The 132,106-nt window shown below is 38.4% G+C and overlaps 3 protein-coding genes across 6 annotated transcripts; 1 reads left to right on the forward strand and 2 right to left on the reverse strand.

Moving 5' to 3' along the window:
• Positions 1–5,749: 5,749 nt before the first annotated feature.
• On the reverse strand, positions 5,750–34,848 carry LOC140170380 (uncharacterized). The gene is made up of 7 exons (XM_072193755.1): positions 34,772–34,848; positions 27,876–28,157; positions 26,606–26,709; positions 20,163–20,203; positions 16,961–17,029; positions 15,505–15,900; positions 5,750–11,423 (listed from the first exon to the last, which is right to left on the reverse strand). The coding sequence occupies exons 2-6, from the start codon at positions 28,148–28,150 to the stop codon at positions 15,748–15,750; spliced, it is 642 nt and encodes a 213-aa protein (XP_072049856.1). The 5' UTR covers positions 28,151–28,157; positions 34,772–34,848; the 3' UTR covers positions 5,750–11,423; positions 15,505–15,747.
• A 284-nt stretch (positions 34,849–35,132) lies between these two features.
• LOC140170376 (glycogen synthase kinase-3 beta-like) lies at positions 35,133–101,763 on the forward strand. Of its 4 annotated transcripts, XM_072193751.1 has the most exons (10): positions 35,138–35,615; positions 47,920–48,417; positions 71,437–71,627; positions 71,986–72,069; positions 77,811–77,921; positions 84,322–84,452; positions 85,276–85,382; positions 87,080–87,273; positions 89,795–89,981; positions 90,706–101,763. In XM_072193751.1, the coding sequence occupies exons 2-10, from the start codon at positions 48,375–48,377 to the stop codon at positions 90,843–90,845; spliced, it is 1,188 nt and encodes a 395-aa protein (XP_072049852.1). In that variant the 5' UTR covers positions 35,138–35,615; positions 47,920–48,374; the 3' UTR covers positions 90,846–101,763. The 4 variants fall into 4 exon arrangements, with proteins under 4 accessions (XP_072049850.1, XP_072049852.1, XP_072049849.1 ...); XM_072193749.1 differs by lacking the exons at positions 47,920–48,417; positions 77,811–77,921 and adding an exon at positions 78,029–78,139 and having other exon boundaries at positions 35,133–35,615; XM_072193748.1 differs by lacking the exon at positions 47,920–48,417 and having other exon boundaries at positions 35,141–35,615.
• A 4,562-nt stretch (positions 101,764–106,325) lies between these two features.
• On the reverse strand, positions 106,326–130,608 carry LOC140170375 (large ribosomal subunit protein mL37-like). The gene is made up of 7 exons (XM_072193747.1): positions 130,505–130,608; positions 119,891–120,315; positions 117,710–117,840; positions 117,244–117,359; positions 116,137–116,325; positions 113,723–113,868; positions 106,326–108,399 (listed from the first exon to the last, which is right to left on the reverse strand). The coding sequence occupies exons 2-7, from the start codon at positions 120,293–120,295 to the stop codon at positions 108,061–108,063; spliced, it is 1,326 nt and encodes a 441-aa protein (XP_072049848.1). The 5' UTR covers positions 120,296–120,315; positions 130,505–130,608; the 3' UTR covers positions 106,326–108,060.
• Between the last annotated feature and the right edge of the window lie 1,498 nt (positions 130,609–132,106).

A 132,106-nucleotide genomic window follows, 5' to 3' on the forward strand; every position in this document is an offset into this window, starting at 1 on the left:
AGTAGGCCTATACATTATTTAGAATGGTAATGACATGATAAATTCATCTGGGAGATCAAATTTGGGCAAAAATGCTCATTTTTGGAGAAAATCCCCCCAAACGGGGTTTTTTTCCCCCAAATTTCATCGGATCACGTAGCAAAAACATTCTTGAGTTAAAAAAAAAAGATTAATTTTTTTTAAACTAGATAAAATATCTAGGACCCGTTTTTTTTTAAATTTATTTATTTTGATCAACTTCACTGAACAAAAATTTGAAATTTGGTCGAAAATCTAGCATTTCTTTACCGATTTTGGTGAAAAGTTGGTCAAAATTCAAGAAAATAAAAAACGGGTCCTAGATATTTTTATCTAGTTTTAAAAATTAATAAAAAAAACACTTGACTCAATAATTTTTCTGTTATGTTGTCCGAAACAAATTGGGCCAAAAAACTTGGTTTTTTTTTTCATTTTCTCCACAAATGTGCATTTTCGCCAAAGTTTGACCTCGCAGATGAGTTTGCTAATTTCTAATGTATACTTTTATAAACTTTAGCCAATTTGGCAGTTATGGGGTTAAGACCACCCTTAAAGGGCCGTAATTGGTGACCAGGCCAGCCAAGCACCATATCTGTCACCAATAGCACCCATAAAATTTGACCTTATTGACCTTTTTTCTATTTCCAAGATTCAAACCTGTTTACTAGTTGTCAAATTCCTTATACTAGATCGTAAAAAATGCCATTATCCAATTATGAACACCTCCCTGGTGTATGTAGTTGGGGTGGTTAATACGGCCCTTTAATGAAAGAAGCATTTTCCTGATGTGCGTCACTATATTTTTGTGTTCAATTTTGATTGTTGTCGTTTATGTAGACTAATTTGTAACGCAAGTTATTTTTAAGTTGTAGTGTAAGATAAATTCTTTTGGTATTGCACCTTAACACATGCTTAAGCGCCATTAACGGGTTAGGCCATTTTAAATCGACTTTCGAAAAGTTTTTTGATACATTCATTGATTTCTCAAAAAGTAAAAATCGCAGTTTAACAAATAACGGTTCAAATGAAAGCCATTATTGGGGGCTAATTGTTGTATCACTATGAAAGGCCTGACACCAATATAAACACTTATTTCGGTGACCCAAGTTCATGGTCATTTCTGCTCACGCACTTTTTACAGATGGCCTAGAATTTCATATTTCGGTTTCAGCGATTGCCCGAAAAAGGTGGTATGTTTTTGAAAAGCGTTTCCGCTTGGAATGTAGATAGTTGTTGTTGCTATTACTGTTCGCGATTTTAATTTATGCACTTTTTAGCCGACAATTTTCAATGCATTTTACATAATAGAAATGTCGCTGGCATAAATACCGATATTTTTAACAGTATCGTTTTTTAAATCAAAATACCATCCAAAAGAGTTCCCAATACTTTTATGAAACCGTAGATACCAAATCGGACTGCAGGTGATGAACAGATTTTGAACTAGAATTAAAAAAAAGAACCAGCGTAGGCCTTCTCAAAATGTACTTTTTAAAATATCGAGTTGTTTAATTTTGGACTGCTTTTCCTTGTTTTTATAACAAGAAAATGCTTTACATACCCCAAACTTCTCACATAGTCTTGGCTAAGTGTCCGTTACTGGTTGATATTATTAGAATTAAACGATTTTCATGATTAACTTACTTTTACCGCAATGTTTTCCCTCGCAATGTTCAAATATATCCCCAAAATGGCGTTGCTTTCTGTCTCACATTAATGACAAGGTTATCCCAAGATGTGTGAGAGTTTCTGACACTATATTCGCGGGTATTCTATAGCTATTCAAACATATACAAATTTGGCTGGTTTGCGATAAGCTATACCATTTTCACCCTGATGTGGTAGACTGGATCCTTCAGTTTTTCAACAACTACGCACGGTCATCGGGTTGTGCTGTTGGTGAATAAGGCAAAGTGACGGATTGTGGGTAAATAAAAGACGCCGTCATTAGAGGCCAGAAGGATTCAGGCTACTGATATGGCAGTGACATCAGCACTGTATGAATTTCATTACACTCCCTAGCGTTCGATCAAAGCGCTGGTGTACACTCGCACGCGCTTAAAGACACCGCATAGATGCGCGAGCGAAACAGCTGCTTCAACGCGTTGACGTCACTGCCACATCGGGGTGAAAACTGGTATAGGTCAGGCTTCCTCAAATAGGTTTGTTGAAGCGCCACATGAAATAAAAGACTGAAAAGCGCCACTCAATGGCTGCGAAGCAGCTTTCGCGGTGCTTTAGCACGGCCGGGGGAGTCAGAGGGGTGCCCCCCTGTGAAGTTAACGTGTTTTTTTTTTAAGTTGAGGTGCAAATGACGCCATTTGGTGCAATATTTTGCACTATTTTAGCCTGTCTTTACACGGAGAACATGGGAATTTATTTATTTATTTATTTATTTATTTATTTATTTATTTATTTATTTATTTATTTATTTATTTATTTATTTATTTATTTATTTATTTATTTATTTATTTATTTATTTATTTATTTATTTATTTATTTATTTATTTATTTATTTATTTATTTATTTATTTATTTATTTATTTATTTATTTATTTATTTTTTAAATCTAAACGGCGCCTCGCGCCACTCAGGCTCACGCTATTTGCGGACCCCTGGTATAGGTAATAGATGACTATGAAAACTTTCCGCATACCGAATATGGGTTTAGCCCATATTTAATTGCCTTTAGGCCCTATGATTTATTTTTAGAAAAGAAAGCCTAAGACTGGAGCCTAATCAATTGAGAAGGGAATGGATTTTGTCACAGTAATATCAAAATTAATATCGTCCATAACAAGAAGGAATGCATCACGATTTTTTGATATCCAGCTATAGTATTTTAATTGATTTACACTGAACAATACATGAAGCTATAATATCTCTACTATATAGCTTCATGCATGGACATTTGCAGACCGACCTTCTCCATGTAGCGAGTACCACATTAGATTGTGTTTACAAGAAATATATAATAAGCGCCACTTCCACGAAATGTCCTATATGCCAGCAACTTTGATGATAATATATTATCTACAACATCACACCTGTTTTTCAAGAACTCTCTTTTATCTATTCACCTCAAAGAAAGGATTAGAATTATTATAATAGAATCCTGACCTGATGAACGCATTTTTAATGAGTTGCTGAGGGACTAGAAATCTTTATGGTCGAATGAACAACGTATGACCACTACACAGGTCAATGGCCTTATTGTGTTCTGGCGGGTTATTTAAAAGCACGGTCCCTGAATTTTTCCAGACAAGGAACAATAGGAAGAAATTGCCTGGCAATGGGGTCACATATAATCCCAGTCTATAGTGTGATCAGAACATTATAGGCAGGTAATCATTATAGTATAATCAGTACGAAAAGTCCAATGCGATTTTTAATGTATTTTAAAAAATTCAAAGAACCACTTTTTAGCGGGAATTTTTGCAAGTTACACAGCTGAAGTTGTAAAATGGTTGAAATACTACAATATTACGGCGTAAACAAGAATATGTTTGTTTGGTCTTTGTTCCTACAGCCACATCCCTTAAGTTGGTGGATTTGTGTGCATTATAAGTTCACGTTATTATTATTCATATTATTAACATCATAAGAAAGTAGGAAAAAAAAGAAAGAAAGAAATACATAAATAAATCACAATAAAGTGCTATTTTGTTTCAATCACATTTAATTGAATCATTTATTCGATTTCATTTCAGATTCCTGAAGTCGCAACAGCATTTTTAAGATGGTCACAAGATAATGTTAAGCTGTAGCCACATAGAAATTCCTGCATTAAGTACCAAAGTCACAACTTGAAATGTACTTGATCACAGGCAAACAAAATCTAACTTATCTGTGTGCAACTCATTGCAATGAGTGCTTCAAACAACAAACGACAGAATAGAAATGTTGATTTAATGAGGCTGCTGACCCAACATGTACATAATTTTGTATTTATTATACATGTGGTATGTAATTGTGAAAGTCAATCTTATGGATTTGAATTTCAATCTATAAGATTTAAAATGGTATTAATTCAAATTAGAATTTTTAATAGAGGCTTGGGAAGATTTTGAATGGGGGGCAAATTTTGGCCTGCTGTGAGGCAAAGGGGTTGGTACGGAAGCTTTTGAAATGCATACATTTTGACATGAATTGTACCTTATATTTTGAATTACACCCTAAAATTATGAATTTTACCTAACATTATTGGGGGCCCTTGGGTACTTGGGCCCCACAAAAAAATATTAGCCTCTTTTCTTACACAAATAGCCATTGTGCCTGATCACAATGACAGTATAAATTGGTCCACATGTGTAAAATAAATAGGGCTATACACATCTTTTTCGTCAGCCCATAGGGCTGGTATCTAATTCTTAGATGGGATTTGTGTACACTAAAGATTAGCTAAGATTATAGCCTTCTTCTGAATTATTTTTTTTACTTCTTGTGGTGGAAATGTTTTTGATGTCTGCTAATTCGATTTGCAAGGAAAAGAAAGTATGTTTTGCCGTTTCAACGAACAAAAACGATTGAGTATTGCCAAAGTTATGTTTGAATTAATTATGACTTTAAAAGTTATCATAGGTTAGGCCTACACATATAAACATAAACTTGTTCAGCAATCAGCATATCAAAAAAATGACATGGTCAACAATTAGTAATTAGCGGGGAATGATCACTGGACGAGGTCATATCAGTGGACTACTGAGCATAGCATGATGTTTGGTTGCCTGTGAGTGCATAATTGATATGTTGATAACAGATTTAATAATGTTGTAGAATCAAAATCTTCAATATCTGTGATTATATGTACCACATTGAAGTCAAAGTAATTATCTATCCTATCCTGTAACGTTTTATGGATAAAAATGACTCAAAATGTTATTGATGATATTATTGCTATCTTTAACATCAGTTTTGTCTTTTCAACGGGAAAAATCCGATGGAAAATAAAGTTTTTAGGGGCTAGCTATAATATTGAACAATATATCCCATATTTTGACATGCACTTATAGAAAATAAATAAATTATTGTCTTACTTTATAAATTATAAATACTATAAAATGACACATAACTAAAGTGAGGCCACTTTCTATCTTTTTTATTCGATTCATAAAATTACATTCAACAAAATGATTGAAGACTGAGAAAACACACAATGCAGACTATTACAGAATGGAGTAGGTAAGATGCCATGTCCATAGCTTTGCAGGAGTTTCGGACTAACAATCAACACATTCAAAAAATACAGTTTAAAAGTGAAGATTGTAGTGAATGATCAGTCCTTTATCATGTGCGTGCCACTATCTACTTTGTAGTAAACTATACATTGCGAAATAATATAAAATCATTTTAAAATAAAATGTGCATGTAAGTTGAGTTTACATAGCGAATTAACTAACAACTGCAGTGTATTTCTTGATTTTAATAATAAGCATGGGTAAAAAGCAGTAAAGACAAAATTACAGAACAATTTGGAGTAATGAATTAAAGAGTTGACAGGAGTTATAGGAGTTAATGTTTTTTGCTGTTTCAGTGTGCATGTTCTCACCATTCATGGTTTGGTGGACTGTCATGTAACATGGATGTAAGCGTGATCCTAAAAAATGCCTTTCACGGTGACCCAAACTATTTACAAGACCTCTTCTGCATTGAGGCTGGCCTTCCCTTTTAAAGGGAATTTTTATACATTTTTATATTTTGTAAAATATTTTTGGATTATTAAAAAAAAAAAAAAGTATTAGGGGGAACTTAGAAGTTTTGGTCCCAATTTCATAAATGCTTCTCATAAGATGTTTTAAGGAAAATTTCATTCTTGATTTGAACCAGTTGCATATGGTTATTTGAAATCCATACACCTGTCTATGGAAGACATGACCTTAATCAGTAATCTCTCACACAGGGAGTGTGACTTTCAAATGGGGTTACCTGCATGACCTAATTTGACACAAATGTTTGAAATCTGCACCTGTGTGGAAGATTATGGGTCATGTCTTCCACAGGGGGTGTATTTATTTCAAATGGAATAGCGCACATGTGACCCAATCTGATCCAACCGGGCCAAAAAGCAAAGAAGGGAACTTTGAAAATTGACTTATTATCATCACCAGTGTTAGAAATAAGACAAGCCCTCATGCCCAAAGCACATGAAAATCATGATGGGCCCGCAGATACGCTATCCCGTAGGCCCACAGGGCTCAGAAAATATTGTAATATAGTGATGGACACACAAATGTTGACTTCAACATCAATCTCTATAAAGTGTCATAAAATTAATATGGACCAGAGTAACATTGAAATAATATTGAAACTGTTAAATCATGTTGGGGTACACTGAGTTCAAGCCTGTAACAATTGGTGAGATTGTCAAATCCCTGCCATATTTGGTTGAAAAGTTTAACATTTAGGCCTCCTTGTATATGCGACACGATCTGGTCCATGGGAGCCAAAGGCAGCCAATATGAAACTGAGATGAAGGCAAAAATATGGATTAAAAAACAATAAAATACATAAGAAAATACACATCACAGAACCATGTATGCTAGACCTTTGCTGTTTTCATGTTACTACAAGGTAATAATTATAGTAACTCAATTTTCAAAAATGCCTCCTTTGGCCCCATGGAGCAGATCGTGTCACATAATATGCATTTTATTAGGATTTTTGCCCCTGAATCTCATTGGGTTTTGCCTAGCTTCCACCGAATGTATAGATGAGTTGACCTCAATGTTTATCAAGGGACTGGTATAATGATATGCTTAAGTGAACCCCATGCCACCACTACACTGTTCAATAGCCTTATTGTGATGTGGCAGGAGTTTTAAAAACACGAGCCCTGAACAAAATATAATGCGCGCACATACTGCCAGGCAATAAACAATGGAAATTGTGATGATGCGTGTGCATACTGCCAGGCATTGACGTCAGAAGTCACCTCATCTATAAATATATAAATAATTGGTGCATTGGCTGGTTTGATCAGAGTGCATCACAGGTTGAAAAACATCTTATTACCCCCTCATTAATGATCATTATTCCAAAACAGTTTATTGTATACCAAATGTGGGATATGCATTCAAAGCAGAATTTATTCTGCGCATTCTGACACCTCATTTATTGCAATGGTCCAAATTTTACTGCAACTTTCAAATCTTGGGTTACGTTCATATAAATGTACGCTGTGACATCAATATTGGGACCATTGCAACAAATGAGGTGTCATAATCTCAAATTTGACATGTGATCAACCGTTTTGGAATAACGGTCATTCATTAAGGGGGGTAATTACTTTTTGGAAAGATGTTTATGAAATCATTTAAGTATTGGCAAGTGACAATGGTAAACACTGAACATGTATATAGTCCACTTTTGACACCAATACAATGTTAGACGTTGTGTAAATAAAATAATGCTTTTATATAAGTTGACGTTGTGTAAATAAAATAATGCTTTTATATAAAGTTCGGTAATTTGTTGTGAAATGCTTAATCATTTTTATTACATCTACAAAACTTGCATTTTATTGATTCTAGCATTCTTTTTTAAGGCATGGTGCAATAGATAGCTACAAAAAGAGTTGATTTCCAACATTTCGGTTGATTCAGACACAGAAAATACAAATTGGACCATGTCTTTGAGTCTGCAAGAAAGGATATTATAATGCAATCAAACATTATGTAGAATACTGATGGTATAAATATCTCAGCTTTTTTGAAGTTGGGACGGGAAGGGGATGAAACATTTGATTTTTGTGGTTTAATAAAATAAAGGTTGTTCAGAGTTCTAAGTACAGTGCAATGGTGATCATTGAACACACAGAAAAGGTGAAGACTTTGGCCCGATCTACGCACTCCATGACCAATGGGTTCACTATCATCTTGTCATGACTGATTTGTTGATTAGCCGATCAGCGTGAATGTTTATCAATTCTGAGTTCATATTTGTATACGCTGGCGAAGTGACGTAATAAATCGGATTAACTACCATAGCAATAGGTGAAAACAATTTTTAATATATCGCGCTGCAAGCAGGTTGCACTCACCACCTGTGTTATGTCTACAGTCATAGATTGAATACAATACTGGTCTTTTCAAAGATACTAATCTTACAGGTGCGAGGGATCAGTATGATATGGTTCATTGCAGAGGTACCGCGTAAACGTACCAGTGCAGCACAGTATATTCAAAAATTGTTTTCACCTATTGCTATGGTAGTTAATCCGATTATTACATAACTTCGCTTTGCTGAAAGCACTGCATATAACTCTGAACAATAGGAAATATACTTTAGGATGCCGGGATAAATATTGGACCCAAGTGAATACGGCTGTTCTTTTAAAGAAGGGACAAAATTCTCGCAAATTCACAATACGATGCACCACCAGCGGTTCTTCTTGCCAGTCCAACTTTTGACCTCCAGGGTCGACAACGCCGTTCTATCCACACTATTGCATTTTCACGCGAGTGTACTAATCATAATGTTGAAAACAACTCCATGCAGGACTGTGTGATCAATAGATAGAAAATGGATCTACTATAATTGCTGTTTTAGTGTGCATCCACAAGTAACATCATTATATTTACATAATGACATAATGTTTCTGTGTTGTATTCGTATTATGCGGGCTTTGAATGTCTACATTTACCCATAATGCACTGCATATTTTGGCCACTCCCCAGCAACCCCTGGAGGCACAATGTATTGTGAATTGAGCAAAACATGCACCACAAACCAAGGGAACACATTATACCACACAAAGATTTACAAAATAGTCCAAAATATTAGATTTATTACGGTACCATAGAATCCATAACTGGCAATTAAAAATAGGTTAGACATTTCATTGTCGTCACACTGTGGAGGATACGCAACATGCTTGTCAGTGCTTAGCTGCACTTAAGTAGAGCATTGTAAGTGTAGTGCGTAATATGCCACACAGTATGCGCAACTGAATTTGTAAACAGGTTTTGGTCGTTTTAGAATAGGGGGAGTTTTCATGACCAAATTTTTATTAAATTATTTTTTCCTAAATAAAACTAGTTTAAGTTTAATATCAAAATAATAATTAACTGACTAAGAATGAGAATAACGATAGGAATTTTTGTTTTTGCTACCCTTTACCATGCGACAGACGACAGGCAGGTCCAATATTTTTAGGATATTGGAGGATAGTAAAAACAATTATTCTATCTATTCAGACAAAGTGGGTGCACTCTATTATTTTCAATCTTGGTGAGTCAGCGATGTCAATACAGATATAATTGTTTGCATTTTCAAACTGAACATTTGTTCAAAGCGTTGGCGTACACATGCACACGTTTAAAGATGCTGCATTGATATATGGGTAACACATGCCTCGTTGATGTCACCGAGTCACCAAGACAAAAAATAGTACATATGCAGATGAATGCCTGACCCTATTCAGTGTGCATGCTCTTGCGAATCCACTTGATCATTAGCGTAACAATACTGTATGATGTCATCAGCATGGTGCACCCACTTTGCCTCTGAACTGAAACTCGTAACTATGATGATGTTGTTCTCTCCCTAAAGTTAATTTTTCATTTCTTTGTGGTCTCGGCTGTGCATATCGCGTACTCGAGCGTAAATACACAGGCAATAAACAATCATGTTGATTAGCTGATCAACATTCTTGACAACAAGACGGTTGACCCATTGCTTGTCTGAAGGGGAGCGTGTACCTCGACCACAGAAGAAATAAAAAAATAACTTTAGTCCCTACATTGTGGTATTCCAGTTGAAATCTATACACTTATGGAAGACATGATAATCTCTCACACAGGGAGTGTGAATTTCAAATGGGGTTACCTGAATCTGAATGGGTGACTCCATTGAAATATACACTCCCTATGTGGGAGATTAAGGTCATTTCTAGTGCAGGGGGTGTATAGATTTCATCTGAAATAGCCCATTCAGGCAACAAGCAGTACAAGTCATATTCCCATCATAGCTATGATGATGTTTGGTATGTTTTATGCTTCTCCTGCAGGAGGCTGGCACAATTAGCAATCTCTACAAAAGTGAAATCATATTCCAAACTACCTGCCTGGCTATTCTTCTCATGGTTGTGAATCCTGTGTGTTGTCACATGGAGGGCAAACTCAATACTTTTGCTACCTGCTTCAGGATTATGCTAAATATTAAATGGAAAGATCATGTCTCACATGCCAGCATATGTGATGCGATCAAGCAAATCAGTTGGAACTCGGAAATATTGATTTTGAGATAGCCAAACAAAGGGAATATTACCTGTTGCTTTTGGAAACTCTTTAATTGCTCATATCTATAGAACTGGTTGTTCTATTTCAATGTGATTTTCTGCAAAATGCAGCTTTATAAATGCTTTTTACTATCCTATAAGAAACTGAAAATTTAATATTTCCGAGTTCCGACTGACTTTGCTTGATCGCATCACATATACAATGTATGCCCTGTGGACCAACACTAAGCCTCTTATCCACCTTGTAAGGAATCGCCAGCTGAGATTCCAGGGACACATCGTTTGTCTTCAAGAATACAAGGCTGCTAGAAGATACGCTCTCTACATACCAACTCATGGCGAACGAAGACCGGGACATCCACAGACATCTTAAGTTAAACCTACATTCAACGTGTACTGAGGCACTAGAAACAAATTAGTTCGATCTTTGATTGACCACTGATGCTTGGAAATTATGAATTCAATTAAATGAATATTGTTAAATGTGATAACATATGAATATTAGCTTGTATTGACAATGACCAATATAAATTTAGCATTAATTCTGACTAATTAGTTGTTAGTTCAGTAATAACAAGCATTGAAGAAGCAGCGTCGATGGTCGATCCAAAGATCGAACAAATTTGTTTCTGGTGCCTAAGGTATGATGAAGGCATACAAGCAGAACAGATAGCTGCTGTGCATGGAGAAAAGGAGGAGGATGATGTTGTTGATGATGATGATGATGCTTCTCCTTTCACCCAGGCAACCAGCAGTCCATATCCCCATTTTAACTATGATGATGTCGATGGTTGTTGTTGCTGCACTTTATTCCTATCCCGACACTCAGGCAACCAGCAGTACATATTTCCATGTTCTTGACATGGAGGAGGTCGGATTAAATTCAGTTTATGTACCGGTATATTAAATGGATTCAATGAGCCGAGTCCAATAGAGTCGTCTTCCGAATCTTCCAATGGTTTTGACCCAGAAGCCTGTGCACCGTACGAATGATCTGGACGTGACATATCAGGCTTATGATCCGAATGCGATTTGTCAGGTTCATTAGCGTACAGTCCAAGGAAGAGTTCTTGGTAGCGTGTTTGTAAGAATTGTGCTTGGTCCTTTATGTTGAGATGCTGCAAGAATTCTACGGTGTTGTTTAGGCACTCCAGTACAACCATTGAATCTGAAAAAAAGGAACAAAATTAAGAAGTGCCTCAATGCAATATCAGTAATACATTTATACACATACCGTATTTCTACAAATGGTGCCCCCCCTCAAATAAACGCCCCCCACCACTTTTTTCAACCAAGATGTTTCAAAAATGCCGATATTTCCATGCTATCTTGTGTAGTAAGCTTACCAAGTTGGGCACATGGTCCATAATAGCGTCAATAATTGGCGAAAATCTGGATCAGAAACCCGGAAGTGAGCCAGAAGTCAGTGTTTTTAGTTCATAGTTCGTCATTTTAGCGTGTGTTTTTAGTTCACCTAATGATTTTAACGGGAATTATCGTTCTAAAATTGACCTTGAATAAACGCCCCCCCCTTGGGAAAATGTAACGCCCCCCCCTTGGGAAAATGTAACGCTTGGGCGTTTATTTGACTAAATACGGTATTCCATATTCAAATGCAGACGGTGGGTATTGGTATTTTATCGCCCAAACCAGGAGCTTTTTGCGTATTTCCAAACACAAAAGGAACATTTACATAGCTACAGGGGACTGGCATAATAATAGTACCTATATAGTTCATTTGGCTTCATCTAGCGAGTGATATCAGTGCCTGCTCCAGTGCGTGTATATTAAATTGCGCAGTCTCAAACAACTGGTGTGTTTACATACGTGATCATCTGTACAGTGTACACGCCAAAGTACTGACATCACTCTCTCAAGGAAGTCAAATTTATTTATTTATTTGAAGTTAACAATCATGCACTTTTGTATCAGTGGCACACGCCTAACCAGCGTTGTGTTCAAAAACAACAACAAACATAATTTATATACAAGAAATAAATTAAAAACACAATTGAATATACATGCACAATTATGGCACAAAACAAAAGCAAAAGAAATTGCCTGTCTCAACCCAAGTTGACTTGAAATGGGTCATTAGCAGACAAATAAAACGATAAATAGAATAATCATAATACTAATCATGGCGTGTCCGTCTCTCTGTCCGTGCGCGCGGTTCGCTAACACGTGTGCGCTATCGCGTAGTGCGCGGAGTACGGACGGGCGCAGTGCGAGCATTGGAAAGCATTACAGTGTGGTTAATCGTGCAGGTGCATCTCATCGGATCAACACATATTTCAAAACGGCACACATGCAGAGGCCTATTAGTAGCAGAACATGACTATTTCCGGGATGCAAAGAGGCGAACGATGGGTTTCCAGATTACAGCCAAGTAAGCATCACAGCTACAAAACTACTAAGTTGATTATTGTGTCAAATTGGGTCTTGATCATTGAGAGACGTATATCATAGTAGTTTAAAAGGTCGGGGCAAGTAGGCCTATATGGATAACGGGTGTTGGGTAATCAGAGATAGTCACAAGAACCACCCAACCCGAGAACCGCGAAATCTAGTATAATAATAATTATAAATAAATCCAAGTAAGGTAAATCATCCACAGTAAAGTGATCAACCAAGAAGGGAGCTGGAATACATTTAAAATAGACTTGGTGATTTATTAAAGCATTATTTACAATATTGTTTCATGCAGGCCAGCCGAAGCCGACCTACACTCATCAGAATATGCTTATCACTGGAAACTGATTATGATGCCCCGATTTCTAGCGCGTTCTAGCGCGTTCACCGAGCGTAAAGCGCGCGGAGCTAGTGCTAGATATTTAGACAGTTTAATTGGCATAAATTTACTGGTCAAAAATGGTTACATAACATAATATAACTTAAGCAATTCAAGTTCATGAAGGCAGTCAATACTCGATATATTGATCAGTTGTAGTTGATCAAGAGATGCTTCTTCCTGTGTCTACAAGTGTTTATTAGCTCATTTCTTTTGTTCAGTGAAGAGAGATGAGGCTTAAATATGATGAAGTATTTTTCCTCTAGACAAAGTCTGCATAGTTTGTTGGTAGTTGAATAGGCCTTAGCCCGACTAATTAATTTCCATTTAGTTGAAAAAGATATTTTCTTATCCTTTAATTTCCAAATGTACTCGCTCAATGTTGTTGAATGCCCTTTGTCACTGTTATTAAAGTCGCTCTTATGGCAATTAAAGCGTGTTTTGAACGAGTTAGCGGTTAGTCCAATATATGTTTCATGATGTGAATTGTCAAGTCGAGTTACCGTCGCCTGGTAAATTATACTGGAAGCTAAACAATTGCCTTGGAGGGGAGAGTCAAGTTTCACTTTACAGTTGCAAGTTTTTCCATCTGGTTCCTTGGGTTCTGCTTTGCGCAAAATTGATCTGTTGTGTGAATTATTATAATAATAATTATATACATTATCATGGCATAAGACTGGCAATGAATTGTGCATAGGATTCAATTAACAAGAGAAGCTCTAAGAGCCCAAGCACGTTTAAATAGGGAATGATTTACAAAAAGAATCAAAACAAAAACTACCTTCTTCACTGTCTAAGGGGGCCCCCAGCATCAAGCATGTTTTAATGTCCTCATTCCCAGCAATAAATATGTGCCAAAAGGCCTCAAGATGCTGATCATAAAGGTCACTTTCCAGTTTCAGATTCAATCTTCTGCATGAATTGTATTCAGAGTCCTACAGTGAAAAGGAAGTGACTGAGATCTTCGCTGCCGCATTTGCATAGAGGGCAGGTGTCGTTCATGCCCTCGGTCCAACCGTAGATTCTACCATTTAAGGGGAGAGTGTTTGAACGCGCATTAAATTTTAGGCTTATCCCAAAAAAATCAGTTTTGTCAAGAAGGTAGTTTTCAAAGGCAAGTGTTTGTTTAAATTTAATATATTCAGACAGAGAGGATTTACTTTTTGCTGCAACTCAGCACAACTCCAAGTTAAAATGTATTTAATTTTATTGCGATACCGCAATGCAGTATTTTGCAGTACGATGCAGTGCGGTTATGCACCATATCGCAAAGCAATTGCGGCGTAGTATGAATGGACCTTGACACATAGATTTCTTATGTGTGTGTTTACGATTGTCAGGTTTTACATACACACTCATGTGTAAAATTGACTTTTTGCTATTTAACTGCGGACACACAAGTCTGTAGTTTGTTTTCCCTTGGCATAGATGTGGATAAGTTTTCACCATCCATGTGTGGACTAGCCCTACACACCCAAACTGCCTTTATACTTTTAAATTCTTTTTGATCTATAAACAAATTGACATCGTGGTCATTTTGAGGGTCAGAGACTCAAAATAAAACTTAGTAAGCACCATTTTTGGATTCAGTAGGTCCAAATTATTTACGATACATAGGATGCAGACCTAAGATGTCAAGAACATGGAAATATGTACTGCTGGTTGCCTGAGTGCCGGGATGTCATAAAATGCCCAGCTACAATGTAACTGACCATATAGATAACTTCGGCTTCTTTGGCCGGTTTCTCGAAGCATGGCTAGTGGTCAGGCTTCCTAAGCCATCAAGCTTAAGTCCAATTAGTCCTATATACCAGTGTTTACAATTTCATATCGTATATCACTTACAATAATAAATTAATACTAGAATTACACGGTTCGTAATTAAGGTGGCCCCACACAAAGGTGTGTAAATAAATAGTGGATTAATGAAAGTCTAAGCAAAATATGCAAATAAACTCATTAATATTCATAAATATGCAAATACCACAACACAAAACTATACAGCACATCAGGCTACTATATCTTATCACCATACCAAGTTTGAAGGTTATTGCGTTTGAGCTGGACAGTGGATTAATGAATTTGCTTCCGCCCGGACAGCCAAACAAACAACCAGGCAGACAGGTAAACAAACAAACAACCATATTGATGATATTACATAAGCCCCACACTTGTGTGGGGGCCAAAATTGGATCCACATTGCTAGGGCTAGCCTGCTGGCTTCGGAAACCTTACAACTAGCCAAGCTTCGAGAAATCTGACCTTTAAGTCTAATATCTGGGAGAGTATTGAATTCATTCTGATCCCATCCCAACCTTGGGCCACTACTTACCAATAGGAGACAACTCAGGTGGTGGTGTACCACGGAGCAAGGCAGCTAGGAACTTGTAGATCTCATTATAATTGGGTTGGTTTGGGGCAGATCTATTCCCATCCCAACCCTTGGGCCACTACTTACCAATAGGAGACAACTCAGGAGGTGGTGTACCACGTAGCAAGGCAGCTAGAAACTTGTAGATCTCATTATAATTGGGTTGGTTTGGGTCAGATCTAATCCCATCCCAACCCTTGGGCCACTACTACCAATAGGAGACAACTCAGGAGGTGGTGTACCACGTAGCAAGGCAGCTAGAAACTTGTAGATCTCATTATAATTGGGTTGGTTTGGGTCAGATCTAATCCCATCCCAACCCTTGGGCCACTACTTACCAATAGGAGACAACTCAGGAGGTGGTGTACCACGTAGCAAGGCAGCTAGGAACTTGTAGATCTCATTATAATTGGGTTGGTTTGGGGCAGATCTATTATTACGTCCCTTGGATAATTTGCTTTCTGTCGTTGCTGTCCAAAACACCTGTTCTCACAAAATCAGGGGGAGGGGAAAATAAATAACTAACACAATGCTATTTGATCATCACAAGAAATGTGTTATGGACACTGATGCTAAACAAATTTTATGATTGTATTGTATTGAATTGTATGAGAAAAGCTCAGGTCTCTACGTAACCAAAAAACGTTGGCGAGTCCAGATTTTTCATTCAACTTTTTCAAGGCAAATTATACTAGCCAATCACTAGAACAAAGCATAGCGTTTTTTATGACATCACTTATTGGCAGAGTGATTGCCGATATAAACTGGCCTCAAAAAGAAACTTATAATTTTTCACAAGGTCATATCTTAAAATCCTCTCCATAAAAATGAACAAAAATTGCACACAGGATTACTTCAATACTCTACTCTAAACACATGTCAGTAACCAAGCAGTTGTCCAACTGACACAACAGCAAAATGCACTGACATGGAACACCTTTCTGGACCAAAATTCACATCCCAACAGATTTCTTTTGTTGGGTTCCAATTATTCGCCTGTGAATGTGGTCCCGGAAGCTGTTCCATGTCAGTGCATTTTACTGTTGTGTCAGTTGAACAACTGCTTGGTTACTGACATGTGTTTAGAGTAGAGTATTGAAGTTATCCTGTGTGTAATTTTTGTTCATGTGCAGGCGAATAATTGGAACCCAACAAAAGAAATCTGTTGGGATGTGAATTTTGGTCAAGGAAGGTGTTCCATGTCAGTGCATTTTGCTGTTGTGTCAGTTGAACAACTGCTTGGTTACTGATATGTGTTTAGAGTAGAGTATTGAAGTAATCCTGTGTGCAATTTTTGTTAATTTTTATCATGGAGAGGATTTTAAGATGCGACCTTGTGAAAAATTATAAGTTTCTTTTTGAGGCCAGTTTATAATCACTAAGATTAGCATGTCTGGTAGGGCAACTTCAAGACAACTTTGTTACTGTGTAAAATACTCCTGAATGACTCTAAGCATTCATAATCTTACATTACAAAATAAAATATGAATGAATGAATATGAATGAATATGAATGAATATGAATTACTGTTTCATTTACTTACCTTGGATAACTCTTTATAGCTCTCATCACCGAGTGTATTAGTAACATCTTTGGCTAACATCTCCCAGCACTGTCAAACAAACAAACAAACAATCGCAACAATTTATTAGCTTATTAGGTTCTCTTGTATATCAACAAGCAGGGTTCGAATTCGTGGGTTTTTTTTGCATAGCAAAAACTGCTATGCAAGTTTTATCTTGCATAGCAGTTCCAAAATTTTGTATAGCAGTTTAAACTGCTATGCAAAGATGTTTTACATAGCATTTTTTAAATTGCAAAAACTGCTATGCAAAATAGGTTTTGTGTAGCAAATTTACTTTTATAATGTTATGTATTATTATGTTAAATGATTGTTGTGACTTATAATCACTTATTAAAGATACTGATTAAAATATTGTTATTTGTTAAAAACAAGTATTAATAAACATTTCAATTTGTCATTGCAAAAGTGCAAACATTCAGACTTTTCACTTCTTGACTGCCAGTTAGCTTGACTAATAAACAGATTTCAGTAACAGACAGCAACCAAATTTGGCCAACACAACACGGCTGAAGAAAGAATGGCTGAATGATGAGTGATGATTCAAGAATCAAGACTAAAGATTGTCAAAACTAAAAGTATTATTTATTACTTTATTTAATTGTGAGTAGGCTTGTTATCGACAGAGCTACTGTCGCCAATATTGTCGACAATGAATTTTTTTGAGATTTTTCCGACAGTCGATAAGAGGCTATCACTGTCGACAAAATAGTAATCAATAATAAATCATGCACGGCTAGTAATTAGTAGTAAAAATATAAAACCAAGAGCGTCACAATCCAGACAAAATGACCCTACAAAAAACAAAGGGAGCCAATTAATATATGTAGCTAGTTTACACTTAGATGGGTATAGGCCTACCATGATAACGCCAATAGAATTGCCATGATCCGAGTTAAAATGCCGTCCAAACCTCCAAGCTAAAAACTTTTTACCAATAGCTAGCGTTGGCTCTCGATCTCATTCAGCCCTCAGCCAACTAGCAAATAACTTTCCATATTACTGGTAAAATTGCTCCGTATTTTGTAGTAAATCACTGTACAACAAGAACAATTCACATTTTGTTTTCAAATAACTCCAAGAATGAATTGGCCATTAAATATCCACGAAAAGTTGAATTTCTGGTACCACACATGGTACTTTCCCGGTGCTTTCCCTCATTACGGTAATTATTCATACACAACCGCTGAACCTGGTTCTGCCCATGCATACGCTTGAAAGTAGACATTTTTGGTAAACAACTTTACGAGCGACCTTGTACTTCCCGGGTAGTCCTCATTAAATATTCATAACTTCATTCATACCGACCGTGGGAAAGTATCAATTACGCCATATTTAGAAACATGTTTACCTGGGCCCTGGGGGCCGGGGTGATTATCTCACCAGGCCACGTGTGTTATTCATGTTGGTTCTGATTTTATTCTCTGAATATGGGTTTTGTTTCATATACAATTATTTTTAAAGCAAGTTTATGGTCAAGAAGTTTATTTTTATAAAATTTGAACGAATTAAGGTTTTGTAATTTTTTTAAAAACTTCAACGTAAAAGGTTTAACCATGCAATTGGCGATTCCCGATCAAATTGATAAACAATGTGACGTGAAGGGGAATCCCCGTGATGACGATCGACGTTTGAGATACGTTTTGATGGGGTTTCCCGACTTGCTCATCAGGGCTAGCAGTAGCACATGGCGAACGACCCCAAGACCCGGAAGATGGAGGATGCAACCTCGCGGCGCGGCGTGTGTGATGGAGTATTTCAGCTCAGAGCGAAACCCATGTGTATGTGGTGCAACGTTGTGTGTGAGCTATTAATAGCGAACTCGTCATGTCGTAACTCATGGGTCAGTCAATTATTACCGTGTAGGCACTGGGAGGGCAAGCTGATGTTTTAATACTGCTTGTAAAGATGTAATTATATTTCTTGGCCCGCCTATGGATTATTATTTAGCTGTTTTATTTAAATATAAATTAAAAAGTGAGATGATACGGCAATGAGTTGATTGGGACGTTCATTGTATGAAAGGGGAGATTTGGGAATCCGGCCGGCGCGATAATTATTTAAAATAAAATAATGAACTCATTACCAGGGCTACAAACAATGTATTAATTATAGTTCATAACGGGCAATTAGTCCATAAAATGTCAACTGATACAAAGTAAGACCGTATTTCATATTTAAATTATGTTTTACTTAATTTTTTCTCCACAACCCTCGCGCACGCGCCACGCGCACCATACATGCCTTACCCATGCCAAATAATGAATCGTCCCAAAAGCATCACTCAATACACATGCATGATGCATATATATGCTAATTAACTGCCGAAGTCAAGTTTGGCTGTGTACGATATTGCTGTCCTCCCTGCGCAACGTGTATCGCGTGTATTATGAAACGCATTACACTGCTTAGCATCAGCGGGGGTAGAGATAGAGAATATAAAAGCATAAACAAGGTAAAATAGAGGGTATCGAATGAATCGCTCGATGAATAAGTAGCACAACACAGGTGGTCAAAATGATTTTAAAACTGTTTATTGTTATTGTACAAGCGTTCACGCGGAAGTATGGATGAATTTCAGGAACCCAGTCGGCTATTTGGATGAATAATTTGGTAAGCTTATTTAGGAATTTATAGAGAGAAATTATGCATCGCACATGTTGCGATGTATAGCAGGGAAGTGTTTAGCAATTGACAAGTTTTGCATCGCATTCTGCGATGCGATACGGGCGAATTCGAACCCTGTCAACAAGTCATGGAGTGCCAGACTTGAACAGAGTAAGTTGATAAGCTTCTAAATTCATACACACCAGTGTCTTAGCTAGCCACCCGTCTGGCCATCATTTTAGGGGAGTTTGCTCCTGGAACAAATAAATTGTTTTATAAGGTAACTGTTTGATTATTTGACATTACTTGGCAAATCTGCACGGGAAAGTTCACATGCTGTACAAAAGAGTGGGATGTTGGCTTGGATGTTGGAGCTGTCAAAGTGAAGTTATGCAAGCACAAACTCATTGAAAGAGGATGAAAGTGCCTGTTGAGACCCCTGTTACATAGGAGATGCCATTGCTCTGTGAATATTTTCTCCATGCATGTTTGACACTGTGATCTATTATAAATGCCATGATGTTGTTGCTGTAATGTCAAGGTCAATTACACTCACCTGTAATGGAGGCATGCCTGCACTCTCATCCATAGCTCTTTCTACAGAAAAAAAAACAAAAACAAAAACAAATACGATGGGTATCAGTTTATAATAGTACCAATTGGGAAAAAGGTTAAAGAGCATCGGACCTTGACTATTGTCCAAAATAAGGTAACAGAATAAAAGAAAAAATTTGATTGTATCAAATGAAGAGCTTATTTCCAAACCGTGTTAAGTCCACAAGATTCACTTTGAAGAAAATCAGGAATTTTCTTTATGGCAATGAAAAAAAGTTTGATTTCTATACAAATTACAGTGAAGTGAAGGTGACATATATAGGACCATAAAAACATGTTAAGTTAAAATCTAGAGACTTTTAATTTTTTTTTAATGAATTAATTTGTTTTAAAAATAGCATGAACTTAACACGCTTTTGACACAAAACGCAAATTTCTGGCATGGACTTAACACATTTTGACACAAAACACAGTATCTGTAACACAGAACTAGCCATATTTTTCTCAAACTAGTCTTAAAAGATAACAAATTTATTACAAACATACAAAATGCGATTCTCTCTACTATAAAACACAATTTTGCCACAAAACACCTTGCATCTTGAACCCCTCCTCCCGTCCATTTTTATCAAAATTTGACGTTTAAAATCGCTTCAAAATTCAAAACTTAGTTGTATTGCATTTCTCAGAATTGAATAAACATCATTTCACTGACAATAAGTGATGACCTGAAATATCCACTTGTTATCACATTATCACAATTTTCCCCTCCCCCCCATGCTGCCACCCTAATCTCATATTGACAGTCGTAAGTTTTTTACACCTTTAACTTTAAAAGTAATACCTTGAATTTAGTAGCACATTTTGATAATCATACAAAATAATGATATCAAAAACTAACTCTACCACCATCCTCTAACATTAATTCTACCATCACAACCTCTCCCTCTCCCCCTTCCCACCCTGTTCATGTCTTTCTGGAGGTATCTATCAAATATTTAAGAAATCCCATACAAACTAGGCCTACTAATATTTAAAAACACCCAAAAAAAAACAACAACTTTTTATGCAGACCAAATTCAGGTATACTGGTCTCAGGACCAAACAAGAACGAAGACGCAAAGCAAGGCAATGTTATCAATCATGCAGAACTTTGGCGATAAACTATTGGAAGCCCTATGCCGTGCTACTTGCCTACAAGCTGCCCACAAGGGCAGTGTTCGTGGACTTAACACAGTTTGCTACAAAACTGGATTGGACTTAACACGTTTTGGAAAAAAATCGATACTTTGTGTGTCAATATTTCGGAAAAAAACACACACATTACTGGATAGCCTAGTTACTCACTACCCATTTTCATCAAAATTTCAATTTTGAAGGTGGGTGGACTTAACACGGTTTGGAAATAAGCTCTTCAAATCAGGGACCGTGTATAAAGGGACTGGAAACAGGATTATTGATAGCTATTGTCAAGCTATTGTTATCAGATTATCTTTCACAACCTTCGATTGTATGCGAGTTGCTTGCGATGTTTGAATTTTATTATTTACTCATGTTGCTCTACAAAATATCAAAAACACATCAAAGTATTCCAATATCTTTTTGAGTTATGACAAATTGTGTAAAATGTCTATCCTTTGTCGAAAATAATTTCTGTGTAGCATCGAGAATCATTTACATAGGAGTCATTCCAGCCCAGTTCAATAATTTTGGCACCATACCTCTTAGATTTTGCTCAAATTTGGTATAAAGGTGCATTCAAGTTTAACTAAGATAAGTCACTTGCGTTTTCTACTTCTGGCTCGTCAAAGATCGTCTGTCAAGGCCAAAAATAGGGCTTTTCTATGTTAAAGAAAATGCAAAGGCACTTTGAATGTGCTATATCTGCTTACATCTACAGCCTATGACCTTCTTTTTTGGTGGATTGGTAAAACTGCTGATACACATGATGAAGAAAAAACAACGAGCTCTGTCATTGCTTTTGTTTATATTTTACAGGGGCCCAAACTTGGCTCCCTGAAAAGTCTCAAAGTTTGACATGTCATTTTTAGAGGCCCAGGGTGATTAAATAAAGACCAATATTAGTGTATATTTGATGTAGTTGCATTCTTTAGTTGCCCATGGCAAGATTCAGGCACATTTGAAACTTTTTTGTGACCCCTATAGTCGGACAGGGGCCCCCAATATCGCTCCAGCCCATTTTTGACCAAAATGAACCATTTTCAAGGGGGAAAATGCAATGTGGGATAGGTGGTAGATTTTTTTAACTAGATATTCTTAATCTGTGGGACTCATTATTAAGGAATCAAAAACTTTTCTAGGGTCTTGCATCATTAGATATGAAATCGCACACTCAAAATGGGCTTAGAGACCGAAAATTAGACCATTTTATCATGGCTCGGAACATAAAGCCATTTAATTTGAACAACTAGTGACAATGAAGGGTGACTAGGTGTTGCTAAATAGCATTTTTGTGTTGTATGTTGATCATATAAATAGAGTAAAAAGGATTGGATGGTTGGGGGTACTTACATTTTTAGACTGGCCTCCCTTAATTAGGCTCAAAATCCTGCGCATGCCCCAAATGGCCCAAATTATTATGAACTCGGAACAATATGTCTTTTCCCCTCAGCCACCATGTAAACACAAGGATGAAAAAGTGTTGCTGTTGGCATATTATGGTTTTATATAGATCAAATAAAGATAACATAAAGGATGGGATGTCTTGGGATACTTAAATTCTGAATTTAGACCACCTAAAAAGGGTAGAAATCCCACAAATCGCCCATTTTGTAAACAATCTCAGAACTAAAAGCCACTTTCAACAAGCCGCTTCTGAAAAACATGGATGACTAGGTGTTGCTAAATAGCATTTTTGTGGTTTAGATCAAAAAACAAATTTAACAAAAAGGACTGGATGTCTTGGGATACTTAAATTCTTGAGTTTGGACCCCCTAAAATAGGCCTAAATCCCACAAATCACCCATTTTATACAATCTCGAACTAAAACCCACTTTCAATAAGCATGCTCAAAAACATGGATGAATTGGGTGTTGCCAAATAGCAATTTTGTTGGTTTATATAGATCAAATAAATGTAACAAAAAGGATTGGATGTCTTGGGATACTTAAATTCTGAGTTTGGACCACCCTAAAATAGGCCTAAATCCAAAAAACGGCCATTTTGTGGAATTTCGCCTATTTAGGCCCATTTTAGGGGGTCCAAACTCAGAATTTAAGTATCCCAAGACATAAAATCTGTTTTGTTGTATTTATTTGATCTATGTAAACCACAAAAATGCTATTTAGCAATACCTAGTCATCCATGTTTTTCAGAAGTAGCATAATGAAAGTGGGTTTTAGTTCAGAGTTTGTATCATGTGGATGATTTGTGGGATTTAGGCCCATTTTAGGGGTCCAAACTCAGAATTTAAGTATCCCAATACACCCCATCCTATATGTTATATTTATTTGATCTATATAAAACCATAATATGCCATTTAGCAATACTTATTCATACTTGTTTTTACATGGTGGCTGAGAGGAAAAGACATATTGTTACGAGTTCATGATAATTGGACCATTTTGGGGCGCGCGCAGGATTTTGAGCCTAATTCAGGGAGGTCAATCTAAAAATGTAAGTTCCCCCATGCATCCAGTCCTTTTAATTCTATTTAAATGATCAACATACAACACAAAAATGCTACTTAGCAACACCTAGTCACCCTTTATTGTCACTAGTTGTTCAAATTGAATGGCTTTATGTTCCGAGCCATGATAAAATGGTCTAATTTCCGGTCTCTAAGCCCATTTTGAGTGTGCGATTTCATATCTAATGATGCAAGACCCTAGAAAAGTTTTTGATTCCTTAATAATATTGAGTCCCATAGATTAAGAATATCTTGTTTTAAAAAATCTACCACCTATCCCACATTGCATTTTCACCCCTTGAAAATGGTTCATTTTTGGTCAAAAATGGGCTGGAGCGATATTGGGGGGCCCCTGTCCGACTATTGGGGTCACAAAAAAGTTTCAAATGTGCCTAAATCTTGCCATGGGCAACTAAAGAATGCAACTACAACAAATATAAACTAATATTGGTCTTTACATAATCACCCTGGGTCTCTAAAAATGACATGTCAAACTTTGAGACTTTTCAGGGGGCCAAGTTTGTCCCCCCGTAAAACATAAACAAAAGCAATGACAGAGCCCGTTGTTTTTTGTTCATCATGTGTATCAGCAGTTTTACCAATCCACCAAAAAAGAAGGTCATAGGCTGTAGATGTAAGCAGATATAGCACATTCAAAGTGCCTTTGCATTTTCTTTAACATAGAAAAGCCACATTTTTGGCCTTGACGGACGATTTTTGACGAGCCAGAAGTAGAAAACGCAAGTGAATTAGAATTTTTCCTTTTGGACTTATCTTAGTTAACCTTGAATGCACCTTTATTTCAAATTTGAGCAAAATCTAAGAGGTATGGTGCCAAAATTATTGAACTGGGCTGGAATGACTCATAGGATTTTAGAGACAAAATGTGATAATTTTGTGGAGATCTATACAGAATGCAAGAACAAACAAAATTGATTTCGATACTGAAATAATTCTTAAGATGATGTTCTTTGAAGATTTATGTTGGCATTTCTAGAGTCTGTCATTATACTAGCAAACATGTAGGCTCATTTCAAGAATGTACAAGACAACAAGCCAAGCGCAGTGTTGTAACTGTGCTTGGATTCGTACTAGGGTCTATTGATCAACGTATTATTCATGCTTGCTCAACTGAGGATAATTTGTAAACCAGCAACTCGCATGGTACAATGGATGGAAGGCGTTTCCAGTCCCTCCATACAAGGTCCCTGATCAAATGCATCACATATATTAAAGGAAGGTGACCTGATAATAGTGATATACCGGGTGTCCCAAAAAAAGGTTACGTAGAGTTTTGAAAATAATATATGTTAATGTTAACAAATATTAATTTATTTTTCAAGACAAAATCTATTATCTCTACTAGTATCCCTGTGAATGTCAAGTTCACAACTGGTGTAGTTAGCCCGCATTCCTGAGCAAGCTGTTTACGTGACATAATGGACATTACGGTTCATACTACCGTCACGACCCCGCGCATTTGGCGGGCTTTTGAGTCGGCCTAGCTATAGCATGCAGTATTTTTTATGATGATCGGAGAATCAAACTTGTTCAGTTTTACTTCAAGAGTTCTGTCAGAAATGTGCAATATTCTTGCAGTATAATTATAACACAGCAGCGATTTAAGATTGTTATTAAATTTACTGTGAAGATGACATGACAGGAGATACAGCATGTAAAAATCAGGCATGAGAATGCACCTTCCTAAAAATAACTGAAAAAACTGAAAATGTGCGTGAAATTGGGCAAAAAGTACCAAAAACGGGCTGAAATTAAATAAAGTTGCGGAAATTTTAACTATAAAAAAAACTGAATTCAGTTTTTAAACTGAAAATTCTCATGCCTGAAAAATGCTGTCACCAAAAACGTCTTTTTCTCTAATGACCCCCTTCCTTTATTTGTTATCAACAAGAGTCAGAAGCCAGAAGCGCTTAAACTGATTTTTTTAGTGTACAATATTTAACTTGTCAATATATTTGTTTTGTGCAATAAGTTCAACCATTACAAAATAAGAGAAAAATAAAAGTAAGAAAGGCAAAATAATGAAAACAACTTGTGCTTGTGTTCAACTTTCGATGTGCGATATTTTGATGGTTATAGCCACTCTTGGGGACACCCCTGTCATCTCGCGCTCATAAGTGAAGTTGTTTTTAAGATACAGAGTTGTAACTTAACAGATAAGTACAAGAAGGATGAATAAAGAATATCTGAAAAATTGATATTGTTTTGTTGTACCATTACAAAATGCAGTTCATTTTATACATGTAACCTTTTTATGGGACACCTTGTATTTGGAAAATCGAATTCTTTAAAACTTACCTATAACATAACATGTTGTCCCTTTCAAACATTCATGTAAAAAGAACATGTAAATGTTCTTTGTAAATGTGACTAATTCCTTATGGAATTACTGACATATTATACAGCGTGATTTTGGTAGTCTACAGTGTTTTTATTAATGATAATCATCATGATCATGTAATAAATTGATATCAAATGAGAGATCCTATTTTTCTCATTAACATATTGAAATTAGGAGTTCCAAATCGGTGTATTTCCGAAGATATGATCAAAAACTGTTGAATTAGTCTAAAATACCATATTTAAGACTAATTCGACAGTTTTTTGATCATATCTTCGGAAATACACCGATTTGGAACTCCTAATTTCAATATGTTAAATGAGAAAAATATGAGCTTTTACCTGATACCAAAATCAGCATTTTGATGGGGTAAAGTGAGGGGATGGAGTTGTCAATCAGGTTACCCACCTTTAAAGAGGTTACACATTCTTACCAAGAGCTTTTTTCTTGAGATGCTCAAGTTTAGCTTCAACTTGCTCCAAATTCTTGGTCTTCACATGTTTCTTGACAGAGTAGATGTTGTCAGCCCGCTGATATCTGAAATACAAGTAAATTACTTGATTAGGGCTGCAAAAAATGCAAAATTTCAAGGGAATTTTACCCACCGTGACAGCATATCTGAGGAGCTTTGGGTTCCCTCTCCAAAGAATTTTTTTCTTGTAACTGCGTACCCACCGAAAAACAACTATCAACCAGCTTCTAAAAGCTGTGTGGCTGCCAATAAAGGTCAGTATGACATAAAGCTATAACAATGAAGTGAAACAAATTTTTAAAAATCATGCCAAGTTCCCTACTGTTGTATGTACATGTACTTCAAATGTTCTCAAATGTACCCGATTATACAAACAAAATGCAACATTAACAATTTACGTCAATTTTTGAGATTTGCCCACAGCGTGTAATTACTAAATCAGCAAAATAAAATGAGCTTTAGATGTTCACTTGAAAATGGCTCATCCTAAATATAACCAGGAAATGCACAATTCATGGTGCAGGTGGTAGATGAACATGACAGAAAGTGAAAACCATCAACCCTGCCCTGGTCCGAAAACCACCTCCTTGCGGGCTAAAAAAAATGAAAATTTCCTGGAAGATGATCAAAATTTCCTTCAAAAGACAAAACTTCTTCCAAATTCTTATTTCTTTGTTTACGGACCTTAATTTCCAAATTTCCCAGGAAAGAGCTTCCCACTTTCCACATCTTTTCCAGGCATACTCCTTGCATTGAAACTACACAGACATAACCAGGCCCGTCGGAACAAATTTAAAAGTGGTGCGGCTGAAAGTTGGGGTCTGGGGGTGAAGAAAAGCACTTAATTGAAAATGAGTGTACAATTTTTACGGTAAATTAATAGAACTAAACTGCAAAACTGTGACATTAAAAAATTTTTTTGTGTGTGTGTGAATTTGTTTATTTTGTTAATTTTTTTTAGGCTTATGTCCGCACCTGCCGCAGCAGTTCCGATGGGCCTGGACATAAACTTTTTTGTCTATTATGTCGAAATGCACTCAATGTGACCCCCTTTTAGAAGTAGCATCAATATTTTGGATGACAAAATATTGGAGAAATATGAATGTACATAAACTATACTGAGCACAAGTGGGGCTCCTGTGATTCAATGTAGCCTACATTAATATCACTATTATTATTTAGGTTCACGTTAATCAACGTCTCATGTTTTTTATGTGGTTTCAGACCTTACTTTTTTAAGCAGTTTAAAAGCTTCTCAAGTTCCTCTTCTTTCCAACGTACTGATGTCTTGCCACGGCCGTTTCGCTGCGATTTACTTTTTGTTTGTTCTTCATCATATGTTTTAGGTGCCACACGCTGTCGCTTTGATCTGCGAGGTTCTTCTTCTGTTGTTGATTTGGACTGTCTCTTTAGAGTACTACCATCTACTGGTTCATTTTGCTGTATTGACTGGGAAGTGTTGCCAGTTTTTGCATCTAATTTCTCTTGTTTAATAGCACTTGCCATGGTTATCCTGGTGAACAAAAATAGACATAGTTAGTTCACTTAGTTAAACAACTACCATGGGAACATTCCCTTCCCTGTGGCCATTGCCACCATTCTCTTGGTCGGGCTGACGTCACAAAGGGGAAATAGCCTTGTAAAACTAGTGTGCGCTGGTTAATAGACTCGCTCGCCAGTCCTACGATACATACCGTACCTAAGGACTGGCTCACGCCATTTTGTCTGTCTATGGAAAATACACACTTAAGGCCAATGAAAGTCAATTCCTTGTTTCCCGTTACACAATTTTTCATGACTGTGTAGGTGACCATTTCATTTTTCATTATTCATTATTTCATACCATTTCATTATTGCATCTGTTACAGGTGTAAACCAACAACTACCCATGTATACATGTGATAAATCACAGTTTGTAGATGGTCGCATGTCATAAGTTGGGTATGCAAAAAGGGTGGAGGGATTACACTTTCTGAAAATTGTGATACAAATTTGATTGGCTTTCCGTAACCCCATATCCTACAGCTGTGGTTGATACCTCATTTTAAGCCTAATTTTATACTCTTTCAGTCTACTGAAGCATATAATTATACATTATTCAGTAAAAAATCACATCAGTTGAAATGAAAATTGCCAGGGGTGGAGGAGCAGGCGGATGTGGAGCAGGCGGATGCGGGTGTGTGCAATAGGGCCTATGTGAAAATTCACATGTCAGCATGTCAAAACTACTAGTTACTTTTTCAAATCTAGTGAGGGTATGATGTATTGACAGCTTTGAATGTTGAATTTGTACAACTAAAACAATTACTGACTACTTAAGGTGGCACTACACCCCATGATAACTTTTGTAACTAATTTTGCATTTTTCTCAAAAAACAACTACACACTGGTAAAAAAAAAGTTATGTATATTATAGGAGCAAGGAATCCAATTACCTCACTGAAATTTCAGTAATTCAAGACAAGTGGTTCATTATATATGTTAAGGTTATTAATTATTTTAAACTGTTGTGATTTGGTAGTTCACAGCATCTGACGAATGGTAGTGAGCTTTGGCAAAAACTGCATTGCTCAATTCATAGCAGGGGTGTAGAAAATTAAAATATCACAGATATACTTTTATAGGTGCTGCGGTTCTTAAGTTACGTTGTAAAGAGGGCTGAAACAACAACACTTTTGTAAAATGTACATAACTCATTAACAACAATAAATTAAGCAAGTTTGCAAAGTATACAATTTGAAGAATGAACTTTTGTAAAACATCAAGGTGTTAATTTTCAATAATATATTGATCTAGATAATGAAAATCGATTTTTAGTTTGCTTCGACCAACAATACCTCGTCTACCCTTAAGAAATGAGGTACATTCTAGCGGTACCTCTTTTCTTATCATAAATAACGTACCGCTTGTCTTGAGTCACTGAAATGCCATACTAGTAACTGGATTCCTTGCCCCTATAATATACACTTATGTTACCAGTGTGTTATTATTTTTTGAGAAAAATGCAAAAATAGTCACATTTATCAAGGGTGTAGTACCACCTTAAAGGGTATTATGTTCCATTTTTTTCATTTTATTTTCATTTTAATGAAATCCTAGTTGAATTTCAGTATTTTTAGCATCATTTTTAATGTACATTTCTCTTCTTGATATTCATTTCCTCAATAATAGAATAACCGTTTCGCAAATTACTCGTAAAAATGTCATTGACCTTCACAATGTAATTAACATACGTACAATTATTTCAATTAATTCATTTGAAGCATTGATGTATTGAAAACATATCCTCCAAATCTGATGACATTCTTGCATAAAATAAAAATTTTAGAGTAATTTTTGTAATTGAGGTCCGATTTGAGAAAAACGCATATATTGAAAATTGAGATTTACATAGACGCCTGTGTATTAATGAATTAATAATTAAGCATTATCTCAAAAATTAAGTACGTGTTAAGGTTAAAAATGGTGTTAATTATTAGAGGTTGTCAATATATATACAACATATCAAAAAATAATTATTTTGTCATTTTTGACCATGTAATGGAAATTGTACCCAACTTATGACATGCGACCAGTTTACAGTATGTAGTTTACAACCACATGAAGGTGATTGTGCAACTATATCAAAAGTTTCACAATATTTTTTACGGGATGAGATCAAAAAGTGCGGGACAGAAGTGAGTAGGTATTCATTATTAATTCATTATTAACCATATATACCATGCTCCTACTGCAAAGAAAATCCCTGAAAATCAACAGAAAGAGATTTATGATATATTTAAAACCACAATTATTTATTTGTATGTTAAAGTTTGTTAGAAATCAACATTTTATTCAAAATAATGAAATATTTGGCCAGCAATATTATTGGTTTTGAGCGGAGTAGGGTAACAGGAAACAAGGAATCGACTTTCATTAGCCCAACGGTTTGCGCAGGTCAGATATTTGAAAAATTTCTTCAAAATTTCATCAAAGGTACATGTATATAAAATTAATACCCACCTTATTCAGCTTATTGTGCTTGCTAATTTAAGACTCGGTTGAAACAAAATTAAGGATCGAATGCATTTTAGTGTCCAAAAAGGCAAAATTATCGTCAAAGTTCTGCAGAATTCTCCACCCTTGCGAAGGGTGCAGAATTGGAATCGGGAATAAAAATATCTGATCTTTGCGATCAAAAACACAAAATTACAACTTTGGACGTACTATTGCTGGCAAATGACAATTATTGTCAAACAATATAGAATAGAACATTTTATGTCAACATGTCAAAATATTGAAGAAATGTGCTCCCTAAACTTGTGGCAACTAGGCAAAATAATTCCCATTCAAACGCATGGGAAACTGAAAGTGCATAACACCGGCTAGCGCTGGTTGCTATGCGCGCGCTTGTGCAAAGGGGACAATGTTCCCGGATGTCCGACCGAGTGAATATGAGTGGCCATCTTGGATTTGCAGTAGGTGAATCTAATTGCTACATGTATGTATCTGTTGTAAACTTGTAATCCTTTTTGAACAAAGGGGTAGAATATACCGGTACCACAAAAACTCTAAAAAGTGAAGTCGAACACGATATGAACAGTAGGCCTAAGCTATTCAGTCATCACTATGAAGCATAACGCAGTCCCGGTGGGTTCAGTCTTCACTGACAATGTGTACGCATGATGGTTCCAATTAGGGGTACTTTTCAAGAAATGTCCGCGGAATTTTCGAGGACAAAATTGTTCGCGATTGTCCAAATTAGGGGTGTTTTTGGAGCAAAATTGTCCTTGAAATGGAAAATAGGGTGTATTTCTAGGACTATTGTCCTCATTTCCCCGTGAAATAGGGGGTAAATTCAAAAGCGTCCTTGAAATGGTAAAAATAGGGGTATTTATTTCGGAAAAATGTCCTCGATTCCTCGTGATAAGGGGGTGAAATGAAAATGCGTCCTCAAAATGATAAAAATAGGGGAGGTATTTGGGGGCAAATTTTCCTTGATTTCGCGCAAGATAGGGGGTAAAATTGCTGCAAATGTCCTCGATTCCCCGTGAAATAGGGGTCATTTTCAAATCCTGGAACGGTCATACGTCCTACCTTTAAATACAAACTGAACCCACCGGGAACGCAGTACATGATATGCGCAGTGTAGACGTCTGATGGAGTTACTATAGCGTGTTTAAGTTTTTTGCACACACTGCGCGCGCGATGTATGCCAGCGTGTGCGACTGTGCGCGAGTAACGCGGAAGTGAATCCAACCATGCCAATACGCATTCGTGATTGGTAAGCATTGTATCCAAGGTCGTGCGTTCGTGTTGACCATTGTAGTTTGAAATACATGTATGCGATACGATCGCAGTTGGATAGACTACAGCTGTTGTGTTGAAAGTTTTGTTCGTTCAATTGGAAATCCTACTATAGTAGACATGATCACATTTTGAACATGTGAGGGCGGGCTTCATTAAGCTTACTTGTGATCCAAGATCCTGTATTAACTGTGTAATCCAATAGGAAAATGAAGAAAATTTGGATTTTGACCCTCAAAACTCCAACCTGCATGATTTTTAGAAAATCTGCATTTGAATATTAAATATTTGATACGGTACTATCAAGTATATGAAAGCCACATTTCATGAAACATAATTTGCGAAAGTTTTGTAACATGGCCCTTCGTGCTCAAAAATTTAGCCATAAAATACATGTACACACATGTTATGACATAGGAAGCCATTGATAATGTGGGGACACACAATTTGGCCCATTTTGGGACATTCAGGCGAGCATACTTTTCCTCATAACATTGCCAATTATAGGCCTACATACATGATTGACCCCTCATTTTTTAAGTTAAATGATTCTCTTTTTAATGAAAGCAATTTTAGATGAACTTATTAAATTTCAAAATTTTATGAACATGCCTAACTATAGTTAGCCCCCGGGGGAGGCACTCCCTATCTGAAATGGCAGGGATGTGCCTCGGCCATGTTAAAAGTAGGGGCATTCAGGTCTGTCATGGAAGTGCCCCGGGAGTTAGCCTAGCCATGTCGTGCATTGACGGTCGGACATCCGGGAACATTGTCCCCTTCGTACAAGCGCGCGCATACCAACCAGCTCGAGAAAGGGGAACTGCTCATGCGCACACTGGTTTTCCCCTTTGTGACGTCAGCCCGACCAAGAGAATTAATGGAGCAGCATGTTCCACGAATGCACGCATGTTGCACAAATTAAATAATTTGTCTATCATGTCTATCAGTCTACTCGGAAGTACAGACGTGTGAGACGCGGACGCACACATTGTGCCGACTTTTAAGGCACGCATACCTGCAGCAGAGACGCAGCACTGCGCACTGTTAACGCGCTGACGCTGTATATGCGCGAGTTGTCACTTGCACTTTGACTTTGTAAATTGTAATTTCAAAATTTGTAGTACTTCTGAGTTCTGTCGTCAGAGTGGACAAACTGTATTTAAAGGGGCATTTCGTGATCCACAGCCTCATCACCCTGGCACTTATCTAAAAAAAAAGTTGAGATTTTTATATCGCTGGAATACTCTGGCTACATAATGTTTAATATGTACAAAATATTTCTTGCAGATTAATTCGTTTAGCAAAGATATCGCGAAATTTGAATTTCGTTCTGGTCAGAGAATATGTAATAAAGAGGAGGGTCAACGGAATTATATCCTTGAGATAATCCTGTATGTAATCCTGTCGCATCTATTCATAGTCCTTTATTCTCAAGTAGTTAGACATCCACTTGAAATATCCTATGATGTTATGTGTGTGATCGACCGCCCATGGTTGACCAATTTTCACTTCAGAATTGAAAATATTTCCAATGTTTCTATAAAGAATTTGTTAAAAAGTATAAAACGCGTGTGTTAAGGACCTGCTGCTTGGATGGGATACCACATGTGGATAATACAAGAAAGAAATCGAGTGCTGTAAATTTTCCCCCAAATCCACCGTTTTTTGTAAATATATAAATTTCTAAAGAAGAAATTTTTAGGATTTTTTTAGATATGATTGTTGATCATTTCTATTTTATTATTTTATGTATTTTCCTGTCATTTCCTGCCAACCTAATAAAGATATTCTGATAATTGATAACATTCTTTATCATAAATAATAGAGTCTGAAAGTGGCAACAAGTAGCAAAAATTATAATTTGCCATGGAACTTCAGTCATATTTTATCTGAAATCTGACAAGATGACAGGGTCTGCATGCATGGTGTGTATGGCATGATGACATGCACACACTGACCTATCCCTAAAAGCAGTTAGCTGCAACTTGTGTATCACACCCATCCCGGGTTCAAACCCTATTGTGGTCTTCTATTGTAAAGCTGCTAAATAGGGTGATTCATCATTTACTTTGAGTGAGCGGTCTCACACATATTCTGTTTGAGGATAGCTTGATCAACCTCCTCTTTATTACATCTTCTCTGGTTCTGGTGCACCAGAAAGAAATTACAACGTATTGTCTATGGAGCAGTGTATACACATAATCATGCATAACTCGCAAACGCAAAATCGGAATCAACTGAAATTTTGGGAATATGTTTTTTTCGTGGATATGTACTGAAAAATGTCATAAAAAGAGGATGCTAGGATCACAAAATACTCCTTTAAAAGGGCATTTCGTGATCCACAGCCTCATCCCCCCACTTTTCTCAAAAAAAGTTGAGATTTTTATATCACTGGAAACCTCTTGCTACATGTACATATCATAATGTTTATGTACAAAATATTTCTTGCAGATTAATTCGTTTAGCAAAGATACCGTGAAATTTGAATTTCGTTCTGGTGCACCAGAACGAAATTACAACGTATTGTCTATGCCACTATGGAGCAGTATAATACACATAATCATGCATAACTCGCAAACGCAATATCGGAATCAACTGAAATTTTGGGAATATGCTTTTTTCGTGGATATGTACTGTCTACTGAAAAATGTCATAAAAAGAGGATGCTAGGATCACGAAATACTCCTTTAATAGGCTTATAATTATTATCATTTGAAACCCTTGCCATTGTCTGTTATTTCTGACAACTAAATATCAGCTGTCCAAAGACAGTAATAAGCTTATCAGGTAAAAATAATGTAAGCTTATAGTTATACGCTCATCTTGTACATGACTTACTTTATCACTTGTTTGTTTCTATTTTTAGCACACAGTCACTGGGAGGTCAAAGTTTACAGCAACTCGTGTCAATTAAGGTCAATGGAAAATGTAGTCTTTTCTCATGAAATAACAAGCTTATAGATAATATTTAAAGCTTATATGCACATCTGCTGAAAGTTCAAAATTTTATAAATATTACTGGATGGTATTCATCTTTTACATTTTTCTTAAATCATTTTTCTTAGACAATTTTTCTCGAAAGAGCATTTTTAATGAGCACAAATATTCTTGACGTCATAGATTTATGATTAGAGCCCACTTCCTGACGAACTGGTTGTCGTAGTTCGGAGTTTTCCGTTTTATGTTTTCTTGCGTCGTGATTGGATACGATGTGACGGTTACGTGCCGGAAATTACCGAACGAAGATCTCGCGACCGTATTGTGCCCTGTCAGATTATGATATTGGCAACCAAAAGAAGGCGTACAAAACAGTGAACATAACGAACCATAAAATTGCATTAAAACATATTGTAACACGTCCCGATCGCCGTTTTTCGGTGAATAACGGTGTCCTGAACCTTTCCCCCTTCCAGACAGGAAGACTTCATGAATCCGTAAGGTACGAATCCACGGAAACTCACTCTTTTAAGGGGAAGACTGTGAACGAAAAAAACACGACTTGGTCAATTTGACGATTTTGCTGACCGTGCCTACGATGCAACTCTGCGATTGCCGGACAAGTAACAACGATTTATCCTACGATATATAACCAGTAATAGCATGAGTGGAAGACCAAGGACAACATCATTTGCTGACGCGAATAAAGGCAGTAATCCTGCTTTCCAGGGCTTTAAAATATCACGTAAGTACACGCCTCCATTTTGATCAAAAATCGGGCGAATGGTAGTCGCCATGTTGGAAATGTAGCCAGCAATCCACGCAACACGAATCACTGATCATAGAAATAAAGTGAACACTGCAACCATAGTTACCATACCAGACAAAAGTTCTTCCTCTAAATACTTATTTAAGTAATTAAGGCTAAATGTTGCATACGTCTGAATAGTTGTTTGTGCTTGCAATCATTGTCTAAAGTTGTAATTCATGAATTGTCTAAAAATTTGGCTTCATTTCATTTGATTTGTAAGCTTTTTAATTTCCAGATCAGGCATGCAAGATCCTGGTTACATATGCTTTTTCATGTTTTAAACCCCTTTCAGAGCTCTTCCACTCTTTTTTCATATTTGTCAATGTAGCATGTATGATTTACTGCATAAATAAAGAAATGTGAACCTGATTCTGATACGGGTTTGTTACACCCATCAAATGTGTGTCATGACATTGGCCCGGTCGATCGACATCGCCATCGGCCCTCATTGGTGACTGTAGCCTAGACTAGTAGTAACCCATGGATTCGATCCATGTAGGGGAGGGGTTTGTTGTGATTCCATCATGTCGATATGTCCATGATGATGATGAAAATATTTTGCCCGAGCAGTGCAAGGTGAGGGCAAGGCAGCCAGCCGTGTTGTGCCTGCCCTGTGAGACTGAGTCTGAGAGCATGTGACTTTTGTGAGGGCATGTAAGTTTTACAACGTCAACGATCACAGCCACAATTCTATGAACCCTGTTCATTTACATTTCCCCAACATTGGTTGATTGTATTTCATCGAATAATAAAAAGGAAAACGATTTAGTAAGATGTTACATTCAAAAATGCAATTTTTCTATCATGCTAATTGCTATACCGAAATTGTCTCGCTGAAGCAGCCGGGCATTAACATTTTGCCTGGCTCTAGATGTACATAAATGTTGAGGTAGATCATGAAATTTTGCTGTTCCTATTCGCCCTTTGCACGGATCCGCCATCTCACCAAAACGAGGTACTATTATAGTCTATACAAGTTTTACAAGATGTGCATTTTTGTTTCTCGCGCTTTTCTAGCAACGTGCCAGAAGGCTTTTTCAAAGGATATGTTTGACAGGCGTACGTACAATGTACGCACAGTCGCACACACATCAATTTGTCAATTAGCAATTGGCTATTTTTTTCCTATAGGCAGGGATAATGATTTGCACTGAAAAAAAAATTCTGCGCATTGGCTATTTTTTTCTGCGCAAATCACTTGTCCCTGCCTATATGCATGCTTGGACTTTTTGCACTTACCAGATTTCCACTCCTGCAGTGCACATGAGTACAAGGCCAGAACACAACGACCAGAGTGGGTTTACATCTGGTAGTAGGTCAACCAAAAGTTGAATGAGAATGACCCACAGAATTAAAGATATTCGGGTCCCTGCCGACGGGCACAAATTCTTCGTCTTATCTAAAGCGTCTTGGTATCCTGCAGGTGACAGCAGGTCACATCCATTGTGCGTTATGCGCCCATCAACCACGTCACGCTTGCATGACAACAATTGCCTCAAGCGCATTCCAAGGGAAACCATATAATTAATATACCGTACCCCTAATTTTTGCTCCATGTCAGGATCAAGATGGCGATCGAGTCCTGGTTCTCCTCTAATTAGACTGAAATGAGCCCAGAATTTAGCCAAGTAAAAGTGCCATTATTTCCGATTTTAAACCGATCGGAAGGTTAAGTATTATTTAAAGCCCCCAGACATGTAGATCGTAAATTGCCAAATTGTCTCAATGAATGTTTTACAAACTCTGCTTCAGCTGACTGACTGTATGTAGCTTATATGATTATATCTATTGTTTATTTTATGATTGAATTGTCTCACGTACATCAGGTACATGACAGAAGTAGCTACATGAATTTAGAAGGGTTTATTTTTACAGCATAAAAGTGCACAGCCACTGCATTGATGCATGCGTGATAATAGAAAATCTTGCAGGTGTTATTCCGAACGTGGTTGTGTAGAACATGGCCTATACATGTGTACATGGCTGGCTAAGACCTTGTTGATGTTGACTTTGCAGAACTTTAGTAAAAAAATAACCATTACCAGTACTGTAATGCGATTGCTACTTCCACGATGTTGATAAAGGCAGAACTTGCAACATGTATTTGATGCAATGCGAGTACACCTGAGAACTCGTCATTTTACGTCACGCCGATCTGCGCACATCGTTTATCGGACATCATTACTGCGCAGTGCGCATTGCAAGTCGGCGTGACGTAAAATGATGAGTTCTCAGGTGTACTCGCAAAGGCTGGGATTTACCGAAAAGGTCAATTGTCATGCTCACTTTAAACTTCTTCTTTTGGACACCCAAAAATGTTGATTTTTGGATAGAATAAGCTAAGATTTGGACCTACCGTATTTACTTTTCATTTTTTGCACCGATACCTCCACAAAGGGGATAGGGGAGGTACAATGTACATTGTAAGTGCATAACACCCCAATGATGACATGTTTGTTTGTGTATCAAGTTCCTCATTTGGACATTTGCTGGACATTCAACTTTTTAGGGTAAATGGTATTATACACACGTATTAGGGTGCATCAAACGCCCCTCATGTTAATGTTATTTTTTGCTCATATGATTAAAGTGTGCCACTTGTCAAGTTAAATAAGTGGTCCAAATTTAAATTCAAGCGGAGGTCAGGAAATGGGTCCACCCTAAGCTCAAAGTTTGAGCGTTATTTGCATGTATAACATATAATTACACATGAGGCAGCTATTTAGTTTTCGGTACTTTATGACATGCACAATAAAGGCTGCCTCATTGATTTGTGGAAGTAGTAAATTGTATCATCTCAATGATCTCATACTTACTAATCATAATAATCATGCTAGGATGATGTCACAGGTTATAGGTATGCCTTCAAAATGAATAGCTGCCCCATGTATTCAAATACATAATAAAGCATACATATCTCTTATACTAGTCTTATTTGGTGTTAATTCACTTTCCGGTTGCCATCAGAAAGGCGTCAATAAGCCAGTTAAATACAATGATGGTTCTGCTTAGCAGTGAACAATTAAAAGCCATTATATTATTTATATTACCATTGCTCAAGATACCTGCCATGATCCTAGCAGTTACTAGTTTGTAAGTATTAATCATCATTGAGATGATACAATTTATACAGTTAGTGCACAAATTTGAGTGTCTTCTTCGATCTTGCTCCACCAACTGCAGAACATTCTGATAATAGTTTCTCATGTGTAATTGTAGCCATATGTTAAATGGCACTCAGTTTCAAACTTTCCGTCGTCATTAACCCATTTGATGGCTTTAACATTGTTTAAAGGATGGATCCACTTATTTAACTTGGACAAGTGGCACACTTTAATCATATGAGCAAAAAATAACATTGACATGAGGGGCGTTTGATGCACCCTAACACGTATGTATGTAAAGTAGGCACCGGAGTTTCGCGCGATCGCGCAAAAAGTGCAAAAAGATTTTGGTGGTCCATCGTGAATTTTGAGAATTTTGCCAAACACACTACTTTTCAATGTAAATTCACCAATATTCCATTTGATGCAGGCCCAGCACCTGTTTACGTGAGTCCAGCATACTCGGCAGTGGGGTTTGACCCCCACCCTTTTTATTTTACCCCCACCTTTTTTACTGAGGCACCCTTTATACTGAAAATTCCTGACCCCCACGCTTTTTACTGAGGCACCCTTTACTGAAAATTCCTGACCCCACCACTTTTTGTATCCATTGATGAAGTCACACGCAATTCGAAGTAAATCAAGTATGCTGAATTCTGCACCAATTTCGCACGATCAAGTCTGATGTTTTTCTCTCCATGAAGTTGATAAATATGTGAACAATGCAAATTTTATGTGAAAAGCTACTACTGTACTGTACAATAAACATTTTAATTTATAACTGTACTTTTTTGGCGTCCAAATGTTGTTCTTGTCATGAACTGATTTGTATCTCGTGTGCGCTGTGTTCAGTGACTTATATCCTACCCATCTTCTCTCAATCAATTATTCATGACTAATGACGTCACTCATACGTACGATCGATGTAAAGAATGAACTACCACACATCGTAACACGTCATGACATTTGCATATCACGGAAAGGCGTCCGGGGAGGATATTGTGCTGGTCTGGACTCACGTAAACAGGCGCTGGGCCTGCATCAAACAGAATTTTTTCTTGCGCAGGTTTGGCGATTTTTCTTGGAATTATGATTGTTTTAACATTCAATAAAAATATACTGTAAGCTGAAACAAGCCCACGCTTTTTATTTTATTCCCACGCTTTATACCATTCCACGCTTTTTACCCAAAAAGTTTATACCTCCACGCTTTTACCTATTTTCAGAATTTCGAACCGGCACGCATTAAAAAGCGTGGGCTGCCGAGTATGTCCAGACCAGCACAATATCCTCCCCGGAAGCCCTTCCGTGATATGCAAATGTCCGATTGTTTCCATGACGTGTTACCATGTGTGGTAGTTAATTCTTTACATCGATCGTATATGTATGAGTGACGTCATTAATCATATGCAATTGATTGAGCGAAGAAGGGTAGGATATAAGTCACAGAGCGCACGCGAGATATACGAATCAGTTCATGACAAAAACAACATTTGGACACCAAAAAAGTACAGTTATGCATTAAAATGTTTATTGTACAGTACAGTAGTAGCTTTTCACATAAAATTTGCATTGTTCACATAATGTATCAACTTCATGGAGAGAAAAACATCGGACTAGCACGTGTGAAATAGGTGCAGAATTCGGCATACTTGATTTACTTGGAATTGCGTGTGACTTAATCAATGGATACAAAAAGTGGTGGACTTTTTGACTTGAATTTTCGCGCTTTATAAAAAACCGGCCGCGCATTTTGCCGTTTTAAATCGCGCGAAACTCCGGTGCTTAATGTAAAGTAAGTGTTTTTAATACATACTGTGGGAAATTGTCCAATTTTGCAAGAAACATTGTTTACCTTCTAAACTTTTACATATTGTTCCCAGGAAAAAAATATTGGCCCTGTCTATTTTCCAGAAAAATTAATGGTTGCAGAAAAATTTATGGAATGTGCAGAAACCATCTGACTTAGAGGGGCTTCACCACCTCGACCCCCACCAGCCCGGACCCTTCCGACTGTGCTGGATGAGAGCTCCGCTCGCTACACTTTGCACTTTGCAGATTTTTTGCAACAACCAAGTGGGGTCTCTGCTAATTAATTTGTAGCCATCATGAAACATTTGACACGCATGTACTGTACAGTTCTTCATTTTAAAAGCGAGGAGAAAATTTAGTTTGTTCCTTGGTTTTTGAGCTAACAAAGAACCCCCCCCCATTTTCGAAATTGCTCTCCAGAATACTTTTTGAAGTCTAAAATAATGAACATGTCATAAATTATGCACAATTTTTAAATGCTTGGCATCAGTATGTAGTATGTACACAGAATTGCAGGATTCAGAAGGCCTGGATTTTATACATGCAATTTGATAGGGATCAAATTTGGAAGTGAGCCCTCATGAAAATGAGCCTTGACAGTGGCAGACCATATTTACACTGCACTGCACTCTTATGGCAAGCTAAGCGGCTCAGAACGTGGGACTAGCTACGCGCAGCTTCTTTCTCGTTACGTGCAGCTTATTAACCAATCAGAGCTGATGTAAACATCCTCTCTCACAAATATTACGTTGTTAATTTTTGTAAATGAAAATATCTGTAGTATATCAGCAAAAAAATGGTATAGGTGCTATTAAAGTAATATCTGAACAGAATGATGATTGTTCTATATTTAGGGGGCTATCATTTTCTTCGGAAGGGGATCCCAAATATAGGGGGTCATACTTTTTTGGGGGGGAGGGGGGTCATAAATTGATAATGACAAAATGTAGGGAGTCACAAGATGACTACAGATAGTGTGTTTATTGTATTCAAAAAAACTGATTTCAATACAATTTTAGCCTGTCTAGGGGGTAAGGTGTATCGGTTGTGGGAGTCGGGGGTCATAACATTATGATGCCGAAATAGTGAGGGCCGCAATTTATTGACGCCGACTTTTTGTAAATTTAGGAACCCCCCGTTCGAAAAAAAATGATGACCCATTTTACTCTCTCCATATTTACACAGTGGCATGTGATATCGCTTTCCTGCAATATCTTTACACAGCGCTTTACATCAGTACGGTAGTTGTTGTTTGACCTTCATATCCCCTGCACCGCTAATACAGCCCGAGTATAAAGTTACTTGCTATTAAACACGGTGTAAACTTGGAAACACTAAATAAATATGCTTTGTGTCATTTTAGCCAGGCATTAGCAACATGTTCTCTTGACACGTGCTGTGATTTGGCCTCCTTTACCCGTTCGTTATCTATGCTAATTCCGTAAATTAATTACAAGATAATAATTGTGAAAGAGGATACCTATAACTATACTACGCGCAGCTAACGAGCCAACCACGTGATTAAATTTGACTATTTTGATTGGTCAAACAGCTGCTCGTAACGAGAAAGAAGCTACGCGTAGCTGTTCCATGCTTTTGGCCCCCTTGGCTTGCCATACACTCTCTAGTAAAATGACACATGGTTGTGTGCCATGAATTGGGGGCCAAATGCATTACAATAGGGGAGATTGGGGTTAGTTGAAACATTTTTCACAAAATTGTCTTTTTAACGCAAACCGATTACTTTCAAGAAACACTAACCATATCAGTATAAACATATATACATACATGCTACAAATACAGCCTTAAACTTTATTGGACCTGCTTATGATTATTCATATAATCCAATTTGAAAGTTTGAAAAAAAGTGTTTCAACTAACCCCACCCCTGGGGTAAGTTGAAACATAGGGTGGGGTTAGTTGAAAAACGGCTTGTAAAAATTTCAAAATAATTATTATTGTGTTGTTAGGGTTATACTTCCCTTGAAGGCACCATTTAACATACATGTACAATCAGTATGAAAAAATGAATAAATAAATATGGCCATGTGTTTTGAGTTGGGGGATTTTTGCCGGACATTGCATATTTTTGGGAAATCGCGCCATTTTTTGTTTAGAATTAATTATTTCAATACCTGTACATGCTACTACAGGCAAAGTATACATATTCTGAAAGGAAATTGTATGAGGAATCCAAAAATGCAGATATTTATGATGTAGGGGCCGTGCTAAGAAATATATATTAAGTTATAAAGGGAAAAATTTAAAAAAAATTGCCAAAGATCAAGTGGTCCTATTTTAAAAATGCCTTACCCTACATCAAAACAGACTCTATTTTTGCATTCCCCACATCAAAAGCTTTCAGAAAATATATAGTTTTACTTTGCTACCTGTTATGGTGCTCAAATTGCGCAAGTGTTAAAACGCGCCATTCAAAAACGGCTCTGAATTTGATGAAATTAACAAATCATGTTCTGTCTAGAAAAATTAAGTAATTAAAAATACAGAAAAGATATGTATATATAAATTTAACATAAATTCAACATTACAACAAGTTATTCACAGTATTTTGAAATTTGTTGTCCAAAATATGAAGTTTGTAATTACATGTAGTAAGTTGCACTTGCGTATACGATATCAGCAGGATTTCAACAGGATTTAAAATTTAAAATAAGTTTTGCTGATTTGCAGAATTTCAGATCTATGTTTGCAAGTCAATCCCAATATGCAAAATAGTTTACTCCTTTTGGAATGACTGTCTCCTGGGAAAGCCTTGTACAAAATTACAAAATGTACAAAATGACAGGTACTGGTCCAAAGAAAATTGGGTAAAAACTGAGATGAAGACCGTGCTAATTTAATGATGTACATTGAAGTGACTTTATGTACCGTAAATGTAATACATGTAGTCTTTTGAAATTGTGAAGACCAAGGGGGTTAGGGGGGTGAGCCATCCCCCACCTGAAATGAGCTGGCTAGCTAACTCAACCACCCCCCACAAAACAACATTTCAAACACCCCTAACTCACCCCCCCCCTAGTGTGAAATTGAAAATTGGCCGGGTAAACACAAATTTTCACCTTAATTTTGGGCTTAAATATAGTGTACATTACCATTGTTTTGCACAATAATCACACTGAAAAATCACAGTAACACAGTGTCCACCAGGAATTTGTTTGTCTTTGCCCCTTCAGAAAACTTACCACGATGCACCACTGAACATGTAAAATACCTGACCCCCTCCCCCCAAAAAAAAAGGATTTTTACCAAGACAATGTATGTAAATTAAGAAGGTTATGTTTGTAGGTAAAAATATTTAAATCTGACAGAGTATATGAAATCAGAAATACAATCCTGATGAGTTTTCGCAAACTTCACCGGAAAAGAGCATATCCTGAGCCGGCATTTCCCGAGCAGCCATATCGTTAGCCGACTCCAGCCTGGCTAATTAATTTAATTAAAACCCTGAAACTTGGAGGATTACACATTCAGAATACTAATAGTATTCAGGCTTGTCATATTTAGGCAATTTTACTAATTTTGGGCAAAAAAGCAAATCAGAAACAACATGTAAATAAGCTGGAGCAAACATTAACACAAAAGTGCATATTATGGGCCAGCATATTATGGGCCGACTCCACCCTGACATTTTTTTCGTTCAGCTGCTATAACTTTTGAAGTATACATGCTATATTAAAAGTTAAGGTACCAATGTGAAGCACTCACTAAGAGCTTTAATTTGGTATATAATTTACCTATATGTAGACTGTATCTACAGTAATTAAACAATTCAACATTTATGCAAAATATTCTGCGCAAATGTCCAGGCTCCAGCCTATGAGACCCCCAACTCATAACACACGGCCATATGTGGGAGTGCGGGTCAATACTTTGGACACAAGGTGACGAGTGTCACCATAGACCAAAATATGAGAAGCCTAAAATATTATAAAATGTACTTTCTGTATGCACTTTTTGCTTGTATTATTGCTTTTTAACCATATTAAAGCAATATTGAAAAAATGGTAAACATGTTACAATTTTTTTAAAAGTCAAATTTTTAACCATATTTTTCTATGCGATTTTCGTGTGTCAACTAACCCCACCTCAAAAGTTTCAACTAACCCCGATGCCTATTTTTACATTTCAAAGTTCATTACACAAAATAAGAAATACAATAAAACTTTTATTTAAGATTATTCTAGGACTTACTACTAGTGCTTATGATACTGAAAAAATAATCCCCTGAATCTTCAAACAACATGGAGATAACGCAACTTTTCTGAGGGGTATAAAAATTAGTCAGTAAGTCAAAAAACAGATATTCCTTTCCCAAGCCAACACTGGTGGGGCATCAGTGCTGTTGCTAATTTGGTGGATGACCCTTACAAATACCTATTACTAGGTGCCAGTATTTTACCAAATTAATTTTTTGTATCAGAAAAAAATACAATGTTTCAACTTACCCCGCGTTCCAACTAACCCCAATCTCCCCTACATACCGGTACTAAAAAATTGAACAATGTTTTTGTACTTAAACTGATCTAATTCATAAACTGTTCATCAAAACCCTATAAAACTATATTTCACTGTCAAGCTTAGAGTACTACATTGACTAGTGTCTTCAATGATATCATGCAGGAAAAAAAAACAATTAGATTTTGAAATTTGAGTGGTGAGTTTAGTCACCAAATAGCGTCATCGATATGCCGATAAAACTTTTGGAATAGACAGAAACAGAGCTTTAATTTGATACTAAATTTATTTTGCCAAGTATTGCCTGGATGCCAGAAATGGCGCTTGAAGTAGGCCAAATTTGCACATGTTTCTATGGGACGCTGAATTGGTGTTGCGCCGAATGCGCCCCCTAAACTAAAAGGCTGGAAAATTTACCCCAAATCTGCTGCACATCCCTGTCCCCTCATTTTCACTAAGAAACACCCCCGGGAAACACACAGTGGGTCTGCTCATTCCGCACCCCCACCCCCACCCATCTTGCATAAAATCTGAGTAGAGTGATTCCCTAAGCTGAAAACAGTGGGAATGACCAGGAATTAACATGATCGCATTACATACATGGCCACGCGTTTTGAACTCGCCACCCAAAAATGGTGGTGTTGTTACGCTTTTCCAACTCGAGACTCGTTCAAATTGTTATATCTCTGCTTAAACAAAAGGTATTGAAGTGTGTTTGGTGTCATGTTGTAGCTAAATGTGTGCCCTAACAGACCTCCAAAGGAGAATTGTTTATCAGCTAAGATAGTGGAGTTAGAGTTATTTGAGTTCAGAATGACCGAGGTGGGGGATGAGGCGGTGGCGGATGAGGCGGTGGCGGTATGTGTAAAGTCTATGGGAAATCAAGATTTTGTGTGTGCGCGTTGAATCAACTGATCATATCTTTGCATCCATATGGGCTACAGACATGGTTAAGAGCTCTTTTGAAAGATTATTTATTCTGCTAATTGTTTTTAATCATTTTGAACTCTTTATGATTGGTTTAGCCTATGAAATGCAAACTTTTATGTGCAAAACTACCTGTTTTCATATTAAACACTGTAGTAAGCAATGCGGATGTCTTCAAAATCTAAAAGTTGCCCTAAATTTATAATTACTTATCCTATCATAGTCAAAGTTAACATTTTCTGAGAGGAAATTTGATGAGGAATCTAAATATGGACTTACTTTTTTTGTATGGGTTAGGGGTAAAATGTTTCAGTTCAAAATATGTTGAATTGTAAAAAAATTTGAACATATTTTGGGACACCCTGTATTCCAAGATTACCAAACAGCTGTGATTTTTTTTTTCTTCCAAAGTCAGTAGGCTCCCCTAACATCTAACCAAATCCATGTTGTTTACTTTCAGTTTATAACTGCAAGTTAGTAATAAGCAATGCATTAAGTGACCCATTTTTATTTGGATTTTTTTATTCCACCCTGTATAACTTCAAGGTCACCCTGTACAATGAGTTGAAATATGTATATTTAAATTGCTTTTGCCTTCAGCTTTCCAAAAATGTATACTTTTGCTAGTTTAGGGTTGATAGTTGTGGAGATATTCTAATTTGAAACTTGATTGGTGTAAAAATTCATAATATTTGTGATGTAACGCTAAGGGTGGCGAGTTCAAAACACGTGGCCACATCATGTATACGGTACCTAGTCAACAGAAACCATAAAATTTATGTGACCGTCCCACGGCGAATGAGCCGTAAATTCCTCCCGGTCAATTTTGTTTTATTTCGTGTTTAAAAATAAACATCATAAACTTAAAATGGTATATCGTTTGACTTCAAACGATATCCAGAAGCGGGGTTATGGTTTGTTAAACTTTGCTCCTTCAACAAAATTATAGCTTTTTACGTTTTTACATAATGTGTCTCTTTTTCCACATTGCTGGCAATATATATCAAACAGTCATAATTGGCAGTCATTTCAAATCATCCCCAAGTCAACGAGGTTTAAGAAAGTTCTCTCATTGTTAATTGTTGGTTATGCATACCTGTACAAAATACAATGCCTGGTAATCCACCACTTGAACAGGATTTAGCAAAAGCAAACAAAGACCAGAGCTATTAAAAGTTCTATAGCCGGCCATCTAAGGTAGAAGCTTATTATCCACTTCAACAATAGGATTATTGATTAGTTTTTGACTATCAACCAGCTTAAGTTATCGATGAATACGACCTTCGTACACATTTTACACCGTAACACAGAATACAATTTAGGGAATTTAAGGCTCGTTTGTGCTGCCGGGTCATATATGAGTGGAGAAAAGTAAAGGTAAATAATTGTGTTATTTTTTATTTGAAACAGTTTTGAAGAAGAATGTTCTTTTTTATCTTTTTTATTTTATATTTTTATTGTACATATTTCTGTTATGAAAGCTTACCAAACATGAGTTGTAAATATTGTATTGGTTCATTTGGTTGATTTATATTTTGTAACAACTACATGTAGGCATGTTATCATTTGATGTTTGTACACTTATTGCACAAGTTAAATTTGTTTTCATGTTAAAATCATCAACTTCTTTTGCTCTGCTTTTCTGCTTCATAACTTTTCTTTGTTTATCTTTTGCATTATAATTTTGTTATATCTTTTGCATTATCTTTTGCATTATAATTTTCTAGCTTCATATAATTTTCTCCCTCTTTGAACTTTGACAAAACATCTCTCCCATCATGCCTTTATATGTAACGCTTTTTTCATTTGGCTAGTCTGCTGCTGGTTAACTGCTTTGCTAAACGGAGAAAACAAAATTCTAATAATGCCTGCATAGATAACAAGTGCTGAACGCCCTTACAATTCTGCTTTTAATACAGATATACTGTGAACAACTTGCGTAAAGTAGGAATCCGAAGCGCTTCATTACGACAGTCTTCAACTCAAGCCCCAAATATCTGCACTTACACAAATCAACGACTAAAAACATATCAAAGCTCACTCTAACCAAGCAAATACCCGATTCCATTGGCCAGCCGGCTCTCCGGCGACAAAACGTCAACACTGCTACCGTGTTCCGTCCGGTGCTGCGAAAACTTCTACTCTCCGCCACCGACCTTGGGGCTGACAGTGGGAGAACACAGCAAATATATAGAGAGCTCAATCTTTAACCCGCTGACCACATTGGTTATGCGTATGTGTGAGTGGTGTGGAAGAGATTAACCGCTTAAATAACCAATCACATAGAGACATTGAGGGCGCTTTGCCAGACCGCATATTGGCAGGGTACTTGCAGGACTTTATATGTAGGACAAGCAAGAGTCCAAGATTGAAGATGGCTGCATTGCATGTTCCGCCAGCAAGGCGATCTCACATAGGTTGGTATAGTGTGAACTAACATAGTTTAACCATTTTATTTTTTTTTCTTGTTTATTTATATTTTATTTAAAATCAACACACTGATGCATTCATTTATGTTTACCCAAGAAACATTTTTCTTGACACACTGCATGCAGGTTTTCTCCGGGATCTCCGGTTTCCTCCTGTATCGCAAAAATCGGTGAGACTCAGTACACCGGTCGATCTTACCGTTTCCGATGTTGATTAAGATACTTCTTGCATCGATCCCGAGATGCGGAAAAAACCAATAGTCATTTTGTCCCACATAAATGAATAAATAAAAAACCCCGATCCCCGGTGGACTCACCCAAAAGGTGACGTCACACCATATGATCGTCCCTTATCCTCCTGGGTCTCCGACTGACCCAGACGTGCCTATCGATTGTTCATAGCACTGTGTATCAATTTCTCGACCAAAGGCGAGATATACGGTTGTAGTTTCACACCTTAGGTAAAACCAAACCGGTATTGTTCGACTGAGGATAGTTTTGACGGCATTTTCTGGCGAAAAAGTGACAAAAAGCGATCCAAAACTTAGCTACATATCGTGCCTCCGTTTATATCACGGGACACACGAGCAATTCAAAATGGCCGCTCGTTGGCGCCATTCATTTTGTTTCCCACGTAAAACAACCATTGCAGCCTGTAAGTTACAATAGATGTTTGTACATACACATTGTATTTCATGTACGGTAGGTTATTGTTGCTATGTTAGGGTGATTACTCTATCGTTATGTCTTCATTACCGTCCAATAAAGACGAGTTAATCAGATATTCATACGGTGGGGATTGGTAGGGACCCGTCTGACATTTTAGTAATAAAGTTAGCCAGTCCTTACTTTACCACTAACGTTAGCGACCAGCCTCCGTGCTCAGGTTTGCTTACTGGGCTTGAGTCGGCGTGTTGGGGGGTAGTGCCCCCCTCCCTTTTCTCCTCGCTTCGCCTCGGCCCTGTCGGGCTTGCCCTTCCCTGGTGACGGAGCGGGACCCACACCCGCTCTGTTTCACCCACAGGGAGTGCTCACGATCTTCTAGATGTCTTTCTTTTGCTTAGGACTCTCCGAGTTCCAGCTTGACGATTTGGATAGGCTCCGTCATCATCGCCATAAGACGAAGAAGAAATCTACCAAGGGCACCGGTAAGGTCGATACGGAGGATACTGCTGTGACAGCCCCTATGGGTCATGGCAGGTCTGCCTAAGGGGGCTCCGGTCCCAGGACAAACAGGCGGTTCCTTCGGGGACTGCTAAGCGCGTCAAAGGCTCAGCAGCCAGCGAAAGCACTGACTATACGTCGGAGCAAAGTAGCAGGCAGCAGAGCGGTAACCACCAGCGAAAACCCTAGCGGGTTTTGCAGCAGGAGGATACCAGTCGATCACGGTAGATTCTGCTGTGACAGCCCCTATGGGTCATGGCAGGTCTGCTTAAGGGGCTCCGGTCCCCGGACAAGCAGGCGGTTCCTTCGGGGACTGCTAAGCGCGTCCAAAGGCTCAGCAGCCAGCGAAAGCACTGACTATACGTCGGAGCAAAGTAGCAGGCAGCAGAGCGGTAACCACCAGCGAAAACCCTAGCGGGTTTGTAGCAGGAGGATACCAGTCCTCTGCGAAAATCCTCACGGGTTTTTAGCAGGAGGACACCCGTCTGTTGCAGGCATATCTACAGGCTCAAACAGCCACAGTCGTAGCCAGCGACGGGCAGCATGCAGGGGTACCCCGGGCTTGCCTGGGTTGAACCCTAGCATGCATGGGTTCAGCAGAGACGATACCGCGGCTAACGCTGTGGGTGTAGTCTTAGCAGAACCAACTGGGGTTGTCACGCGGCAGCGTTCCATGGCGGGACCGCCGAGTGATACCCTGGGCCCTAGAATAGCTGCTGGCTGTCCACAGGGACTGGCTGGCGATTATTCAGGGGTTGGGCTCGCAGTCTCTCACGGGACAGCGACCCAGGTGCATTCGGTGGCAGCTACAAAGGCGAGCTACGGCTTGACTTCAGTGGTAGCCGCTATGCACCCGCCCATAGCTGCCGTGAGTGGTCCGCCACACACAGCGACCTTGGGCGAAGCTCTAGAGGGTACAGTAAGTAGCTTGAACAGCCTAGCTGATCAACAACCCACTTATGTCCTCGAGAGCCAGCGGAGCGTGGGGGATCCATTACCGTCAATGGGTCAATTACCCTCTCTTGATCGATCACTGTCAAATCAACAGGGCATAGCTCCATTGATTGGCGCTGCCTATTCAGGTGGCGAGGTGATTGATCGGGGTATCTGCGCTCAGCTACCCGTGGTACTAGGCAAGCTCCCTCTAGCCAAGGGACAGCGGTATAGCGGGTACCCATACACACGGCTTGATCCCCTTGCGGGGAACGCAGTGAGGCATGGGTACAGTGGTACACAGCCGGGAGCCCTCACGGGCACCTACGCTAGTACCGCGCCGGTACCACGCCAGCACACAGCTCGATCCCCCAAACAGGGAACGCGGTGTGGCGAGGGTACAGCGGTCCACAGTTGGAACCCTCACGGGTACCCACGCTGATACCGCACCGGTACCGCAGCACCGCTTTAGTCGCCACAGTCTCTGTGGCAACAAGGGGAGGCGGTGCTGGTACTGCAGTACCATGGGGTTACCCTGGTGGCGGATCCTTTCAGGGTCAGCTGCCGGCTGGGTATGCCCGTGGTACCCGCCGCAGGGTGTTTCTTCCACGGCCCAGCACCGTGGCAAGTGTCGCCTAGCGATGGCCACGCAGTACCAACATCAGCTGTTGACCAGGCCAGCCGGCATTGAGCTAACCCAGATCTTGATCAGGGTGCGCCCGTGCTGCTAAGCGCTAGGACGACGGCTGCGAGCATGCGGACCCAGTGGTGCCATGGCGGATACCTCAGGGTCTTGCGGAGTACTCCCTCTTCTGCTGGCAGGTAGTCGGCGAGCCACACAGTGGTTATGCCTTCTTACCCGCTTTCAGATGCCCGTCCTCAGTTACCGTCATCATCAGAACATGATCACGGATACTGTGGGCGAGGAAAGGAGTCGGAAGCTGAGTCCGGTAGTGACATCACTACAGTCTCCTTCCCCGCTGCCCCGCGAGGGGAGCAACAGCACTGATCTTCCTCCGGACACCCCCTAAGGGGGAGTCCATGGAGGAGGACCAGGGGATCCTTTCAGTAGGATGCTCAGCTGCTGCTTCCTCACAGGGAACGCCTGCACTCTCATTCCCGGCAAACCTCACGGGTAGATATCGTAGGGCTGTCCAGCTTAGTAGAGCTATGGACGCCGCGTGCTTGCACGCTTCCTCTGCGTGTAACGCGGGAGGACCACGGTACCTACCTGAGGGGATCCGAGAGGGACCCAGATGTCGTCAAGCGTATCACGCTCAGACAACATCTGAGCTCTTCCGCGAGGTGAGCCTATTAGCGGTGCTAACAGCTAGCCTCAACGAGAGCTCCATGGGCCTAGCCCATAGGGTGTCCACTCAGCGCCGGGGGGAGGGGCCTGCCACTCCAATCGCTCAACGCGATGGAAAGGCAGGGTCCCTTTTTCTCTTTGGATGCTTCTGCGCTACGGTGGAGGACCGTGCAAAGAAGCTACCAACGGGAGCACTCTGAAGAGGTCGGAAACTGCCCTTACCATGGGTAGGAGCTCCGACTTCAGCAGGCCGTGCACCACCAACAGTACCCGAGCCCACTACCTCTGCAGCACCCATTTAGGGGAGGCGCAAGGGTAGCACAGGAACAACTGGCAAGCCCCGAAGAAGAGCAAGCGCTCTTCCAAGGGAAGCTAGGCAGAGCATTCCTGGGGGCTCAGCGGTTTTTCCACAGGGGATCTCCCAGTGGGCGACCGCTTATGGCTTTCACCCAGAGGTGGGAAACCATCTCTTTGAGCGCCTGGGTATGGTCAGTGGTGAGTGGGGGTTACAGACTGGCAACCCAGTCTCCCCACATTCGCCTGCACATTTCAGAGGTCCACAGTAGTGCCGCCGTCAGACGGCCCCCAGCGTCGGGCACTACTGACAGGGATCACACAGCTTCTCACGGCGGGCGATTGTCCTGTCTACCCCCGTTCTACGGGTGATCTTGGAGCCATTGGCTCCAAGGAAGACAGCGACGGGAGCCCCATCCGGAACCGCAGGCTGTTGAACACGTTCTTCAGGCCCAAGAGGTTCAGAATGGGGACTCTCGCCTCGGTGCTAGCCTGCCCCATCAGGGGCATGGGAACAACATCGCTAGATCTCTCGGACGCCTATCTGCATATGCCAATCACCTCTCAAGATCGGAGGCATCTGCGCTTCTAGGTACAGGATCAAAATTACCAGTTTTGATACCGCCATCCGCCTGTCCATCTCTCCCAGGGTGTTTAACACTCTTGGTCAGAGCGGTGGCAGCGTATCTGAAGCACAGGGGTGTCAACATCAGTTGCTACCTGGACGTTTGGCTCATATCTGGACGCACTCCACTGAAGACTACGGGTCTCATGGGGTTGATAGTCCGTGGGTGCGGGACCCTGGATTTTTGATCAGCTCAAAAAGTCCAGCGTGGTCCCGACGCAGACACCACTATTTGTAGGGGCCCAGATCACCCTCACGGAGGGGTTCGCGGTGCTCTCACCCGAGCGGGCGACGAACATGGTGCGGTGTGCCTGACTCTTGGCCGAGTCTCGGGCAAAACCCGCTGTGGCATGGATGAAGGTGGTAGGCCTAATGGCCAGTATGGTAGACCTCGTACTGTACTGCCGCTTTCTACGTTAGGCTTACCCAACTACACCTTCTAGCCTGCTTGCAGGCCCAGTCGTCACCAATATCCCTCGCGGTTCCGTTGTCGGAGATCGCGCGAGAGGAACTCTGGTGGTGGACCCATCAGCCCAATTTGACCCAGGGTGTCAGGTTCCTGCACCCCGGTATGTCACGTGTAGTGACGACCATAGCGTCAAAAGCGGGGCTGGGGGTCCACATCCACGGAGACTCCGTCTCGGGCCTATGGGGGCCATAGAGACAGAGTTTCACATCAACCTCCCTCGCTTACGAGGAGGTGATCGTGGAATCACATACCGTTGTCCTGACGGATAACACAACCGTGGTAGCCTACCCCAACAGACAAGGGGACTCCGGGCCACCACGATTGAGCCTGCATGCACGACACCTGATAGGGTGGTGCAAGTTCAGGCAGATTACGATGAGAGCGATACACATCGCGGGCGTCACCAGCATCCTCGCGCACAATCTGTCACGAGGAAGGGTGTCGGGACCAGCAGAATGGTCCCTTGCTCGCAGGTCGCTCAGACGATCTTCAAGGGATGTACCACCCCTCGAAAGATCTGTTCGCATCTCATCGCAATCATCCACTGCCGGTGTACTGCTCAAGGGTCGCGGACCCCCAAGCATTCACCGTGGGCGCTCTGTCCATAGACTGGGGAGGATGACAGCTTATGCAGTCCCTCCGATCTCACTACTCATGAGGGTGGTGGCCAAGATCGGGTGGGAAGACTGCATTGTCATTCTGCTAGCGGCAAGGCCGCTGGCACTCCCCGAGTACCAGATCTACTCCGGATGCCCGGAGCGGAGGTACCCAGTCTATCACTAGAGCACCTGCAGTTAGCTGCATGGCCCTTACCAGGGAACACGCAGCGGAGGGATACTTTTCATCAGAAGCTGTTTTTCTCATCGCCGGGGCTAGACGGAAGTCTACCCTCCGTGCGTATAGCCAGAGTCTGGCTCCATACTACGCTTGGTGCAATGAGACAAATAGCTCTCCGCTAGAGCCTCTGTGCTGCTAGTTCCGGAGTTTCTGACAGAAAAGTTCCAAGCAAGACTTCAGCGGGCCACTGGGGCCAGCTATAAGTCAGCTGTCCTCTCCATTCACCGAGGTTTCGAGACGGGTCGACTATCATAGCCGATGGTTACCTTATTAGTCTACGCCTCGACGGTATGTTCAACGAGTGTCTACCAAAAAGGAAAGTGATCCTCTTAAGGGATCCCAACACAGTCTTAGATTACTTTAAGGGTCACCCTTTTGACCTTCCGTCAAAAGCGACGCTTAAATACGTAACTCTCAAGATGGCTTTCGGTTTGGCGTTGGCTTCGGACGGCGGTGCTGAGTTGCACACGGTCTCGAGGTTAGCTTCCGTGTTCACAAACACTGGAGCGACACTGTTTCGGCGCTCTGTTCTCGTGACTACTGAACGGGCGCGGTGCATACCGACATTCGTCCCTCTCCAATCCCCAGGGTTGGGCAAGGTTCGGCTGAAGCCAAAGATAGGCTGGGGTGTCCGATAAGGCGCTGCAGCACTATTTCTTCCAACACAAGCCTTGCGAGGACTCACGACCGCATTCATCACCCTTACAGAGCCTTTCGGTCCAGCCGCTGTCGCAATGGCTGGTCCAGGTGTTGGTGGGGTCCGGGGGATCGCGAAGGTTCCGCGTCCCACGACCCACTCGACACGAGCTATCTCATCATCTTGGGTATACCGTTCGGTTGTCCCTTGAGGAGATCTAGCAGGCGGTGTCCCGGAAGCCACCTTCGCCCTTCTCCACGATACTTCCGCTTACGTTAGTAATCAGAGACGGGCGGAGGTTTACCGGGACATTGTTCGGCGATCATAATACGGTGGTGTACGGGTACCAGGTTTTCAGACTATACAGAATACTCAGCATGGTAAGAACCAGTGTCGCTATTCTTAACCACCAAACTTATTAAGTAAGGAGGTTTATGTCTGTGATCGCGTGGTCTTTTTGTTTCCCGACCGTTGGGGAAAATATTTTCTGACCTCGCGAAAACCATCGTTACCGCTCCCGATCCCTGATCAGATGCTGACCAATCTTGTACCTCCATCCGTCGGTTACTTGCTAGATCGATCTTTCAGATGTTGATGCAAGAAGTATCTTAATCAACATCGGAAGCGGTAAGATCGACCGGTGTACTGAGTCTAGTCCCAAACAAAAATGTTTGGTAGACTCATAACCGTGCGATCTTACCTTTCCGATGTTGATTATCCCGACCCGCCACCCCTACAAGTTTGGTCCGAGTAGGGGATCCCAAGTCGGATAAGGGATTTATCATATGGTGTGACGTCACCTTTTGGGTGAGTCCACCGGGGATCGGGGTTTTGTTATTTATTCATTTATGTGGGACAAAATGACTATTGGTTTTTTCCGCATCTCGGGATCGATGCAAGAAGTATTTTAATCAACATCGGACAGGTAAGATCGCACCGGTTATGAGTCTACCAAACATTTTTGTTTGGGACTATTAGTTGTTTGGTTATCAAAAACTTCCTTCACCCAATGGAATTTGGGTAGCTGCACAGATAATTGGTGGATGTTACAATCTAAATGCGGATAGGTGTGCGCCATTCGGCAGCAACCTAGTTGATGCGATCTGATTGTGATGATTCACCATTGCAGCAAAATTACAGCGCTTTGAGTCCTCTAAGATCTGGAGAAAGGCGCTTTATAAATCCAAAATTTATTATTTATTATTATTATTATTTTGGCAGCCCTAATTAAAGGGCAGAAAATGAGCTGCCGGTACCGTTTGTTGAAACCAAACTTAACATGAAATACTACATATTTGCAGTTTGTGGATATCCGTGATATGGTAGATACCGTAGATAATTTCAATTGTGACTTTTCAAGTAACAGGACCAAACAATAAGACACATGCAGTGTGTGCAAGATCGTGTTAGTCATACTCATTATCAGTAGTTATACTAATTGCACTAATTCTAGATGTAGAACACCATTGCAGTTAACATCACACCTACATGTAACATGTATCAACATAATTAACCACATAAGCACCAACCCAGAATTCAAATTGTTTTTTATTTTTTTACATCCCATTTCTTCTCTCTCTCACTCTCACTTTTCTTTCTCATTTATGTACAGTGTACATTCACAAAAGTAGTATGCTGTGTTAAAAATGCAAATGTGTTGAAAAACAAAAATGTTGGTATTTTTTAAATCTTCACAAACTCTGAGACTTTTTTTGCCTTTTTTGCCTTATAATTAAATTCCAAGTTTTATATAGACGAATCAAATTTCACGCATTCCTACACCTCAATGGCAGCCAGAACTGGGTCCCCCCTTAGGTCTATCCCACCTAATGTGAAATGATCTGGCCTTGGCGGGGATATTAAACTGCATTCCATCACCCGTGTTACACATAGACAAAAGAATGATGAAAAGTTTAAAACACAATACAATTTTTAAGCGGATTTAATGCTGACTTTCTCTATACCTACTTTTTGCTACCCATTAATGTTATATGTCACAAGAGGCACCCAAATCTGCCCAAATTGGATGATATTAAGGGCACTTTAGCCCAAATGTGCCCAATTGGGTGCATTGGTCTTCACTTAGAACCCACCCGTCGATATACCAAAATCTCTAAAAAGTCACCAAAATCCCCAAAACTGGCACAACCCCATACACCTTCAATCAGGGAGAACCCACTCCCAGGTCTGCATCGCCATGTTTGATAATTTTCATCCACCATACAAAATACAATTCTATAAGGCATATCCTTTTTATCTGAGGAGCACCAGCGGGTGATCAATGATAATCAATTGATTTTAGTTGGCTGTTTATAATTCCAAGTTCATAGTCATGTGATATTGATCATTTCCGTCAATGCCACCAACCATTCACTGTTCATGCCCAGACATGCACATTGGATATCATCAGAATACACTATTCATAAGTACGCATCACAGTTTATTAAGCTGAACATGTTATTTGTGTTGAATATCACACGAAGAAGTGACAAACAATTAGTTGCCGTGTTAATTTTCAAGTTCTCTTTTCAGGGGTTGATTTTAAAGTCATCAAAATATGGTTCATTGCATGTTTGGAGGTTATTGACAAGTCTTTTATAGGCAGAACCATGAATGGAATATTGTATGGTCTTATTTTTTTCTGAATATTATTTTGATTTTCTGAGCATTTTCAGCTCCTTGTTTACATGTTTCTCTCCTTAAACAGTTTAAAAGCGACCAGTGCGGCCCTGATTTGGTAAAACGATTTAACTTGAAATTTGGACATTTTGAGATAAATCCATATCTTGGGTAATGTGAGGGCGCTCTTTCCATTGGTGATATCCTCAAATCACCACCGTGCTTCATTTTATGAGATGTGTTAAATAATTTATTTAAGTATTCAAACTTAAAGGCTCTTTTTCTCGATACATCGATTTTCAAGTTAGATCATTTTACCAAATCAGGGCCGAAATGGGCATAATTGGAGTGCAGGTTTAGGAGTGCAGGCTTCCATGAAAAATGTCCTGAATCACTCCCTGTTACGGCTGTTTTCGAAAAAAGCAATTTCCTGATTGTCGACAAGCATGGAACAATTATCGACCAAAAAATAGTCACTAAAATATTAGAGAAGCTTAAGGTATAAACATCGTCATTATTTTAAAATAACTGCATCAGTCTTCTATTTCATTCGTAAGTGGTGCAGATTATCTTTCCATTACAATCCCAATATTCTGATGATGTGTATGGTATTTCTGTGTAAATAAACGAAGCACAATGTGGTCTCTGAACTTAATATTTTGACTTTACTGAAGTACACTGTATTGCTTTGTCGACAACTTGATGACATCGGGTCTTGAGATTTGACAATGAAGGGGGACATTTTGCCTTATTAGGTGCATTCGGTTTTTAAGGAGTTTAATCAGTTTATGATTTCCACAACGGATGGTTCCGCAACGGTAAAACACCAAACGTTGTCGTCGTCGACTTAATAATTATGCATCATCATCTAAATTCTACAACACGCTCAATTGGTAAGGTGTTAGACTCCGGTGCAGTGTCTGTTTGTTCATGTGCATTGAGATAACTTGAAATTCCTCTGGGCAAGGGCTAACTGCTTGTTGGTCTTGGCTACCCCTACTCATCCTGGCTGTGACGGTTTATTGTGGTATGTATAGGGTGTACACTTCATAGCTGCAAAATCCCTGATTGCTGCTAAATGGTAATAATTATGGTGTGTACGCCATGGTGGCCAGCAAATTTCATGTAAAGTTCCTTGGTCTGGTTCAATTTGTATCTGCCTACTGCCTTACAAGCAGAGAGTGTAGCCAACCTCTTGTGTTTTTCCCTAAGGGTTTTGCCCTAAATACATGTAGTTCATTGTCAAGTCTCAAGAATGACCTTAGAACATCTTTAGTGTTGACAAACTGTCTGTCCAGACATACCTTGTGCTATAAACAGTCCTTGTGCTTCACATGTCCTTCGCTGATAGTGCATTGTACCATTGTGCTAAGACAGTGCTGTCCACATGCACATCAATTGATATGATACTATCAGTCAACAAGATTTTTAAAGGCATGAAATTTTCATACTGAATTGAATTCAAATGGTCTTCCCTTTCTTTTAAAAATATTTGCTAAATTCACAAGTACTAAAAAAATCTTAAAAGTGCTTTTTAAGTCACCCCTCCCACCAAAGATATTCAATGATATACCGGTATTAACAGAAATTCTGATTGCATTTTATAGTACTGTGTCTAACAACTCTCCTGGGGCAAACCTTTAAATCATTACCCGATTTCAAGTTGGTACTGCTAGTGGTACACTAGTCTGAAGAACTTTACAAATTGCATGTAGTGAGTGGGACCCCCCCTTTAGCCACATTCCCGAGGGCCTCCCCTTGGAAAATGTTCTTACCGGCAGTCCATATATACAGGGACTATTGGACCCAAGCACCTGTACCTGTACTTGGAAGTGTTGCGGACCCCGCTCCCCTTTCTTTAAGAGCCAAAATCCCCTTATTATGTACGGATTTGCGATACAAAAAAAAATAGAATTGTCTCAAAAAAATAATTTTGGTACATATTAGCACCAACAACTCACATGTAAAATATGAGCGTGCACAGCGCCCTCGTTCAGCTTAAAAAAATTCTTGAAATTTCAGCCTCTCTGAGCCTTACTTGCAAATGGTAAACTTTGGAGGTGCATAACATCGCATGCGCCATCATCATCCCAACCTGCATTTTGCATTTTTTTATTTTATTAAATGGTTACATTACAAAAACCAAGAAAAAAAAATGGGATCTTGATGGCGCACAAAATCAACAAATCCAATGATTTGATGAAAAGCGCCTCGTGCAAACTTCAAAGCATCATAACGGGCTGCGCCATCAAGATCCCAAGTCCGAACAAGTTTGAAATTAAAGACCTCCATGGCAAGTTTCATTTTTCAGCAAAATTTTTTTGGGATTTCGTTGGCGCACAGAGTTAACAGAGGTCAAAGGTCAAAATGTCCTATTTTCGCACATTTTTGCACGCCTGTATTATTGCGCGCCAACGTCACCTGACTCTCCGAATAGCATTTCATCAAAGAAGAGGTAATTCTCTGCAAGAACTGAAAAAATAAGCTTGGGATCTCTTGATCTTCATATTTTTCTGATTTTTTGAAAATGGACTTAGCCTCATTTTGGAGGTCAATTTGACCTCTTTTTCCCACTCGCTGCACAATGTGGGCTTTTTACTGCATCACAAAAAGATGCGCCAACAAGATCCCAATTTTATTTTTCATCGTCTAGCTTCTTTGGCGACCAGTTGATAAAAAACAAGCAACAGCTAATTGGGATCATGTGGGCGCACTAATATAAAAGAGGTCAAAGGTCACGCTTTGTGCCAAAGTGATGCATATTTGCCTATGTGCAGCACGAAAGTGGAACTTTGACCCATAATAAAATGTGCGCCAACAAGATCCCATCTTACTTTTTGGATGATTGGATAAAGGGGCTTATGTATAACTGATAACAAGTAAAAAAAAGTGGGATCATGTGGGCGCACTAATTCAATAGAGGTCAAAGTTCATACTTTGTGCCAATTGGCATTACTTTGCCTATGTGCAGCACAAAAGTAGAACTTTGACCCGCAATAAAAATGTGCGCCAACAAGATCCCATCTTACTTTTTGGATGATTGGATAAAGGGGCTTATGTATAACTGATAACAAGTAAAAAAAAATTGGGATCATGTGGGCGCACTAATTCAATAGAGGTCAAAGTTCATACTTCATACAAAATTAACCGATTTTTAGCCTAAAGTTGCCGAATTCGGCTACCTTTCACTCAAATTTTGCAAAATATGACTAAGTATTTTGACAAAAATTTTTTTTACTCTCACCAACTACCATGATGGAATCAGCATCATCTGAATTGCACTCACACAAGTTTCTATGAGACATGTCTGGTGATCCCCATTGAAAAAAAAATTCGGCACAAAGTATGAACTTTGACCTCTATTGAATTAGTGCGCCCACATGATCCCACTTTTTTTATTACTTGTTATCAGTTATACATAAGCCCCTTTATCCAATCATCCAAAAAGTAAGATGGGATCTTGTTGGCGCACATTTTTATTGCGGGTCAAAGTTCCACTTTTCGTCGGCTGTATTCCATAGTGGCGTATCGTGATTTTTAGTCATTTTTTGAAAATTGGCACATATGTTTTTAATGATGTTCTCTTTCATTTTTTCTAAGTCTCATCAGTCATAATTAGCTAATTAATTAGTAATTAATTAATTAAATGTGGCGTATAGTTACAAAGTGAGATTTTTTGTATTCCATAGTGGCGTATCGACCATACGCCACTTTTTATACACATTTTATAATTATGAAATATCGGCAAAAATGAAAAACATCAGTATGTCATAGTGGCGTGACGCGTGTCGGACCTATACGCCACTATGGAATACGGACGACAAAAGTAACGCCATAGGGATTACACGGCGATCGAGGTGGCGTCTGACGGTAAACGTAAGGTTAGGGTATTGCGTTTGGTGCGGTGTCCATAGTGACGTATAGTTTTATTGTCAGTTTGCCAGCAATAGTATGTATTTATTTCTTTTGAAAAATATATAACAATAAAAACTATTTAGTTTACTACAGAAATTTCACATCATTTACAAAATATAATATATGTCTGATTTACACAACTCGATTTTAAATTGGCATTTCTTCAAACCCGATTTTCTCGAAAAGTTGTTTATTCGCGGCGCCCCACTATACGCCACTATGGAATACGGACGACGTTTTGTGCTGCACATAGGCAAAATAATGCCAATTCGGCACAAAGTATGAACTTTGACCTCTATTGAATTAGTGCGCCCACATGATCCCACTTTTTTTTTACTTGTTATCAGTTATACATAAGCCCCTTTATCCAATCATCCAAAAAGTAAGATGGGATCTTGTTGGCGCACATCTTTATTACGGCTCCAAAGTTCCACTTTTGTGCTGCACATAGGCAAATATGCATCACTTTGGCACAAAGCTTGACCTTTGACCTCTTTTATATTAGTGCGCCCACATGATCCCAATTAGCTGTTGCTTGTGTTTTATCTACTGGTCGCCAAAGAAGCTAGACGATGACTAATAAAATTGGGATCTTGTTGGCGCATCTTTTGTGATGCAGTAAAAAGCCCACATTGTGCAGCGAGTGGGAAAAAGAGGTCAAATTGACCTCCAAAATGAGGCTAAGTCCATTTTCAAAAAATCAGAAAAATATGAAGATCAAGAGATCCCAAGCTAATTTTTTCAGTTCTTGCAGAGAATTACCTCTTCTTTGATGAAATGCTATTCTGAGAGACAGGTGACGTTGGCGCGCAATAATACAGGCGTGCAAATATGTGCGAAAATAGGAAATTTTGACCTTTGACCTCTGTTAACTCGGTGCGCCAACGAAATCCCAAAAATTTTTTGCTGAAAAATGAAACTTGCCATGGAGGTCTTTAATTTCAAACTTGTTCGGACTTGGGATCTTGATGGCGCAGCCCGTTATGATGCTTTGAAGTTTGCACGGGCGCTTTTCATCAAATCATTGGATTTGCTGATTTTGTGCGCCATCAAGATCCCAATTTTTTTCTTGGTTTTGTAATGTAACCATTTGGTACTTAAAAAAATGCAAAATGCAGGTTGGGATGATGATGGCGCATGCGATGTTATGCACCTCCAAAGTTTACCATTTGCAAGTAAGGCTCAGAGAGGCTGAAATTTCAAGAATTTTTTCAAGCTGAACGAGGGCGCTGTGCAAGCTCATATTTTACATATGAGTTGTTGGTGCTAATATGTACCAAAATTATTTTTTAGAGACAATTCTATTTTTTTTTGTATCACAACCCCCCTTATTCATGTACATAATAAGGGAGACTGGCTCTTAATGTAGTAGTGCAAAGCAAATTGGTAAACAAAAACAAGCATGGTGCCCCGAGGTACCAGAAGTGGTGTTTGCAGCTCTATCATAAAGCCGATATGTTGTTTTGTCCAGATGGAAAATAACATCACATGTAATTGCATGCATGTCTGACAGCACTTCTGAGTGGTGTTTGTGAAATCGGAAAAATCTGAATTATCAATTATTTGCATCAAGAGATAACTGGATCAATTCATATTTAAGGGGGGACCACAGGTCGTTTTTAGGTGGAATTTTGAATGGCCTTGTTTATAGACTATTAATAATAGAAGTATGGCTTGTTATATATCAATGTAACACACAAAGATTGAAGTTTCAGAAAATTATATTTTTTTGTGTGTGTCGATATGTATATGCAAATGAGGCAAGGTCAAAGGTCAAATATGTTCAAATGAGCCATAGGAAAAATGTGAATTTTGCCCCCAAAAAATAATGATTAAGGAGAACATTAAACTTACTATTAAACTTACTATTTACTATCCAGATATGTTATATAGGTATAGCTTTGCAACCTAATGGAGAGACATTTTGAAATTTTTGCTTTCTGTTGCCATGGCAACCGTTTGGTGAAAAAAAGATTTTTTTCATCTGGATTTGACTTTGAAGACCTATAAATCAAAAATTAAAGCAGATATCAACAAAAGCTCCCATTAAGTTGTATAGCATTACAAATAGTACATGTGTGCCGAATTTCATTGTCATAGACCTATGGGAAGTGGATAAGTTTTGGGGGGCAAAATTCTGACATCGCCGAATTACCATTTTGAGATATTAGCATTTTTAGTCTAGAAACACTAAATAATTTTTTTAATTCACATTGTACACTTACATTTAAATATCGATATTTGTATTGATTTACATTTTTCCCAAATTACTAAAACAGTTTACACCATAAATTGCTGTTTACTTTGCTGTAAATAATATTGTTATGAAATTCCTTAAATATCGCAGCTTGAAAAACAATAAAATACATAAGAAATGATTTATATAGTAATAACATAAGAATGAGCTGCTATTTCTAGTACTTTTCCGCGACTTATCATCTTGTATTGACAATAACTTTAGATAGGAATGTCCGATTGTAACCAAACAAAGACCAAATTAAAGCTCAGAAATAGTACAATAATATTTACCTTTGACAAAATCTCCATTTTTACAAGGGTTTGGGAAGCTGACCTGTGGTCCCCCCTTAACCAGATACGGTTGTTATACAAATATTTTTCATTGAAAATAATGAAGGACAACAAATTTTGGCTACGTTATTATTTTATAATTATCACTTATAGGGTGTATCAAAATGATTGGTACCCATCAACTTTGTATAGAATGAAACGCCTGCTTCCAAATTCAATGTTAGATCCTCTTGAAATGACTGCAAATTATAGTTTTATGACCTTTTATAATATAAATCCACAAATAAGGTGGATATTTTACTGCATTTTGATGAGACAGGCTTGGCCATACTAACTGGATATGGGTACCAATCATTTTGATACACCCTGTATGACACAAGTGAAGTTTGTCATTTATAGGGGGCTCTTACTATTGCTCTGAAGATGGGCAATCAACATACAAACCATTTAAACAGTAAAGACAGTTGGGATGGGAACATTAAACGCATGTACCATTAAACATATGCATGATAAGCAGTTCCCTGTCCGGGGGAATTTCAAGTTTAGCTCAAATATTCAATGAGAACAAACAGATTATCATTGCACCGGGCTCAAACTCCCATCACCAAACCCAATGCACCAGAGTCTTTCAATAATGCCTTGCCAATTGAGCTAACTTGACTGCTATGTCAATGTTTATCAGGGCCGTCGCAAGGTTGAAAAATGTGGGGCGGCCATCACAAATGTGGGGCGGCCAAATTACAAATATATGCCCAAATTGAAATAAAGATATAAAGAAAAACATAACAAATGTCTTAAAAAGTGGGGCGGCCATGGCATCCCCGGCCGCCCCGCTTGCTACGGCCCTGATGTTTATCCCCAAGTTGAGACCAGATTACAGAGTAGTCATGGTAGTGCAGGCTGCTTCCTGAGCCTTGCTCTCAGTGTAGAGTTGAAACTGAAATCAGGGCAGAAAAGCTTAGTATGGGCACACACTATTAGGGTGTGGGTGGACTTTTTTTATGGAAAAAAGTGCAAGATAATAAAACACTTGCTGATGAAATAAAAACAATATAATTTCCTGACCCCTATCCAACTTGGTATAAAGATATACTTTTATAAAAACAAATTGGTGGCAAACAGCAATTTAAGCCTGATCAAAACTTCCAGCCCCGAAATCTAATGGTCTTCCCTTAGCCATTATAAACATACACAAAATTAAACAGATTAGTCAGAGAAGGGTGGTTATAAATAGATTCAATGTCAATCTTGTACTATTTATTGTGACTTGACTTGTGTCATGGCGACTGGTCGGAATGATTTATTTTCACATCTTTCTTTGGAATATCAAGATGGGCATCTTCATTATTACATTTAAATTTGACTGATCACATGGTTGTATGTTTCAATGAAAGAGGTGGCCATTTTGCGGCGCTTTAATTCTGTGAAACTAGTCATGTACTGTAATAGGTGTAACTTGAAAATAAATTTCTGCAAAAAATTGACAGATTGACTATGTGTGTCTATATGAGATAAGTGGAAGCGTGACACATGCAGTACATATAAGTTACGTGCACACATGTATAGGACTGACTTTGGCTAGTTCTTACTGATACTGTAGGCTTATTAGTGTTAGTAACAAGATCAGGAACGTTATAAAGGGAATTGACGCACAAAGTGGATTGTTTCAGAAGATATGCCGATTAGGGCTTGGAACTTAACTGACTTTGTTTTGTTGGAATTTTCTTGGATTTAACAATGAGGGAGCATATGGCATATAGTTGGGAGCAGAGAGATGGTGTGTTGGTGACTGCTTATCTGGCATTCAGTAAGTTGGGTAATGGGTGTGTAGAGGTGTAGGGTGCCAGTGGTAATTCATTGGGGAGCATGAGGCTTAGTTGGGAGCTGAGTGAGGGTGTGTTTATAAAGTGCCTATCTTGTAGAGCCATCTTAGGGCCTATAACATCCAGATCATTTTACTAGGGAGTAGAGATCATTTGGTGTTTCAGATCCTGCAGATTTACTGGTTTCAGGATAATATGTTGAGTGTAGAGAACATACTCAAGTTAGGGCATAGTCCGGGGCACAGTATTGATTACTAATGGTACCTACCTTGCATTTAGTTTGATACATAGTTGCAGGCCTTGAATTTGAATATGTTTTTCAAAGCCACCTGGCAAAGACAAAGAAGGGCACCAAGGCCAACAAGTGATAAAGAATGCCTTGATCAGTTGACACAGATCTGGGGAGTCAAGGCCAAAACTGAAAAGGGGCAGGCAATGGCCTCCCTGAAATTTGAGCCCTGCATAGTTGTGTGGGATGGGGGAATATGGTGGGGTAGGAACATGTTGTATAGTTAGGAACAGGGATGGAATGTGGCTCACATGTTACCTCAAGATAGTATAATACCATACACTGTAAAAAGGAAACTACTTATATTGGACAAACCACCTCGTTTTAAAGTACCCATGAACAATGGTGGATTAGCTTTGTTATCCTTGCAATACAAGTAGCAAAACAAGTTACAAAACAAGTACTTATTCCACCCAAAGTAGCAAAACAAGGTACAAAACGAGTACTTATTACACCCAATGTGAAGTGTTTTGCCACCCAGCATTAACAAATCAATGAACTAGACAATGCTCCATACAAATAGTGGCCAGAAGATCTCGAATTAGTTCTCATATTAGTACTCGTTTTGAAGTGGAATGTCAAGAGCTGGTCTTGAATTGCTACTCGTTTTGAAGTGGATTGTGTAACCAATACAAAGGGGACACAAAAGATAATTCCTCATTGTTACAGGGAATTAAAAACGAGGTGGTTTGTCCAATACGAGTTACTTTTTTTTAACAGTGATATGCTTGTGATGGGGGATGATACGGATGGAGCAGCTAGATGAATAGTGTCTTTAGGTATCTGGCATTCACTAACTTAATGGATAGGCTCCTATGTAGTGTTTTGAAGGGGGGCCCTATGTAGAGTTTGGAAGGGGCGCCCCTATGTAGTGTTTGGAAGGGGGAAATGCTGCACCGGTTATGTCTCTTCGTTGATGTTTCTCTACGTAGTTTTATTTACTTGGTTCTGTAGTGTTACATAACCAAAGGTCAGAGTTCAAGTTCACCTACAAGCAGAGTCAGATTGGTCAGATACCAAAGTCATCCACCTTGTTAGGACACTCATGACGTTAAGTAGCCAAGTTCATTGCCCTCGCAATAGAATAAAAACATGTGTTGTGTGGCATGTGTGAAATGTACAACCCTCTCTGGCTCTCTCGCAAAATCACCAGCGATAAAAAGGTATTAACAAGTCTGATCATGTGACATTCTCCACTGAATTGCTTTCATATAAAACTACTAGTGCCCCTCATAGAAGCCTCAGCAGGGTCCAATAGTAGTATCATAGCATGGGTGCAATGTTCATCGACCTACAATGAATTCCATTTCAAAGACTTTGTACTGTGGTCCTGAGATGTGATACCTACAGAGTTCATAGAGGTACAGAAGTTTGTAAAAGATATTTGGACCATTGAACTTGTCCTGGACAGATGGGATTGATTTCAAGTCTTATGGCAGTCATTTCCACCAGTTTGGTCGTATATCGGTTTACACTAAGGTAGTTAGCTCCTACTCGCATTGCCGTTACTTGAGTGTTTGATATATACACCGCTGGGTTGTGTTTTAGTGTTGTTGACATAGGGACATCCTCTTAGGACTGTAGATATTGGATGCTCATTACTATACCAAATATCTCTGAATCCAGGTGTGAAGAAGGCAGCAGTTGCTTGCTAATGAAGTGCATGTATGACAATGTCACCGTTTTCATCGTATATCACAGTCGCAGCGGTCTTTTATGCTTTTACTGACATTTGTGTGTTTGCATTGAATGCAAAACCAGGAGGTGTGCGTACATGAATTCCGCTATTGAATCAGCTGTTCATCTGCTTCATGTGAATGCTATTACTGAATTAGATAAATACCAAGCAAGTCATAGTAACATTTTTTTGAAATGTTCCGAACCTGTTCATGAATGGAGGTAGTCGGTGGAATACTGTACACTACATGTAGCGATCTGTGGACGTGGGTACTCAGCATATCGGCTGTTGGCATAGTGACTGGTACCATCTTGTGTTCTGTGCCAATGTTGGCTATTCACCTGGTATCATTAAGGGGTAGGAAATAATACTTTCTTGTGTGCGAGACACATGACTTTGTATGCTATACATTGTAAATTGTGGCATCAATTGGTGACACTATCACAGGCAGGCCTCGAAAATAAGAAAAAAATCCAAGGGTCCGGAGCCTTTGATGTTTCAAGGGTCCTCAACCATTTTCAAGGATCCAACCCCAGACCCTTGCCTTTGAAATTTCAAGAGAGACTATTAGCTATGGTGATCAGGGTATTAAAGATTGTAGAAAATTGAAAACCTGGGTTGAAAACTTGATGGGAAACTAAAATTAAAGCGTACTCAGGGAGCTGGACGTATTTTGTGAACCAGATGTTCCAGTAGAACAGCAAAACTAGGATTGTCTGCTCTTTGCTTGGTTCAATTTTTACGGTGACACAGACCCGTACCATAGGAAATTTGCGCAAGGACGTGCCTTATTTCGAGCGCTAATCACAGGGCATATGATCCTTGCCCCTTGATCCAATTACTAGAATAATTAGCGTATTTAGATGGAGTGCCCAGTTATCCCATAATTGACAAAAATGTCCCTGATTTTTGGAATGTACAAACTTGCACAGAACTTAACACACAATATTTATACAGAATCTCAATACCATCAATCTTATCATCAGGCTAGACAGAAATATCTGACTGTGTCCTCAACCCCCCCCAAATGGTTTTGAGTGCTGGAACAAAAAGTATCTGATCAATTCAGCTCCCCAACCAACCCTAAAATAGAGCTCTGACTCTAAACATTTTTATGCTGAAAACAAAGAGTTCTAAAGCATCTCAGTGAGTGTGCTTTAGAATTTAGATGAGAGACAATAATGAGTTTTGTTATGATGGCTAGTCACAGGCTAGATCAGTGTTCATTAAGACATCTTGAGGGAGGTTGTTACTTTAATTAATCTAATTGCCCATTGTCCACTAACTCTACATTTAATTGACTGGACTGGACAATGAGCAATTAGATTAACGAACTACATTTGTGACCCATCACATCGAAACAGACCACCTTGCGGCAGAAATTAAAATGGAGATTTAAACACTAGGATAAACTGCTGCTCTTTAGCTTGAAAATGACACCTTACTTGTTGAAATCAGATACACTAAATATGTTTTATGAGGCAAAACAAGCTCAGAATTATTTTTATTTTCTTTATATTTTTTTCATCTTCTTTCATTGTTATCTGCCAATGAAGCTAGCCGCGAAGTGGTCTGTTTCGATGTGATGGGTCACATTTTGTTTTTTGGTTGTTTTGATGTCAAGACGATATCAAGGTATTTAAACAGCCTTTATCATTACAGTAAAGCTGCCAGGTTAGCACTCCATATTTTTGCCTTTATTCTCAATTTCATTTTTGCACCTTTGGCCCCCTGGCCCCCATTATTAGAGGTCTTTTATACAACGATAATTCCCCAAAAAATTGTTAGGTAAGCTTAAAAATAACTCTGAAATGACGAACTATGAACTTAGGATCAATGACTTCCGATTCACTTCTGGGTCTGCGATGTCATTTTTCAGCAATTACCGATTGTGTGTGGACCATGGTATTGAAGCTAAAAAGATGTACCATGAAAATGTTAACATTTTTTAAACATTTTGGTTTAAAAATGGTGGGGTGTTTTTTAGCGGGCGGGGGGACTAAAGGGCAGCTGCATACCAGCTGAATTACAATTCAATTTCAAGATGGATATATATGTTTTATGTTCTATAAAGCACATGGTTTTACCAAGGGTTAAAATATTATCCACAAGAAGAGCAGGGTTTGTGTATGGGAACATATTACAGCTAGTCTATATACATGGTTAGATATGCATCTATTCTGGTGTTTGCCATTGTTTGGACACATGTAGGGAATAAGATCACCAGAGTGTGATTATGTGGTTGATTTAAATTAATAACTAGATCGAAACCCATGTTCATTAATCTTCATTGTACATCTGTTCATATGATTGCATTAATTAATTATTAAGAAGCCACTATAGAAGACTTCCATTAATTAAGTATTTATTCAAGTTAACCACACACGTACTAGGTACCACAGTGATTCTCATGGTTGGATCCTCTGTCAAATACTCAATGTTCCCCTTTCCCATTTCCCGATCAGAGAGCAGGAAATTTGAATGATGAAAGGTTCTTTTTTATTAGTATTTAGTACACATATTGTTATAGACGGCCATACTGTATGCATTGTATTGTACAAAAAGTAGCCTGGGTTCGGAACAGTAACCTCAGATCATGCGCTGTCTAACTATATAGGGTCAATATATTGTATGTACACAATAATCAATGCACAATTGACAACCTTTAGTAAAGTACAGCCCAACTATATGTTTTGCCCTCCAGGAAATTTAAGATTGAGTATTGAATAAAATTATGTTGCATTATTCATGGAATTAAATACGAGCTATGATAGTGTTATTAAGGACAACCATATGCATGGTGAGTTGCTCACGCATACCTTGAACCTCAGTGGTTGACATTGTTCCATTCATTATTCTAATGAAAGCACGGTATTATGACATGTATTGTCCTACCCAGTATATAACCAGCTTGTAAACCCTCCATGGATCTGTCTAGATGCATACTTCAATCAACAAAGTACCATTTACACGTCAAATCAAACTCTGATCTATTTTAAGTAGGTTTTAGCTGTAATACATTATACCGTCGCTATTCACTGTGTCACTGTGTATGATCCTGCTTGATAACAATGAGCACATACAGCCGGGTAAATAATGCTACAAATGTTAGAATACAAAGAATAATGGGTAGATAGGTTAGAAGTTTGTAACACAGTGGAAGAATCAATCTTAAGTATTTAAAATTGCCAGGAATCATTTCACTCTTTCTGTGTACATGTAGACTTAAAAAATATAACCGAGGATCTACCTTGATTAACCCTAACGCCCAAAGGGCTTTTTGGCGACTGGAAGGGAAAGAAGGAAGTAATAAACAGAGAAAACAAACAAAGAAGTTGTTTGCTCTGGGTGGGATTCGAACCCGAGACCCCTTGCATGCCAAGCACTAGATCGGCAACACTTAGCCACAGGTCTTTTGTTGGTCCAAAGCGTGCCTATATATTATAACATGGGGTGATTGCATCACCACATCACATGAGATGCACGCAGATACAGTGCATATCATGTAGTATTTTGTAGTACTCAGGCATGTTAGGGTTAATGGTAAATGTAGATCTTTTTTACAAGAATTTGTGAGAGAACACTGATGTGGTTTATTATGTATCAGTCATGATTTCATACATTTCAGAAACCCATTGGGAATTTTCAAACTTCATGGACAATTGAAAAACCAATTTGACATAATACATGTACATCCTGTAATTGTTTGAATAATTTCACTTTTTATACATTCAGGATCATAAGTCAAATGTTAACTGAAGTTCACATCTAAAAAAAAGCGCATACATACATGTATGAGCCTCTTTCACTGTGCCCCAATATGCTCGATAATGTTTCTTTTGGTTTCTGCAATGATTCTAAATTCCCTCTTGTTTCTTCTCCACAGATAAAGATGGAAGTAAGGTTACACAAGTCCAAGCGACACCTGGTACGGGGAATGATAGACCAGTAGAAATCTCGTACACAGACACAAAAGTTATCGGCAATGGCTCATTTGGTGTTGTATACCAAGCTAAACTTATAGAAACCAGTGAAATGGTTGCTATTAAAAAGGTTCTACAGGATAAAAGGTTCAAGGTAAGTGCGTTCAAGAAAGGTTCAGGTATTTAAGCTCGTATCGTACCATTAAGGGAAATATCATCAAAGAACTGATTTTTTCGTATCTAGTTACATGTAGTAACAATAACTGCCTTTGGTGCCTTCAATTACTCTTGAAGTTGAACGTGGAATCAAACTGCTTCTTTGGGACACAGATCTTACGACCACACTTTGCAAAATGTTTCTTAATGGTCTTGTCATGTTACAAATTGTGTGAAATCAAGGCTCTATTATAGATGCCCTTTTCATTTTATAGCGCAGATACCACAGAAGGAAAAATGCAAATGATTTATGATCGCATTTTGATCACACTGTACCTTTTTGTTTTCTTTTACAGAATCGTGAATTACAGATTATGCGTAAACTAGAACACAGCAACATTGTCAAGCTCAAATATTTCTTCTATTCTAGTGGAGACAAAGTAAGTTACGAACACACTGCATGTAAATTCTTTCACGTTCACACCCTCCCTCGGACCAGTTACGTCAGTGCACAATTCATGGCTATTTTTAGTGGCATACGTAATTAGGCCATATGATGTTTGCTTGTACATTATTCATAAAGGCTCACATCTGAAAGAGCAATCTTAAATGCATTGACCTCACTGATTTGAAGTGAATTTGTTCACTAAATAAAGTTGTGTGCTTGTAGAATAGATCCATGGATACCAGTATTATAAAGGGCCTGTAAGCAGCCAGATGCACACCAATTGTATCATTTGGACTGCTGGGGTTTTGATGCAGGCAGTATGTTTGATTTTGACATTATCTACCATTCTACCTTTACATGTATGTGAAATGGATTCTGAGAGAACACCAATGGAGGGCCATGGCCAGAGTTACAAAAAGGTGTCCAAAGTTTGCCAAGATGTGTTCTTTCCATATTTGAGAGAATTTTAATATAGAACCTGCCAATCTACATTGTACTGGGCTAATAATTATGAACCAAATTAGGTTGGTCTGTACCACTTCCCTGGTCTGTACTGTGTAGGCCTATTATATATGGTTCAGATGGACTGCAGATGTAAGACATACTGTTATCTCAGATTGTTGCAGATCCCATCATTATCCCACCCAGATTCCTATTAATTCAGTTTAAATATACTCGGCTCAATACAGTAATATTGTTCCACAGGGCTTAAAAACACAGGGACTAAGTAAGGTCAATCCCCCTTTCTAAATACCCTCCTTTGAAATGTTGTTGTCTAAAGTAAGTACAGACAAGGGTTTCTTTTTGTATTATTGTATTTTCTGTTAAAATAGCTCTCATAATCAAAAGAAGTATTTTGAGCTCACCAGTTGAATTGTGGAAGATAAAGATGCAGCCTTTATCGGTCAGTTTCTTATTTTTCACCCAAAAGTCCGGAGAAGAAATGGGTTTGGTAACTTACAGACAGGTGGAAACACCTGTATGTTATTTGGTGTTTTTATAATAGGAAAAGGTTTGATTTTCAGTTCCAACCTTGACATGTGCATTGTGATAGAGTGTTTAAAACCAGGACATACAGGGTTTCATTGCTTTTAAAGCCAGTGTGTATGTAACCTGCCTTTGTTACAAGGCTGATGATGAGCCTTGTATTATGATGATGAGCCTTGGATTATATTGATTTATAAAACTGGTTACACATTAAACTTGATATATCTAGACAGAGAGGCCACCAGGAGACTTCTGTCTTCAAGATAACAAGTTCAAGGATTAGCATGTTTAGCAATGCAGAAAATCTTTAAAAAAAGAGCTCTTAACTTCTCAAGACTGTTCTTAATTTCTATTATGAATTCAAGCAAAAGTGTTTCATCATTAAAGCTCATTTTTTACTGCACAATCAATAATGTAATGTAATCTTGATGCATGTCAGTTATGTACCAACGGTGATTCCATATTTAGATAGCAATGTATCTGAAATATCCATGTATGGGCAGAGAAAGAAGCCTGAAGCCACCTGGTACCTGTTACCTAGATAATCCCAGTAGTAACGCACTGACAGCCCCCAAATCCTGGCTGATTTCCTCCTTCCTTTTCATAACCCCTATCGGATATGGTGTGATAGGGTCACCCCTATTTACGTGCATTCTTAATGTATACTAATGGGGATTGGGGAATCATTGAGTTTGAGATGGTATAATTTTCTCCAATAAAACAGTATTTAATTTGCCAAATAAATTTTTTTTATTATGTGCCAGGAATGTAAAGAGCTATTTTAATTGAAATCCATACACCCGCTATGGAAGACAGGACCTTAAATCTTCCATACAGGGAGTGTGAATTTCAAATGGGGTTACCTGAATGGGTTACAGGGATGAGATTTCTCCTCGGATAGGAGGAATTCCTCCCACTTCAAATTTTCACCTACTACAAAAAAGTGTAGGAGATCATTTAGTTTTTCTCCTTTTTTGACCTTTTCCTCCTTTTTGGCAAAACGTCCATCTCATGCCATTTAAAATCTACACCCCTTGTGTGGGGCATTAAGGACATGTCTTCCATAAGGGGTGCGTGAATTTCAACTGGAATATGGCTAAACGATGGACCTTTCTGACATAAAGCCAGCCCTGATAAACATTCATTCAGTTCCAACATAATCTCGTATTTAGAGTCTATGATTCCAAGTGCTAGGGTTATTTGTACTATGAAGTATGGCTAATATCAAGATTTAATGTTTTTATGGTTTCTGTCATGTCACAGACATGAAGTCTTAAAAATGCCCAAATTAATGTTGCAATGTGGGGATAACAAATTATACTGCTCAATTTAAAGCAGGAAAAGATTTCAATGAAGCCTGTTAAATCTGTCAATGTCCAAAATATCTGATGCTATCAACTTTGGACAGGCCTGACTTTTGACCCTCTTACCAATTGCTTGTTTCATTCACCAAAATACCGTATGTCGCTAATATTGATTTTGAGATAATGGCAAAGAAAGCGTTAAAATTCTTTTGTTTTATATTGTTTTCAACGGTTGATAAATTGACATAACTTTGTAAAGGAAAGTCGTATCAACACAGGGTTTACAGTTTCTGAAAGCTCTAAATGGCCTCTATAGAAAAAAGGGTAAAACTCATTTTCGACCAGAGTCGACATGTGACTCATTCCTCTTGATCATGTCACTCACATATTGTGCTCACTTTTTAGAAATGACAGAAAGCTTTTTTAAGGGGCCATGTATCACCCACTACCAATTCCAGAAAAACTACAGCACTATTAATTATCCTACTTAACGAAATGAAACCCATCCTAATCCTTTTAGTTGGACCTGACCAGGGGTCGAAATAAGTGGTAGCCGGATAGCCATGGCTATTAAATTTTCTGTCGGCTATTGGATTTTATCTCCATGTAGCCCGTCGGGCTATTAATACTTGCTGCTGTGTTTTAAGCTCCATGCCTGACAATTGACAAAAGCCCGATATTGGGCCAAGAAAGGGCTATTGAATTTTCGCCAGGGCTATCAGAATAAATGTCTAGATAGCCCAGATGGCTATCAGGAAATGGTCCCTTATTTCTACCCCTGCCCGACTGTCAATAAATGTCTCATTTTGATCAATTTGGTAATTTCTTTGGAAAAAGGGCAATTGTACAATTTTACATGTTTTCATATAATCGCAGTCACAAGTCTAAGCAATAGCATTTATTACTATTTAGGCCCATTTTGAGTTTCATTTTATTTGGAAACTTTGGTAATATTTTTGTAATCCCCAAAATTAGTGCTGTATTTTTCTGGACTTGGGAGAAAATACGTACATAAAGTATAGATTGTAAATAGTTGAGGACTTTCCCCGATCTTGCTGTGCTAACCACATAACATACATGTAGGAAATACTTAAACTGTGAAGCGTACATGTACATCCCACATGGCGGATATGCTAGATCATTTCCTACATGCATTACTGTATTGCTTGATTCATCACATGAATAAATGCCTGTACTTTTATTCCACTTGTGTTTTCCTTATTCAGGAGTTTCATTCAGGGTTTTACCTTACAGTGAGAACCAATAGATCGTTTGAAATTGCACATTCAAATAAATAATAAATGAGCATCACAGAAAGGATAGAATTTCGCCTAGATAATAAAACTGCTTGAACATTAATTTTAATTTCATTTTTTAGTCCTTTATCAAAATGTAGGTCATCTGAGGGAATTGTTTGTTTTTTTGTTTTTTACAGACAAGAAAAGTGATAAAATCATAAAATTGATAGAATATAAATGATAATAAAACTATGTTTAATTTTAATTTTAAATAGTAATATTTTATAGTCAACTATATGTGCATAAAATCCATTCATGCCATTTGATGTAGGATGAGTTTTGTGTTTTCAAATTATACATGCATACATTTGAATCCAACTGGAAACTACTTGTACGTATAATAAGCCTCTATTATAGATTTGAATAGCAATAAAATGAATTTGATATTATGATAGATTTCAATAAAAAATATTTAAAAAAAACCTCGGAGAGAATACCTTGTTTAGAGATTTTTTTTCTTTTGCGATAAAAGAGAAGTAGATTGAGTTGGCCACAATAGAACCCAAATAGCACAAGTTTAAAAAATAAAAGCCAAATTTACCTTCCATTGTTTGGTATCATGGATGCTGTGAGCATCAATCATGTAATAACTCTTCACATGACTGTGAAAGATGCTGTCATCCGATGTAAATTGGTAAAACAGATAGAATGAGAATCTTGTTACACCATCAAATAATTTTATTATACAGATGTACATCCAGCATAATTTTTCACAAGTGTGTTTTATCAACTGAGGTGTATATGTTCTATGTGGAATGGAGACTGGTTGAAGGAAAAAAATACCAGCCCATACGTGTAGTATGATTTTAAAATTTCTAAATCGGCATTGTGGAGTGAACATTCTGAAAATACAAAATACGGGAAAGTTCCTGGAACAAAATTATCGTCAGACCTCCTTGGATATTTCAATCAAGTAAAGATGATCTGTAGTGTCTGTCATACCAGTCATAACGACAAATCAAGTCAGCACTATGGACCACAATGGCCTCATCCCAATGACATTGTTCAATAACCTAAATTAAACAATCATAGTGCAAAATTTGACCTCAGGTTGCAGAGTATGAGTTTTTGTACCCACATTTTCAAAGGTCATTCAATAAATGTACAAATGTATTGGGGTCAAAGAACTGTGCTGTTGTGGATCCTAGTGCAACTTTTCTCAAGCCAGCTTATTTCTCTCTCTCTCTCTCTCTCTCTCTCTCTCGGTCTCTCAATACTGCAACCGTACATCAGAAGGTCGCTCATATATGTTACATAACCCAAGTGAAATTACGCGAGGCCATCATACATCTGACATTGTCATCAAGATGCTTAGATCTTCATGTAATGCATGCCATTGCCCACGTGATCCGTTTCTCGACCACAAATGACCGCTGGTCTTTAACAGCTCGCAGCAACGAGCGCTGAAATGTTGGCTCTGTTTAAGTAGCCTAAGGGGAGATTGAAACGTTTTAAATGGAATACATCAGGGGAGGTCGGTTAGGAAGCGGCATTACATAACTGATGATTGTATGGTGTAAGGTTTCATTGTGTTGGATTGACAACTGGGATATCCTGTGGTCACCTGCTGCCACACCATAAGATGTAGTAAATAGAGTTCATGAAAGGTCTCTGCAATATACACATTGGTAAGGAGGTGGTCTGTGTGTAGTAACCTCATTTTGTGAGAAATGGAAAAGCAGGGGAATTCAGGCAGTGCCTTCTCGGTAAATTTTGACATTTGGAGGGAAAATTAGAAATAGAAATAGAAAATAGAAAAAAATTATTTTTGTAGAAATATGGCCTGTACATATCTTTCCAGAAGATAAAAATATTGGCCCCTTGTATTTTGATTAGTCCGCAAAGTAACACATTTTGTGTGAATGCAGTAGGCAGATTTCTTGGTAAATTGCTTGATTGCGTACAAAGGAAATGACATTGATGTCATCGTGTGCTACCCGAACTATTGCTGGTGTATTTATAGATCATGATTACTATTTATTTCGATAAGTGTTTTTAAAAACAGGATTTTCTTTTTTCGCAGGTTCAACAAAGTTGTCACAATTTAATGTGTACTTTAATATTGATTTCAGAATGAATAATTAATAACAGCCCACGTGTATTAAACTGCAATGTGTTATTTCTGTTTTTCCTACCCTCCACAGAAAGAAGAGGTCTTCTTGAATTTAGTCTTGGAATACGTCCCAGAGACGGTGTATCGGGTCGCCAGACACTACAGTAAAAATAAACAAACTATACCAATATTATATGTGAAGGTTAGTAAGTCAAAACATTACCCCTACCTATCCCTCACTTACCCTGCCTATGTTCTTTTCAATTTGTTTGCATGTTTGTTGTGTGTGATCGATGTTACTCCTCTAAGAAAGCCGAAGTCTTCTTGAATTTAGTTATGGAATTTCTTCCGGAGATGTTGTATCGCATCGCGAGACATTATAGTAAACAAAAGCTATCGATACCAACGCTCTATGTCAAGGTAGGTGAGAGCGGGCATCTCGTAATTTTTGAAAGTTAAAGGTTCAGTCAGTATACCGAGAAAAAAAACCCAGGAAAACAACACTTTGTCCAAAAACAATTGGTGTGTTCTTTTTATCCAACTAAGTTTTTGGCCAGCCATGTTCCGTCCCCCTTTATTTTGGTCCAAACAAAAAAATTTGGTTGGCCAAAGTATGCATGGACGAAATTTCAAAAGAAATGAGACCAAAATATTTTACGACAAATTGTATCAATTGGACAAAACAACATTGAATTAACTGTATTTAGACAGAACAATCTCGAAAGTTCTGATTTAGTGGAATTTCAAGCGTAGGTATGTATAGAATTATGAACTTTATGGAATTACGAGATGACACATGTTCAATGTGCAGGTGACGGTATGAAAACAGGGCTCTGTGTCCTTATACAAGTGAGAAGTGTCCGCAGACTGAAAGATGACACAACTACACAGATCTAATTCCTTATTTTACCAGCTCATAGTAAAATGCGGAATGTTGGAATGCAATTCCCAGAAAATCTTGAGAAGTAACTGAAAATAGTTAGGGTTGTATATGAAATACAAAACTTACTACAATTGTGAACAATTTTTTATTGTCTAATGATCATTATTAGTGCTTCAAAGGGCTAGCTTCATATCCCGAAAAGGTTATGTACCCCTATAGCCAAAATAATAAATTCTCGATCATGAGAGGATGAACCTTCTGCGTCAGCGTATTTTTCATAGAATAACACGATCGCGCGACCTGCATGACCGAACCTACCTTGCCTAGCAACGACCGTGTGATTGGTCAATTCTCAAAAGCTGTGTTTGCACCGGAAGCGCCGGTCTTTGCGTAGTACGCTCGGCGCAAATAACTGTGCGTTCCCAAGTTGGCTCGCATGATCGAGAATTTATTATTTTGGCTATAGTAATGTTCAACAAAGTGTTTTAACTCACAGAAATTCTGACATTTTCTCAAATTGGCTCTTTAGTTCCAAGACAGGCAAACTTATTTCCGCGGCCTGGTATTTACGGAATAAACTTTAACAAGAAATTCTAACACTTAAGTCTTTTATAATAAGTATAGCTTTGTTAACCTTCAATGTTTTGTCTACTCCAACTGTCTTATATTTATAGAACTATGTTTACGTGATCCATAATTTGTGTTTTTGTTTTGTAAATTAAAAGTAACAGATACACATACAAAAATCAATGTGATGTGGCTGTTCAATTTCGTTTTTTCAAAACAACCTCAACCCTGAAATATCATTGTGTCTTGGCTGTAGCTAAAAATGTTAAATTTGACCTTGGGAGAAGAAATGAAGAATGTTTGCATGACATCACTAACATCACTTCCCACATTGAACATTGTGCAGAATAATCCCAGAGAATAATTTGCCCCATTTAAATCAGCAACCTCCCCCTAATTAGGTGAAATAACGATTATTAAATGCCAAGGAAAGTGCAAGCTTATTACAATGTACATAATTATTATGTATATGTGACTTGCTTTTAGGGACTGATCCTTGTGCTCTTGAGACAAAATAGTCAAAGGCCTTTCCAGCGATTTGCTTATCTGCAGGATCGTAAATATCATCAAAATTCTGATTTTGGCACCTTTGTTAGTGTCATAGATGTGCTAACATAACCCGCTAGTGGTTTTTAAAAGCCAAAAGCTGTGTTTTTGGACAACATGAAAACAGGGCCTATTCAGTAATTTGCTTATCTGCAGGATCAGAAATATCATCAAAATTCTGATTTCGGCACCTTTGTTAGTGTCATAGATGTGCTAACTTATAACCCGCTAGTGGTTTTTAAGAGCCAAAAGCTGTATATTTTAAAGGCAAAAGTAGGATATTTCACATGAAACTGCAATATCTCTACTTAGGTAGAGAAATTAGCTACATATATTTGAATGGGGCTTCAACTTTGTCAATACTGGTGGGTTTTTTTGCCAAATTTTTCATTTTCAAAAATTCCTAATGACTATTTTAATGACGTATCCTTTTTTTACAATTTAGCTGGGATCACTGAATGGGCCTTTAACGACATGTTCCAGCTGTGTCGTGTCTGTCATGTCCACGTTCAATGTTGCCATTACTAAACCTTTGTAAACGACTAAATGTAGACCATGTGATCCCAATCTGCTCATCACTCCAACAATCAAAGGAAGTCTATGTAGGAGTCTTAAAACAATTGCCACAAAATTGATCAGAACACTCAGGAAAGAAACTAGACTCATGGTCAGTTGAGTGTGTGTGACACTTTTGAAGTCAAGAGAGAATTATATTTTCACCTATATGGCCACGTGTCGTTGCTATAGAAGTTTGCTGTAAAGCTTTGACGAGAGCATACTTCAGCGATGTTAACAAGGCATCTCTGAAGCGTAGTGTGCTGTTTTGCATGTCGTATGAGTTGTTATAATGTTAATTTTGCCACCACACGCGTTGTATGTATTGTGAGTTGCGTCCTGTCAACATCGCGGAAGTATGATCTCAAAGGTGCAATTTTTCAAAGGAGTCTTAAAAGTTGGTACCGTACAGTAAAGAAAATTTGTCCTTAGGAATGATGATTTTGTTTGAAGGCTTCAAAGGTGGTACAGTGAAAAAATTTGTCATTTATAAGCATACTAGCATAGATGATTTTGAAAAAGGTAAACAAGAGCAAAACTTGATTTAGTTAATGAAGACAAAAATAAGTTCATCATCTAGTAGTTTATCATGTTTTAGTCCCTCTGAATTGTATTTTCTCAATAAAAAACATTGCAGTATTTTAAGAGCAATGCTGCTAATTAATTTATTATTTCAAAACTGATGCATTTAAATACACACTCTAGTAAACACACATTCACTCTCTCTTTTAATTACACATGTTTCCAGGGTAACTAATTAAAATACACTGTATTTTTTAAATTCAATAATCCCAATTTGCAATGAGCGTGTGGGATAAAGGTGCTGGAGGGCTGTTCTGCAATCACTTGGTAAAACAGTTGTGCTTACCGTGCTTACAGGGATATTCCAGGGTTTTAAATTACGGCTGATTTTATTAGTTTCAAGAATACTATCAAAAAAAATCACTTGAGATGGAGGAGAAAGGTGTGGAAGGTGTAAAAAAATAATTATGGCGTATCATTTGCTATGTATCTAAGCTTGATTAAAAATTTAAAAAAAACTTGCTGCAGGGTTGGTTGTTATGGCGATGTGGGTTCAATGCGAGGCTGCTGGGTGTAAAATGTGTGGTGGTGGTAGTAGTTGTTAGTGTATATTGGGATTTATGAATTGGTCTAATTGTGGGTGTACAGCTGGTATTTATCAGCGCTCAAAATAGATGGGGGCTAAGGGCAATTTCCCCCCGAAAATGCCAAAATAGCCCTAAAAAAAATCAGTTAAAGAAGGATTTCGTGATCCTAGCATCCTCTTTTTATGACATTTTCAATAGATATCCATGTAAAAAGCTTATTCCCATAATTTCAGTTGATTCCAATTTTGCGTTTGCGAGTTATGCATGATTATGTTTATTACATTGCTCCATAGGCAAATGTGTTGAATTACGTAATTCAAATTTGACGATATTTTTGCGAAACGAATTCATCTGCAAGAAATATTTGTACATAAACATTATGTAGCCAGATGTTTCCAGTGGTATAAAAAACTTTTTTTGAGAAGAGTGTGGGGATGAGGCTGTGGATCACGAAATGCCCTTTTAAGGGGCGATTTTTAACAGAAAGTGGCCCTGAAAGGAAACTATTTTGATGGGGGATTTAAGTTATTTGGCCCCCGACATCCTGAAAGTAGCCCAGAAATTTAAATTACAGGGGTAATTTTTTTTCAAAAGTGCCCCCAAAATTAAAAAAGTAGTTTGAGGCTTTTAAGTATGGTATAAACAACAAAAATGTGAGAAAGTATGATGTAAATACATGTCAATAGGGTGGTAGATGCAGTGCTGGAGGCACGGTCAAGCAATGTTTTGAGGCTAAAATTGATTTCGAGATGTAGCAAAGAAAAGTAAAGTTGCCCCTCTTTTTTATATTTCTACATGAAATTATATGTCTCAGAAACCGTCCAATATCAATTTGAATTTGAGCAAATTGCAAATTTACAAAAAAAGTCAATGCGTAAATGGTCAATGTGTCCTGTCATTTGACAATTGGACCATCAAAGGCAAATTCACCATTGTCACAATTTTATTGCATTAGAGAATAAGTTTGTCACCCCCCAATGTACTACGTGTATTTATATTGCCAGTCAATGTCTGCAGTGGCAGGTTGCTGCCTGTGTGTTGAAATTCAGCTGCATTCATCAACATACGCTTCATTGATCACTGTGTCACATGATTTGACTGCTGACAGATCCAAGGTTAAAGACATACGCATCATAAGTGTGGGCCCTATCACAAGATTTTTGGTAACATATTATCTGCTCTGGGGTTTAGTTATTATATTATTTGTTGTATTTGGGAAAATTAAGAAAAACAATAGCAAAAAACAATAGTAACCAAAGAACTAGACATAATTGATTGATTTGGACTGAAAATCTTTGAAAAATTATTTTCAAAATATGTTTGCAAGATATCTTTAGAAGTTTTTTCAAGCTTTTGGTGATATTTTAGGGTCATTTCAGCCTTCAGAAGGGGAAAAAATTCCGGACTGACCGACCCAACTTGAAGTCTGTCCATTGTAAAACGGGAGTTTTTTTCTGTTGGCTAAACAGAAAGGGTATTGTATGTGAAGGTCACAAGCTTTGTTGGTAGGGCAGAACGTACCAATTGAAAATAAAATTTTCATTCTATTCAGGAAGAGACCATGATATGTCAGTACTTGCAATAAGTTAGGACATCAGGTTAAATGATAATTTGGAGTGATTGACAGTAGTTATGTATGAAAATAGGAAATAAGGTGGCAAAAATCTATTTTGGGAATATTTTTTAATATAATGCATGTAATTAAAACAAAACAGTAGTTTTTATGCTGAAATATACCGATTTTTAGGAAAAAATGACAAAATATGTTTGCAAAATATTTCAGATTTATTTTTTATATTTTTATCTTTCAGAAGAAAAAATAAATAAATAATAAATCCTGACCAGCCAATTCTACTTAGCAATTGTTGTTTTGTTTGTTTTTTTGCCTTGGTGTCTTATGATTTTGTGTAATTTATGAAGAATGCAAATAAATTAGAAATTAATATAATCACAAAAATTTTCATTATAAAGTTGTACAGGGTGATGAAATTATTTTTAAATGTTATTGTGCCTATAATCTGCATTTATTGACCGCTACAATTATAACGAGCATATGCTTTATAATTGGGAATCCAAATCAAATTGTTTTCTCTCTGCAATATTTTGTGATATTTTTGGCATGACACATTGAACTTGGGAGAAAATAGATTGGAATTTGTCAATGCCACTGTCACAGTGGGGATGTGACATTGAATTCCACCTGTCCTGTACACAACTCAGACATGCTAAAATGGGAAGAAGAAATGATGGGTTTTATTTTTCCTTTCTTTGATAATAAAAATTGCAAGTTGTCACTGTATTTCAAAATGAGAAAAGCATTTTTTTCTGCAAATTATGTGTCCCTTTTTAACCAAAATTATTTGTATTTATCTGTTTTCAACTAATGTCTACCTATAGTCTGTATACCTTTCTTGAGTCAGTAATATAGATATTGTTTTTTTATTGTATCTCTAAATGTAATGATGAGAAGTATAATTATTGTAAAAGTATAATTTTCAGAAAGGAAATGAAGCAAGGAATTTAACTAGCATAACAGATTCCTGACAATTTTTGAGAAGATCATTTGATTTTACCGACTCGAGGAGGTATATGGACTGTAAACCCCTTTAAAGAGGAAGTCCCACCAGAGCAGTTCTTCTGGTTTGAACCAAACCTGCCTGGTTATCAAATTAATCAGTGACAAGGTTATCTATGAATTTGACAAGTGCTAATTGATGTTTGAATGTTATTGCATCAATTAGCACCTGTCATATTCAGAGGTAACCTTGTCACTGATTAATTTGATAACCAGGCAGGTTTGGTTCACCCCAGAAGAACTGCTCTGGCAGGGATTGACTCTTTTTAAAGGTTAATTTTTAACAATAAGGTGTTAAATAGAGAATCGGTACATCAAAGTGAAGCCAATACTAATGTTAATCTTTGTGTGTATCTTTTGATTTCAGTTGTACATGTACCAGTTATACGGCAGTTTAGCTTATATTAACACGATAGGAGTATGTCACAGAGATATTAAACCGCAGAATCTGCTACTTGATCCAGAGACGGGTGTACTTAAACTTTGTGATTTTGGCAGGTGAGTAGAAGAAAATGCCATTAAAAAACTGAGAAAAAAACAGCGATTTATTGCACAGGCATGAACTGATTCCTTTGTTGTCTACGAACTGCATTATGTTATTTGTGTTATACTAGAATTGGTGACGACTAGAAAAATTGGTGTTGGTATCGTGTCAGACTCATGAAAATATTTGCATGCGACTTTGGTCGTGCACCATAGCGCACCTTCCTACCGGCACCCACGTTGTGACAGGATGCGGCGCTGTTAGTGTTCTAAAATTATTAAAACAAATGCAGTCAAAAGGTTAACTTGGAAACAACTGCACAGATTTGGTTCTAACACAGAATTATAGAAGGAGAAGGTTCCAGGACTCGACCGTTATCTTGATATACAGGCATGGAGCATGATATACAGGCATGGAGCAAAAATTGGGGTATTCAGTTTCCCTCGGAATGCGCTTGAGGCATTCGTTGTCATGCAAGCGGGACATGGATAATGGGCGCATTTGAGAGACGCACTTGATGCAACCTGCACACGAAGACGCTTCAGATGAGATGCAGAATTGTTTTTGTTAGTCTCCACGCACCGTTGGCAAGGACCCGAATACCCCCAATTTTCTCTCCATAGCTGATGGCGCGATTTTACGTGGCGGTATAGGGAGTCCTGGTTCTCTTTCTCTAATTATGTCGGTTCTTCAGATACTGGGGAAAGGTCTGACACAAAGTTTACCCAGTCGTCAAGTCTGAACAGAACTCTTCACTGTGTAGAAGTAAAATGGCGGCAGCAGAATCAATGAATTGTGTTGACACTGATCATTTGTGCCGTTTCTTTTCTTTTCCAGTGCAAAGCAACTTGTACGAGGAGAGCCCAATGTATCATACATATGCTCAAGGTACTACAGGGCGCCTGAACTCATATTCGGAGCAACAGACTATACTTGCAATATAGGTAGGTGGTTAATAGTGGAACCAAAGATATTTGACCCAAAGAGTACCAACTCAAGATTAGTTTTAGCCCAAAATGGAACGATAATTTGCATCTGTAAGCTAAGCTTGAGCACTACAAAGGTTTGTGTGTCCGACGCTTAGCACAGTTTTGGCACAACATATTGCACTCAGAAAACAACAGCGGACTTCAATTGAAGCTTGCTGGTCGCATAGGTATACTTTGTTGCCCTCTATTAGCGACACGCAAACATGGCAGAGTTGGTACTCATTGGTTCAACGTCATTGGATGGAACGGATTAAGTAGCATAAAACACAAACGGGTACAAAATTTATTGACTGCATAGCCCTTGTGGAAGTAACAGCTGAGGACCCTGTTGTGCAGCAGATAAGCTAATGACGTATGCCCGAAGCCAGGTGTACACTCAACATAGCAGCTGTTGGAAACAACCAGATTTTCAACAATGAAGAATCGCAGTGCAAAATTTTGTTGAATCGTTACATAGCTTTGTATTTCTGGCTGACTGTCCAGCATCAAGAATTATAACAACAACAGTAACAGCAATACCTTGAGATTTTCATTAACAGGGCTCCTACGCACCTTGGAAATCCTGGAAGCTCAAAATACGTTTTTCCGGGCCTGGATAGTCCTGGAAATTTCCAAATGGTCCTTGAAAGTTCTTGAAAATTGTAGGCACTGTAATATCTTATATCTGATTTACAAGTGTTGGATACCGGTATGTTGTTGGGAGCACAAAATGATACATGGTCTAAAAACACAACTTTACATAATTAGGATAGACATGTAAAGTCCTGGGAAATCTTGTTTTTGTTTTTTGTCAATGAATTTGTATTGGAGGTAGGTATGCATGTATGCGAGCCCTGTAGTAGAGTATATTTCAGTTTCATTGTGTGATTATGAGGTGAAATGATGCTTGGCAGCAACGCGTTGGACTTACAGGATGCAGCAGAAGAAGATAAGTTGAAGGGTGTGTGTGTGACTTCTTACACTTGAATTTTTCTCTGCTGGAATTCATATTAATACTGATCCATTGGCGTTGTATGTGAAATTTGGTTAACTATCATACTACTAATAACGCCACATCTGTAATATGTGTGTCAGTGTGTCCGTGCTGTGTCAGTGTGTAATCAAGTTACTGCATAGTGGCAGCTTTTGGCAGTGGACCAAAGCTTCCAAGTAAACCAGCAGGTTTGGACCTGTCCACTGATGGCCGTCTATAAATAGCTCTGAATACTGGGCTGGTATTGCACAAGCAAGTGCAACAAGTGGCTATAAAGTAAAATATTTTATATTTTGGAAATAGATTAAAAATATGTGGAGGAATAAAATGTTCCTGCACTCAATTCTGATGTGAAACAAACCCAAACATCAAGCAGGGACTGGTTTTTGGAATTTGCAGGAGAGCATTAAATAGCTCCTCTGGAGCCTTCAAGGAGAGCTGTTTAGAACATTTACAACAGAATGTAAGGAGAGAATGGTCAGCTAAAAATCACTCTCATATATCAAGATTTAAGGAGAGCAGTAGAGAGTGATTGCTCCCACTCTCCTCAAAATTCAGTCCCTGATCAAGTTGACAATATTTCAAACAAACACAAACCAGACAACAGGTTAAGTAGACTAAGCAATGCTACCAGTTGACAACTGTTCATTAATTTGTTTTGTTTTTCCTTTGTTTATAGATGTGTGGTCAGCAGGGTGTGTACTGGCGGAACTGTTGCTAGGTCAACCAATCTTCCCTGGCGACAGCGGCGTAGATCAACTGGTAGAGATAATCAAAGTGTTAGGCACGCCCTCGAGAGACCAGATACACGAGATGAATCGCAATTACACTGAATTCAAATTCCCACAGATCAGGCCGCATCCATGGAACAAGGTCAGTGTATGAGGCTATGAGCTGGAGGCTAAAGTTTGTTCATTTATATAAGGCGGAAAATATTTGACTCATAACTGTGTATTGATATAGAATGGCGCAATAGTTAGTTGTGCGTTGCGTAATGCGTGACTGGCACACGCTCATGTGAATTTACGTGAGCGTGAGTTGGGACTTGATTGACGCGTGCAGTAACAAAAGCCGAATAATTTCCGCCTTCTATAAGCCGAACAAACTTTCGCCCAACTCCTAATTCCAGAAAATCATGAACCAATGTTTCCAAATCCAAATAATAGTGTGTTTGACTCTTAATCAAAGTTGTTATTTGGTAATGTTGTTATGATGCAAGGCCTTACATGAAAGTGCAACCTTTCTTTAGAGCTAAATGTAAAATCAAAACAAACAATTGGGAAGTCTCAATGTTTTTTTTTTTTCTTTTCAAATAATTATACTCACTGTGTGACTGTTGCAATTGCTAATCTCTTCCTACAATTAGCCAATAAAAATCCATATTCTCAGGTACAGGAAACTCAGGGGATTTGAGAAAAACACTAGAGGGCAATTATGTGTCTTGCATTCAACATATAACTCCAAACTATTACAACCATTCTGCTATATTTCTACTTTTGGAAAGAATTCTCCCATCTGTGCCTCAAGGTAGACATAAGAAAAAGTTCACACCCTGATACAACCTTGATAAAGTGGCACTATTTCTCATTGAATTTTGGAAACTTGTCAGGAAAAACTCTGGGAATTTTGTTTTTGTTAAATGCTGGGAACCTGCACTATACTCTGTCCGATTATAAGGTTGAACATGACCTTCACCAAACTGTATGGATCATACGTAAAGGTAATGATAGAACATATTTTAGTTGTTAAAGATCATTTAGAGATAGATGGGACATGACTTCGATCAGAGTGTATGAGATGCCAAAGGGTTAATGGATGGGTCATGTTCCACCTTATACTGGACACACTATAGATAAACACTTTATTACAATGGACTATTCCATTTAAATTACATGCTCCCTCTGTGGAAGATTTTGAAAATATCTTCTACAGAGGGAGTATGTTTTTCAACTGTAATTGGTCAGGGTTAATCATTTTGAAACCCATACTCCCCCTGTATTATGATTTTACCTACATCTTCCACAACTGGAGTAAGTTTTTCAAATAGAAGTTAGCCAATTGTCTATTCTATTCAAAATTCATACTCCCTCTGTGGAAGATATTTCCAAAATCTTTCACAGGAGGAGTGTGGATTTTAAATGGAATAGCCCAATGTCTTTATTTTACCACACAATTAAGGGATCCAAAATGAAGCGTTTATTATGCGTTTAGACAGTATTTTTGTGGGACATGAGAGCACCTCAGACCTATCGAATTGCATTCTGAATCTGAAGCATCTCTTTCTGATATCAAATAATTTTCATTTTTGAAAATCACGATATAATACAAATTTTATGACAAATTATAAAAATTTGATATTTTTCAAATTTTTGATATATAACAGTCCTCGAAGTAAATTATTTAAATCTAATGATATATTATTAAAGTGTATGTAGCAGGGAGGAAAAGCCGACGGTCAATTGAAAATTTTGACCTTTCATATTGAAGATATGGATTTTTTCCCAAAAACACCTTATTTTTGTTTGGTGTTTTGGGGAAAAAAATCCATATCTTCAATACTGAAAAGGTCAAAATTTTCAATTGATCGTCGGCTTTTTATCCCACCTACATACACTTTAAGTATAAATCATCAGATTTATAAAGTTTACTTCAAGTACTGTTAAATATCAAAAATATCAATTTTAATGATTTGCCATAAAATGTGTATTAAATTGCGAATTTCAAAAATCAAAATTATTTGATATCAGAATGACATTCTTCGTATTCAGAATGCAATTTGATATGTCTGATGTGCTCTAATGTCCCAAAATAAATACTGTCCAAACGTTCATACCCCAGCCCTTAATTGTTGCAGTGTTAAAATTTTGATATCTACTGGTCAAGAGTAACAGCATTAGGATTAACCCCATGAGAACTACCTGCCTATTGGTCAAAAACAACTTTTCATTATCAATGGACCAATCGGCAACATTGTTAGAATAATTTCACCACAAAAAAAAATTGGGGTGAATTATTTGCAAAGCTCCATTCTGATTGGTGATTAAAATGAAGATATCATGTAACTGACCAATCAGAGGCAATTTTAGATCGGCAGGTAGTGCTCAGGGGGTTAAGGCAGGAGTTCGCAACCCCATACACATGTTGCAAAGGTGGCACATAGTAAACAGGCCTAGGCTGCCATCAATGGCTCACCTACATGTCATATACAACACAATAGATCCTGTCAGAGTAGCATCAGCTTAAAACATGTTGTGACCTGTGGATTAAAAACTGCCTTTGATAGAAGCCTTGGTTGAGTGAGTCCCAGGGACTACACTTTACCCATTACGAGTGTTTTGTATATCGGCCTAGTAACTTTCACTTAAAAATATGTCTTTGTTATCTTCTCAATCAGGTGTTCCGGCCAAAGACCCCTCCAGAAGCCATCACTCTGTGTAGTCGGCTTTTAGAATACACTCCCTCCGCCAGGATATCGCCATTAGAAGCCTGCTTTTACAGCTTCTTTAATGAATTACGGGACCCACACACAAGGTTACCCAATCAGAGACCTCTACCACCTCTCTTCAATTTCACATCTAAGGGTGAGTACACACCATAAGTTGGTCAAGTTGCACAAGCGCTCTGGGTACTTGGGTCAGTCATTTTGGGGGTGCTTATTAAAACAGAGACTGCCTTTTGAGAAGAGTTAGAGCAATCATCAAGTTGCATTTGCAAGAGCGATTTATAGCTCCTCTAGATAACATGTTAAATTCTTTATGTGCTAATGGGCACAGGTGCAAACAGCTCTTCTAAAGCTCTTCTTGAAGAGACCAGAAGAGCGTTCTACAGCTCTTCTCTCATTTTCAAAAGGCAGTACCTGATGAAATGAATGTCACATATTACACACAGAAATCTGAGTGCAGTACACAGTGTCTAAACTGTGCACTATTGTGATCTGGATCTGCTCTGCTTAACAATAGAAGGTTGGGATTGGGCATAGGGTTAGGATTAGCTTACAAGAAATAATAAATTTGTGTAAATGAAGAGTTCAGGAATGCATATTGTAATTTTACGTAGTAAGAAACTTTTGCTTTAGCTATTTCAGAAGGGACACCGGAATGAATACCAATTTAAAATTTCAATTTTATAACCTATATAAAAGGAAAATATAAACTAAAATATATTGTAATATTATATTGATATAATGCAATAACTATGATCACATTTTGTACCTGAACGCTTCAAATCTGTCAGGTGTTGTATAAAAAAGTGCTGCAATATGGAGCTAACTGAAAATCATGTTTTCTGTCTTTGCTCTCCACACAGAATTGACCATCCAGCCAACCCTTAATGATGTTCTCGTCCCTCCACACGCAAAGCAACAAGCAGGGTCATCGTCGGAAGGGAGGGCGTCATCAAGCGGGGCACCAGGGACGTCATCAGGCGGCGCCACTGGGGGCAATTGATCACAGCCAACTTTTTAGTCTTTAGGCACCAATCAGGGGTATTTGCTTGTTTGTGCTGTACTAGGCACATACTTGGGGTTTTATATGTACTATGAAGACTCTGAAACCATGAGAGAGAACAGTTTTTTCCTGCTTTTTTATGCAGTTGCTAAAACCGTCGTTCCCTCCAACTTAATATATGACTCTGAACTGACAAGGAGCGTAAGTTGGTGTACCTGAAGGACGGACTGACGGTAGATACTTTTTTTTTTCATGCGCAAGAGGCATGGCATAGCCGATGTCTGCTGAAGATTTTATCTAGGTACCTCATCTTACTAAATCAGCCGCAATGTAATGTAAAACTATGTAGTCTGTGGTTGCTATAGTGACATGAGGAATATTTTTTTAAATCCCCATGGCAACATGAGGGATAATACTACATCCATGTGATAGTGGAAGTCGTAGTATCTTTCTCGCTGCTGTAGGTCTGCTACACAGAAATCCCTGTGATGAAAGCAACTCTTTTGAGCACAAGAAAAGTATTATTTTTTATTTTAAAAGAATTTTGTGTATAGTATTATGAGTTGATCTAGCTGTTGATTTAATATATATGAGAATCATCTACATTTATTGATTGATGTATTCATCTTAATTTAATGGATATTTTTAATTATATCTCTTTTAATAATTTTAGCAGTGTGTGCTCATGGAGTGTTCCATTTTAAATCACAGGGATAGCTGTGTGACGGACCTAATGGGAACACCAAATGATGTTGTGTATATTATTATTAATATTATTATAATGACATCCCTCCCCCCTTTGTGTACAAGATTAAAACAAATGGACTGACCCAGTGGTATATCTCTCTATGAACTATTAGAATTCCTTCATTTCCTTCTTCTCGCTGGTTGTTGGTTGGTTGGGGAAGTTTTATTCCTCATATGGAAGAGAAAGCCAATATTTATAGCAGCAAATTCGCAATTAATGGGAAAAATATAAAAAAATAGTACAAAAAAATGTTGGTGTGCTTTTCCTAGCTTATGGTAGTGAATTCATGTTTCCGTTTACAAAGCTTTATGTGGCTTGTCACTGCTAAACAAGGGTCTGTTGTAATCTCTCTGCTCCTGGTAAAATGTAACTAAAAACCATTTAAATGATAACAGAACTCAAAATACACTGGGCTAAGGTACGGTTACAACTTTTGCATGATTTTTGACAGCAAAAAATGCACAAGTGTTGTGTAAAAAAAATTTTTTTTAAATTGATTACCGTTAAAATGGGCAAAAATGAATGTGAAATACATATCACTTCCGGTTCATTTTTGTGCGATTTCCTTCTGGCTCAATTTCCGGGTTGAAATTCAAAATGGCTGCACCCTTGTCACCGTATGTCGTCATGATTTATCGGTAAATATGGGTTGAACATTCATCTGTACATTTTGATGCAAATATAATGATATGTAGTTCTTCAAAAAGAACAAAAAGAATTTTACTATTTTCGCGAAATGAATTGGAAACCCGGAAGTGAGACTGATTTCGTTATATTTTCTGCCAATTTTAAGCTTACCTTGGATTTTGTTGAGAAGTGCAATGGGCATCAAAAAATGTAATAGATGCCAAAAAGAATAAATTTTCATGCAAAAATCCAACCCTAATGCCAAGGCCAATTTGCCCACAAATTCTAGAAATAGCCCTGTGGAAAATATTTTTCAGTTCCAAAACATACACACGAGGCACTACTTTCCTGTAATTTGTTTCAAATAACCAATCAGTTTTAATGAGCCCTGCATGATTTCAGGTTTAAGACTTGCTCACTTCTCAGCACTATTTTGAAATGTCCTGCCGATGCAGCTTGTAAAGTGTATGAAACATGTAGGAAAATGAGTTTGCCACTATTTTTTTACCATTCTCTTTCCATTCTTTTTTTAAATTTGTTTCTTTACAAGATGGAATCCAAAAGGAATTAATTATGTTGTTTTTGTTCTGTGTATATCAAACAGAAACAATGTGCATCATAACTTCAAAATAATGAGAGCTGGGGTCCATTTCACTAAACTTTACAAAGTCTCAAAATCATATTGTGAGTTCCATTTCAATAACATTACTTACGATCGGTACCCTTCGTAATAGGTTTGTACTACAGGGACCCTTTGTAAAGTTACGTCTAGTAAAAGGGTATTTACAACTTACAAACGGTTACTTGAGTTTTGAGGTTAAAAGTTTAGTGAAATACACAAATACACCCCTGGTGTTGTTTTCCCAAAGTTAGCCATTTACCAGTTATCACATAAATCAAATCCCATTTTCAACCATGTTTAACTATGAAATAAACCTCTGACATGATATTACTGTTGACTCAATGTTAAAAGATTGAAGTGATGAATAACATGATATGATGGCGGTGAAATATTCAAGAGAAGGCCAACTCTAATATACAATGTTTGTATGGTGATCAAGTTCACCTTTTTCGTAAATCCCAAAAGCTGTTGCTACAGTCTGTCCACTTAGAAGTACAAAGTAAATGGACCTCAGAAACTGGAGGTATGAGAATAATTATTTCGGTGCAATGCTTCTTTAGCGAGCCAACTGCTGCACGATTTGTACTTGCCGAGCGCACCACGCTCTTTACGCGTCACGTCGCGTTCGCGTGTGACGCAAAGCATCGACCCCGATGCCACAAGTTTGGTTTGTACTTCTATGTGGACAGACTGTACGTATGTCACACTGTTGTGCACAAAATTACTGTGCAGGATGATTGCGCAGCACCGATGTGCACAATTGCGAGTGACATATGTAATAATGACATATGTAATAATGTTTTATAGCAACGGCTTGCAGGATTTACTGAAAATGTGACTCCAATGTCCACATTCGCATGAGTACACTATAGGTTATCACAGTACCTGTGCAGCGGGTCACTGTGTGAGTGAGTGGTTTAGCTTTTGTCAGACGTGACTCTGATTTCATCAAAATTTATTATGAATTCCTGTCGAGAAAGCCTGTCTGCTTAAGATGCCAATAATTGATCCCCACAAAATTGCCAGAGGTACACTGATTTGGTCAACATCCATAACAACATCCATCTCCAATAGAATTAGTAGAGTGGGCCTTCTCTGAGTGAAAGATATACCAGGTTCAGACTGTGACTTAACTGTACATAAGATATCTAAGGAAACAGAGTATTTTGGGAAATGTATAATATTGGAGTGTAAAGAATTGTACAAATGGAGCAAAGCAGGTGTGTAAAGATGAGATAATATGTGACGTAAGAGTGAAGGCGCTGTTTAAAAAAGTACAAAATGGGTTCACTAGATGCTTGATGTGAACAACCGATAGTCAAGGATTTTTTTTTTGTATTTATTTAACAAATCAATGCCTTAGTTCTGGAAAGAACATCTTTTGACTTACAAGTTTATGTACTTGGATCTTGTGAGCACTACCTGCCGATCTAACATTGCCTATGATTGGTCAATTACATGATATTTTCACTTTATTCACCAATCAGAATGGAGCTTTGCAAATAGTTCACCCCAATTTGTTTGTGTGGTGAAATTATTCTAACAATGTTGCTGATTGGGCCAATTGATAATGAAAACTTTTTGGCTAATCGGCAGGTAATTCTCATGGGGTTATTTTTTTCTGTGGAAATAGTACCTGTTGTTTTTGCAAGAATCTGTCACTCATAAAGATTCTCTAAAAATGTGGGAAAATTTAAGTTTCTTTGTTGTTGCCATGAACAATTTATGTTGTACTTTTCTGTTTTGATGTAGCGAAGCACAGTGGAATGGGTTGTCTGTGTCAATATTTCTTACCTAGATATTCAGGGATAGAATACTGGAATCCATAGGAGAGAAAAATGCCTTCCCATGATGCATTTTGGTTATGTATAGTATAGTGTATTCAGGGTATCTCTAACAAAGTCAATTTGACCGAAATTACCCCGTCAGGATATTTTATATTGCACCATGTTGCCACAGAGGAGAAATTTTTGTACCTCTTAAAAATGTTGCAATTAAAGTGTGATGTGTATGTAATGCAATCCTGCCAAATTGCTCTAGGAGCACTGTGCATTATTAGTCTAATAAAGAACGTACATTTTAAGATTGCAGATATTCAGTTTTGGTGTGTCTACAAAGCACCGTATAACATGTAATTTTGACTTATAAAGACAATAGTGGATTGATCCTAGCTTTCTCTACTGGAAGTCAGTTTGACCGAAATTCCTTCCCACAATGCAAGATGCAGGTTCTTAGTCCGTTAGCACACCACACGTACAGGAAGTGTTTCCATGTGACATACGCTACAGGTTTTTCCAGGGTACGCAATGACGGGGTAATTTCGGTCAAATTGACTTTGTTAGAGATACCCTGAATACACTATACTATACATAAATGTGCTGATCCATAAGCAGGTTCCATCCTAATTTAGCAATGTGTAGCATGTGTGATTTTGAACAATTTCAACAATGCATCATGGGAAGTCATACTGTAGCTAGAATCCTACCAGATTGGTGCTAATGAATTTGGCTGTATATATTCTTCACCATTAGAAGGACTTTATACAGCTCATAGCACATACAATCTTGTGAGAGTCTACTTTGATTCTGTTACATCTATCTTAGAGAGAATCTTTACCAGACAGTTGCCCCAAATAGATTTTAACCAGTTTGAGTGAATGACATCATAACTCGCCAAGCAAGGACACCGCCACATTGGTCATCATTGACCAGGAAGTTACCAAGAACCACTCAAATAGATATTAACCCGTTTGAGGGAATAACATCACTACTCGCTGCGCAGGGACACCGCCACATTGGTCATGTAGCACTATCTGTCCATACATTTGAATGGCAAAACTACTTGTGAGGGTGTTCCTGTTTGAAAAACACTGTTTTGAGTATATTACACTAGTCTTGTGTTTGACCCTGCATGACACTGTGACCGTGCCTAGTTGACCCGTTGTGCAATGAGGATTTTTGTCATTCACCCAAAATGGTATTTGAGGATGCGTGGTGACTGCTAGAGTAGATTGTGGGGTTATTGCTTTAATTCCAGTCCTGACTTGGTGTTATAAGAGCAGGGTCAGAATTTGATTTCACAGTGCGAGAATCAATTTTGATTCTTGCAGAATAACTTTGTGAAAATCATTTGATTCTTGCAAATCATCTTCTATGTAAACTACAATGTATGTGAGAATCAAATTTGATTCACGCAAATCTGTTCACAAGAATCTTTGCAAGAATCGATTCTCGGATTCTCACCAAAATTCTGTTCCTGGTTATATATAGCAACACAACCATGATGTACTCTGCGGTAGCTATTAGTTTTAATTTGTCACTGCACAGAACCATCAACAACTCAAAATGCCCAAACGCTGCACTTTGACGACCAAGGAGTTCAACAAGAGATTGTATATTGCACCATGTTGCCACAGAGGAGAAATTTTTGTACCTCTTAAAAATGTTGCAATTAAAGTGTGATGTGTATGTAATGCAATTTTGCTAAATTGCTCTAGGAGCACTGTGCATTATTAGTCTTATAAAGAACGTACATTTTTAGATTACAGATATTCAGTTTTGGTCTCTTCCAAGACAGTACGAATCTAGCATCCAATATGGTGGATATTACATGCATAGGGCTGTTTTAATTCTTTGATTCGTACTAAGTTGTGCTGTTAAATAGATGAGGAGAAATAAGAGACAAAAGTACGACAAATGTAAGGTCTTAGTTACTTGCGATCAAGAATGTTTTGTGTGTTACTGAAAGTTATAGGCCACTTGACATGTGACGTCATTGCCCAGCAGTATGCGCATGAATTATGGCAATTTCCATTGTTCTTTGCCCTGCAGTGTGTGTACACATCGTAGTTTGCTCAGGGCATGTGCATTTTAAATCACCCACCATATTTCCTATAGTACAATAAAGCCATTGAACAGTGTAGGGGTTCGTTCAAGTATATCGATAGACCAGTCCCTCACCTTTGTTGATAAACAATGTCAAATGGTCTATAATACTACAGCCTGTGTAGATGGGGCCAAATACGGCATACACATGGGTCAAATATGTGTATGTACATGATGAACTTGGCACCTTTGTTATCGAGCGGACATTTTGTATTTCAAGGAACAGGCACTGATAAAAAAATTATTGAATGTTTTCAAGAACATGTGCAAATTTATGAAATAATTTTACGGCAATTTTTTAGTTTTGGCCGTTTTTGTAAAGTTGTGGTTTTTTTTGGTGCAAGTCTATGGAAATAGTGGCCATTGAGGGTGCTATAATCTGTTTTTGACGAGTTTTAGGCTACTAGCCAAAAAAACCGCACATTTCTTATTTTTCTAATGTTTGCGCAAAATGTTCAGGTATTCGATTCTATGGTTCCCTAGTCAGTGCGTGTCCTTAAAATTCATATGTCCTGTATGTCAGTGATCAAGCATCAAAGGGAACTTTGTTTTTCGAGGGAGCTACATCCTGTTCCTGACATGTGTACAGTAAAATCATTGAGTCTGCTATATACAAAGGAACAATGGACATGTGAGTTGACCCAGTTGTGGCTGAGAAGGTGTACAATTACCACGGCATGGTCTAAATTATGTGCAGTATTTTTACACATGATGTATAACGAAATTCTACTTTTACATTAAGGCTGAATGTTGACATTTGTTTTTATTTTATCCACTATTTAATCCACCTACAACTTACGGAGGCTATTCCAGTTGAAATCCATATACCCTGTGTGGAAGACATAATTAACCGTAATCTGCCATACAGGGGTGTAAATTTCAAATGGAGTCCCTGTGTGGAAGAAAGTCATATCTTCCATAGGGGGTGTATGGATTTCAACGGGAATACCCCCATTTGTGTCTCGCATCAAGTAGAAATATTTTAATGTGTATAACATCGATGTGGTACTAATCTTTTAAAAATTAATTAGCTTTTGTTTTCCCCTCTTCCTCATTTTGGTCAGAATATTTAGCTCTTAATATGATTAGAAAACTATTATGTAAATAGATAAAAATTATTATTTTTATTTCATTTCAGTATGGTTGACTTAGAAAGTGCAACAGTGGATTTATTTATTATATAAACAAACGATTATGTCAGTTCTTATTTGGATATTGTAGTGCGTTTTTTGTTGCTGCTCTGCATGTATGTGACACAAAATTTTCAAAATGGCGCTATGAAATCGCAGACTGGTACTCACTTGTTTGCCTTCAAATTTGTAATTACAAGGCTGACAATGACTTTACTCTCTGTACAAAGTAATGTCAGCCCAGTACTGTAGCGAAGATGCCAGCGCAACCCCTGTGGCTACATACCCGTAGGTGATTGTGTGCTTGGCGTGTGAGGGGTCTAAGGTTCAAATCTCGCTGGTATCAGGTGACTTCTTCATTTATCTCCTCTCCTTTTTCATTCTTCTTTAATTTCCGATAAAGCAGTGTCCGGTGTTAGGGTTAATATTGGCGTCTCTGTTGTAGGCCTTTTTGAAAATGTGGCACAAACAAGTTGCTAATAGGTGCCAACATTTGCGAGAATGTACAGCAGTAACTCGTCATGCTAATTACATTGCCAAGAACCGCATCAGAGAAGTTGCTCATTTTGGAAAAAATTACTTCGAGGTCACAGGTTAAAGGTCACCATTTTGTGATATGCAGCAATATTGATTCACAGCAGAGACAATATTGAGGCAAAATTGAAATATTTGGTGTTGCAAATTTTTCAAAAAGTTTTGGAAGTGGTAAATCATAAGTACCCATGCCACTTATTTATAACCCGTAATTTTAAGACAACATAACAAAATTGATCCAAATAATAGAAATGGTGTTCATACATTTTAATTTTTGTGAGTGAATTTAGTTGGAATTATGTAAGTGCACAAAATGGTTGATCATGCATTGGTATTAGATTTATGCCTCATATTCATGTTAAACTGCATTAGTATTTGTGGGTATTACATAGTTGTAGGGTAAGCTGTGCATGAGGGGTCAAAATGGTAAAATCTTTATTATCGAAGGAAAGCCTCTTTTATTTATTGAATGAGTAGCAGAGTTGCGACTGCGGAGTGCTGATCTTCAGGTTTTAGGGTTGTACTTAGGAGGTTATAAACTTGTATGTTGTGAATTAATCCACAATTAATTTTTGCTAAGATTCTTGTAATCAGACTTAAAAGAATCAATTATCCTACTCTGTGATGAAATTCTCTCCGCCTGTTCCTGTGATTCACAATGAGCGACTCCAAACGAGAGTTGATTCGCATCAATACGCACTAATAGAGTTGCGGCTCATTGTAGACTCAGACGACATTTTGCCATGACCCCCCTAACAAGAAACACGCTCACTACGCGATAATTTGCCAGAAGCACATCCGAGTGCCATGTAGACAGTTGCTGTTATTGATGCGGATCACAGGACTACACATTAACCCCCTGGACATTACTGGTCATCTAACAGCAATTGGTTGATAGCTTTAAATGCTCATTTCAATTGCTAATTATGAGTTAAGGCTTTAAGCTTTTTATGGTCAAACATGCATTTGCAGATAATCTTATTAATACCCTCCTTGATTGGTTCAAAATTGGACACAATATTCATTTTGGCCAATCGGCAGGTAGTTCTTATGGGGTTAATGCGGAGCAGGCCTCCTGCATGGAGTCAACCTAATATGTGTTGGGAGATAATGGTAAAAATATTCAAGAGAGAATCGCAGTACAGTAATACTCACTACCATATAACTGTTATTTTGTGAGGGTTTGTAATTATTTTTTTTTTTTTTTTAATTTAGTTGTGAATCAAGCCACAAACATGAAATTAAATTAACACACAGAAAATGTACAATAATGCATTGGGGTATTCCAGTTGACATCCTTACACCCCCTGTGAAAGACATTCACCTTAATCTTCCACACAGGGGGTGTAGATTTCAAATAGTCGCCCCTTCATTAGGTAGCCCCATTTGACATTCACACTCCCTGTGTAGAAGATTAAGGTCATGTCTTCCATAGGGGTTGTATAGATTTCAACTGGAATAATCTGTTGTACATGTAAGGTAGGATTGACCAGGTGCGAGGTTAGCAAATCGCTAAATATTCCTTATGCTGCAAAATGTGTGAATATATTTACGTGAAAGTATTGAATTACACTGTAGCAGTTTGCAAAAACCTTGTTAATTTCGTTTAGATGTTCTAGATGTTGATTGATAACATGAGTAGGATTAGGTGACAATTATCTACATATTTATGAATATTCATTTCCCATTTTTGTATGTGTCCGATTCTGATTCTGTTCAAATCCAAAATGGCCGTCTGCAAGATTGATTGAATTGATTGAAAATATTTCTCACTATGTACATATATATAAATATTATAGACAAATAACAAATCTACTTGTCAATTAATGCAGAGCCATTCCAGGAATCCAGAAACAAATTGCTGCTTAAAAATTTCTGTCAAAAAAAAAAAGAAGAAAAAAAAAAGCCTGGATTAAGCCAAGAGGCATAGCATCGCTTATTTATAGGGTGCTAGGTATGTTAGCCTCATGCCCCTTTCTTGTTGCTATGCCAATGGATTAATCATAAGGCTGACATTTGTTATAAAAAACCCAATGGATATGTCACACTACTTTTGTAATCCACACCTTATTGCTCTCTTTCCCATCAGCCACTGCTTCATGTGTTTGTTTGTGTTCTCTTTCCTCCCCTAATAGGCAAACCACTGTGTGCACAGTCCATTTAAGTAATAACTAAGCCACACACATATAAAGAAAACGACGAGATCCGGACAGAATGTACAGCTTTAGAACTGTCAGTGGATCTCGTCATGATATTTTTGTTTTATGATGTATTGTAAATGTTGTACAGTAAACACAAACAAAAAAATTCAAAGAACGAGTCTTTTTTTTTGTACAACCTGAACTCTGTGGAAATAGTGATACGTTATGGTAGACACAATTTTAGTCCATGAGTGTGCAGTGGAGAGAAAAAGAAGTTTAAAAAGTATGGAAGTTGTGTTATGAATTTTATGTTATCGCAACATGTTGTGTAATCATTTTTTCCTCCATATTATTTTTTTTGTCGCAACTTGTGTAATAATACTTTTCAATTGTAGTCCTAACTTCATACTCTTAAAATGATGCAAATGCAAATCCAGGGATTTATCAATGTAATCAATATATAGCCATGGATTTTATTGATAACGAGGGTGGGCGTGTTTTTTTTAAAAGGAGGGGAATTTGGACGTGTAATTATTTTTGATTATTTAAATGCAGGTTTTTTATGTCTTATTGTGGAATGGGATCTGTGGTGTACGTTTTTTGTTGATAGATTTCTTTTTGAGGTATTTTGTTTTAGTTGACTTGAATTTAATCCTTAACACAGATAATGTGACAATTAATTCGAAGTGATCATTCTGTTATACTTTTAGTTGCTAAAATTCATATCTTGTGTGAACCAGTGATACTTCTTTAAATAAGTTGCTGTTTTTGTATTTTGTAAATATAATTTAATTATTAGCTAGATCTTTTTTGTCGAGGTAAGCGACCGTCATATTAGACATACACCGCAGATTCCGTTCCCAGGTTGAAATATGCATGTGGTTTTTAGAAATGCGCAAACCAATTCACAACTACCATTTTCACGTAATCCCCACGTGCGTTTCCACTTATAAAATTAAAAGTTATCCCAGAAATATTTCATATTTGGAGCTAGTTCAGTTCCTAATAAGGTAATGTGAAACATTATAAGATGGTATCAAAAGTTGTGCTTGGAATTCAAAGCTTGTATTTGATTTTTAGTCTTGGCTGCTCTATAGTAAGAAACAAATTAATATTTGTCAAAATTTCTCACAATGATGTAGCTGTAGCTTTGTTGAGCAATTTTTAGCAATGGGTGAAATTTGAGTTTGGTTATATGCTCTTAAGGGTAGTTTTTATGTGAACAACTTCCCCACAAAATGCAATTTTGATACCAAATATTTGAAACTACTTAAATTTGATCTAGAAACACTCTTGAAATCAGTATTTGTACGGTGGCATCATTATCATCAACATGCGTGCATTAATAATTTCCCAGCTTTTACCATCTTGTAAGTTTCACTCGCCTTTACTGGTAAGGGTATGTAATTATTTTTTTTTTTTTTTTTTATATGGTCCAATTATATGTGGAAAAAATCAAGTCTAATTACAGACCAGAATTACAATAGAAATTGGTAGTTATTAAAATTGAATATGTGATGTACCCATATCGGCTTCTAGCCGCCATTTTGTCGTCGATGAGAAGAGGATGAGGCTAGTAAAACAAGACGTACAATTCTTTAACAAAACTGTCTCAGAGTTGTTATTCTTTGTATTCATAATGTCTGTATCAATTCAGCAGACCTGCCAACTGTCCCTCATATTGAGGGACTGTCCCTCATATTGGGTTTACCAAAGTGAAAAAGGGGGACAGTCCTGTTTTCTGAAAATTTCAGTGATGGCAAATTTAAATGTAAGAACAGTAGAAAATGATGCAAATTTTACTTTAAAATTTTGCTATAGCATGCTATTCAGTCTATTGTGATAAATTTAGACCTGCAAAACCTTCCCTGAATTCTGAAAGTATCGCACATCTCAAGTCTTTGAATTTGTCGGTACCTGGTTTGTGTACAACAAGGTTTTGGCTTCATGTCCCTCTTTCTGACTTCGGTAGGTTGGCAGGTCTGCAATTGTAACCCTGGCCCCTGGTTACCCAGGCAATAGCAGAGGACTTGACCGTTAAAAAGATCTGGAAATTTTCATGGCAATGACTCGACAATGGCAATTTGGGCTTGGACAAACATGAGAAGGGATATTGTTAGGGACTCAACAGGACTTGGGAAAATTTACTGTGGAATAGGGCTGGAACTTGGTCAGTGACTCTCTATGTGGGTATGTGGGCCTCTCAACACTCTGTGGATTTCAGCAGGGCCTTGTGGGGAATGTGTCCATTTTCAAAATTGAGTCAGGGTTGTAAGGTGATAGGTGCATTTAATAAGTGTAATTGTAATTATAATGAAAGACAAAAGATAAAAAGACTAGTTTGCGTCTGACGTCACTGTCAATCAAATTCTCTACGATCCTTGATTGGCTAATAGCGCATAAAAGGAAGGTCGTTTCATCTGACTGGTGCCGATCGACGAAAAGGAATAGCAGTGAATGGCGAAAAATTACGTACTCTTACAAGGCAAAAAGCAACTTTTCTAGGCATTGTTGACATGGTGCCTTCACCAAAGAAAGTTTCCTAAAGACCTAACTTTTGAGATGGTTTGTATGTTTAAAGGTGCAAAATTAAGGCGCCCGGTTTTACCGCCGTGTTCAGCAACTCATATCATCACGACACTTGTAAACAAACCGTGCTCGGAGTTTGATTGACAGATGACGTCAGACGCAAACTAGTCTTTTTATCTTTGTCTTTCATGATAGGGTTCATCATGTTCATGAGTCTATAATAGTAGACATTAATTTCTGCCTTTGCAATTAAGATGAGGAACATGGCGTACATGGCATGCTCAACCAGATATCCAAACGGGTGGAGAACTGCCCCCTGCAGAAAATTTTCAGGGATAAAATCAAAATGGGGACTGCTAAGAGTTAGTGTCCTTAAAATGACTAAAAATGGGACAAACTTTTGGCTTCACCCCCTCACACTAAAATCCTGGCTGCATTTAAAGAAACCCCTGGAGACTGACCAATAAATACATCCCTGATGATTGATCACATAAAATGTGCCAGTGATTACTCAAGCTGTGAATCTTAGACTATGCCATAGTCGAATTTTGATTTAAAAAAAATGTTATTATTAATCATGATGAACGCCTTCCGTTGAACTCAAAATTATACTGATGTTTATGATAATTAAATTGTTCAATAGTAAAATGGTCATAAAGAGTTTATATAATAAGATGATTAGTGACAATAAAAGTTATATTGAATGCAACATACCTTGCATAATTATAATTGCTCACTTAATATTGAACAATTCTGATTTTGGAATCTACCAGTTTATTGATCGCTGAAAGCCCGAGTAAAAAAAATCAGACTATGTACTTTGACTTTTAAGCAGAACTTTACCCCGGGACTTTGGTCTCTAAAACACACTGTCAATCATACTTGTTTATCAATCCAATTTAACCGCAAGTACCAAGCATGGTAGTAAGACGCGCTAAATGTATGTCCATACACAATTACACATGTACACCACTGAGAGTTTAACTTTCGCGCCAGATCAAACGTGCCGCAAATTCCATAGATTGCTGTGTACGATGTAGTTAATGGTAATAGTATGTGCCCGGAGGATTTAAACCATTGGGCGACCAATCACAAGCCAGATCCATTTAAAGATGCATTACATCATGGCCAATTTTAGTTAGGCCAGAAATTGGCCCAACTCTCCATAGAGTCCCGTGTTAAAAATGTTAACCGCAAGTCAAAGTAAGTAGTCCACTTGGGAAGCTAACAAACAGAGGGAGTACGGTGACTGAAAATATCAGATGTGAAAATCTATCAATTGCACACAAATTAATACAAATCAGCGTTTTATGCTTAAATGTAATAGCCAGAGTATGCAAAATGGGCAAGTGGACTACGGAGAAGCCTATGTGAATCTTGACTAGTAATAGTGAGCAATAGTTAATAGTGCTGTGTCGATAAAAGACATTAATATCACAATGTACTTCTTGAATCGGGAATTTTATAATTATAACAAAATGAAAGTTCAAATGTTTTTATGTGTATTATAGGACTTATTTTACCAAACAAAATGCCTAGTTTCATGGTAAAATTGATTTTCATTCAAAAGTTCTTTGCCAATAAAAGAATGAGAAAATCATATTCAAATAGTGAGCATTTCATGATACACATGTGGGTGTTCCATTTCATAATAAGTCTCAATCAAATAAGGCAAAAAAAATAAATTTTTGTTGCCCTTTATAAGGTTCATGAACATTTTGTACAGGGCTGGGTGGTCTGGTCTATTTATATTTTGGGTTTGTTTGCATCGTATACCAACTCAACCAATTTGAAACCTAAAGTGTCACTGCTATTCTTCCCTAGGTCCTGTGTCACAACCTGGGGTACCTTTTTGTTACATAGTAAAAAAATTAAATGGTTCAAACATTTTACCTACACATCTCATTTGAAGTGGTTCATCCTCCTGAGCATTTTGACACCTTTTTTTATGGAAATCGGTTAAAAAATGAGAGAGTGCAGGCAAAAACAATCACAAAGTAGGGAGGATGTAACCCCACCTCTTTTTCCACATAATATGAGCAAGTATTGGTCTTTTAAATGAACTTCTGTATTTATTTACTTGATTTAGATGTCTGGGAGTCCATTTAGACATTTTTTTACTAGATTCAAATTTTTAATGGGAGTTTTAAATCAAATTTACGATATGAATCCCTCCCACTAATCCTCCTCACCCTAATCCTCAGCCACCCTTGGCACACATTTCATGCCAAACGTCATAAGAAAATAATTAAAAAATATTTTAAAACAGGATAAAAACAGGGTAAACTAGAATAAATTAGCCTCAATTTAAGACCTAATTGAATCGTCTAAGTGAAGGAATACTCAAGAGACAGTGTTTTGGAATCCAAGCTGCACATCAAAATGTAACAAAACCACCTTTTTGGGTACCCCAGTACATGACACAGGATCGTCAACGTTTGTATAAAAAGTAAGAGACATGAGAAGTGTTCATCATTTGTAAGAATTTTATTTTGAAATCACCAATCTGTCAATTAATGGAGTGCATGCAATGCCACAACCCGATCCAATTAGGGTCATTATCATGTTTTCATGAATCCAAGTGTGTGAAAATATTGAATCCAAAACATAATACTAATAAAATGGGATGCTTTACGCCAATATTGATTGGTCTCGCTGTGAGTTTTAAAATATTTGACTCAACTACGTCCAATATTTTAAAACTTATAGTTCAACCAGTAAATAATCAATCGATCCAATTTTGTATCAAAATAAAGCTGGTAATAGAGGTTATCCGTGTTCTATAACCTGCATATCCTATCAGCGACTGCTATACCTTGTTCAGTACTTTCAAAAGAAGTACTTGCATGTGCAACCATGACTGTTGCAAAATAGCTCGCCAAAGTCATGCAGGTATCTCTAAGGCATAGAGGGTATCCGTGTTCTATAAGCTGCATATCCTATCAACGACTGCTATACCTTGTTTAGGACTTTCAAAAGAGGTACCTGCATGTGCAACCATGACTGTTTCAAACTAACCTGCCAAAGTCATGCAGGTAACTCTGAGGTTGTGTATTGAATTGGTTTGAATGAGGAATACTACGGGAACCAGCGCCTTTGTTAGAAGTCACACATGAGTGAAGTGGATAACCTCTATTGAATTGGTTTGAATGAGGAATACTACAGGAACCAGCACCTTTTGTTAGAAGTCACACATGAGTAATGTGCACCTCTATTGTAGATATGGACGGCACAAATTTTATTTATGTCCTAAATAAAAGCTACAGAAAGCATGCACAGTTTGTATTCTATTGTTTTTTTACGCAGATATGCAACAATGGTGTGAGCATCCAACTGTCCATGGGGGCCAAAGGCGGCAAATTTGAAACTGAGATAAAGGTAAAAATATGGAGTAAAAAAACCAAGAAAATACATAAGAAAATAAACATCAAAAAACTTCATAACTTTAGAACCAAGTATGCTAGACCTTTGGTGTTTTCAGTAAATGATAGCCTATTGTATGTATAACGTAACAATTACAGTAACTTAATTTTCAAATTAAATTTTCCTTTGGCCCCCATGGACCAGGTCATGTCACATATTACAATTATGTGACCCATTTCAGCAAAAAGTGCCTTAAATCAGCCTACAAAAGAAATTGTTATGTTCTCACTTCCTGGGCTTTGTTACAGGTATATTTAAAGATGTGCCATGTGACCAACTTAAAGGGTCATCCCACTTGGCCAGTTCACCATCATTAGAGGAACTGACTTACACCTGTAACTTTGATGACAGACATAACACAATTTATAAATTTCAACCCTTAGAAACTTGAACCAACAGTAGGATGGCCACTTTAAGGTATCTTTTGATATAACAGGTCACAAATGTCCACATGTACATAGTGTCCCAAAATAATCTGCTCTGACAAATGTGTTGATATTTGGTAATAGTACAAGACTATAACCTTAATACAAGCTAACTTGGACTCAATGGCATAATGACCCGAGGGGGGGGGGGATATATTGCCCCACCCCTTGCTTGTTAATACTGATGTGCACCAACCTCCTTTTTTGCATGGTACACCATTAAGTCTAACCCAATGGTTATAATCAAAGACAGAATTAAAAATTCAGAAGACAAAATTCAAAGATCACTGACAATCAAATTCTCCATGACCCTCGATTGGTAAGCACGTAAAAGGAAGGTTGATTCATCTGGTGCCTAACGGAGAAAAAGAATCACAGAAAATTACGCTAATTTTTCAAGGCAAAAAGCAATATTTCTAGGCATTGTTGACATGGTACCTTCAGGAAAGAAAGTTTCCAATTAGAGTTTTGAGAGATGACGTCAAACACTAACTAGTCTTTTAAATTCTGTCTTTGATTATACCACCTTCTTTTGAGCTTGATGCATGCAGGGCTAGCATTTTGGCGAGAATCAGTCAATCTATTAATCTCACAAAGATTCTCAAAAACAAAATTTACATGAATAAAATCATGTCACCTCCTTGAAAGTCGGGTGTTGATTTAGCATTGTGTGTAGATTAATATTGGACTCTGCTATCATGTCGCTGCTAAACAAAGACTCTGACAAGGTAACTTTTAAAGCATGTGTTGATTTGGGATACACAAATGTTTTAGACAGGGATGATAGAGGGTACCCCTGTTAGTATGGGAGGTCATCCCAAATTAAGAACAAATCACCAAGGACTGCAGTTGCCATCTTTATTCAACGCCTAGATTCGACCAAAATTACCAATGGTCAACAAAAGGGCAAGTGAAGTCCAACACAACATCACAGGACTTCTTCTGATGAAGATGTGTGTCACACATCAAAAATTCAAGGTTTGTTGAATTTGTTGTGCTAAAAGTCAGTTTAAAGGTTTAGACATTGATTTGTCTTGCAGCCCCAAGATTTGAGCTTGGGGAAAAAGGCAGCTGCAAACTTAAGGTTGGGATAGTCTGCATATGCGGGGTAAATTTCATAACATTTATGGCATACTGTTAGTTGTATATACATTAACTGACTGCTCCATTCACATAACAAGCCAAAAACTTCCTATATACATCCACATTAAGATCTTGACATCCTAGTAATGGGTCTCTCCTCGTCTTCATCTTACGAATATACGACCGCTTCGTCTTACGATTCTTCCTTGTCCTGAAGATATGGATGTCTTGTGGATACATATCGGTGAATAGGTAATTGTCTCTGTCCACCCAGACCATGTTTTTGATTCCGTCATCCGTTGTGTGTCTGAGCGTGTTTAGTTGGAAATGGATGAAGTGGAAGCGGACGCCGTCGGATGCGACGCATTGGACTACAATGGGATGTGGTAGGTCTATCTCTTCCAAAACCTGAAATTGGTACAAAATGTTTTACAGAATGTTAAAAAAGTGATAGAGTAATGTAATAATATACATCCACATATAATTTGGTTCATCTAAAGTTTGGTAGTGACGTATGTGCATTTTCCCTCGCAGGAGTATCAAATCGCGCGCGTAAAGTAAAACGCCCTGAGTGTACACGCACACGTACATGCGGGGTTTTTGATACGCTTATGGCGCAACCGCGAAGAAGCATTGACGTCACTACCAAACTTTAGATGAACCAAATTATAGCCTCAGTGGCAGTTGAAATTGAATTAAGCACTTCCTTTCTCTTGACCCAAAGGCTGACAGTCAAATTATTAACTTGATTGTTGGGAGTGGCCTTCTTTTCCTTGTTCTTTGTCTTCAAATCTGTTTCTCACTTCTCTTTCCATATAGGCCAGCATGCTTCTATAGGCTCTTTAGCCTGGCTTGAGCATTTTGTTTGAGCCTGGTCCCATCAGGACCCAAGTGTGTCTCCACACGGAGAGACAGTTTAAACAAACAAACAAACAAACATTAAGATCTTGACATCCTAGTAACGGGTCTGTTTGTAAAAAAATCATGTAAGTTTGCAAAGAAATCATGATGACACATTATATTTTAAACATTAATTTTCACCAGGTTCGCCGTCGCAAATAATAAAGGAGACAAGGAGAAAAAGTGATCCCGCCTGGGAATCGAACCCAGGACCTCAGGTTTACGAGACCTATGCCTTAACCACTTGGCCACGGGAGCTTCATGATTAGGCTGGTTGAAATTCGAACCCATAAGCGGTCACTTAAACTTATCTCCTCCCCGCAAATAGCCCATAGTAGCTAGAGCCGTAAATGCGAGAAATAATTTTATTGTCTCCTTTATTATTTGCGACGGCGAACCTGGTGAAAATTAATGTTTATTTATATAATTCCCGTCGATCATGCCACTGTTTTTCCGTGTTACATTATATTTTGTTATCATGGATTTCTTTACAAACTTAATTTCGGGCCCATGAAATATTTGATGCGCATGGCCAAACAAAACATGATTTGTTCATCACTAAATTTGATTTGAAAATGGACAAATAAAATATCCAATTTCTATTATTTCTGCCATTGTAACATACCCGCATGGGGGCATTTTGGAGTATATCTCAAAATCAATATTTCTGCTGATTTTGCTTGATCGCGTCACATATAGATCCAGTCTATACTGTGTACCTACCCCCTGGGTAACATCACATATATACACAAAAGGGATGTACTATCATAAACATTTTTTTTTGGGGGGGGGACGCTACCACTTTGGAGGTGATGCATATGTAGGGCTGTTAAGACCCCTTTTTCAACATCGCTCTCAGACTCATATTTTTTTCCAAACACATGCTCTGTCACCCAAAAAACCCTCATTTTTCCATTCAATGTACCACTCAAAGGTACTTGTTTTTCAATTTGACTTTCATTTATCACCGATTTTGTTACTTATTTTAAAATAACAAAGCCATTTAGAACTGGAAATTCAATGTTCGAGGCTTCTTTTTGGGACTCACCCTAAATTTTGCTCTCACCGAATCCCTTTACTGTGAAAGTGTCAGCCCTACACCAATATCCATCTCATATTGAACTGCCCCCGATAACAAAAAAATGAATAATAAGCGTAAAGTCGCAAGTTGGTAGTTTAAGACTGGCTACTGCGTTGGTGTTCTTTGTTTCACATGCACTGTTCAAGCCTGTCTGTGCATCCTTTTTGAATGGGACACAATGGGCCACTCACGAAGGACATACTTCTGACTTGTACAAGTGCACGGCAAACAAAGCACATCAACTCAGCAGCCAGGATGTCACAAAACTAACAACTTGCGACTTTACGCTTATTTCGTGGTAGCGGGTCACAAATGACTTACACCATGAATCAAAGTTTTAACTTCAACACTACACTATTTTTCGCTCCCCTGGAACGTTCTCACTAGTCCGACTAGCGTCTTCAGCAGATGGTGATGCTGTGATGATATCTTGTCTACAATCGGGATATCTGTCACTGATGACGTCATATGATTGACAGAATGACATCATAGGATGTTACGATGTAGCCCCCCCGGGCATCAGCACCATCTATTTCTAGTCCTTGGTCACGATTTAGTCTCGGTTTTTGAGTGAGTGAGAGATATCCTGATTGTAGACAAGATATCAACACAGCATCACCATCTGCTGAAGACGCTAGTCGGACCAGTGAAAACGTTCCAGGTGAGCGAAAAATAGTGTAGTGTTGAAGTTAAAACTTTAATTCATGGGTCAGTCCATATCAATCAACAGGATTTTCAGCAAGTTCCACATTGACCCTCTTGAAATTGGCTGATATACTCATGTGTTCCCAATATGCCAAAATGAAGAAATCCGGCGAAAAAAAAATTACAAATATTTTACAGGCGGTGATGGAAGCGATATCCCCAATTTTGAGGTCGCCATTGGATTAACACATAATCATGAAATCTTCATAAACAATTCTAAATTTGTTATGTGGTGTCAAAGCAAAATTATCTTACTCTAAAACCGTCGAGTATGCGACGGTGTACCACACTGCAAGTATGTTAATTTGCCATTTGTAATTGCTAACCGTGTATTTTGAACGGGGCTGTCAGCCCTGTATCTTCGCCAGCCTCGTACGTCACGTGTTGCGCTTCCTATGCCGCCTGATATTTTAGTTGCTAAGGAACAGCCCCACCTAGCAACCACCAAAATTGCCATTGTTATGGACCTTTTTAACCCTTCAATATTTGGGGGTCATTTTGTCACATAAATTAATGAAAGAAAGACCCCAATTATATTAATTATGTTTGACCCATATGTCCTCTTCACATTTACGGGGAAAAAATACGCATCGTTTTACGCAGGGGGTAATTGAAAAAGCGTTTTATCACATTTAGTAATTTAAGTTGGTACTTTCATGGTGCTTTAACCCTATTAAAGAAGTGCTTGTTAAAGTTATTTTTTTTTTTTTTTGGGGCCCAGTGGGAGTACTCGAGAGTTACGAAGAAAAAAAAATACTGAAGCGCTTCATTTAGATGAACAGCGCCCTCAAAGTTGAGATTTTCCATTTTGGCCCTATTTTAAGGGGAAATTTGGACCTGTGGCACTCCATGTATTACTCTACTTTTTCATGGTTTTAGTAAAGCAGGCAGTCTATTTTCAAAATCTGTAGTGCTTTGTTTGTATATTTTTGGTTTAAATTGATTTTTAGGCCTCCGAAATTGCCCGAAAGTTTTATATTGAAGGAAATTGTAATCTACCATTAGAGGTTTGGATTGCTGTGAAAACAAGCGGTCACAAATTCTATAACATTTATGAAAAGCGCCCTCAAAGTTGAGATCTTATTAATCAAATTGAATTTCAATGGATTTCACTGACCAATTTAGTAATATTGCACTTATTTTCCTTCTTTTTTGTGTGAAAAGAGAACACATGTGAGACTACTTTTAATAATTATAGTCACAAAAATGATATTTAGCCCATTAATATTACTTATAGCGAGCCTAAAATGGCCGAAAATTAGACGATTTTTCACAAAATTATCAAATTTGGGCAAAGTAAAAAAAAAAAAGGTAAAATTAACTATCATAGATGAGTTTAGAAGCCTCTAAAACACATAAAAAACATATTCTGTATGACACCTTATACGAGGGGTATCCAAAAGTTTTTGACATCACTAAGAAGTGAAAGAGCTATACGGATGAAATTTTGTCAGTGTAATCACTGGTCCTTATGTACATTATGGTCCAAAAATGGTCTCATAAGTATATTTACTTTTTTACAGGTGGCGCTAGATGGGCAGTAGGTGCATAACCTGCAAGATGATGAAAATTGAGGCACGCAGCGTGATTAAGTTCCTGCATTTGAAAGGTTAGGCCTGCAATGCTCAGAAAATCTATGATGAAATGAAAGCAATCTACGGTGATGATTGCCCATCATATGGCACTATTGCTTTTTGAAAAAGGAATTTCCAAACTGGCCACATGTCCCTCACAGATGAGCCAAGAAGTGGGCGTCCATCATTTATGGATGATGCGCCACAGTGAAAAAACTCAAGAAAGTGGAGGATCTTATCATGAAAAGGTTATCGCCTACTTCCCATCTAAGCGCCACCTGTAAAGAAAGTAAACATACTTATGAGACCATTTTTGGACCATAATGTACATAAGGACCAGTGATTACACTGACAAAGTTTCACCGGTATAGCTCTTTCACTTCTGGGTGATGTCAAAAACTTTTGGATACCCCCTCGTATAACCTCGTGTCAAAGAATGTTTTTATGTGTTTTAGAGGCTTCTAAACTTATCTATGATAGTATTGGAAAAAAAAATTGTTGACTTTGGCGCTGGCCAAATTTGATCATTCAATTTGATTAATAAGATCTCAAATTTGAGGGCGCGTTACATAAATGTTATAGAATTTGTGACCGCTTGTTTTCACAGCAATCCAAACCTCTTATGGTAGATAACCATTTCCTTCAATATAAAACTTTTCTGAGTCAGTTTGATAAAGTTACAGGCAATGGAAAACCCATAATAAATCCTGTATTCTCTGAGATATGGGGAAATTGCATGCTTTTCGGCAATTTCGGAGGCCTAAAAATCAATTTAAACCAAAAATATACAAACAAAGCACTATAGATTTTGAAAATAGACTGCCTGCTTTACTAAAACCATGAAAAAGTAGAGAAATACATGGAGTGCCACAGGTCCAAATTTCCCCTTAAAATAGGGCCAAAAATGGAAAATCTCAACTTTGAGGGCGCTGTTCATCTGAATTTTTTTTTCTTCGTAACTCTCGAGTACTCCCACTGGGCTCTAGCCTGCCACAAACAATAACTTTATCAAGCACTTCTTTAATAGAGTTAAAGCCCTTGAAAGTACCATCTTAAATTACTAAATGTGATAAAATGCCTTTTTTAATTACCCCCTGCGGAGAAACGATACATATTTTTTTTTCCTTTTATCCCCAAAATGTGAAGAGGACATATGGGTCAAACATAATTGATATAATTGGGGTCTTCCTTTCATTAGTTTATGTGACAAAATGACCCCCAAATTATTGAAGGGGAAAAAAGGTCCATAACAATGGCAATATTGATGGTTGCTAGGTGGGGCTGTTCCTTAGCAACCAAAATATTTGTGATTTTTTTTTTGCCGGATTTCTTCATTTTGGCATATTGGGAACACATCATGAGCATATCAGCTAATTCCAAGAGGGTCAATGTGGAGGCCTCTGTTGAATTGATATGGATTGGCCCTCATTTTATCTACCACTACGTATAAATATCCACTCGTATAACTTACACCATGTTGTTTCATTGCCCTTGTCACGGCGTGTGCATGGGCATACATGATGCCTCTGGATACAAGAAATGTGTGATCTGTCTGCCACTTGGTATTCAGCATGAACAGTGTGTGTGCATGGGGGAAAGGGTAGCCATCTTGAAACCCTGTAATAAACACAAAGACACTTGGATATTAAAACTTCTTGCACAAACTTGCAGTAAACAGAATAAAAAATTGAAACCATACTCCACCTATGAAAGACACAATCATAATCTCCGACACATGAAGATTTCAAATTACACTCCCTGTACTGTGTGGTTGTGCCTTCCATAGGGGGAGTATTATAGATTCCTATCAGTGGCGCCGCCAGGAATTTTTTTTCGGGGGGCCATAAAAGCATTGAGGGGGAAAAGTGAATTTCAGGGGGTGCAAAATCAACCAATTTTGCACAAAATTTTTGTAATTTTGGTTTTTACTGGGGAACAGCGGGGAGTTCTGACCCATGTGCCCCCAATCAGATTACTGGTCTGTTGTTGTAACCGTGGGATAACTGAATGAGCCAATTGTATTTATGCAAAGTATGCAATATACACCATGGGCAAAAGAGAGTGCCATCCTACTCATTCATAATCATAACCTCATGAATAAATGTGATACATGCGATCCAATCATTTTTATTTACTTGCCAAAATGCAAACACGGAACACAGTTACTAATATTCAAAAGCTCTCTGCACCGTCAGTGTAAATATTAGTAACCTCCACACGTGCCGTGTTGTGCGTTGAACAAACTGCGCTCACGCTGGTTCCAAGGCAAATGTTTAGATTTTTCAAATGCCTTCCAAATAACCGATGCGCAGTTATTACCTCTAAATATTGACCTTTGTTAAATGAAACTCAAACCCTCCTTTTGGGTCCCATGCAACCTACTACAATATGTGACACGATCTGGTCCACGGGGGCTAAAGTAGGCATTTTTGAAAATTGAGTTACTGTAATTATTACATTATAAATACGATAGGCTATCATTTACTGAAAACACCAAAGGTCTAGCATACTTGGTTCTCAAGTTATGAAGTTTTTTGACGTCTATTTTCTTATGTATTTTATTGTTTTTTACTCCATATTTTTATCTTTATCTCAGTTTTAAATTTGCCGCCTTTGGCCCCAATGGACCAGATCACGTCACATATTATGTTAATAAATAACCAATCTTGAGATGTCTCAATTTTGCAATGGGCTGTTGCATTTGAAATCCATACACCCCTTATGGAAGACATGACTTGGATTTCCCCCAGTCTAGACTTTAAATGGAGTCACCCATTCAGGTCATCCTATTTGAAATTCACACTTCCTGTGTGGGAGGTTAAGGTCATGTCTTCCATAGGGGGTGTATGGATGTCAACTGGAATAGCCTTATCTAAATCAAAGCCTGTATGACAATGGGTCGTGTTTGGAAGAAAGAAACTCCTAATTCTAAAACCTGTATCTTGATACCTGTTACCATTTAGGCATTGAGTGGCCTCAGACAAAAATGCAGAAATTCACTAGCCTAGCCTAGATCAAGATCTGTGACAGTCAATGCTGTGTAACAATATAACAAGTGTAAATTTATTACTCGCCATTTACAGTCTGAAAATCACCATTTCATCCACATCTCATCCAGATTATAGTGGCGATATCATTTGGTAGTGCCAACTTCAGAAACAAAGTACATGTACCACTTTTTACGTCCAAATGCATATATACCGTAAAACCTCGTCTACAAGCATATAGAGTGCTTCTGATAAAGCTAAATTAATCCAGGCGCCATTACGGAATTAGAGCAAATAAATTATAGATCCAAGCACATACAAACAAGTATTATTGTAAGATCAATCTATTGTATTGGCATATTTATGCATATATCGAATTAATTTAACTTTCATCAAAAACACTATATATGCCTGTAGAAGGGGTTTTACAGTAATCACACAATTTTACAGCAGTATATTGTGGATTTTGGCGCATTTTTACATTCTGTGAATTTAACCATTATCGCCAATTCTTATTGTATTCCTCCTTGTACTGGGAGCACTGTAGTGTGCACCAGTCATCCTGACAAGGATGGACAGACATGGGATTTTGAAACACCAGAATTGGGCTATTCCATTTAAAATCCACACTACCCCTGTGGAAGATTTAGCTATAAAGTCTTCCACAGAGGGAGTATCAATTGTGATAGAATACACAATTATATAGGTAAAGCCACAATACAGGGGGAGTATGGGTTTCAAAATGAATAACTCTGACCAATTACATTTGAAAAACATACTACCCCTGTGGAAGATATTTCCAAAATCTTCCACAGGGGTAATGTGGATTTTAAATGGAATAGCCCATTGAAAATGTGGAAGTCTGTGGAAACAGAAATTTCAAATGCCTGTATCATACCTGTGAAATTGTCACCCTTATAGATATTAGTCTCTATCAAGTCAATGGTAGGTGATATCGGATAGAATGAGGGCAGCTCATAGTCCTTGCTGGCAGCGACTTCTTCTTGGTCTACTAATGCTGGTAGAGGATTCTTACTGGTCATCAGGAGGGCATGTGGGTTGCCTTGAGTTGCAACAAGATCATCACCTACGGGGAAAATGACATTTTTTTACCATCACATTTCATTCAAACGTCACCGTCTGTTCATACCGATATATAAGCCAAAGAATTAAGGTAACAGGGCGTAGCCAGCTTTTTTGGTCGGGGGCAAAAATAATTTGGGGGGCACAGACGAAAAAAAATTACAGTTGCATCATACAATACATAGAGACAAACGGCTTTATTGGGACGATATAAAATTGTTCTTAAACAAATCCAAATAAAGGTGATGTTAACATACCTCAATGACGTTTTGTGCTGTAACACAGCACTTTCTCAAAACGAAACGTCATTGAGGTATGTTAACATCACCTTTATTTGGATTTGTTTAAGAACAATTTTATATAATTTTAATGGACAATCCTGATGAATCTATTTGCGGATGCCGAAAACGTTTTGTGTTTGCTGGGTTATTCACTTGGTGTGTCTTGTCAAGAATACATGCTGTCTTATATCAGCATCAACTATTGTCTGATAATGGTTACCTGAAAACCAATCAAATTGTGTAGATTCTTGACAAGACGCATCAACTAAATAGGATTGGACTATGAACAGGCTCAGTAGTGTAGCCAGGATTTTAGCATGAGAGGGCAAAGCCAAATTTCCGTCCCCACTTGCCAATTTTTGGTCCCATTTTCAGTCATTTTAAGGACACTTTACTCTATGCTGTCCCCATTTTATAACTGAAAATTTTCTGGGGGGGCAGTCTGCCCCCCCCCCACCCCACCTGGCTCCCCCTGGCTACGCCCCTGAACAGGCTTCAAAATTCATTTTAGAAGGGCACTCACTTTCAAGGCTACTAAATACCAAATAATGCTTTGAAATTTAGGACACCAGAGGACATGCGTACATGGCCTTGGTGGCATTCTTAAAATTTGAGGCCTGACTATGAATTATGTCTCTTACCTCTATGATATCTAGCCATAACATAGGCGCCACGGGCTGTAGCTCTCTGCTGTAACTCTGGGTAGGTTGTCCCAAGTACTGAACTGATTCGCAGTAATGAGTCTATCTGTCTTAGGCTGAAACAAAGCAAAACATTTGATGTACTTTTAATTCAGATACACACAACTTTTGGCAGCTTTATTGGCAAAAAAAAATATGGCAGGGGTGCAACTTGTTCATCCTGGTATGAAAAATTATGGCAATTTCCATTGTTCTTTGCCCTGCAGTGTGCACGTTTGGTAGTTAGCTCAGGGCACGTGCATTTTAAATCGCCCACCACATTTCATAGTACAAGAAAGTCATTGAACATAATAGCGGTTTGTTCAAGCATATCGATAGGCCAGTCTCTCGCCTTTGATGATAAACAATGATGTCAAGTGGTCTATATAAACTTCCCATGCATTCTCTATACACAAACCCCACCTACCCATATCTCTTTGTATGGATCCACGTCACCTCTGAGTCATACAATCTTGTGTGTAATATGGCCTGGTGAACCTTCTCCTCCATGTCAGGGATTTCAACTGTCTCTGCTAGATCTTGAATCTGTTGTGGCATCTGGTATGGATAATGAAAGAAATCATTCAATGAATACACGTAGGGTTAGGGTCAGCGTTCGAAATTTTGGTTGTCCGTTCACCCAGGACAACTAAAAAAGTTGCCGGACAACCAAAAATACTGATTCGGTTGTCCGCCGCACAACCATAAATCTGTAGCCAAGTCACCTTTTCAGGCCTACGGACAACCAAAAACATTGACGGACAACCAGAAATTGTAATCTGGTTGTCCGTGGGACAACCATTTATTTTTCCTTAATTCGAACACTGGTTAGGGTTTATCTTACAATCTTACAGCAGATTTCAATATAGACTACACCGTAGTCCACTTGCCCATTGTGCATACTCTGGATATTGTATTTAAGCTTAAAACTCTGATTTAATTAATGTGTGCACAATTGATAGATTTTCACATCTGTTCTTTTCAGTCACCCTACTCCCTCTGTTTGTTAGCTTCCCAAGTGGACTACTGACATTGGATTGCAGTTTTCATGCTTAACACGGCTGTCACGGTTGAGATTGTTGGAAATCTGGCCTACTAAAATTGGCCATGATGTAATGCATCTTTAAATGGATCTGGCTTGTGATTGGTCGCCCCGATCTCGTTATGATTTAAATCCTCCGGGTACCTGTCATTACCATTAATAACTACATGGTACACAAGTATGTGGCCTACCCTGCCTTTGTGTTGTCTAATTGCATGAACGCGTCAATAAGTGCATGAACGCGTCTCGTATTTGCTTGCGGTTAAATTTGATTGATAAACAAGTATGATTGACAGTGTGAGTGTTAGGGACTTTGCCCATTCAGAATCCTGTTTAAAATCAAAAGTCCATAGTCTATTTTTAACCTGGAATTTCGCGATTAATAAACTGGCAGATTCTAAAATCAGAATTGTTCAGTATTGAAGTGCCAATACAATTATGACATGATGATATGTTGCATTCAATAATATAAGCCTACGTACACTTTACTTTTACTGTCACTAATATAATTATATAAACTTTTTCATAACAATTTTATACTAGTATTTTGATGTAATTAATATCAGTATAATTTCGAGTTCAACTGAATGCTTTCATCATGATTAACATCAAAAATAGACTATGGCATAGTCTAATTTCAATATTGATTATAGCAATGGCAATTTGCAAGTACCGTATTGTTTGTAATAAACGCCCCGGGGGTGTTGCATTTTTCCAAAAGGGGGGCGTTTATTGTAAGTGAATTGTCAATGAAAAAAAATTTATTACAAACAATATGGTACATGTCCAAGTGTACACTACAATGTATGACTCTCACTGCACAAATTAGTCTTTTGACATTCTAGCCTGCAAACATTATATTTAGCATATCAGAAATGAATATTTTGTTGATATATATGAAAAGCCCACAGAAATTTTAAATTTCAGTATTTTGAGGAAGTCATGAACAAACATTTTTTAACCAGAAAGGAGCAGGTATTCCTTGCTCTGTCTTGTGAAATGACACAATCACTGCAGTGTTTCAACACTCATAGTCTCTAATCCTCTTGCGCCAAACAGCCAAATCTAAATTTCAATCCATCTGCTAGACTCAGCTAGAGTCCATCAAAATTCACCTTGCATGCCTTGATTATGACCAAACACTGAATAAGTAAACTTTTGCACACTCTGTACAAAATTTGTCTAGAAGAGTCATTATAGGACAGGTCGGCTGTATCCTCTCATAGAGGGCAACATTCGGTCATTGCCAGACTCCACACTACTAGCTACACTCCTGAACTTTCCTCAAGAACACAGGATGATTCCTGGCTTTGCAGTCTGTACTGCCTGTAATTTCAATTTAACTCCCTGAGCGCTACCTGCCGATCTAACATTGCCTCTGATTGGTCAATTACATGATATCTTCACTTTAATCACCAATCAGAATGGAGAGTTTTTTTGCAAATATTCACCCCAATTTTTTTGGTGTGGTGAAATTATTCTAACAATGTTGCTGATTGGTCCAATTGATAATGAAAACTCCTTTTTGGCCAATCAGCAGGTAGTTCTCATCGGGGTTGAGATTACCTTGCCATCTCCCATAGGTTTTGCCTTTGTTAGCCACATAGCCTGTCCCTCACCCTCATGGAAATTAGTCCTTGGTACACACATAAATACAGGCTTCTCCTTATACAGAGGATTCGTTTCGTCAGACTCTACTCTCTCATCACCAAAGGTAACTGTATCCCGCTTTGGTGGAGGAATTGCTGGCTCCAAGCCAAACATCTCATCAATTTTACGCCCAAGTGTCTTTTTTTCTTCTTTTGCCTTTTCCAACTGGAGTTTCTGAAACCATGGTTTGTCCGCTCTAGGGTCATGGTTTTGGGTAGGTTTCGGTTTGTAATGGCGACGGGATGCAAGGAAGCATGTAGAGGGCGCTGTTCTAGATTGATGCCGAAATAAGACAGGTATGCCGATTCGGTAAGCTGCCATGTTGTCACAGATGAATTAACCTGAAAATAAAAATAAAATTTGTGGGAACTTACTGGGAATATTAACTTTGTTTTTAATCTTTGATTTCCCTGTACCTTATTTTTTTCATAGTACTGGGGTTCTCAATTCTCCTTCCTGTATCTCAATTTTGAGTATTTTATGAGTTATGAATGTTAAAACAAGGTGATGTGGTTTCAGCCCTTTTTACAACTTAACCCAAAGAATCACAGGACCTTCAAAAGTATACATGTACATATGTGATATTTGAATCCTTCTACATGTACATGCTCGCTATGAAATGATCAATGCAATTTTTGCCAAAGCTCCCTACCATTCGTAGTGAGGTGAATGCATAATGATTCATGAATTGGGGTATAGAAAAATGTGGCGGTGTTACATTTTTTTCTTTTTTTTCAAAACATTTTGTCCTAGATCTCAAGAATGAGATAGTTTTAGTCTCATTTTGTTGCCAATTTATCTAGCCAAAACTGTGGAAAGTAAAAACTTTATTTACTTTTTGAGATACATGTATTGCAATTCAAACAATTAAGATAGAGTCCGAAGTTACCATTTTCTAGAATCCATTTTCAGTGTTCAGTGTTGTAATCCGTGTTGTAAAATTTATCCAAGTTTTATGAATAAAGTTTAAAAGATATTATAAACAATGATTATGAATGATATTAAAGGAAGTGTCCGGCAATCACATTCACAACATTATGTCTTATATGTTACAAAAATAATTATCAAGCACGAATCACATGGTTTTATTTAAAACAAACTCATATATTAACCATAAAAACGAATAAAAACAGCCTCTCAACACGCGATATTCAAAATTCCCGCGCCAAAATTGTCTAGAGCAGTGACGTCCCAATAATTCAATGAAGCCTGACGACAAATGAGCACAAATAACCATGACGTCATTGCTCTAGAATGGCATTTTACATAAATTTAATTGTAGAACTTTTTTTCACACCCATATTTAATGAAAGGACTAACCATGTACATTCCAAATATCAAGTTTATTTTCCAATTTAATATACTATGTAGAAATATTGGAGTACGGTACGGTAATAAAGAAATAAATTTTTTCGTTATTTTTCAAACTTTACAGATTTGCAATCATGACAATATGTGACATGATCAAGGGGGATGAGTCACATGTCGGCCCTGGTCGAAAATGAGTTTTACACATGTTTCTAAAGAGGACATTTAGAGCTTTCAGAAAGTGAAAACCCCATGTTGATACGCCTTTTCTTGTGAAGTTACGTGAATTTATCAGTCGCTGTGAAAACAATATAAAACAAAAGAATTTTAACACTTTCCTTGCCGATATCTCAAAATCAATATTAGCGACATCCGACTCATTTCCATCGTGTCACATATATTATGCTTTCTAAAAATGTATACTTTTACTATTTTGTGTGAAAACTTTTTGAAATATACCGGTACCGTAATCAGAAATACAAAAAAAGGAGTTGATTTTTGACAAATTGCAAGATGTGACACTGGGTCCCACCTCAAAAAACATGACCATGCCCAGGCCATGGGTCAATATGTACATTTTTTTTTTAGGAATTTCGAGCACCCGGTATTTCCTGCCCGGGTAATGTAATCTCGGGCGGGTACCCGCAAGCCCGCCCGAAAATGCCTGGCTTACACTTGACCCAAAAAGGCCAAATATATGATTTTTTTTAAGGCATGATGGTGATGAGACAATCGCACATGGAATTTAGAGGGATTTTGACAGCAGTTAAACATAGAAAATCTGCACTATCATGAGACTATTTTGTGTTTTAATTGATGCATTAAATATTGGCCGAAATATTTTTGATGATTAGAGAATAAATGATAGGATTTTGTCTTTTGCCTATCAATATCGTGTCATAATGGATGGGCTGGCCAATATTTTGAGTAGTGGATGCCGGCGCAGCCGTATCCACTACGATAAAAAATATTGGCCAGCCCATCCATTATGACACGATATTGATAGGGTCGCATGTCATGAATTGGTCATCTTTTGTGTAACATAATGTAATATGATAAAAATATCACCAATTTTGATTAACTTCAACACAACTTTTAATGAATACATTTTAGACCATTAAAAGTATACATTTCTGGAAAGCTGGAAAATATTACAAGGATGCCAAATCAACAAAGTATAATATCATAATACAGGGTGGGTAAAAAATATACAGGGTGGAACATCAACAAAATTAGCATCTTTCATGTCATGGTAAACCCCATTATTTTCTTTTTCTGAAAGCTATGTAGCTCAAAATAAATATGGATTCAGAAAGACATTGCATGGGCCCTTCAACAAATTAGGAAGAAAGAGTTTGGTATCCCCTGCGTTAAACATACAGGGTGGTCAAAAATTGTAAAAATAATTTTACAATTTGTATGACACTAGTGTACCTGTAGCTGAAAGAGCACCTGTAGCCGTGATAGTGCTCCTGTGATATGGAGAATTACTTTCACCAAGTTTAAGCCAAATCAGATGAAGTTTAAAATGTAGCTCCTGGATGACCTTTGACCTCGGATGACCTCGATTTTAAGTTTTACGTGTTCCCCTCATATCAAGGATTCCACCCGCCAAGTTTGAGCCCGATCGGACAAAGTTTGAAATTTGACCCCTCCGTAATGACCTTTGACCTCGGTTGACCTCGATTTTATTTACGCATTATATTCCCCTTGTATCAAGGATTCCACCCACCAAATTTGGGCCCGATCGGACAAAGTTTAAAATTTGACCTTTGACCTTGACCTCCGATGACCTTTCAAACCACCCCATAAACGTGGAATGCCCGATACCTATCTATATCCGAAATATCGAAACGATGCGTCGAAGCGCAGCGAAACGCATAGCCGGATAGACAGACAGACAGACAGCTCATTATTTTATTAGTACTAGTGCACCTGCGGCTGTGAGAGCCCAGATGCTGTGAGAGCACTGGCATGATAGCGATACTGTTTGACCCCAGATGACCTTTGAACTTAGATGACAATTTTTTCATGCTCCCCTCAGTCATCGAAGGATTCCACCTATCAAGTTTAAGCCCAATAGGGCAAAGTTTAAATTTAGCCCCTACATGACCTTTGACCTCAGTTGACCTCAATTTTGTTTTGCGCATATATTCCCCTCGTATCAAGGATTGCACCCACCAAGTTTGAACCCGATAGACAAAGTTTGAACTCCATGACCTTTGACCTCGGATGACCTCCATATAATGTTTTTCATGCTCCCCTCATACGAAGGTTTCGACCCACCAAGTTTGAGCCCGATTGGACAAAGTTTGAGATTTGACCCCTCCGTAATGACCTTTGACCTTGGTTGACCTCGATTTTATTTCGGTCATATATTCCCCTCGTATCAAGGATTCCACCCACCAAGTTTGAGCCCGATCGGACAAAGTTTGAAATTTTGACCTTTGACCTTGACCTCCGATGACCTTCAAAACCACATGGCCAACATGCTTTTCCCGATACCTATCTATATCCGAAATTTCAGCGCGATGCGTTGAAGCGCGGCGAAACGCATAGACGGACAGACAGATAGACAGAGACCGCTTATTATTTTATTAGTATAGACTAGTGCACCTGCGGCTATGAGAGCCCAGATGCTGTGAGAGCACTGGCATGATAGCGATACTGTTTCACCCCAGATGACCTTTGAACTTGGATGACCTTGGTGCTCACCTCATACGACGGATTCCACCTATCAAGTTTAAGCCCAATAGGGCAAAGTTTAAATTTAGCCCCTACGTGACCTTTGACCTCGGTTGACCTCAATTTTGTTTTGCGCATATATTCCCCTCGTAGCAAGGATTGCATCCACCAAGTTTGAACCCGATAGGACAAAGTTTGAAATCCATGACCTTTGACCTTTGACCTCGGAGGACCTCCATATAATGTTTTTCATGCTCACCTCATATGAAGGTTTCGACCCACCAAGTTTGAACCCGATCGGACAAAGTTTGCAATTTGACCCCTCCGTAATGACCTTTGACCTCGGTTGACCTCGCTTTTATTTTGGACATATATTTCCCTCCTATCAAGGATCCCACCCACCAAGTTTGGGCCCGATCGGACAAAGTTTGAAATCTGTGACCTTTGACCTTGACCTCCGATGACCTTCAAAACTACCCGGTAAACAGCGCCGCGCCGGTACCCATCTATGTCCGAAATATCGGAATGATGCGTCGAAGCGCGGAGAAACGCATTGCCATCGAACACACAGAGCTCATTATTTTCTTAATGCTAGTGCACCTGTAGCTTTGCAGCAATGCATTCTGGGTAGACATTACAGTGCATTTGAAATTGGGCAAACAGCCAAAAGCTGAATGAAACTTGTCCAGAGTTGCCCATTACACATCTTTGTATCCACTTGCTGCTGCTTTTGCTATCCAGTTGGGGTATTTTCCCCTAGATGACCTTTGACCTCGAGGGGCCCTTCAAACCACCGGTTAACTTGCTTTTCCGTCACCTATCCATATCCGAAATTTCGCTCGATGCGTCGAAGCGGCGGAACGCATAGCGGATAGACAGACAGATACACAGATAGAGACCGCTTATTATTTTATTAGTACTAGTGCACCTGCAGCTGTGAGAGCCCTGATGCTGTGAGAGGCTCCCCTCATACGAAGGATTCCACCCACCAAATTTGAGCCCGATTAGACTAATTTCCTACTCCGTTGCTTCCAGTAGGGAGCCTTGTGTGCACCTGCAGCTACTACAGATACATGTACATTATTTCTTTGAAAGCAAAATACATGTAACTGTTGTCCCTTATGGTCTCTGGCAATACTCCAGGAATGAATGAATGAATGACCTATTCACCCATAAAAGCACCATGCTGCTTGGGCAACTGTAGACATGTTGGGAATCGTCTATTGGATTCTTTTTATCCACTTACTGCTTTGTATCCACGTGGGGTATTTTCCCTCATGACCTTTGACCTTGACCTCCGATGACCTTCAAAACCACACGGTCAACATGCTTTTCCCGTCACCTACCCATGTCCCAAATATGGGATCTATGCGGCGAAGCGCGGCGAAACGCATAGCCGGACAGACAGACGGACAGACAACGCTTATGATTATTACTAGTGCACCTGCGGCTGTGAGAGCCCAGATGCTGTGAGAGCACTGGCATGATAGCGATACTGTTTGACCCTAGATGACCTTTGAACTCGGATGACCTTGGTGCAATTTTTTTCATGCTCCCCTCAGTCATACGAAGGATTCCACCTATCAAGTTTAAGGCCAATAGGGCAAAGTTTAAATTTAGCCCCTACATGACCTTTGACCTCGGTTGACCTCAATTTTGTTTTGCGCATATATTCCCCTCGTATCAAGGATTGCACCCACCAAGTTTGAACCCGATAGGACAAAGTTTGAAATCCATGACCTTTGACCTTTGACCTCGGATGACCTCCATATGTTTTTCATGCTCCCCTCATACGAAGGTTTCGACCCACCAAGTTTGAGCCCGATCGGACAAAGTTTGAAATTTGACCCCTCCGTAATGACCTTTGACCTCGGTTGACCTCGATTTTATTTCACGCATTATATTCCCCTCCTATCAAGGATTCCACCCACCAAGTTTGGGCTCGATCGGACAAAGTTTGAAATTTTGACCTTTGACCTTGACCTCCGATGACCTTCAAAACCACATGGCCAACATGCTTTTCCCGATACCTATCTATATGCGAAATTTCAGCGCGATGCGTCGAAGCACGGCGAAACGCATAGCCGGACAGACAGAGAGATAGACAGACAGAGACCGCTTATTATTTTATTAGTACTAGTGCACCTGCAGCTGTAATTAGCCTGTAGCTATTAGGGCACCGGCTGTGTGATAGAGATACTGCGTGACCCCTGATGACCCTTTTTGACGTCATGGCATGTTCCTGACATATCAATGATTCTTTTTACCATGTTTAAGCCCAATTGGGCATACTCTAACATTTAACCCCATACGACCTTTGACCTCAAGTGACCTCGGTTGGATTGTGTTCATACTCCCGTGATATGGAGAATATTTTTAGCCAGATTGGGCGAAGTTTGAAATATTGACCCCAGGTGACCTTTGACCTTGGAAGACCTCGATGTATTTTTTTGATGCTCCCCTGGCACCAAGTTTAAACCCAATAGGGCAAAGTTTAAATTTTGCCCCTAGACGACCTTTGACCTCAGTTGACCTCAATTTTGTTTCGCACATATATTCCCCTCATATCAAGGATTCCACTCACCAAATTTGAGCCCGATAGGACAAAGTTTGAAATCCATGACCTTTGACCTTTGACCTCAGATGACCTCCATATAATGTTTTTCATGCTTCTCTCATATGAAGGATTCCATCCACCAAGTTTGAGCCCAATCGGACAAAGTTTGCAATTTGACCCCTCCGTAATGACCTTTGACCTCGGTTGACCTCAATTTTATTTTGGGCATATATTCCCCTCGTATCAAGGACCCCACTTACCAAGTTTGGGCCCGATCAGACAAAGTTTGAAATTTTGACCTTTGACCTCCGATGACCTTGAAACCCACCCGGTCAACTTGCTTTTCCCGTTACCTATCCATATCCGAAATATCGCATCGATGCGTCGAAGCGCGGCAGAATGCATAGCCGGACAGACAGATAGAGACCGCTTATTATTTTATTAGTATAGACTAGTGCACCTGCAGCTGTGAGAGCCCTGATGCTGTGAGAGCACTGGCTGACCTCAATTTTGTTTGCGCATATATATTCCCCCCGTATCGAGGATGCCACCCACCAAGTTTGAGCCCGATAGGACAAAGTTTGAAATGCATGACCTTTGACCTTTGACCTCGGATGACCTCCATATAATGTTTTTCATGCTCCCCTCATATAAAGGATTCCACCTACCAAGTTTGAGCCCGATCGGACAAAGTTTGAAATTTGACCCCTCCGTAATGACCTTTGCCCTCGGTTGACCTCGATTTTATTTCGCCCCTATATTCCCCTTGTATCAAGGGTCCCACCCACCAAATTTGGGCCCCATCGGACAAAGTTTGAAAATTTGACCTTTGACCTTGACCTGCGATGACCTTCAAAACCACACGGTCAACATGCTTTTCCCGGTACCCACCCATGTCCCAAATATCGGATCGATGCGTCGCAGCACGGCGGAACGCATAGCCGGACAGACAGACAGATAGACAGACAGAGACCGCTTATTATTTTAGTATAGTAGATAGTATAGATAGTGCACCTGCAGCTGTGAGAGCCCTGATGCTGTGAGAGCACTGGCTGACCTCAATTTTGTATCGAGGATGCCACCCACCAAGTTTGAGCCCGGTTAGGACAAAGTTTGAAATCCATGACCTTTGACCTTTGACCTCTGATGACCTCCATATAATGTTTTTCATGCTCCCCTCATATAAAGGATTCCACCTACCAAGTTTGAGCCCGATCGGACAAAGTTTGAAATTTGACCCCTCCGTAATGACCTTTGCCCTCGGTTGACCTCGATTTTATTTCGCCCCTATATTCCCCTTGTATCAAGGGTCCCACCCACCAAATTTGGGCCCGATCGGACAAAGTTTGAAAATTTGACCTTTGACCTTGACCTCCGATGACCTTCAAAACCACACGGTCAACATGCTTTCCCCGCTCCTACCCATGTCCCAAATATCGGATCGATGCGTCGCAGCACGGCGGAACGCATAGCCGGACAGACAGACAGATAGACAGACAGAGACCGCTTATTATTTTAGTATAGTAGATAGTACTAGTGCACCTGCGGCTGTGAGAGCCCAGATGCTGTGAGAGCACTGGCATGATAGCGATACTGTTTGACCCCAGATGACCTTTGACCTATCAAGTTTAAGCCCAATAGGGCAAAGTTTAAATTTAGCCCCTACATGACCTTTGACCTCGGTTGACCTCAATTTTGTTTTATGCATATATTCCCTCGTATCAAGGATTGCACCCACCAAGTTTGAACCCGATAGGACAAAGTTTGAAATCCATGACCTTTGACCTTTGACCTCGGATGACCTCCATATAATGTTTTTCATGCTCCCCTCATACAAAGGTTTCGACCCACCAAGTTTGACCCTGATCGGACAAAGTTTGAAATTTGACCCCTCCGTAATGACCTTTGACCTCGGTTGACCTCGATTTTATTTCGCGCATTATATTCCCCTCCTATCAAGGATTCCACCCACCAAGTTTGGGCCCGATCGGACAAAGTTTGAAATTTTGACCTTTGACCTTGACCTCCGATGACCTTCAAAACCACATGGCCAACATGCTTTTCCCGATATCTATCTATATGCGAAATTTCAGCGCGATGCGTCGAAGCACGGCGAAACGCATAGCAGGACAGACAGACAGAGGGAGACCGCTTATTATTTTATTAGTATAGATAGATAGATTATCAATCAAAACTTTTTTCCTCCATGTCTGGCACTAAAACTAATAGCATAATTGAATTCCTCATCAAATTTCCTTAAAAATATGTGTACTTTTGAATAAGCTCAGGCAAGAGATAGGCCATTTAGAAATGTCGGAGCATTACGTGCACACTTTGTACAGTAACATATAGGGAAAACTGTCTTAATTAGCATTAATTAGGCAATTAATTAGTTACATCTTTTGTTACAGTTGATCTACTATGAGGTAGATCTACAATCCAGGATGATATATGTGCAATTTGTGGTCCATGCTAGTTGTACTTTTTAAGATACAAAGGTTTGAAGTTTGCCATATTTTCACAATTTTGTGTACAACCCTATGGGGCTCACCCGCTCACCCGCCCCAGCTCCTCCATTGACACATCTTACATATTGAAGTATAAATCTCAAAGTACTTGTCCAATTGACTTGGGGTTTTTTGCATTTGACAAAGAACATAATTATCTACAAAATGACACCAAACTTTCTAAAATAAGTCTCATACTTTTAGAATAAACTAAACTTGAAGTGGGAAGAAAGCATTTTCATGTTACGGCTCCTCCATTTTAGGGTGACCTATTTGTGACATGCGACCATAGGCAAAAGACAAAATCCTATCATTTATTCTCATTCTTATTCAGTTTTAATGTAATTTTTTGCGAGAAAAACTGCCTTTTTTAAGAAAAAAATAAAGTTACTTTTGTGAGGACATCCCCGTTGTTTTAAATGAACGAAACCATCACGAACATCTAAAGCCGCCGAATCGCGTTCTTAATTCTCGCCGTGTATTACGCGAACGCATTTATATCGCGATCATTGAGGAGCAACAAAGCGTGCCGCCATTGCGTGGCGGCGCGCGCCCTGACTGATATCACGATCAACTCTTGTGAGATATTATACACCAGAAAACCAATCAAATTACGTGAATTCTTTACAAGATGCACCCATTGAATAAGAAAAGTCAATCTTTGACAAGATGTAACTTTGCTACGGAAAGTGCTATGACAAAATGGTTTTCAGTTTCGGCTTTCTTCACTCAAAGGCTTGAATTTGATATATAAAATGATGCAGTTTGATGGCAAATATTAACATGATTAATGAGGGGTGGTGCAATAATTATGTGTACCCCCGAGGGGGTGAATTCTCAAAATGGTCTGCCAAAAATTGCTTGCCCCCCCCCTTCTTTGGCCGTGCCAAAAACCTTTGCCCCCCTTTCGACATGCCAAAAACCTTTGCCCCCCCTTTTGACGTGCCAAAAATCTTTGCCCCCCCCCATACATACAAGATTTTGGGGAACCCGAATTTAAAACCTTAAATTGTCTTAACATATAATCTTTGGCGCAGCGAGCAGGAAATTTTGCATATTAGAACGTGTTCGTAACGTTTTCCTACGCCTTTTTAGGGCGTAATATAAACGGTGCCCAAAATATCTGTGCCAAAAATTGCTTGCCCCTCCTTTCGACCTGCCAAAAATCGCTTGACCCCCCCTTTCAACCTGCCAAAAAATGCTTGCTCCCCCCCTTTTGGCCAGCCAAAAAATCTTTGCCCCCCCTATAATTCAACCCCCTCCCCCGGGGGTACACATAATTATTGCACCACCCCTGAGTCATGGAGTAAGCTTAAAATAAATCAGAGACCGAGTCTGTATCACAACTTGCAAGGGCATGCAAGGCAAAGCTAAGCAGCTCAGGCCAGGGGTACCAACTAAGTCAAATTTACACTAACTGTTATTTTGTGTTACAAACCAACAATTAAATATCATAATTTCAAGTCAATTTACCCGTGAAGCGAAATCTGCCCGATCAATTTTAGCACAGCAGCATGTTCTTCGCATGGCTCTTCGAATTTCTAGCCTAAATCATCTGGACTTCATAAAGCGTACGCTTTTACCACGCCTCTCAAGGTTGTTTGCGTACAATACATCACAGTGTACACTGATCCTATCAATCAGCAAGAAGGCTGACATGGGATTTTTAATCAACCTGTAATGCAGTTCCCGGTTATATTATGGTGAACCACGATCTTGGATGGTCATTCAGTCGCCCGGCTCAGTCGGTGTATTTGTTTGTTTGTTTAAAAGGTCGCTCCCTGGCAATATAGGGCCAGGTGTCGTGGACTAAATATTTATATTGACTAGAGTTAATACCCGTATGCGTAAATGATTATTAAGCTCGATATGCCCGTATGCATAACAGCAACATAGCCGGAGCCCACATGACCTTTGACCTGTTTGATGACCTTTGACCTCGGATGACATAAATTAATTAATTTTGATGACCATTTGTCTGTTTATTTATTTATTTATGTATTTATTTATTTATTATTTATTAATGAAATCAATTAATTTATATAGTTACTTGTGTCTTCATTTAATGGGTTAATATAACACCCACTGTGGAAGACATTGGTTTTATAGCAAGAGTTGGTATATTGTGCAAGGTCTATACATGTATCAGCATGATCAGAGCATATATCATCAGAGCTATTTATAGATTAACAGAGAGGGCATTCAGGGCAGGGTGCCATGCCATGGTTACTGTGGATTTTAGATAAAACAAAAAAGAAATCACATTTTCGCCGATTTTGAGCCCAATTCTTTACCGATCTCAACCAAATGTGACCTCTGCATTCCCATCACATCATTGATTCCACCCACCGAGTTACAGCCCAATCGGACCAAGTTTAAAATTTGACCTTTGACCTCCGATTTCAACCGAAGGTAGCTTATGACACTCACCGTATTTTTCTCCATCCCCTGTGCGAATTTGGCGAGGCTCGGATCAAAACTGACGGAGCCTTTTGCATAAAATTTGACCTTTGACCTTCGACCTCCGATTTCGACCGAAGGTAGCCTAGGACACTCCCCATATTTTGCTTGATCTCCCATATGAATTACAGCCCAATCGGACCAAGTTTAAAATTTGACCTTTGACCTTCGACCTCCGATTTCGACCGAAGGTAGCGTAGGACACTCCCCATATTTTCCTTGATCTCCCGTATGAATTACAGCCCAATCGGACCAAGTTTAAAATTTGACCTTTGACCTTCGACCTCCGATTTCGACCGAAGGTAGCTTAGGTCACTCCTCGTATTTTCCTTGATCTCCCGTATGAATTAGGCCTACAGCCCGATCGGACCAAGTTTAAAATTTGACCTTTGACCTTCGACCTCCGATTTCGACCGAAGGTAGCTTACGATGCTCCCCGTATTTTTCTGCATCCCACGTGCGAATTTGGCGAGGCTCGGATCAAAACTGACGGAGCCTTTAACACACATAGGCCTACACGCATACATACATACCTACAACATTGGGCAAATTATAGTAAGATAAAAAAACCTTGAGCAAAATGTGATATTCTATATGGGAGTAAAATCCGATAGG

The sequence above is a fragment of the Amphiura filiformis genome, chromosome 14 (genome assembly GCF_039555335.1).
Source record: "Amphiura filiformis chromosome 14, Afil_fr2py, whole genome shotgun sequence".
NCBI classification, from domain to species: Eukaryota; Metazoa; Echinodermata; class Ophiuroidea; order Amphilepidida; family Amphiuridae; genus Amphiura; species Amphiura filiformis.

Coding starts and splice junctions, on each gene's coding strand:
- LOC140170375 (XM_072193747.1), bottom strand. CDS start 120,295: ATGGCAGCTTACCGAATCGGCATACCTGTCTTATTTCGGCATCAATCT. Junction 117,841..119,890: donor AACCTATGGGAGATGGCAAG/GTAATCTCAACC, acceptor TATCCATACCAG/ATGCCACAACAGATTCAAGA. Junction 113,869..116,136: donor TAAGGGTGACAATTTCACAG/GTATGATACAGG, acceptor TGTTTATTACAG/GGTTTCAAGATGGCTACCCT.
- LOC140170380 (XM_072193755.1), bottom strand. CDS start 28,150: ATGGCAAGTGCTATTAAACAAGAGAAATTAGATGCAAAAACTGGCAAC. Junction 26,710..27,875: donor CTTTTAAACTGCTTAAAAAA/GTAAGGTCTGAA, acceptor CTTGTATTTCAG/ATATCAGCGGGCTGACAACA. Junction 15,901..16,960: donor GCTATAAAGAGTTATCCAAG/GTAAGTAAATGA, acceptor TTGTGAGAACAG/GTGTTTTGGACAGCAACGAC.
- LOC140170376 (XM_072193749.1), top strand. CDS start 35,534: ATGAGTGGAAGACCAAGGACAACATCATTTGCTGACGCGAATAAAGGC. Junction 35,616..71,436: donor CCAGGGCTTTAAAATATCAC/GTAAGTACACGC, acceptor TCTTCTCCACAG/ATAAAGATGGAAGTAAGGTT. Junction 87,274..89,794: donor GGCCGCATCCATGGAACAAG/GTCAGTGTATGA, acceptor CTTCTCAATCAG/GTGTTCCGGCCAAAGACCCC.